General features: G+C 41.8%; 5 protein-coding genes across 14 annotated transcripts; 3 read left to right on the forward strand and 2 right to left on the reverse strand.

Moving 5' to 3' along the window:
- The first annotated feature begins 6,905 nt into the window (after positions 1 to 6,905).
- Positions 6,906 to 40,202, forward strand: ctps1b (CTP synthase 1b). The gene is made up of 18 exons (XM_021596594.2): positions 6,906 to 7,389; positions 17,720 to 17,900; positions 18,007 to 18,177; positions 18,370 to 18,470; positions 18,741 to 18,857; positions 19,143 to 19,226; positions 19,308 to 19,388; positions 19,542 to 19,693; positions 28,407 to 28,539; positions 28,832 to 28,920; positions 37,957 to 38,051; positions 38,252 to 38,314; positions 38,450 to 38,493; positions 38,586 to 38,682; positions 38,761 to 38,816; positions 38,990 to 39,086; positions 39,311 to 39,455; positions 39,679 to 40,202. The coding sequence occupies exons 2-18, from the start codon at positions 17,735 to 17,737 to the stop codon at positions 39,743 to 39,745; spliced, it is 1,758 nt and encodes a 585-aa protein (XP_021452269.1). The 5' UTR covers positions 6,906 to 7,389; positions 17,720 to 17,734; the 3' UTR covers positions 39,746 to 40,202.
- Positions 40,203 to 40,745: 543 nt separating this feature from the next.
- rab42b (RAB42, member RAS oncogene family) lies at positions 40,746 to 57,464 on the forward strand. The gene is made up of 2 exons (XM_021596601.2): positions 40,746 to 41,511; positions 56,186 to 57,464. Exons 1-2 carry the CDS (start codon positions 41,294 to 41,296, stop codon positions 56,625 to 56,627), a joined length of 660 nt encoding a protein of 219 aa, XP_021452276.1. The 5' UTR covers positions 40,746 to 41,293; the 3' UTR covers positions 56,628 to 57,464.
- Positions 57,045 to 62,464, reverse strand: taf12 (TAF12 RNA polymerase II, TATA box binding protein (TBP)-associated factor). Of its 3 annotated transcripts, none has more exons than XM_021581717.2 (6): positions 62,308 to 62,464; positions 60,417 to 60,667; positions 59,921 to 59,998; positions 59,669 to 59,783; positions 59,110 to 59,198; positions 57,045 to 57,863 (listed from the first exon to the last, which is right to left on the reverse strand). In XM_021581717.2, the coding sequence occupies exons 2-6, from the start codon at positions 60,585 to 60,587 to the stop codon at positions 57,828 to 57,830; spliced, it is 489 nt and encodes a 162-aa protein (XP_021437392.1). In that variant the 5' UTR covers positions 60,588 to 60,667; positions 62,308 to 62,464; the 3' UTR covers positions 57,045 to 57,827.
- A 218-nt stretch (positions 62,465 to 62,682) lies between these two features.
- On the reverse strand, positions 62,683 to 90,143 carry si:dkey-34d22.1 (discoidin, CUB and LCCL domain-containing protein 1). 7 transcript variants are annotated; one of them, XM_021596611.2, is made up of 15 exons: positions 89,982 to 90,143; positions 81,285 to 81,506; positions 80,376 to 80,513; positions 76,038 to 76,089; positions 75,809 to 75,881; positions 75,472 to 75,605; positions 75,173 to 75,210; positions 74,414 to 74,608; positions 73,989 to 74,101; positions 73,645 to 73,819; positions 73,360 to 73,452; positions 72,456 to 72,549; positions 71,984 to 72,024; positions 71,796 to 71,903; positions 62,683 to 63,982 (listed from the first exon to the last, which is right to left on the reverse strand). In XM_021596611.2, exons 1-15 carry the CDS (start codon positions 90,079 to 90,081, stop codon positions 63,543 to 63,545), a joined length of 2,016 nt encoding a protein of 671 aa, XP_021452286.1. In that variant the 5' UTR covers positions 90,082 to 90,143; the 3' UTR covers positions 62,683 to 63,542. The 7 variants fall into 7 exon arrangements, with proteins under 7 accessions (XP_021452286.1, XP_021452285.1, XP_021452292.1 ...); XM_021596610.2 differs by having other exon boundaries at positions 71,796 to 71,906; XM_036973942.1 differs by lacking the exon at positions 62,683 to 63,982 and adding an exon at positions 68,939 to 69,306.
- Positions 90,144 to 90,846: 703 nt separating this feature from the next.
- Positions 90,847 to 109,074, forward strand: LOC110519579 (glucocorticoid modulatory element-binding protein 1). Of its 2 annotated transcripts, none has more exons than XM_036973943.1 (10): positions 90,847 to 90,994; positions 103,609 to 103,753; positions 104,095 to 104,153; positions 104,398 to 104,519; positions 104,709 to 104,812; positions 105,458 to 105,606; positions 106,134 to 106,277; positions 106,638 to 106,775; positions 107,257 to 107,379; positions 108,073 to 109,074. In XM_036973943.1, the coding sequence occupies exons 2-10, from the start codon at positions 103,626 to 103,628 to the stop codon at positions 108,702 to 108,704; spliced, it is 1,599 nt and encodes a 532-aa protein (XP_036829838.1). In that variant the 5' UTR covers positions 90,847 to 90,994; positions 103,609 to 103,625; the 3' UTR covers positions 108,705 to 109,074. The 2 variants fall into 2 exon arrangements, with proteins under 2 accessions (XP_036829838.1, XP_036829839.1); XM_036973944.1 differs by having other exon boundaries at positions 90,875 to 90,994; positions 103,612 to 103,753.
- The last annotated feature ends 12,822 nt before the right edge of the window (positions 109,075 to 121,896 follow it).

The following is a 121,896-nucleotide window of genomic DNA, read 5'->3' on the forward strand; positions in this document are numbered from 1 at the left end:
ACATACTTATCCAACCAGACATGCCACCAGAGGTCTTTTCACAGTCCCCAAATCCAGAACAATTTCAAGAAAGCGTACAGTATTATATTGAGCCCTTATTGCATGGAACTTCCTTCCATCTTATATTGCTAAAATAAACAGCAAACCTGGTTAAAAAACAACACAACACCTCTCCCCTATTTGATCTAGATAGTTTGTGTGTATGCATTGATATGTAGGCTACGTGTGCCTTTGTCCTTGAGCTGTTCTTGTCTGTTGATGTTCTGTATTATGTTTCATGTTTTGTGTGGACCCCAGGAAGAATGGCTGCTGCTTTTGCAACAGCTAATGGGGTACCTAATAAAATACCAAAGGAACACCTATGTGAGAATGCTGTTCATTGACTACAGCTCAAAGTTCATAGTGCCCACACCATAGTGCCCACAAAGCTCACCTCTGCAACTGGATCCTGGACTTCCTGACGGGCTGCCCCCATGTGGTAAGGGTAGGCAACAACACGTCTGCCACGCTGATCCTCAACACTGGGGCCCCTCAGGGGTGTGTACTTAGTCCCCTCCTGTACTCACTTTTCACCCACGACTACGTGGCCAAACACGACTCCAACACAATCATTAAGTTTGCTGACGACAAAACAGTCGTAGGCCAGATCACCGACAACGATGGGACAGCCAAAGGGAGGATATCAGAGAACTGGCAGTGTGGTGCCAGGACAACAACCTCTCCCTCAGTGTGAGCAAGACAAAGGAGCTGATTGTGGACTACAGGAGAGAGTTTCAAGTTCCTTGGTGTCCACATCACCAACAAACTATCATGGTCCAAACACACCAAGACAGTCGTGAAGAGGGCACGACAAAACATTTTAATTAATCAAATGGCCACCGGGCAAAAGTTGAGAATGACACAAATATTTTTTTTTGTCAAGACCTCTGCAATCTGCCTTGGCATGCTATCAATTTTATGGCTAGGGGTGCCGCTAGCGGCATTCCGCTGAAAAGGGAGTGCGCGAAATTCAAAAATGTATACTAATACTAATAATATGCATATATTATCAACTGGGACTGAGTAGCAGGCAGTTTACTCTGGGCACGCTTTTCATCCAAACGTGAAAATGCTGCCCCCTATCCCAAACAGGTTATTAACTTCTGGGCCACATTGATGGCAGCTCATTCTTGCATAATCAATGCTTGGAGTTTGTCAGAATTTGTGGGTTTTTGTTTGTCCACCCGCCTCTTGAGGATTGACCACAAGTTCTCAATGGGATTAAGGTCTGGGTAGTTTCCTGGCCATGGACCCAAAATATTGATGTTTTGTTCCCCGAGCCACTTAGTTATCACTTTTGCCTTATGGCAAGGTGCTCCATCATGCTGGAAAAGGCATTGTTCGTCACCAAACTGTTCCGGGATGGTTGGGAGAAGTTTCTCTCTGAGGATGTGTTGGTACCATTCTTTATTCATGGCTGTGTTCTTAGGCAAAATTGTGAGTGAGCCCACTCCCTTGGCTGAGAAGCAACCCCACACATGAATGGTCTCAGGATGCTTTACTGTTGGCATGACACAGGACTGATAGTAGCGCTCACCATGTCTTCTCCGGACAAGCTTTTTTCCGGATGCCCCAAACAATCGGAAAGGAGATTCATTAGAGAAAATTACTTCACTCCAGTCCTCAGCAGTCCAATCCCTGTACTTTTTGCAGAATATCAGTCTGTCCCTAATGTTTTTCCTGGAGAGAAGTGACTTCTTTGCTGCCCTTCTTGACACCAGGCCATCCTCCAAAAGTCTTTGCCTCACTGTGCGTGCAGATGCACTCACACCTGCCTGCTGCCATTCCTGAGCAAGCTCTGTACTGGTGGTGCCCCAGATCCCGCAGGTGAATCAACTTTAGGAGACGGTCCTGGCGCTTGCTGGACTTTTTTGGGCGACCTGAAGCCTTCTTCACAACAATTGAACCGCTCCCCTTGAAGTTCTTGAATATACAATAAATGGTTGATTTAGGTGCAATTTTACTGGCAGCAATATCCTTTCCTGTGAAGCCTTTTTTTGTGCAAAGCAATGATGACGGCACGTGTTTCCTTGCAGGTAACCACGGCTGACAGAGGACGAGCAATGATTCCAAGCACCACCCTCCTTTTGAAGCTTCCCCCCCCTGTTATCCGAACTCAATCAGCATGACAGAGTGATCTCCAGCCCACCTGTGTTAACGAAATAATCACTGACATGATGTCAACTGGTCCTTTTGTGGCAGGGCTGAAATGCAGTGGAAATGTTTTGCATGGCAAAGAGGGACTTTGCAATTAATTGCAATTCATCTGATCACTCTTCATAACATTCTGGAGTATATGCAAATTGCCATCATACAAACTGAGGCAGCAGACTGTGAAAATTTATATTTGTGTCATTCTCAAAACTTTTGGCCACGACTGTATATAGCGTCGTTATTGTTATTTTATTGAGTTATTTATTTTTAACTTTATTTGGTAAATACTTTTCTTAACTCTTCTTGAACTGCACTGATTTTAATGTTCCTGAGAGGCTGAGTTACAGTTGTAATTATTTTGAAAGTAATGAAATGGGCAAATGTTGCACAATCCAGGTGTGGAAAGCTCTTACAGATTTACCCAGAAAGACTCACAGCTGTAATCGCTGCCAAATGGGATTCTAACATGTATTAACTTAGGGTTGAATACTTATATAATCAAGATGTAATTGTTTATTTGTATTTTATAATTGTTTGTCAAAATACTAAAAAAATCTATTAAATCCATTTTAATCCCACTTTGTAACACAACAAAATGTGGAAAAGGTAAAGGGTTGTTATTGTTAAATAACCAGCAATAAAGTTATTTAATGTTGTTCGCTAAATTGTACCAGAGAGGTCATTATATTCCGGTATACCTGGTTATACTCACCACCACCGGTTGTTGCACACCAAGCAAGCATTACTGTTGTAGACTCCAAGCAAGTAATATATATATATATATATATATTTTTTTTTAATTTTTTTTATTTTTTTTATTCAAATATAGATCAACAATTTACATTCTTAGAACATACAAAAAAAAAAAATTATAGTGCATTGTAATCACTCTGAAAAAGTCTTATTGTAATGATTTAGGAACATTTTATTCTTGTTATTGTTCACTTGCTTTAATAAAATACTTAAATTGAATTTTTAAAAACTGTAATTTGGGCATAGAATTTTTAAAATTTTGTTTGTGTATGAAGTATTTGGCAACAATAATAAAAAAATGTACAATCATTTCAGTGGTCTTGTTATCATTGCAATAGTAACATGTTAAATATTTCATGTCAAAAACATAGGCAGTGTTCATAATGATAAATAAGTATTCTGCAAGGTTTTCCCAAAATTATGACACAAATTTACATTCAAAGAACAAGTGAGACAGATTCTCACCTTCTTCTTCACAGAAAACACAGATATCATCAATAGCCACACATTTGGATATCATAGAATTACATGGATATATCTTATGTAAAATGTTGAAGTGCACTTCCTTAACTTTGTTTGGTATACAATATTTGTAAGGCCTTAACCATGCATTTTTCCAGACAACGTCAAGAATAAGCATGTTCCAGAAAAACTTTCCACTCTGTGTAAGTTGGTTTTGTGAATGAAGAATTTGTCTTATATATTTATTACAACAAGATCTCTCAAGTAAGCCCACACCTTCCAATCTGAGTTCTGGATAAACTTTGTGATCGTTACCAAAGCTAAGATGAGTTTTCATTATTGTAGTTAGACCACTGGGAATGGCTTTGATCACAGAAATAAACTCCCTGAAAGGTATTGGAAACTCTTTCAAAGTTATAAATTGTTCATATGTGAGAATATTACCCTTGCTGTTGAAAATATAAAGAACACAGTCAATATTCCTCTCATGCCAGCTGGGGTACAATTCCTTATAGATATGTCTGAATTATTCCACAAAAGAGCTTTAAGTGGGGAAAAATTGTGCAGGAAACATATTTTCCAGGCCATTAAAGCTTGTTGGTGAAACCTAGCCAATTTAGCAGGTAATCTTTCAGGAATATAATTACATTTCAGTAAAAATGGAAGACCTCTCAATTTATTAAACACATTATTTGGAATGAAATACCATATTGAATCAGTATTGATCAAAACATTTTCAACCAGTTTATCTTGAAAGTGTTATTTATGTCAACAAAATCCAACACTTCTAGACCGCCTTCAGCTCTTTTGTTTGAAAGGACAGATTTTTTGAGTTTGTGAGACTTACTTTTCCAGATGAAGTCAAGAAAGGTCTTATTGATCTCTTTACGAGTAGCAGGATTTACACATAACGATAATGAGGGGTACACAAAACGAGACAGTCCCTCTGCCTTGGACAGAAGTACTCTCCCAAGTATAGAAGGATCTCTTTGTAGCCAACTATTAAATATATTTTTAGTTCTCTTAATTTTAGGAGAGAAATTCAAATGTTGTCTGACTAAGTGTTTTTTTGACAGATGTATTCCTAAATATTTAACACAGTCCTTTACAGAAATATTTTCTAGTTTTTTATCATCAGAGTCAAATAAACATAAGATTTCACATTTAGAAACATTCAGCATTAATCCTGATGCAATAGAAAATGCAGTTATAGCATTAAGGGCATGGGCAACCTGGTCTTTGTCTCAAGAAAAGAGTAGTATCATCAGCCAGTTGGGAAATTTTGATTTCTTTGTTAAAAATGGTTAAGCCATACAAATTTGCATTAATCAAACTATCTAGAGATAGAAGTTCCACAACCAAAATTAATACAAATGGCGAAATTGGGCATATCTGTCGTACACGTCTGTTGATACTGAATCTTTTGGAAGTATTAAGGTTTAAAAGCACAGAACTATTTATATCTTTGTAAAACATGCAAATTACTTTGCAAATAAAATGTTCACTAAATCCAAAAAGTTTAAGAGACCTAAAGGGAAATTCATGTTCAATTGTGTCAAAGGCTTTACAGAAGTCCAAAAATAAGACAACCGCATGCATCTGAGTCAATTGCATCTGAATAATTTACAAGGTCCAAGATTAAACGAATGTTAGAGCTTATGTGACGGCCCTTCATAAGTCCTGTTTGAGTCTCATTTATAATGATATCTATTCCTTTCTTTAATCTGTTGGCATAAACCAGAGCAATCAATTTGTAATCAATATTTAATAAAGTAATTGGTCTCAAATTGTCAATAAGAGAAGGGTCTTTATCGGGCTTCGGAATCAATGAAATAAGGCCCTGTTTCATAGTGGAGACCATTTCCCCATTTTTAATGCAATCTTGAAACATATTGAAAATCGGGTCTTCTAGTAACCCCCAAAACTGTGTATAGAATTCAACTGACAGGGCCATCAGGGCCAGGTGATTTCCCTTTTTTCATTGAATTCAGAGCCTCTAATTTCTTCAATTGACACAGGTGAATCACAAACTGAGTGGAAATTATCCTCAATTACAGGGCCATAATTCTGAATGTGGCAAATGTAGCTTTCACAACCATCTTCCTGAAATTGAGAGCTGTAAAGGTTTTCATAAAAGGAATTGACAAATTATGATATTGTAATGGGATCTTTGCATAAAACATAGTTAATTTTGAGTGCAGTTATAGATTTTCTTTTGTGGTTTCTCTTTTCAAGTGCAAAAAAGTAACTAGTGTTTCTTTCCCCCTCTTCACTCCATTTTGCTCTTGACCTTACAAAGGCACCCTTTGCCAAATCCATGTAAAGCTGTTCTAATTCTAGTTGTAAAGACTTGAATACAGACTCCTCTTCTTCAGATAGATAATCTTTCTTTAGAAAACTGTCAAACTTGCTCATCATCTCCTTTTCTCTAAGACTCTTTAATTACATCAGCTCTTTGGCGCGTTTAATGGCTACCACTCTGACTTTATATTTGAAAAATTCCCATCTACTTCCATGACCCAAGTCTTTTCTTGCAAAAATATATTTAGCTAATGATTTGATGTTTTCAATGAGAGTAGTATCTTTAAGAAGTGTGTTGTTTAATTTCCAATAACCTCGAGTACCTTTTGATTTTTTAGTAGTTTGTAAATTCAGGGAAATCAAGTGATGATCAGAAAAGGGAGCCAACTGATGATCTACATCTATAACAAATTGTAACAAAAGAGGGACATTAGGAATAAATCTATTCTAGATTTACGTGACATAGTTTTGTTGGTCCCTTTGCATCCGGATTGAAATAACGCCAGGCATCCTCAGCACAGAGATCCTTGCATAATGTAACGATAATGTTACTATTTTGAGGGTTTTGACTCGTTCTAAGAGGAAAACGATCAGCAGATGCATCAGGTATTTCATTAAAATCCCCTGAAATAATTAGAAAAGCCTCTGAGTATTTGTTGCTTAAATCCTGTACTTTCCTGGTAAATTGGGTAAAAGGGGTCTTATTATGAGTATGTGAGTTATGTCCGTATACATTACAGATGATGAACATAGCATTGTCAAGTTTAACAGTTACTCAGACCCATATCCCGTCTTGTGAAGATGTGGATTCTAGAACGTCACATTTCAACTTGTGAATAAGTGTCAAAACACCAACAGAATGATTTGATCCATGACTGAAATAGGCCGTATCTCCCCATTGTGCTTTCCAAAGTTTAAAATCACTTTCCTTCCTGAAGGACACAATCTGCGATACTGCGTTTACAAATAAAAATAAAAATAAAGCTTTCCTTTTTGTAGAATTTCTCAAACCCCTAGCATTCAGGCTAACGATATTGAGTGAACTGAAAACGAACTCCTGCATTAAAAAAAGAAAGAACACAAATTAGATAACACAAGTAGTAATGTGACCAATAAAACAAACAGTGATCCTTGAGAGGATTACTCCGACGGAAAACTACGCTCGGCTGAGGTAGCGGTGGTGGTTAACAGAATAACAAATCTATTTACTTCCTTTTTTGTTGTTGCTGTTGGCAAGTGTTCATCGGTTGTAGTTCGAACGGTACATTTACTCGTGGCAGTATGTTACTGTACTCATGGTATTACTCACAGTTCCAATTTGGTTAATGTCAACAGAGTTACCCAGTAATCATTCTTCCTTCGATAAACGCGTGTGGACCCTTGAACGCAGCCTTTTTTCCCTCTTTGTCGTGCCTTCTCCAAGCAAGTACCAATTTCTACCGCAAACACAACAGTGACGATGAAGAGGTAGTGACGTTGCTCAAGTCCTGCTCATGAGTGTTTACTGTGCAGTGCGCAGTAAATTGTACACCATTTGGCTGATCTGCATGCAACGTCAACCCTTTTCACTTTGTAATATGTAAATCATTGCATTCAATTCTGCCTTGTTTTTGCGTCTGCGAAGTCTTCTTTTGTGTCAGTTTACGCCACACGTGTACCAGCACAGAAGAACGTGCGCAGGCAAGTAGTAACAATATCGTGCATGACACAGAATACATGAAGAATTGACTTTATATCATTACATGTGTGATCCTCCTGGGGCTTGTGTGAACGATTTAATCTGTATTTGTATAATTCGGCGAGTTCAAATCGAGTAGAAGCTAGCTACGAGTTTGCTGTGCTAACTACACCAGATAGTTAGCAAGACAGCTACGGATTAGTATTGTAGCTTGATCAAGTGAGGTCTACTGTTGCAATGGTAATGTACTCTCCCAGTGGTGATAGTCCTTTTACATCGCTAGCTAGCGAGATCATGTAAGAAGCAGCGAACCTGGCTGGCTATACTTGTCATATCATGTGACTTATATTTTAGTGTATAAACATAGTGTATAAACAAAACGATCGAAACAGAAACGATGTGATTGCCATGAGGAATTCGCAATTCATATTCAACTGAAGTGCCATTTTTATTTCCCGCCATTGGATTTCCGCAATTGTGACAAGTTGAAACTGGGTGAACAACCCGTCTCGAGCTCCAGACAAAATAAACTACAGCCACATAGAACACTATAGTAGTTAGAAGTTAACATACAAACATGAACGGTGTTCATGTAATAGAAGAGATCCAAACACTACGGTGAGTGTATTACAGCTACCATGACATGATTGAATGTTATGGTGCTTTCAAGACAACTGGGAATTCGGGAAGATTCGAGTGGTAATGAGGTCAAATCATTACAGTGCTGTTCAGGTCGGAAGGTATGAGCTCGAGAAAGATTCCCGAGTTTCCGACTTAGAATTTCGAGTTGGATGAGTGTTACACGATTTTTCACAGTCGAACAGATTTTTTCCCCCTCCGAGTTTCCAGTTGTCTTGAACGGACACAGGTCGGATATTTCCGAGTTCCCAGTTTAGTTTGAATGTGGCATTAGGCTAACTTTACATTATTTAAATGAAGACTAAGATGTCGGGGGAAACGAATTGCCTCGATCAATCAAACTTGTAGTGTATTATGACAACAAGTACTTCGCCATTTATATCATTCATTACTAGAGGTCGACCGATTATGATTTTTCAACACCAATGTTTTTGGAGGACCAAAAAAATCCATATATATATATATCAATTGGCCGATTAATCGGTATGGATTTTTTGGTCCTCCAAAAACATTGGTGTTGAAAAATCATAATCGGTCGACCGATTGATTATATATATATATAAAATATAAGTATATATATATTTGTAATAATGACAATTACAACTATATTGAATGAACAATGAACACTTATTTTAACTTAATATAATACATAAATAAAATCTATTTAGTCTAAAATAAATAATGAAACATGTTCAATTTGGTTTAAATAATGCAAAAACACAGTGTTGGAGAATAAAGTAAAAGTGCAAAATATGCCATGTGAAAAAGCTAACATTTAAGTTCCTTGCTCAGAACATGAGAACATGTGAAAGCTGGTGGTTCAATATTCCCAGTTAAGAAGTTTTAGGTTGTAGTTATTATAGGAATTATGACGTGTCAACTATTTCTCTCTATACCATTTGTAGTTCATAAACCTTTGACTATTGAATGTTCTTATAGGCACTTTAGTATTGCCAGCCTAATCTTGGGAGTTGATAGGCTTGAAGTTTCCTTGTGGATTGCAATGTAATCGGCATCCAAAAAGGCCAATTACAGGCCAATTCATTGTTATGAAAACTTGAAATCGGCCCTAATTAATCGGTTGATCTCTATTCATAACTCATTTGATTAATGTTTCTCCGGTCTTAAATTGCTTTAGTCCAAAGGCCGGCAGATGGCTTTCATTTCACTATGTATGCAGCCTGCAATACACTTGCATCAGTTCATAACCAAAACAATCTAATTTCAGACTGCAAAGGCGTTGATTTCCTCCTTAACTATATTTAATGGCGAGAAGGTGGGGAACATGTTAGGGATGGGCATGAGTACTCGAACAGATATCAAAACTCAATCTTTAAAGCAATATGTAACTTTTTGTGCAACCTGACCAAATTCACATAGAAATGTGAGTTATAGGTCCTGTCATTCTAATTGAAAGTAAGTCTACACGTGCGTCCACCATCGCGAGCATGGTGATTTTGGCCATCCACACCAGATGCGATGAGGACACACAAGTTGAAATGAACTCTGAACCAACTATATTAATTTGGGGACAAGCCAAAATATTCATGGACATTTAGCGAGCTAGCTAGCTCATTTGTCTTGTGATTTAAACATTGAAATGCACATGTTCCATTTTTCCGAATCTTTGTATAATTTGACACATGAAATCATGTGTTCTCTAACTAATCCACAGATAAAAGGGGAAACCTACTTAGTTTCTAGTAATCACTCCCCCTTCAGCAACTAACTAAGGTGCATTACTGCCACCAACTGGACTGGTGTGTGGAACTCTGTTCATCTTTCAATCACCCATGTGGGTATATGCCCTCGAAAAACCAATGAGGAGATGGGAGAGGCGGAACTGGCAGTGCATCATGCTTCAAAAATAGAATGAAGTTCAACTTTACATGCTGACCAGACAACACATGCACGTTGATTTAGTTCCCCCACATGCATGTTGAAATATCAAAACAAACTCTGAACCAATTTTATTAATTTGGGGACAGGTCGAAAAGCATTAAACATTAATGGCAATTTAGAGGGCTAACTTGCTGTTGCTAGCTAATTGGTCCCGGGATATAAACATTGGGTTGTTATTTTGCCTCATGCATAAGGTACTCTACTATGACAATTAATCCACAGATAAAACAGTAAACTGAATTTGTTTCTAGTCATCTCTCCTCCTTCAGGCTTCTTCTTATTTTGACTTTATATGGCAGTTGGCGACCAACTTTAAGGTGCATTACCAGACCCGACTGGAGTGTGGAACTCTGTTCATCTTTCAATCAGCCACGTGGGTATATGCACCTAAAAACCAATGAGGAGATGGGAGAAGTAGGACTTGAGCGTGACAAATAAACTCAGCAAAAAAAGAAACGTCACTTTTTCAGGACCCAGTCTTTCAAAGATAATTTGTAAAAATCCAAATTATTTAACATATCTTCATTGTAAAGTGTTTAAACACTGTTTCCCATGCTTGTTCAATGAACCATAAACAATTAATGAACATGCACCTGTGGAACAGTTGTGAAGACACTAACAGCTTACAGACGGTAGGCAATTAAGGTCACAGTTATGAAAACTTAAGACACTAAAGAGGCCTCTCTACTGACTCTGAAAAACACAAAAAGAAAGATATCCAGGGTCCCTGCTCATATGCATGGATGTGCCTTAGGCATGCTGCAAGGAGGCATAAGGATTGCAGATGTGGCCAGGGCAATAAATTGTAATGTCCGTACTGTGAGACGCCTAAGACAGCGCTACAGGGAGACAGGACGAACAGCTGATCGTCCTCGCAGTGGCAGACCACGTGCAACAATACCTGCACAGGATCGGTACATCCGAACATCAAACCTGCGGGACAGGTACAGGATGGCAACAACAACTGCCCGAGTTACACCAGGAACGCACAATCCCTCCATCAGTGCTCAAACTGTCCGCAATAGGCTGAGAGGGGCTGGACTGAGGGCTTGTAGGCCTGTTGTAAGGCAGGTCCTCACCAGACATCACCAGCAACGATGTCGGCTATGGGCACAAACCCACCATCGCTGGACCAGACAGGACTGGCAAAAAGTGCTCTTCACTGACGAGTCGCGATTTCGTCTCACCAGGGGTGGTGGTCGGATTCACGTTTATCGTCGAAGGAATGAGCGTTACACCGAAGCCTGTACTCTGAAGCGGGATTGAGGTGGAGGGTCCGTCATGGTCTGGGGCCGTGTGCCACAGCATCATCGGACTGAGCTTGTTGTCATTGCAGGCATTCTCAACGCTGTGTGTTACAGGGAAGCCATCCTCCTCCCTCATGTGGTACCCTTCCTGCAGGCTCATCCTGACATGACCCTCCAGCATGACAATGCCACCAGGCATGCTGCTTGTTCTGTGCATAATTTCCTGCCAGACAGGAATATCAGTGTTCTGCCATGGCCAGCAAAGAGCCCGGATCTCAATCCCATTGAGCATGTCTGGGACCTGTTGGATTGGAGGGTGAGGGCTAGGGCCATTCCCCCCAGAAATGTCTTGGAACTTGCAAGTGCCTTGGTGGAAGAGTAGGGTAACATCTCACAGCAAGAACTGGCAAATCTGGTGCAGTCCATGAGGAGGAGATGCACTGCAGTACTTAATGCAGCTGGTCGCCGCACCAGATACTGACTGTTACTTTTGATATTGACCCCCCCTTTGTTCAGGGACATAATTCAATTTCTGTTGGTCAAATGTCTGTGGAACTTGTTCAGTTTATGTCTCAGTTGTTGAATCTTATGTTCATAGAAATATTTACACATGTTAAGTTTGCTGAAGATAAACACAGTTGACAGTGAGAGGACGTTTCTTTTTTTGGTGAGTTTAGAACCAAATTCTATTTTAGCGCCTGTCTACGCAGATGCTCGCAAGCAGAGTGGGTGCATAACATGTATGTGTTCATTTATTTGTGGTCAGCATGTAAGAAGCAGTAAATCTGTTCTATGTGCGCTATTTTTATGCTTCCCGTTCTTAAGTTTAGCTTTTTGTCTTTTACTTAGTTTTGTACTCCAGTTTCAAACAGCTGAAAATACAATATTTTTGGTTATGGAAAATATCTTTCACACTACACATTGCTTGTTTTGCCACAAACTGAAAATAGGCAAACTATTATAATTTTAGAAACCAGGAAATGGCGGAGCGATTTCTGCATAGTGCATCTTTAGCCAGAGATTTTAAAAAATCCTATAAAACTATTTGGTGGAATGTGCTTTGTGGCTTGTTCCCCAAAAAATTTGTCATTTTGTCTGGAAGACAACGTTACTTTGCTTTGACTCTAGTGTTCCAGTTGTACATGGTTTGCGCACCACAACCAAAAAGAAACAAAGGCAAGCATCACACAGTTCTCCCTAAATTCCCTTTCCCCTCCGTGTCTCACTCACTCAATTGCATTTTGACCGTTCCCTCTACACCGTTGGCCACCAACCGGTTGATCTCCAAGACATTCATAGTCGATCGCCAAACATTTCTGCAAAAAAAACAATGCTGAAGTCTTGTGTTCCAATTTGTATTTTTTCATTCATCGCTGTGGGCGGTAGGTGCACGATTCAGCTGCCTTCTGCACCAGATAGGTGGTGTTCCCATTTTGACTCATTTAATGTGTCTGAAGGTTCAAACTCTAACCTTCCCAGTGGGACCGATGAGCAAATCAAGTGCACTATACACTACCATTCAAAAGTTTGGGGTCACTTATAAATGTCCTTGTTTTTGAAAGAAAAACACATTTTTTCGTCTATTTAAAATAACATCAAATTTATCAGAAATAAAGTGTAGACATTGTTAATATTGTAAATGACTATTGTAGCTGGAAACTGCTGATTATTAATTGAATATCAACATAGGCGTACAGTGGCCCATTATCAGCAACCATCTCTCCTGTGTTCCAATGGCACGTTGTGTTAGCTCATCCAAGTTTATAATTTTAAAAGGCTAATTGATCATTAAAAAAACATTTTGCAACTATGTTAGCACCGCTGAAAACTGTTGTTCTGATTAAAGAAGCAATACAACTGGCCTTTAGACTCGTTGAGTATCTGGAGCATCATCATTTGTGGTTTCGAATACAGACTCAAAGTGGCCAGAAACAAAGACCTTTCTTCTGAAACTCGTCAGTCTATTCTTGTTCTGAGAAATGAAGGCTATTCCATGCAAGACATTTCCAAGAAACTGAAGATCTCGTACAACGCTGTGTACTACTCCCTTCACAGAACAGCACAAACTGTCTCTAACCAGAATAGAAAGAGGAGTGGGAGGCCCCGGTGCACAACTGAGCAAGAGGACAAGTACATTAGAGTTTGAGAAACGGACTCTTCACAAGTCCTCAACTGGCAGCTTCATTAAAAACACCAGTCTCAACGTCAACAGTGAAGAGGCGACTCCGGGATGCTAGCCTTCTAGGCAGAGTTGCAAAGGAAAAAAAGCCATATCTCAGACTGGCCAATAAGAAGAAAAGATTAAGATGGGCAAAAGAACACAGACACTGGACAGAGGAACTCTGCCTAGAAGGCCAGCATCCCGGAGTCGCCTCTTCACTGTTGACGTTGAGACTGATATTTTGCTTGGCATTGCACATTGTTATCTTAGGCTTGTGTGCTGCTACTCGGCCATGGAAACGCATTTCATGAAGCTACAAATGAACAGTTATTGTGCTGACGTCTCTTCCAGAGGCAGTTTGGAACTCGGTAGTGAGTGTTGCAACCGAGAACAGACGTTTTTTATGCGCTTCAGCCCTTGGCGGTCCCGTTCTGTGAGGTTGTGTGGCCTACCACTTTGCGGCCGAGTCGTTGTTGTTCTTAGATGTTTACACTTCACAATTACACCACTTATAGTTGACCGTGGAAGCTCTAGTAGGGCCGAAATGTATGAACTGGCTTGTTGGAAAGGTGCAATGTTGAAAGTCACTGAGCTTTTCAGTAAGGCCATTCTACTGACAATGTTTGTCTATAGAGATAGCATAGCTATGTGCTCGATTTTATACACCTGTCAGCAACGGGTGTGGCAGAAATAGCCGAACACTAATTTGAAGGGATGTCCCTTTGTGTATATATAGTGTATGTGTCACAACAATGAGTTTGGATTTGGTAATAATTGCATGCCGTCTATTTTCAATTTAGGACTTTGCAAACTGCTAGTGCCATTTAGAATTGATTAGCCTAGGCTATAACCCCCCTAAACATAGACGGGTTCCACACTGAAAATATGCAAAAGCATTATTTTGATAAAGCGTATTTTCATCAGAATCATTAAGCCTAGACCGACCTACTCACCAAACAGATGTTGGCTAAAACTGCTTAGACTAGTATAGTAGGAGGTAGGATAGTCAAATCTTTATCTGTAGTAGTGCTGAGCGATAAATTATTTTTGAGGTCTGTTCGTTTTCTGTTCTATTATTAAAAAAGAATCCCGGTTTTTGGTTTCGTAAGATTGTTTTAAACATTAAATACACTATCCATTTTGTGGGTTGAATGCTTTAACACAGAATAAAACAAATAATAAATGGCTCATGATGGTTAACTTCTCACTTATTAACCATAATCTATTCACATTACTTTAATAAAATATTTAAATTGTGTCTATTACATTTCGGTTTATTTGATGACTTTATTATTTCATTCCAAGTCATAATCTCATTTCTATAGAGCTGCTGCTGCCTATGCTGTCTGACAAAAACACTATTTTAGTAGTTCTTCAATGTAAATGAGGCATAATTTTATGAATGCTGAGTACCAAATTATCAATCACTTAGGTACCTCTCGAAGCAACTGCTCTCTATCCCTCTCGATCTGTCCACCACACAGACCGGAAAAGTACATACGCAATGGATTTTGGTCATCGTAGTTAATGAGCACATTTTCTGTGCTAAACTAATATACAGTGCCTTGCGAAAGTATTCGGCCCCCTTGAACTTTGCGACCTTTTGCCACATTTCAGGCTTCAAACATAAAGATATAAAACTGTATTTTTTTTGTGAAGAATCAACAACAAGTGGGACACAATCATGAAGTGGAACGACATTTATTGGATATTTCAAACTTTTTTAACAAATCAAAAACTGAAAAATTGGGCGTGCAAAATTATTCAGCCCCCTTAAGTTAATACTTTGTAGCGCCACCTTTTGCTGCGATTACAGCTGTAAGTCGCTTGGGGTATGTCTCTATCAGTTTTGCACATCGAGAGACTGACATTCTTTCCCATTCCTCCTTGCAAAACAGCTCGAGCTCAGTGAGGTTGGATGGAGAGCATTTGTGAACAGCAGTTTTCAGTTCTTTCCATAGATTCTCGATTGGATTCAGCGCTGGACTTTGACTTGGCCATTCTAACACCTGGATATGTTTATTTTTGAACCATTCCATTGTAGATTTTGCTTTATGTTTTGGATCATTGTCTTGTTGGAAGACAAATCTCCGCCCCAGTCTCAGGTCTTTTGCAGACTCCATCAGGTTTTCTTCCAGAATGGTCCTGTATTTGGCTCCATACATCTTCCCATCAATTTTAACCATCTTCCCTGTCCCTGCTGAAGAAAAGCAGGCCCAAACCATGATGCTGCCACCACCATGTTTGGCAGTGGGGATGGTGTGTTCAGCTGTGTTGCTTTTACGCCAAACATAACGTTTTGCATTGTTGCCAAAAAGTTCAATTTTGGTTTAATCTGACCAGAGCACCTTCTTCCACATGTTTGGTGTGTCTCCCAGGTGGCTTGTGGCAAACTTTAAACAACACTTTTTATGGATATCTTTAAGAAATGGCTTTCTTCTTGCCACTCTGCCATAAAGGCCAGATTTGTGCAATATACGACTGATTGTTGTCCTATGGACAGAGTCTCCCACCTCAGCTGTAGATCTCTGCAGTTCATCCAGAGTGATCATGGGCCTCTTGGCTGCATCTCTGATCAGTCTTCTCCTTGTATGAGCTGAAAGTTTAGAGGGACGCCAGGTCTTGGTAGATTTGCAGTGGTCTGATACTCCTTCCATTTCAATATTATCGCTTGCACAGTGCTCCTTGGGATGTTTAAAGCTTGGGAAATATTTTTGTATCCAAATCCGGCTTTAAACTTCTTCACAACAGTATCTCGGACCTGCCTGGTGTGTTCCTTGTTCTTCATGATGCTCTCTGCGCTTTTGACGGACCTCTGAGACTATCACAGTGCAGGTGCATTTATACGGAGACTTGATTACACACAGGTGGATTGTATCATCATTAGTCATTTAGGTCAACATTGGATCATTCAGAGATCCTCACTGAACTTCTGGAGAGAGTTTGCTGCACTGAAAGTAAAGGGGCTGAATAATTTTGCACGCCCAATTTTTCAGTTTTTGATTTGTTAAAAAAGTTTGAAATATCCAATAAATGTCGTTCCACTTCATGATTGTGTCCCACTTGTTGTTGATTCTTCACAAAAAAATACAGTTTTATATCTTTATGTTTGAAGCCTGAAATGTGGCAAAAGGTCGCAAAGTTCAAGGGGGCCGAATACTTTCGCAAGGCACTGTAAGTGTTGGTTTCATGAGCTGAAATAAAAGATCCCAGAAATGTCCTATACGCACAATTTGGTGCACAAAGTTGTTTATATCCCTGTTAGTGTGCATTTCTTTTTTGCCAAGATAGTCTATCCACCTGACAGGTGTGGCATATCAAGAAGCTGATTAAACAGCATGATTATTACCCGGGTGCACCTTGTGCTGGGGACAATAAAAGGCTGCGCTAAAATGTGCAGTTTTGCCACACAACACAATGCCACAGATGTCTCAAGTTTTGAAGGAGTGTGCAATTGTCATGCTGACTGCAGGAATGTCTGCAAGAACCGCAGACCACGTGTAACCATGCCAGCCCAGGATCTCCACATCTGGCTTCTTCAACAGCGGGATCGTCTGAGACCAGCCATCCGGACCGTTGATGAAACTCGGGGTTTGCACAACTGAAGAATTTCTACACAAACCGTCTCAGTGAAGATCATCTGCGTGCTTGTCGTCCTCATCAGGGTCGTAACCGACTTCAGTGGGCAAATGCTCACCTTCGATAGCCAATGGCACTCTGGAGAAGTGTGCTCTTCACAGATTAATACTGGTTTCAACTGTACTGGGCAGATGGCGAGTGGTTTTAATGTTGTGAACCGAGAACCCAACCGCTACTTTGGGGCAATGGTATGGGCAGGCATAAGCTACGGACAACAAACATAATAGCATTTTATCGATGGCAAATTGAATGCGCAGACGAGATACTGAGGCACATTGTCATGCCAATCATCCTCCGCCATCATATGTTTCAGCATGATAATGCATAGCCCCATGTCGCAAGGATCTATAGACAATTCATGGAAGCTGAAAATGTCCCAGTTCTTCCATGGCCTGCATACTCACCTGACATGTCACCCATTTGAGCATGTGTGGGATGCTCTGGATCGAAGTGTTACAATTCCCACCAGTATCTAGCAACTTTGCACAGAGGAGTGGGACAACAATCCACAGGCCACAATCAACATCCTTATCAACTCTATGCGAAGGAGATGCTGTGTGAGGCAAATGGTGGTCACACCAGATACTGACTGGTTTTCTGATCCCTGTCCCGACCTTGAGGTCACAGAAAAAAACAATTGAACCGATGTCTCAGTTGTTTTAAAAACGGTACAATAACAGACATTTTGGTTAATCGCTCAGCACTAACCTAACATTGATTGTCATCTTCTATTTTTGTTTCTAGGTTTCACATGCCACTATGAAGTACATTTTGGTCACTGGAGGTGTCATATCCGGAATTGGCAAGGGCATCATTGCCAGTAGTGTGGGCTTAATCCTGAAGTCCTGTGGTCTGCATGTGACTGCCATCAAAATCGACCCCTACATCAACATTGATGCTGGCACCTTCTCACCTTATGAACATGGTGAGTGCATTTGGGTGGTGAGTTCTCTCAGACTAAAGCATTTAATCTGTGAGGGCTAGGCCAATGCATGCCTATCTAATTGACTTGAGCTGCATCACCCATCTAGGTGAAGTGTTTGTGTTGGACGATGGAGGTGAGGTGGACCTGGATTTAGGAAACTACGAGCGCTTCCTGGACATCAGGTTAACCAGGGACAACAACCTGACCACGGGCAAAATCTACCAGTCTGTCATCAACAAGGAGAGGAGGGGAGACTACTTGGGCAAAACTGTACAGGGTGAGCGAGAGATCAAGGGTTCTCCGCAAGGCAAGGGGCATTGGGATTAGGGCAACACCTGGAAACCTATGACATCACTCCTAGTTGTTGTGTTGATTTGTAAGGGTCTCTCCGTAGTCCTTTTTTCTATGCTGATCTCGAGTTTCTGTGGATGCTGATTCTATTTTGCTGATGTTTTCTCTCTTATCTCAGTGGTGCCACACATCACAGATGCAATTCAGGAGTGGGTGGTGAAGCAGGCCAAGATCTCAGTGGATGACGATGGGGTGGAGCCACAAGTCTGTGTTATAGAGGTACGAGCCACAGCGTAGTCAAGTTTGTCTTATTATGGGTCATTCATTATAGGCCATTGTGATTGTCCCCATGAAGTTGTTGTTGGTGTCTGGTTTCAGCCAGGGATTGTTAAGCTGGGTCATATTCATTAGGGCACACTGTAGCAACACATTTCAAAATGTTGTGCAATGGAAATCGAGCAGTTCAGATAGTACCTAACCTTTTCAGATGGTTTCTTGCGTTTTTGCCTAGTGAATGTTGAGGTCTCAGGCTGTGTCCTGTTTTGACAGTTGGGAGGCACTGTGGGAGACATTGAGAGCATGCCATTTATCGAGGCCTTCAGACAGTTCCAGTTCAAGGTGAAGAGGGATAACTTCTGCAACATTCATGTCAGCTTAGTCCCACAGGTAAGAGCTTTAACACACACACGCAGAGTAAGGCTTGTTTGAAAGCCGATTTCAGCGTTGTGACAAAGCACATCTGTACCAAAAATGTCCAAAACATTGTCAGCCCTTTACTGAATTAGTACATACACACACACAATTGAATCAAAACACAGTCTTTTGCATAAGCATTGTAAAACATCATGAACACTTTAACTTCGTCTCAAAAGTACATCAGTTGTGTTTCAAGTAAAAGGTTTTACAATGATGCTTAACTGAGAACTGAAATTTCATTTTGTCTGCCTTTAGCCCAGTGCCACAGGAGAACAGAAGACGAAACCCACTCAGAACAGTGTCCGAGAGCTCCGTGGACTAGGACTCTCCCCAGATCTGGTGAGTTAGATACTCCCTCATCCTTTTGCCTTGGGACTCTTGGAATTGGCTAACTATGTGTTTCTCCTAATGTATTTTCAGATCATGTGCCGCTGTGCGACACCTCTGGAGAACGCTGTCAAAGAAAAGATCTCCATGTTTTGTCACGTAGAGCCCACGCAGGTAAGGCCTTCTCTGTCCGTGACGAATTTCCGTTTTCCATTGCGTGCCTAAATGAACACAACCCGGAAAAAAGTAACGTCAACCAGCAACATTTCATATACTTTTGAAAAAACATAATCCGATTCTTATGCTTTTCTCTCTCCCTGTCCCCAGGTGATCTGCGTGGCAGATGTGTCGTCCATCTACAGAGTACCCCTACTACTGGAGGAGCAGGGGGTGGTGGGCTATATCTGCCAGCGGCTTGACCTGCCTATTGAGATGAGGGCCAGGAAGATGCTCACCAAGTGGAAGGAGATGTCCGACAGGTGAATGGGACCCCTGGCCCCCAGTCCAGTTGGACTGTTTTTGGCAGAAATAGGCTTCTGAATGTAGCACTACTCTGCTGTAGTACAATAGTGATGGGAAACAAAGCTTCCTGAAGTATTGAGGCTTTCCAGCCCATTGTGTTGAAATACTGTAGGTTCATTATTCAAGGCTTTACTCAATACAGCGTACAGTGGTGGCAAATATCGCACGTAGTGTAGCCTTTTTGTCTTCAACCAAAAGCAATAACAAACCAGTCAGTTGGTTGTGCAACTAAACAAAGCTTAGGACATCATTGATCTCGTGCCTCTGATAAAGTGATACAGGCATCAGCACACTGCTTTCAAGTAGACTGCTCTGTGATTTCGACGCATGCCTCGGAGCTCCGGTATTAAATGTAACATCACTATAGTACAACATATGATAAGGTTACTGTGGAACTTAGATTTTTACTACATGCTGACATAGGGCAAGATTCAGACTCACTTCTCAGTAGTTGGTATTCAGACTGACCTTATGCAGGTGCGTAGTGGGCTTTGCAGGTGTGGTACCCTTGCGTGCGCAGAATAAATGTAATTCAACTGCTGAAATCCCTCTCACTTGCTGGCCATCAGATTTTCTCGCTGGGTTTTCATTCAAGAGGGTTTTCAGTGCAGTTATCTAAAGCCACCCCTTTAAATGTGGTGTACATAAAACATTTTTTTACAGTTAAGAATATTAGGGATCAAAAAGCCAGAAAGCCATATGGGCCTAAATAGACTTCTCATTTTCAGCACCAATTGGTAGATGTAAAAAATACTCTGATCTTGTATATTATTTAGTGTTATGAAAGTATTTATGAATAATAATTTGTAAAAATAAAAACTTTGGAGAGTCTTTACGCACAAAATATATTGATGAATCAAAAATAGTGTTTTTTTTGTTGGTATTTTGTCATTTTATTAGGATCCACATTAGCTGTTGCAAAAGCAGCAGCTACTCTTCCTGGGGTCCACACAAAACATGAAACATAATACAGAATGACATAATACAGAACATCAATAGACAAGAACAGCTCAAGGACAAAACTGCATACATTGATTCATCCTGAAAGTTGCCATATTAAATTGTTCAATCCAGGAAATATAAAAAATGCACATTAGTCCTATAAATCTACCCTAATAATCCTTACTAATCATGGAACTGTGATGACAACGGTCCTGTCGGCCATTTCTGTATGGACCTCGCTTTGTGCACAGGGGCAGTTTGGAACTTGGTAGTGAGTGTTGCAGAAGGTTTTTACACGCTAGGCACTTCAGCACTTGGCGGTCCTGTTCTGTGAGCTTGTGTGGCCTACCACTTCGCGGCTGAGCCATTGTTGCTCCTAAACGTTTCCACTTCACAATCACAGCACATACAGTTGGCCGGAGCAGCTCTAGCAGGGCAGAAATTTTACTAACTGAATTTTTATACACCTGTCAGCAACGGGTGTGGCTGAAATAGCCTAATCCACTAATTTGAAAGGGTGTCTACATACTTCCTGCCATGTAGTGTACGTTAGCCTAATATGATCCACTATTGCTAGCGATTCTTATAAACAACGACATGAGTGTGACAGTGGAAAGAAAGGTAAACTAATGATGTAATAGAATGATGCAAAATGTAAGGAAACTAACACAAGTCAGTGACATTTATACATTTGTCGTTATAACTGACGGTGGCTACCTATAGTGGTTAATTCGAGCTTCTACTTCAAAAAATTTACCTTTACAGAAACAAGTCTATCACTGTTGCCGCTTGCTATAGACCTCCCTCTGCCCCAAGCTGTGCCCTCGATACCATATGTGAATTGATTGCCCCCCATCTATCTTCTGAGCTCGTGCTATTAGGTGACCTAAACTGGGACATGCTTAACACCCCGGCCATCCTACAATCCAAGCTTGATGTCCTCAATCACACACAAATGATCAATGAACCTTCCAGGTACAACTCCAAATCTGGGCACCGTCATAGATGTCATCCTCACTAACTCGCCCTCCAAATACACCTCTGCTGTTTTCAATCAAGATCTCAGCGACCACTGCCTCATTGCCTGCATCTGTAATGGGTCTGCGACCAAACGCCCATCCCTCATCACTGTCAAACGCTCCCTAAAACACTTCTGCGAGCAGGCCTTTCTAATTGACCTGGCCGGGGTATCCTGGAATGGCATTGACCTCATCCCTTCAGTAGATGATGACTGGCTATTCTTTAAAAGTGCCTTCCTCACCATCTTAAATAAGCATGCCCCATTAAAAATATTTAGAACTAGGAATAGATATAGTCCATGGTTCACGCCAGACCTGTCTGCCCTTGACCAGCACAAAAACATCCTGTGGCATTCTGCATTAGCATCGAATAGCCCCCGTGATATGCAACTTTTCAGGGAAGTTAGGAACAAATATACACAGTCAGTTAGGAAAGCTAAGGCTAGCTTTTTCAAACAGAAATTTGCATCCTGTAGTACTAACTCAAAAACGTTCTGGGACACAGTAAAGTCCATGGAGAATAAGAACACCTCCTCCCAGCTGCCCACTGCTCTGAGGCGAGGAAACACAACACCGCTAAATCCACTATAATTGAGAATTTCAATAAGCATTTCTCTACCGCTGGCCATTCTTTCCACCTGGCTACCCCTACCCCGGTCAACTGCCCGGCACCCTCCACAGCAACCCGCCAAAGCCCCCACCATTTCCCCTTTACCCAAATCACAATCTGGACCCTCTCTTTCTAAAATGATATGCCGAAATTGTTGCAACCCCTAATACTAGCCTGTTCAACCTCTCTTTCGTATCGTCTGAGATTCCCAAAGATTGGAACGCTGCCGCGGTCTTCCCCCTCTTCAAAGGGAGTGACACTGTAGACCCAAACTGCTACAGACCAATATCTATCCTACCTTGTCTTTCTAAGGTCTTCAAAAGCCAAGTTAACAAACAGATTACCGACCATTTCGAATCCCACCGTACCTTCTCCGCTATGCAATCTGGTTTCAGAGCTGGTCATGGGTGCATCTCAGCCACGCTCAAGGTCCTAAACGACATCATAACCGCCATCGATAAGAAACATTACTGTGCAGCCGTATTCATTGATCTGGCCAAGGCTTTCGACTCTGTCAATCACCACATCCTCATCGGCAGACTCAACAGCCTTGGTTTCTCAAATGATTGCCTCGCCTGGTTCACCAACTACTTCTCTGATAGAGTTCAGTGTGTCAAATCTGAGGGTCTGTTGTCCGGACCTCTGGCAGTCTCTATGGGGGTGCCACAGGGTTCAATTCTTGGACCGACTCTCTTCTCTGTATACATCAATGAGGTCGCTCTTGCTGCTGGTGAGTCTCTGATCCACCTCTACGCAGACGACACCATTCTGTATACTTCCGGCCCCTCTTTGGACACTGTGTTAACTAACCTCCAGACAAGCTTCAATGCCATACACCTCTCCTTCCGTGGCCTACAACTGCTCTTAAACGCAAGTAAAACTAAATGCATGCTATTCAACCGATCACTGCCCGGCTCCGACTTAGAATACGTGGACAACTACAAATACCTAGGTGTCTGGTTAGACTGTAAACTCTCCTTCCAGACTCACGTTAAGCATTTCCAATACAAAATTAAATCTAGAATTGGCTTCCTATATCGCAACAAAACATCCTTCACTCATGCTGCCAAACATACCCTCGTAAAACTGACCATCCTACCGATCCTCGACTTCGGTGATGTCATCTATAAAATAGCCTCCAACACTCTACTCAACAAACTGGATGCAGTCTATCACAGTGCCAACCGTTTTGTCACCAAAGCCCCATACACTACCCACCACTGCTGGCCAGGTCACCATCTGGCCAGGTCGCAATTGTAAATGAGAACTTGTTCTCAACTTGCCTACCTGGTTAAATAAAGGTAAAATAAATAAATAAATAAAAATTGCGACCTGTACTCTCTCGTTGGTTGGCCCTCGCTTCATACTCGTCGCCAAACCCACTGGCTACAGGTTATCTTCAAGTCTCTGCTAGGTAAAGCACCGCCTTATCTCAGCTCACTGGTCACCATAGCAGCACCCACTCGTAGCACGCGCTCAAGCAGGTATATCTCACTGGTCACCCCCAAAGCCAATTCCTCTGGTCGTCTTTCCGTCCAGTTCTCTGCTGCCAATGACTGGAACGAACTGCAAAAATCTCTGAAGCTGGAGACTCACATCTCCCTCACTAGCTTTAAGCACCAGCTGTCAGAGCAGCTCACAGATCACTGCACCTGTACATAGCCCATCTGTAAACAGCCCATCTATCTACCTACCCCATCCCCATACCGTATTTATTTATTTATCTTGCTGCTTTGCACCCCAATATTTCTACTTGCACATTCATCTTCTGCACATCTACCATTCCAGTGTTTCAATTGCTATATTGTAATTACTTCACCACCAAGGCCTATTTATTGCCTTAACTTCCTAATCTTACTTCATTTGCACTCACTGTATATAGACTTTTTGTTTTATTTTGTTCTACTGTCTTATTGACTATGTTTTGTTTATTCCATGTGTAACTCTGTGTTATGTGTCGAATTGCTATGCTTTATCTTGGCCAGGTCGCAGTTGCAAATGAGAACTTGTTCTCAACTAGCCTACCTGGTTAAATAAAGGTGAAATAAAATATTTAACACTATACAAATTGTTTTTAAAGAAATACAGTAAAAAGTCCGGGCAAATAATTAAAACATTCTAGAAATCATAAATCAACTCTAGGTTTGGCGCTATACTGTCATTGGTGCAGAAGCCTATAGCTTGGGTCTCCAAATTTCATCTGAAGTTATAAGGCCAGCATTTCATATACAGCGGGGCAAAAAAGTATTTAGTCAGCCACCAATTGTGCAAGTTCTCCCACTTAAAAAGATGAGAGAGGCCTGTAATTTTCATCATACAGTGCCTTGCAAAAGTATTCGGCCCCCTTGAACTTTGTGACCTTTTGCCACATTTCAGGCTTCAAACATAAAGATATAAAACTGTATTTTTTTGTGAAGAATCAACAACAAGTGGGGCACAATCATGAAGTGGAACGACATTTATTGGATATTTCAAACTTTTTTTGTGAACAGCAGTTTTCAGTTCTTTCCACAGATTCTCGATTGGATTCAGGTCTGGACTTTGACTTGGCCATTCTAACACCTGGATATGTTTATTTTTGAACCATTCCATTGTAGATTTTGCTTTATGTTTTGGATCATTGTCTTGTTGGAAGACAAATCTCCGTCCCAGTCTCAGGTCTTTTGCAGACTCCATCAGGTTTTCTTCCAGAATGGTCCTGTGTTTGGCTCCATCCATCTTCCCATCAATTTTAACCATCTTCCCTGTCCCTGCTGAAGAAAAGCAGGCCCAAACCATGATGCTGCCACCACCATGTTTGACAGTGGGGATGGTGTGTTCAGCTGTGTTGCTTTTACGCCAAACATAACGTTTTGCATTGTTGCCAAAAAGTTCAATTTTGGTTTCATCTGACCAGAGCACCTTCTTCCACATGTTTGGTGTGTCTCCCAGGTGGCTTGTGGCAAACTTTAAACGACACTTTTTATGGATATCTTTAAGAAATTGCTTTTTTCTTGCCACTCTTCCATAAAGGCCAGATTTGTGCAATTTACGACTGATTGTTGTCCTATGGACAGAGTCTCCCACTTCAGCTGTAGATCTCTGCAGTTCATCCAGAGTGATCATGGGCCTCTTGGCTGCATCTCTGATCAGTCTTCTCCTTGTATGAGCTAAAAGTTTAGAGGGACGGCCAGGTCTTGGTAGATTTGCAGTGGTCTGATACTCCTTCCATTTCAATATTATCGCTTGCACAGTGCTCCTTGGGATGTTTAAAGCTTGGGACATTTTTGTATCCAAATCCGGCTTTAAACTTCTTCACAACAGTATCTCGGACCTGCCTGGTGTGTTCCTTGTTCTTCATGATGCTCTCTGCACTTTTGGCGGGCCTCTGAGACTATCACAGTGCAGGTGCATTTATACGGACACTTGATTACACACAGGTGGATTGTATTTATCATCATTAGTTATTTAGGTCAACATTGGATCATTCAGAGATCCTCACTGAACTTCTGGAGAGAGTTTGCTGCACTGAAAGTAAAGGGGCTGAATAATTTTGCACGCCCAATTTTTCAGTTTTTGATTTGTTAAAAAAGTTTGAAATATCCAATAAATGTCGTTCCACTTCATGATTGTGTCCCACTTGTTGATTCTTCACAAAAATATACAGTTTTATATCTTTATGTTTGAAGCCTGAAATGTGGCAAAAGGTCGCAAAGTTCAAGGGGGCCGAATACTTTCGCAAGGCACTGTAGGTACACTTCAACTATGACAGACAAAATGAGAAAAAAAATCCAGAAAATCACATTGTAGGATTTTTAATGAATTTATTTGCAAATTATGGTGGAAAATAAGTATTTGGTCACCTACAAACAAGCAAGATTTCTGGCTCTCACAGACCCCTTCTTTAAAGGCTCCTTTGTCTCCCACTCGTTACCTGTATTAATGGCACCTGTTTGAACTTGTTATCAGTATAAAAGACACCTGTTCACAACCTCAAACAGTCACACTCCACTATGGCCAAGACCAAAGAGCTGGACACCAGAAACAAAATTGTAGACCTACACCAGGCTGGGAAGACTGAATCTGCAATAGGCAAGCAGCTTGGTTTGAAGAAATCAACTGTGGGAGCAATTATTAGGAAATGGAACACATACAAGACCACTAATAATCTCCCTCGATCTGGGGCTCCACGCAAGATCTCACCCAGTGGGGTCAAAATGATCACAAGAGCGGTGAGCAAAAATCCCAGAACCACACGGGGGGGACCTAGTGAATGACCTGCAGAGAGCTGGGACCAAAGTAACAAAGCCTACCATCAGTAACACACTACGCCGCCAGGGACTCAAATCCTGCAGTGCCAGGCGTGTCCCCCTGCTTATGCCAGTACATGTCTAGGCCAGTCTGAAGTTTGCTAGAGAGCATTTGGATGATCCAGAAGAAGATTGGGAGAATGTCATATGGTCAGATGAAACCAAAATATAACTTTTTGGTAAAAACTCAACTCGTCGTGTTGGAGGACAAAGAATGCTGAGTTGCATCCAAAGAACACCATACCTACTGTGAAGCATGGGGGTGGAAACATCATGCTTTGGGGCTGTTTTTCTGCAAAGGGACCAGGGTGACTGAGCCGTGTAAAGGAAAGAATGAATGGGGCCATGTATCGTGAGATTTTGAGTGAAAACCTCTTTCCATCAGCAAGGGCATTGAAGATGAAAAGTGGCTGGGTCTTTCAGCATGACAATGATCCCAAACACACCGCCCAGGCAACGAAGGAGTGGCTTCGTAAGAAGCATTTCAAGGTCCTGGAGTGGCCTAGCCAGTCTCCAGATCTCAACCCCATAGAAAATATTTGGAGGGAGTTGAAAGTCTGTGTTGCCCAGCAACAGCCCCAAAACATCACTGCTCTAGAGGAGATCTGCATGGAGGAATGGGCCAAAATACCAGCAACAGTGTGTGAAAACCTTGTGAAGACTTACAGAAAACGTTTGACCTCTGTCATTGCCAACAAAGGGTATATAACAAAGTATTGAGATAAACTTTTGTTATTGACCAAATACTTATTTTCCAGCATAATTTGCAAATAAATTCATTAAAAATCCTACAATGTGATTTTCTGGATTTCTTTCCCTCATTTTGTCTGTCATAGTTGAAGTGTTAGTGGCTGACTAAATACTTTTTTCCCCCACTGTAGGTCACTTTGGAAAAGGTGATTATATTGATTTGCTTCAGTTTGCTGCCATTTTTGCATTAATTATGGATCTCCATTAGCTGCTGCCAAGGCAGCAAATAAAATACAATTTTATTGGTTGCATACAGATATTTAGCAGCAGCTACTCTTCCTAGGGTCCAGCAAAATTAAGGCGGTTATACAATTTTTAAAACATTACAATACGTTTCACAACACATTAAGTCTGTGCCCTCAGGCCACTATTCTACTACCACAAATCTACAACACAAAATCCATGCGTGCATGTGTGTATATTGCGTATGTTATCTGTGTCTGTGTGTGTGTTTCAATATGACTGGGTTCAGATTTGTCAATACAGTCTCCAGCGATCATAAGTTAAAATAGGTCTAAAACAATATTGTAATTTATATTTACGATCCCCTCATCCAAACAACTTACATGTTTACCTAGCTCTTATCAATAGCTCTTATCAATTTGTAAATTACAGTGCATGGAGAATGTTGATATTTCTATCTGATAAAATAAAGTAGATGTTCACCTTAGAACTGACAAGTTGCTCGACCTTATTCATAATTTCATCGTGCCTAAAGGTGGTGGAATTATGAGGGAATTAAGTCAAGGTCAGAATACTGTTAGACACACCTCCGACGCACCTTAATTCCTTTGATCTCCACCCAAAGTGAAAAGCGGTTGAATAGCATGCTATTCTCATGCTTTAGTTCAAGGTCAGAGTGCGCGTATAGAGAGAAGTGCATAAAAAGGGAATTATGTTCCATTTATGCACGATTAACTTGGGTTGGAATTTCCCCATACTGTATTGGGAGTCTCACCCTGGTTTGATTGAGTATTTACCATGTTTTAGTCTAAAATACATATTGACTTAATACCCCAGGGTCCTCGGAACATGTTGGAACTAAACTGTCTCCTCTCAGGTCTGACCGACTCCTGGAACATGTGTCCATCGCCCTGGTAGGGAAGTACACAAAGTTCTCTGACTCATATGCCTCTGTCATCAAGGCCCTGGAGCACTCAGCCCTCGCCATCAACCACAAACTAGAGATCAAGGTATGGAACACAGTCACATTCACCCATGCTCCCTCTTTGGAGCGACTGCAGTTCCCTACGCACAGCATCTGTGTGTAGGAAGAGACGACTCTGCTTACATCGGTGGCATTGATGTTATCTTTTGTGCTAACCAAACCTTGCGTATCCTTAGACGAGGATTATGAGAAGCTCTGTTCTAATGGACTGTGTTAAATATGGCCTTATTTGTTATGTTATAATAAAAATGACGATTACTGTATGTCATGTTCTTATTCCACCCACCTCCCACTGACCCTCAGTCTTCCTCTGGCAGTTCATCGACTCTGCAGACCTAGAGCCAAATACACTGCAGGAGGAGCCTGTGAAGTACCACGAGGCCTGGCAGAAACTCTGCAGTGCTGAGTGAGTCTACAGCAAAATACCTACAATGAGTATACAAAACATTAAAAACACCTGCTCTTTCCATAACATAGCTTTCACTTGGTCAGCCTATGATGCATTATTGATGTCACTTGTTAAATCCACTTCAAACAGTGTAGATTGGGAGGAGACAGGTTAAGGAAGGGTTATTTTTAAGCCTTGAGACAGTTGAGACATGGATTGTGCATGTGTGTATTGTTGGATTCTGGAGTAAACTTTGAACATTTGTTATACTCAGAGTATAGGAACATTAGTTACACAAGAGACATGAGGGGTGCCATGATGAAGCTTGGGAGGGGCTGAGTGCAGGGGAAACAATTGCATGTGAGAGTATGTATAAGGGGAGAAACTGTTGAAGGCTCATTTACGTGTAGTAGCAGTATCAATATGGAGAGAGGTTGGTTTATGCCCTATGGGGAGAGGGAGACATGAGAGATGATGCGGGTTATCAATAATAGTGATATTTGAGGATGTACTGGAATAGGACATTAAGTAATCCGTATTCTCCAGTAATACATTTTCAGACGCTATGGTATCGGTTCTAATACAAGGTATTAAGTGCCATGACCAATTAATTATTATCCGGGGAAGTGTGTAGCGCTAACTTGTCAACTAGTTAATAGAAGGTGTGTATTATAGACGGGAGTGAAGGAATCTAAAATACCTTGGACACCGTCGGGAGAGTTTATGGAATAATAACTATTGATATGTCGACAAACGGCTCTGATTCTCCCTGTAGAACAGAGCTAGGGATTTTAATCAAGCCATGGAGGCTCTGAAAGAAGCGCACAAGCATTCTACCAATTCGGCTGGAATATGGGACAAATTGAGAAAATTTGAGAAAATTGGACAACATTTTCCTGCTGACGGAGAATTCAAAACAAATAAAGACTTCAGGGAGGCAATTATGACTTGGCACAAAGACATAAAACCAGAATCAAAAGCTCAATATAACAGCGTTTTGATGTCAGCATTCTATCAACAAAAAGTGCATCACGATAAACCCGGAATGAGTACCAGGACTCTGCCACAGAAAGACGTAACGGGAGTGTATTGATAGAATTTGCAGTTCTGCTTTGATGGCAGGTTTGAACCCTGTGATCAAAACGGTAATTGCAGAGGTAGTAGATTTAATTCAAGACGATGTTTTGAGAGTGGAATATAGCTCTGCTAACCTCGCCGACATGCGAGGGGTTAATAGGGCCATAGAGAAAAGCACTAACTATAGTTTCAATGGCCAAGATAAGACAATGAAATGTAGCGGAAATGCATCACAGCGTAGGGAGACCGAGTCCTGTTTAAGGTGTGGGGCTATTGGTCATTGGAAAAGGGAGTGTAAAGTGGGTATGGAGCCTGCTGTATTCGTAGAAAATGCTGCCAGGCAAGCGTTTGCGTCGTTTTGAAAACGGCAACAACAAATACTCTGGAAAGTAGCAGGAATGGCACTTTCACCTAGCGGTGTATAGTCTCTGTTCGATCGATTAGTGGTTCATAGAGATTACAGTTTCTATATGATGGAAGACGTATGAGATCACATTTTACCTAACTTTTTAGTAGAGGCCAGGGTTCAAATATAGCGGTTTCCTTACGACGGGAAATGGGCTAAATTTGCCACAGGAAAATGTATTTGGGGTTGAAGAATCTAGGCGAAATGCCAGGGGAATTAATTCTAAAGGTAACACATTTAAAATATATTGCCAAACACTCCTTGCAAACTCAGAAAGCCTTGGGTTTTTTTTTTTTATATCATGAGATATTTTGTGGTTTTATTTTTAAAATATATTTACATTTTATGTCGCCTTTATTCTGGAAAATATTTCTAGGATGGTTGAAAGGGTGGAGGAGTCACGAGGTATTGGTATAGGGGTTATCAAACCTAAAATTAACTTTTCATTTTTTTATGTGGTGAGGTGGTTATGGAGAATCATGGGGAAAAGAGACCAGTGAATCGTTAGACTCGGTGGCGAGATAATGTTGCCTTGTCGAAGGGTAGTACATGCGAAATAAAGGATGGGGTGGATTAAAACAAACATTTAATGATTGGAGAAAGGACAGTGGATTTACAAATAACAGGTTTGGTTTATAATTAATACTATGCTGATTAAAATGTAGCACAGTGAATGCTAACGAAATGTACACTCTTTTCCAGAAGAGGGGGTTTTGTTATTTTTCGTTGGAAGGTCCCCGGAGATTGTGAGGGGAGTGCAGTTAGTGATATTTGGCCGTTTTAGGTATTAACGTATCTGGATTAAGCCATAACCGAGTTCCAGATAATAAGTGAGGCTTGTTCATGTGTGTTCTGGACCTACGGTTCACCAGCACACACCATTTACTGGTTACGAATGTGTGTCAGTGGTGTGTTGATACTGTGGGATTTATCGAATGGGGTCTTTTCAATTCGGTTAAATTGGGTATGCAGAAGGATGGACATGTTTTGAAAGGTATTTCAATTGTTTCTGAAGGACAGGGAAAGAAAAGGGAGAGGAAACATTTTAAATGGGGTCGAATGCCCTGTATCCTAAAATGTCTTATGAAGTCTGATCGAAATGGGGATTTAATTATAAAATGAATGAGAAACACCAGTCTCTATCAAAACTACCATTACTTTAGGAGATTATTATTATTTCCGTAGGGAGTTATAAAGAGTTGTAATTCTAAGTTGTTAGTTAGTTATTCGAATTAGTTTATTTTTGATTTAACATATTGTTTTTGAATCACGTGTTCCACAGGGTAAATTACCAGTTCCCAGAGGAAAATATATGTTATAAGGGATGACAGTGACTTCAAATGGATTGTGATATATGTATTGCTCATTTCATTTTGTGTTTTTGTTTCGATACAAATTTGGGATACTGGAGTGTGGAATTCTGCGAGGGGTTAGGGTGCTAACTTCATGATCTGATAACTCTTCCGAGAGGTCGCCAGCTGAATAAGGGTGTATGGATTGATTTAGAAAATGGTTTTAGCAGTAACACGTATGTTATGCTTTTTGACATTTTTCGTAGATATAATGTTATTAAGAAATGCTTGTCTGGATTTCCTGAAACAGAAATTAAATTAACTAAACTGTTGTTTTGATCTGTGCTTTTTTGAGGTTATCATGGAAGGTGACGTCATACCGTGCCTTAATGCATGGTGGGAATAATTTGGCCACAAACAGTGTGTGCGAACCTCAAAACCCTCCCTAACCGTCTGAAGAAAGAGCGACAAAGGCGTGACTTTTAACACTCCTGAGTCCGAACCATAAACCGGGGCCGTAGTGCTGAGAGCGCGTGTGGAGTGAGCGTGGAGAGAGAGAGCGGTTCAGGTGAGAGACTCATGTACGTGGGAGAAACGTATGTATCTACTTGGATATTAAAATCGGGACGTTATCAAGGGCCATAAAATGTGACAGGTAAAAGTTAGAGTGGGGCAAAAAAGTATTTAGTCAGCCATCAATTGTGCAAGTTCTCCTACTTAAAAAGATGAGAGACCTGTAATTTTCATTATAGGTACACTTCAACTATGACAGACAAAATGAGAAAAAAAATCCAGAAAATCACATTGTAGGATTTTAATGAATTTATTTGCAAATTATGGTGGAAAATAAGTATTTGGCCACCAACAAACAAGCAAGATTTCTTGCTCTCACAGACCTGTAACTTCTTCTTTAAGAGGCTCCTCTGTCCTCCACTCATTACCTGTATTAATGGCACCTGTTTGAACTTATCAGTATAAAAGACACCTGTCCACAACCTCAAACAGTCACACTCCAAACTCCACTATGGCCAAGACCAAAGAGCTGTCAAAGGACACCAGAAACAAAATTGTAGATCTGCACCAGGCTGGGAAGACTGAATCTGCAATAGGTAAGCAGCATGGTTTGAAGAAATCAACTGTGGGAGCAATTATTAGGAAATGGAAGACATACAAGACCACTGATAATCTCCCTCGATCTGGGGCTCCACGCAAGATCTCACCCTGTGGGGTCAAAATGATTACAAGAACGGTGAGCAAAAATCCCAGAACCACACGGGGGGACCTAGTGAATGACCTGCAGAGAGCTGGGACCAAAGTAACAAAGCCTACCATCAGTAACACACTACGCCGCCAGGGACTCAAATCCTGCAGTGCCAGACGTGTCCCCCTGCTTAAGCCAGTACATGTCCAGGCCCCTCTGAAGTTTGCTAGAGAGCATTTGGATTATCCAGAAGAAGATTGGGGGAATGTCATATGGTCAGATGAAACCAAAATAGAACTTTTTGGCAAATACAATTTCATATTTTTAACAAGAGTAATAGTTAGTTAGTATATTACATTTACGCAAATCATGAATGCTTTTAAAAAATATCTATATTTATTACTTTCCAAATAAATGTTATATTTCCTTGGAAATACATGGTTAGCCATGAGAAAGACCCTCTCTCTCTGTGACAGCGGGAGAGGCATGGTAGGCTGGGTCAGGTTGTGTGGGGTGGTTGCTCTCCTGTAGATGAATTAAGCAGCAGAGTATCTGCTGGCCATCCAACATGGCAATTCACATAGAAATACATCACCTACAACAGCCTTTGCCGTGTAGAATCGAGAACAGATCTATATATTGCATTTCTTTCTGGAAAACTGTATCTAAATGCGGTGTCTCAGATGAAATAAGCCACTGTTCTTCATTCATTATCAATGGAGAAAGCTCAAAACTGCGGAGGACAGCAGAGAGAAGGATGGTGGGATTTGTGTGAAGCATAAACACAATCAGAGGTTTAAGCACTCGCCGTAATCAGCAGGTTAGGAAGAGTACACAACCATTCTAGGAGGCACTCTGCCACAAATGTGCTTTGATCTTTTTTTATCTTTTCCAGCTCCAAACAGCGTGGTGGCGAGTCAATCTGCAAGTCTAATCTAGGCGAGCAGTGAGGAGCGCACATAACAATACAGGCTCCAGACATCACAAGCCAGCTAAAAGAAACCCATGAAACAAACAAGTTACACACACTCATAACTTCTTATGGCTTGGGGGCAGTGTTTCGACGTCTGGATGAGAAACGTGCCCAAAGTAAACTGCCTGTTACTCAGGCCCAGAGGCTAGGATATGCATATAATGGTAGATTTGGATAGAAAACACTCTAAAGTTTCCAAAACTGTTAAAATAATGTCTGTGAGTATAACAGAACTGATATGGCAGGCGAAGACCTGAGGAATATCCATCCAGGAAGTGGGATTTTTTTGATGTGGGTAGTTTTCAATTGAATGCCTATTGAGTATCTAATGGGTTAGGACCCAGATTGCAGTTCTTATGGCTTCCACTAGATGTCAACAGTCTTTAGACATTGTTTCAGGCTTGTTTTCTGAAAAATGAAGAAGAATGAGACCTTTCTGTCAGTAGACTGTAGAATCATTTAGTGCTGGTTTGCGTGCGTGATCGAGTGCGCGCCCTTCAATGTTTTTCCTTTCTATTGAATACGTTATTGTCCGGTTGAAATATTATCGATTATTTATACAATTGGCAACCTGAGGATTAATTATAAACATCGCTTGACATGTTTCGACAAACTTTACCAGTACTGTTAAAATCAAATCAAATCTATTTTTATTTGTCACATACACATGGTTAGCAGATGTTAATGCGAGTGTAGCGAAATGCTTGTGCTTCTAATTCCGACAATGCAGTAATAACCAACAAGTAATCTAACTAACAATTCCAAAACTACTGTCTTATACACAGTGTAAGGGGATAAGAATATGTACATAAGGATATATGAATGAGTGATGGTACAGAGCAGCATAGGCAGGATACAGTAGATGGTATCGAGTACAGTATATACATGAGGTGAGTATGTAAACAAAGTGGCATAGTTAAAGTGGCTAGTGATACATGTATTACATAAGGATGCAGTCGATGATATAGAGTACAGTATATACGTATGCATATGAGATGAATAATGTAGGGTAAGTAACATTATATAAGGTAGCATTGTTTAAAGTGGCTAGTGATATATTGATATACTCAATGTTAGTGGTGGCTGTTTAACAGTCTGATGGCCTTGAGATAGAAGCTGTTTTTCAGTCTCTCGGTCCCAGCTTTGATGCACCTGTACTGACCTCGCCTTCTGGATGATAGCAGGGTGAACAGGCAGTGGCTCGGGTGGTTGATGTCCTTGATGATCTTTATGGCCTTCCTGTAACATCGGGTGGTGTAGGTGTCCTGGAGGGCAGATAGTTTGCCCCCGGTGATGCGTTGTGCAGACCTCACTACCCTCTGGAGAGCCATACGGTTGTGGGCGGAGCAGTTGCCGTACCAGGCGGTGATACAGCCCGCCAGGATGCTCTCGATTGTGCATCTGTAGAAGTTTGTGAGTGCTTTTGGTGACAAACTGAATTTCTTCAGCCTCCTGAGGTTGAAGAGGCGCTGCTGCGCCTTCTTCACGATGCTGTCTGTGTGAGTGGACCAATTCGGTTTGTCTGTGATGTGTATGCCGAGGAACTTAAAACTTTCTACCCTCTCCACTACTGTTCCATCGATGTGGATAGGGGGGTGTTCCCTCTGCTGTTTCCTGAAGTCCACAATCATCTCCTTAGTTTTGTTGACGTTGAGTGTGAGGTTATTTTCCTGACACCACACTCCGAGGGCCCTCACCTCCTCCCTGTAGGCCGTCTCGTCGTTGTTGGTAATCAAGCCTACCACTGTTGTGTCGTCCGCAAACTTGATGATTGAGTTGGAGGTGTGCGTGGCCACGCAGTCGTGGGTGAACAGGGAGTACAGGAGAGGGCTCAGAACGCACCCTTGTGGGGCCCCAGTGTTGAGGATCAGCGGGGTGGAGATGTTGTTGCCTACCCTCCCCACCTGGGGGCGGCCCGTCAGGAAGTCCAGTACCCAGTTGCACAGGGCGGTGTTAGGATGTATTCGTCTGCATGTTTTGATTGCCATTGAGCCAGTGGATTACTGAACAAAACGCGCCAACAAAACAGAGTTTTTGGGATATAAAGAGGGACGTTTTTGAACAAAACAAACATTTATTGTGTAGCTGGTACTCTTGTGACTGCAACCAGATGAAGATCTTCAAAGGTAAGTGATTCATTTTATCGCTATTTCTGACTTTCGTGACGCCTCTACTCCTCTACTTTTCCTCTACTTGGAAAATGTTTGTATGCTTTTGTAAGCGGGGATCTGTCTTCAGATAATCGCATAGTATGCTTTCGCCGTAAAGCCCTTTTGAAATCTGACAAAGCAGCTGGATTAACAAGAAGTTAATCTTTAAGCCTATGTATATCACTTGTATTTTTATGTTTATTATGACTATTTCTGTAATTTTGAATTTGGCGTTCTGCAATTTCACCGGATGTTGTCGAGGTAGGTTGCTAGCGGATCGCCTGCGCCAGAGAGGATAAACACACAACCTCGTGTGATGGATAGCTGTCGGCTATATTAGCCACGACTTACCGTTCTTCGTGCAGCTTCAAATGTCGAACAAAGTTGGAAATTGTTGCGCCTCCGTCTTTAATTTTCTTCCCGCATGTTTTGCAAGTTGCAATCCGTTTTTTGTTGATACAGCAGGTCTTTATATCTGAACATAATAATTTGGGGTATCATCTTTCCAAGGGCTCCATCTGAATTCACCCGCTGACGTTCCTCTGCACTGCCACGCACAATTTGATTGGCTGCTGTCCGATTCAAACTGTAATCCGTTAAATGAAGAGTTGATGCGTTGCACACTTTTTTTAATAGCATAATTTTTTATATTTCGGCTTGGGGAGGATATCAAGTCAGGTCGAGTCATAAGGCTCAAGTCCAAGTCATGAGTCATTGGTGTTAAAGTCAGTCGAGTTGCAAGTCATCATATTTGTGATTCGAGTCTGATCAGAATTTCTGATGGAACTGTAAAGAGTGACACACAGAATAAGCGTTCCATCTGACATGGAACAAGACAGCAGATTCAGCTGGAATGGCATTTTGTTGTGTGATGAGAGATGGAAATAAAATTGTGTATGGTGTGGTCATAGAACAGAGGCCATAAGTCTCTGAGTTTGTAAACCTCACGGTGGAGTTTGTTTTATCATTGTTCGTTCATATCTAATCATGTATTATCTTTTATTTTAGATTCATGTTTTTTTTTAGCATTGTTTGTTCAATTATAAGTAATTTCCAAGTTTATGTCAATTGAACAGTAGGACGCCATTGTTCAAAAAGAGGGACTGTTGGATTCTGGAGTAAACTTTGAACATTGTTATACTCAGAGTATAGGAACATTAGTTACAGAAGAGACATGAGATGAGGGGTGCCATAATGTAGCTGCTGAGGGGCTGACTGCAGGGAAAACAATTGCATGTGACGGTATTGATAAGGGGAGAAACCACTGAAGGCTCGTATCACTTAGTTCCCTGCTTAGCAAGAATGATGCAATGTTTAGAGATGAGGAGGAGACTCCACCCAAAGTGGGGTATGAATATCACCTCGGGGGAAGCCATTTCTTGGTCTGAATACAGCTGTGTCGACCCTTTGGGAAGAATTAAACTTGGTCAAGCTTCTTTAGTGTCCGTGAGTGATTTACTCAAAAAATATGAGAACTTAACAGTATGAATGGGCAAGACAAAATATGTAAGTGCCTTTTGAACAGGGTATGGTAGTAGGTGCCTGACATACTGGTTTGTGTCAAGAACTGCAACTCTGCTGGTTTTTTCATGCTCCAAAGTTTCCTGTGTGTATCAAGAATGGTCCACCCAAAGGACACCCAGCCAACTTTTTTCTTAACTGTGTTGTTGGTTAAGGGTTCGTAAGTAAGCATTTCACTGTAAGGTCTACATGTGTTGTGTTCCCTTTAGAAAGCTTTCGACACCTTGTAGAGTCCATGCCCTGACGAATTGAGACTATTCTGAGGGCAAAAGGAGGGGGGCGCAACTCAATATAATAGGCTGCTTGACACCATAAATCCAACAGCATTTACATGAGCATTGTGAATTAAAAAAAATTCTGTGTAATTGTAACCCTAAGCCAAGGGAGCTGTGTTCTCCTGTCAGTGAAGGATCAATGTTGTCTCATACATACAGTGGTGTCTTGGTACCTGGAGGCTTCGGTGTACGGGGGACAGAGGGGAAAATCCAGGCTATCAGCTGGGCAAGGAAAAAGAAAAAGCCATTTTTAGGTAAGATGTATTTAAGCATTAATGAAATACAAATGAATCAATAGTATTGCCATGTATCATGCGTCAGTTTAGCATGTTTTGTTAAATGGAAATGATATTCTGTATGTCACTCTTTATAGTTCCATCAGAACTTCTGATCAGACTAGTTCAGCCTGACTTTTTTTTATTGCACACATTTAATCCCAATTGTCTTGTTGCAGGGGTATGTTTGGGCATGCAGTTGGCAGTGTGTGAATTTGCCCGCAATGTTCTTGGCTGGCAAGGTAATATTTGAATCAGTAATCGTTATATCCTTGAGGTGTATGTTGCGTAATTCCAGAATGTTCATAAGTTAAATGTTCAACTCTCAAACCTTAGAATGGAACTGAAATACGTATTTCTTTTTTTTTTTATAACAGATGCCAACTCTACTGAATTCCATCCAGAATCTAAACACCCAGTGGTAGGTGTGCCATAGTAATCATGTCCTTCTCTGTCACTTCTCACTGAGTTTTGGCTCACAAACATTGTGATATTCTGGTCCTTTTTTGACAGGTGATTGACATGCCAGAACACAACCCTGGGCAGATGGGTGGGACTATGAGGTTGGGGAAGAGGCGGACCATCTTCAAATCCAACACCAGCATTTTGAGTGAGTGCTAATCTTGCCAAACCAACATAGGGTTTGTTGTGTTATAATGGTTGATAATATTCAGTATTTATTTTTCAGGAAAGCTGTATGGTGATGCTGAATATGTTGACGAGAGGCATCGTCACCGTTTTGAGGTAGTAGAGCTGAATCGAGTCTTGATGTGTATATTTGCGTTACATTTTTAAAGTACATTTTACATCATATGTTACTTGGAAGACAATCCATTTGACAATCCATTTGAAGTGTTACATGTATTACATTCTAAGTGTGGATAGGATGAATTGATGGGAGCTCTCTGTCCTCTTAGGTGAACCCTGAGCTGAAGCACCACTTTGAGGAGAGGGGCTTCCATTTTGTCGGCCAAGACGTAGAGGGAGAGAGGATGGAGGTCATTGAGCTGGATGGTGAGTTAACCATGGAGACATTTCAGTGTTTTCCACTGTCTGGCTCTTGGAAATGTTATTGTTAAATAGTGCGTTATCACTTCATAAAGTACTTTCTTGAATGAATTGAACAAAAAAATGTAACACAATTTGTAGGGGTATCAAATGTAATGACAGTTGTAGCTACGCCAACCGTCCGTAGTATCCATCTCAAACTGATCATCTTCCCACCTGTGTTGTTTCAGATCATGCCTATTTTGTTGGAGTGCAGTACCACCCAGAGTTCACTTCTCGTCCCATCAAGCCCTCACCCCCCTACTTTGGCCTCCTGCTGGCTGCAGCAGGGAAACTCCAGAGCTACCTACAGAAAGGTTGTCGCCTCTCACCACGGTAAGACCACGCAGATCATTGTATTTCTCATCATTTCCTTTTAATCCATCAGATGGAGGCAAGCAAGATGAGTGGCATTTGGTCTGGCGTAAAGGGGAATGGAAAAAAGTTACCCGGACAGTTTTGGATTTTTGTAATGCTATACCTAGTTTATATCTCTGACTTATCATATCATCCTGAAAAAGTATTATGGATGTATATAACTCTGTCCCTTGTGTTACAGAGACACATACAGTGACCGCAGCGACAGCAGCTCTCCAGACTCTGAGATCGCTGAACTGAAATTCTAGGAGTTACATGCACCTGTTACTCTGTTGATGCTGGTACTAATGTTATAGTTCACCTCATCTTTTCAAACTCAATACACAGCCTCCGCTCATCTACCTGACAATAAATACTTTTTTCTGTCACCCAACGGAAGGTCTCGTTACTGAGAAAAGTAGCTCTCTGAAATGATGCAGGAAACTAAAATGGCTAGATTTTTAAACAATTGAATTGAACAATTGAATGCAACATATCGGCATTACAATGCCCCCCTTTTTTAAATGGTATTCTTCAAAGTGAAACTTTGTCCAAGAACACTAAGAAACAACAGTGTGAATACAGTTTGATAATATGTAAATGTAGTAAGAGATGTATGTGTTTGTCAATTTCCCTCAGAAAAAAACACCCAGCGAGGTGTTATTGAATAAAACAGTGATGCACTAATGAATGGAAGATGAAAATAAAAAGTTGGTGTGAATTTGATCCATCTTCCATTCTGCACTATTTCAATATCATCCTTCACATTTTTTGTTTATAACAGAAAGAAAACCTTGAATTTATTTCACTTTTATAATTGTTTGAGATCAGCTTTGATATAAGACTAGTGATATTCTGTGACCCTGAATAGACCACCCTTTTCAGTGTGCACCAGTCCCTCTTGTTTCCAATGACAATCCTTACAGCTGAACGTGCAAGTTCCTGTCTTGACTTGAGAGAGATTGATTTGACAACCTATGAAATAAAGCTCAGTTTACATATCCTGAGTTATTAAAATCCCGAGTAGCCCCTCCGTGTGAGTCCTCGGAGAGTTTAGGTTGTATTGTTGTCCACTTCCCTTTTTCAGAGGCTCAACTGTACCCATATAGTGGGTTATGGGGGAGGCTACAATTCAATGTAAGTTTCTTGATAACTTGATATAAAAGGAGTGCTTGCAACCCATGTCATATTCTTATTTAGTGAAACATAGTGTCAAATAGTGACAACAGGAAATGCATGATTCAGGGGAGAATATGTACCCGTTCCCTTCAGAGAGCCGCAACTCCCCTTTTCTCTCTTTCCATCTGCACACCCTCCCTTTCCATTTGAGAGCCCTCCCTCTCACACTCTTGCACCTCTCCCTTTGTCAAGTATCAAGTTTGCACAGGCAAACTTTGGAAGTCCCCACCCCTACCAAACACTCATACACACATGCACATGCTTGTGCAATATCAGTCAGGATCTACATGAAGGAGAACGGCAGCATAACAACTTAAGAACTCGATGGGATGGACATTCTTCCACAGGTGCTTTCACTGAGGATTTGAGGAACAAGCACACACACTGAACCAAACACACTTTCGACAGCAGGGGATCAACAATGTGAGGGTGTTTCCTGGCTGCTGACACTACGGACAGAGACTGTTTTATGTGGGAGCCGTGAGAAGTGCCTCGCACTATTTCTCCTCTGAGGGAGCGTCGAGGAACTAGCTCCAGCTTTTCAAAACCCTATCTGCCTCTGGCTTCCTGAGGGGAATCCCTCTCTCCATATCTCCCTCCATCTGCCCTATCCCCCTCTACAGTCCTCAGCAGCTGCTATGGACCTGACTCTGTGGCAGTACCAGTTCAGGATCATCATGTTGGGGGACTCGACAGTGGGCAAGTCGTCCCTGCTGAAGCGTTACACAGAGGAGATGTTTCTGGACTGCATCAACCAGACAGTAGGGGTCGACTTCTACGTGCACTTCCTGGAGGTGGAGCCTGGCGTTAGGGTCAAACTGCAGTTCTGGGACACAGCAGGCCAGGAGAGGTTCAGGTAAAGAACAGTAATGTGATGTATTACCACAACAACACATTCATTCAGCCTACAACATCACTCCATTCTGTAATGTTAGCTATTCATTTACTAATCCACCACCCAGTTACTTTTCTGACTTGAGGGACCTGCTTTCTACTCCATGGCATAAATCATGTAAATACATGATTACATACACCCAAGCCACTGCCTGTTCACACCGCTATCATCCAGAAGATGAGGTCAGTACAGGTGCATTAAAGCTGGGACTGAGAGACTGAAAAACAGCTTCTATCTCAAGGCCATCAGACTGTTAAACAGCCATCACTAGCCCACTTTAAGGAAGGAAACACTAGTCACATTAATAATGTTTATATATCTGGCATTACTCATCTCATATGTATATACTGTATTCTATACTATTCTACTGCATCTTAGTCCGTTCCGCTCTGACATCGCTCGTCGGTATATGTATATAGTCTAAATTAATTCCTACTTTGATTTGCGTGTATTGGGTATATGTTGTGTAATTTGTTAGATATTACTGCACTGTGGGAGCTAGAAGCACAAGCATTACTCTACACCTGCTAATCACATGTATGTGACCAATACAATTGGATTGGATTTTAATGCCATGATCTGCACAAACTGGGTATTTTACAGAGGCTCAGGGGGATAGGATTGTTCCCATAAAAGGACAATTCTTAATAGTAAGCACTAACCATATTGACAACAGGAAATACAGGGCTTGCCTTGATATGGAGCAGAATGCACCATTTTCCCTTCAGAGAGCTGCAACTTCCCCTCTCTATTTCCCTTATCTTCACACCGCTGCAATGTTCATGCAAATGCAATACCCTGATAAACTACCTGCTCTTTGATTTGGGTATTTTCAACAATAGGAGTATTCACCAGTCTTTACCTAAAGAAAATCAAACAAATACAATATAACCTATATGGGAGTATGGTGCATCAGACCTGCCCTCCTTACAGAATGTAATGAACACTGTGACTCACCACAGCCAAACAAAATATTCCCTGTGAATCAATGGTTAGGAGTTTCTTTTAACTGTCACATACTTGCACATTTGACCATAGTGCAAGTGTTCCTTATAGTCTGGTTTATCATCTGTCTCCCTCTCTACCTCATGAGTTGATATTCAGTGTTGGGGAGTAGTAAACTACATATAGTTCAACTAGTAATTTAACTACATTTTGCTGTAGCTTGGTGGTAGTTGAACTACATTAAAATCTTGGTATCGTTTTCAATAGTTAACTTTTTTGTTGTTGTCATTTTAGAGGTGTAGCTAACCACACAATACTTTTTGGCAAAAATAAATATGGATGAAGTAGGTAAGAATTGTCTTTCTTTTTTGTCATCAGACCTGCCTAATTGTCACTTGAAACAGTTTTTGTGTTTAATAGGCCAAGTTACACATTCTGTTAAAATCCCAATGCAGACTTTTTTATATCAATATCAAATACTTTCTGCGTAACAAATAAGTATCTTACTGGAATAGACTTCCATTAAAATGGGCAAAAATAGCTTTATAGCAAAAAACTGAAAACTAGCTGTTATTGGCTATTAACCAATTTACTGCATGGTGATGTCACCATTGAAAGCCAAAACCCCCGCTCATGCAAACCTGATGATTAGAAGGTCCTGTGTAGATTGCATTTTCAACCAGCAACTATCAGGAAATAACACTGATCTACTTTTACAGTATGAGTTTCATCAGCTGGAAAAACATCATTTTGGGACTGGGACTCAAGGGATGTGATAATTCATGAAAAAGTAGTTTGGATGTAGTGAATTACTTTTTCAAAGTAACTATAGTTAAATCAATTATATTTAGTGAAGCTTTAGTGAAGCTTAATTTCTTTCAATGTGGAGTAATTGGTAGCTTGCTAAACTATATTTTCAGAGAAGCTTCCCCAACACTGTTGATATTATTCAGTGACAAAAGGGGAGCTGAAGAGTTAATTTATTTACATTTGCAAGAGTGAGAGTGAGAGAAACAATCTGCTTAATCCTCTCTGTGGGGGGGTACAACGGTAGACCCCTTAAGGCATGACATTTGAATAATTAAAAACCTGTCCCTCTGTAAAAAACCTGGCCCATGTTACATATCATATGGTGGTAGATTTTGCCTCGTTTTTTTTGGCTTGCTCCTCAAGAAATGTTGGCGGCCATGACAGAAGCCAAATGTGAGTTGGCTTGGGGGTGTGGTTGATGTGGGTGTTAATTGGGTGTGTCCTTGCAACCACCAAGACACACCCATCTATCAGAACCTTGCCCGCAGCTGTTTCCCCCCACTCATAGTTGAGTTCAATAACTACAGGCAGATGTATGTTGAGGTGCCGGAGGAAACTTTGAATAGGTCAGTAGCCTACAGAGCAATATGAGAAGAATGCAATTGCTGAATTTATGTAGATATTCTAAACTAAGTGTTTTGATAACTTTCAAATGTAGTAAGAGGTCCATGTAGAATAAACAACTCTTTACATAAAAACATAGCATCAGTGTTCTGCTGATATAACATTGTGCACCTTTCATCAGATACTGTGCATGTTGGCATTTTGTCTGGTGATAATTGGGCTACCTTGGCAAACTTGTCAGAGGGGTAATATACCTTCCTGCGTGGTGCCCCGTATACACCAGACGTTACCTGATCCTGGTCCTGGTACACTGGGTTTCTCCCTCCCCATATTGACTGATACCATTCAATTCAATAATAAAAAAAGACAAGTAAAAGTTGTCTAGTAAAATGTTCATGCTGTGTCAGGTCTCTCTCCATTCAGAGACATCAGTATCAAGCCTGTCTGTCATTCTGGACTTCATCACATCATATTGCAAGTATCCATGAGCTGGCTCCATACATGTTTCTGTGAACACATACACCCATAGTCACCAATGGATGTTAGGATAGGTAATAGGTAACAAACAGGTACTACAGTGCATTCGGAAAGTATTCAGACCCCTTGACTTTTTCCACATTTTGTTACATTACAGCCTTATTCTAAAATTGACTAAATACATGTTTCTCTTCATCAATCTGCACACAATAACCCATAATGACAAAGCGAAAACATGTTTTTTTAATTATCTTATTTGAATAAGTATTCAGACCCTTGCTATGAGACTCAAAATTGAGCTCAGGGGCATCCTGTTTCCATTGATCATTTGACCACAGGCCAAACTGAGTAAATCGGGGGAGAAGGGCCTTGGTCAGGATGGTCACTCTGACAGAGCTCCAGAGTTCCTCTGTGGAGATGGGAGAACCTTCCAGAAGGACAACCATCTCTGCAGCACTCCATCAATCAGGCCTTCATGGTAGAGTGGCCAGACGGAAGCCACTCAGCGGCAGGGACTGGGAGACTAGTCAGGATGGAGGGAAAGATGAACAGAGCAAAATACAGGGAGATGAAAACCTGCTCCAGAGTGATCAGGACCTCAGACTGGGTTGAAGGTTCACCTTCCAACAGGACAACGACACAGCCAAGACAACGCAAGAGTGGCTTCGGGACAAGTCTCTGAATGTCCTTGGGTAGCCAAGCCAGACTTGAACCCGATCTAACATCTCTGGAGACCTGAAAATAGCTGGGCAGCGATGCTCCCCATCCAACCTGACCTAACTTGAGAGGATCTGCAGAGAAGAATGGGAGAAACTCCCCAAATACAGGTGTGCCAAGCTTGTACTCAACAGGACTTGAGGCTGTAATCGATGAAAAAGGTGCTTCAACAAAGTAAAGTAAAGTAAAGGGTAAAGTAAAGTGTCTGAGTACTTATGTAAATGTGATATTTTTACATTTGCAAACATTTCTAAAAACCTGTTTTTGCCTTGTCATTATGGGGTATTGTGTGTAGATTGATGAAGAAAAACAATTTAATCAGTTTTAGAATAAGGCTGTAACGTAAGAAAATTGGGGAGAAGTCAAGGGGTCTGAATATTTTCTGAATACTTTCCAATCCAATGTTTCCAAAGTTTCCATCCAAGCTTTTTATGCGAGTAAAATACAAAAAATGCTACGACAGTGCTACCCAGGAGCACGAGTACAGGGACATCACAAAGCTTCTATCGGCTGTTTTACGACAGATGCCGGGAGCTGACACTGTCGTAGTCCATGTGGGGTCAAACTACATCAGGAGGGCTAGCTCAGAACATCTGAACATGGATTTTAAGGAACTTATTTTAGCCTTAACGGCTAAAAAACGGCCAATCATTTCAGGTCCATTTCAGGTCCAGTACCATCGTTGGGTGTGGGAGATTCAGCAGGCTACTGGCATTATACATCTGGCTAAAATATTATTGTAGCTCTGCTGGAGTCACTTATAGATAACTTTGACACCTTCTGGAAACAGAAAATATTCTACAGGAATGATGGAGTCCATCATGTTTCCAGAATCATCTTGGCTCCTGGACTCTGTCCGTGCATTTCAAGGCTAAGTTGAAACAATGACTTATCAATGACCCAAGACCAGCTCAGTTAATCCCTATCATTGTGACAATGAGTCGTCATAATGCTGCATCAGATGTACATTATCCGAGGGGCGTTGGCAGACACAATGTAAGTATCTTAATGTATGTCCCATGTATGTCACCCTAATTGCCCTGAATAACTCTGTTGATCCTACAGCTATTGTATGCAGTAATCATGAGCCTATGAACCAGAGTTACACTGTTAACACAGAGGCGGTGTGCCCTAGTAGGAAGACCACTTTGTGCAACTCACCCTGCACTAATCAGCTCCAATATAAGTAACATGAGCAAGTCTACTTCTGATAAGCTTCCCAGTAAAGCATTAAAACCATCACGCAACCCAGAAAAGTGCTAAAATAGCCCATATTAACTTGCAGCCTGAGAAACAAGGTCCATGAAGTCAATAACTTGCTTGTAAACAAATTACGTTCATATTGCATCTCTGAAACTCACTTCGATAATGCCTTTGATGATACAGTGGTAGCAATACATGGTTATAACATTTACCGAACAGACAGAAATGCCAACGGGGGAGGTGTTGCGGTCTATATAAAGCACCACATTCCTGTAAAACTGAGAGAGGATCTCATGTTAAATACTGTTGAAGTAATATGGCTCACAGGTTCATCTGCCTCACTTTAGGTGAGAAGCTGCTATAGACCACCAAGTGCTAACACTAATATGTGTGAAATGCTTGATAATGTATGTGATATCAACAGAAAAGTATATTTTCTGGGTTTAAATATTTAAGATTTAAATATTGACTGGCTCTCAACAGCTGCCCACTGAAGAAAAAACGTCAAACTGTAACCAGTGCCTGTTGAAGTAACCTACCAGGGTAGTTACAAACAGCACAGGGATGAAATCATCAACATGTATTTATCACATCTTTACTAATGCTGCAGAAATTAAATCAGTATCCAAATCCATAGGATGTAGTGATCATAATATAATAGCCATATCTAGGAAAACCAAAAGTTCCAAAGTCTGGGCCTAATATAGTGTATAAGAAGTCATGCAAGAAGTTTTTGTAATGATTCATATGTTGATGATGTAAAGGATATTTGCTGGTCTGTGGTTTGTATTGAAGAGCAACCAGAGGCCACACTTGACACATTTATGAAATTGCTTATCCCGGTTACTAATAAGCATGCACCCATTAAGGAAATGACTGTACAAACAGTTAAATCCCTGTGGATTGATGGGGAATTAAGAAATTGTATGGTTGAGAGGGATGAGGCAAAAGGTATGGCAAATATATCTGGCAGCCCAACTGATTGGCAAACATACTGCAAATTAATAAATCATGTGACTAAGCTAAATAAAAACCAAATGAAACTATACTATGAAACAAAGATAAATTATATAAAAGAATGATAGTAAAAAAGCTTTGGAGCATCTTAAATTACATTTTTGGGAAAAAATACAAAAAAAGCCAACTTAAACATTATTCATTGACTACTTTAATGACTTTTTCATTGGCAAGATAAGCAAACTTAGGGATGACATGTCAGCAACAAACGCTGACACTACACATCCAAGTATATCTGACCAAATTATGAAAGAGAAGAATTGTACTTTTGAATTCCGTAAAGTCAGTGTGGAAGAGGTGAAACAAATTATTGTTGTCTATCAACAATAACAAGCCACTGGGGTCTGACAATCTGGATGGAAAATGACTGAGCATAATAGTGGACGATGTTGCCACTCCTATTTGCCACATCTTAAATTTAAGCCTACTAGAAAGTGTGTGCCCTCAGGCCTGGCGGGAAGCTAAAGTCATTCCGCTACCCGAGAATAGTAAAGTCCCCTTTACTGGCTCAAATAGCCGACCAATCAGCCAGTTACCAACCCTTGTGTTCGACCAGATACAATGCTATTTCACAGTAAACAAATTGACAACAGACTTTCAGCACGCATATAGGGAAGGACACTCAACATGCACAGCACTTACACAAATGACTGATGATTGGCTGAGATAAATTGATGATAAAATGATTGTGGGGGCTGTCTTGTTAGACTTCAGTGCAACTTTTGACATTATCGATCATAGTCTACTGCTGGAAAAATGTATGTGTTATGGCTTTACACCCCATGCTATAATGTGGATAAAGAATTACTTGTCTAACAGAACACAGAGGGTGTTCTTTAATGGAAGCCTTTCAAACATAATCCAGGTAGAATCAGGAATTCCCCTGGGCAGCTGTTTAGGCCCCTTACTTTTTTCAATCTTTACTAACGACATGTCACTGGCTTTGACTAAGGCCAGTGTGTCTATGTATGGGGATGACTCAACACTATACACGCCAACTACTACAGCGACTGAAATGACTGCAACAGTTTACAAAGAGCGGCAGTTAGTTTCGGAATGGGTATCAAGGAATAGGTTATCCTAAATATTTCCTAAACTAAAAGTATTGTATTTGGGACAAATCATTCACTAAACCCTAAACCTCAACTACACCTCCTAATGAATAATGTGGAAATTGAGTAAATTGAGGTGACTAAACAGCTTTGAGTAACCCTGGATTGTAATCTGTCATGGTCAAAACAGATTGATACAACAGTAGCTAAAATGGGGAGAAGTCTGTCCATAATAAAGCACTGCTATGCCTTCTTAACAACACTATCAACAAGGCAGGTCCTACAGGCCCTGGTTTTGTCGCACCTAGACTACTGTTCAGTAGTGTGGTCAGGTGCCACAAAGAGGGACTTGGGAAAATTGCAGTTGGCTCAGAACAGGGCAGCACGGCTGGCCCTTAAAGTACACGGAGAGCTAACATTAATGACATGCATATCAATCTCTCATGGCTCAAAGTGGAAGAGCGATTGACTTCATCATTACTTGTTTTTGTAAGAGGTGTTGACAAGCTGAATGTACCGAGCTGTCTGTTTAAAATACTAGCACACAGCTCAGACACCCATGCATACCCCACAAGACATGCCACCAGAGGTCTCTTCACAGTGCCCAAGCCCAGAGCAGACTATGGGAGGCGCACAGCACTACATAGAACCATGACTACATGGAACTCTATTCCACTTCAGGTAACTGACTGTATCACAGCCTGGACTTGATTGGGAGTCCCATAGGGCGACGCACAATTGGCCCAGCATCACCCGGGTTTGGCCGGTGCAGGGCGTCATTCTAAATAAGAATTTGTTCTTAACTGACTTGCCTAGTAAAATAAAAGGTTAAGTTTAAAAAATGTAAAACTGATGCAAGGAGTAGAATCAGATTTTTTTAAACAGGTAAAACTACACCTTATGGAACAGCAGGGACTGTGAAGCAACACAAACATAAGCACAGACACGCATACAATACACACATGATAACATACACACTATACACACACGTACACATGGATTTTGCCTTGGCAGCACCTAATGGGGTTCCATAATAAATACAAATATAAAACCTGATTACTGCATTCACCTTTTTATTTCACTTCAGATATTTGGCTAGCGATTATAGTGATAATGCTAGCGATGATAGTGATAATGATTATCAAAATATACATAACCAGCAGTCTATAGTCTAGCTTCCAGTATACTCACCACCTATTCAGCATGATAGGGTCCTTCAGCAGGGCATGCTGGCACTTCGGCAGGGCATGCATAGTCCATATAGGGCTTTTCGGTCTCAAACGGCTGTAATCCTTTGAAGACGTTGGGTGTGATGAAACAACAGAGCCCTATTCAATGAGGGGGTTCATTTATCTGGCCCGGATTACCCTGATAGGAGGAGTTTGAACAGGGTGAAAAGTGATTGTCGTTTTGGAACTGTGCTGCCTCCCGTGTGTGAGCCAGGTGCCCCGCTCTAGTAAATGGTGAAGTCGGCTCAAAACAAAAGTGAAGTACTCAAGCACGTTGAGTGATTAAGTAGGATTCTCTGTTTTCACAAGCAAAAGCGATTGCTTTTTATAAAGATGCTGGTAACACTTGACACTCAGCATCATAACATGTTATGACACAGTCGTAACCATGACATAATATGTCATAACAGCTCACATAACTTGTTATTACCGGTCATAACACTGTCATGACCCATGTATTTAGATCTGTTGTGACATACAGTATATTGCGTTATTTTATGGCTGGTTTTGAGTGAGAGTGTCAAAACCCACAAAACCTACCACACACAGCAAAACCTTCTATTACACCATAAACAAGTAGGCTATGTTAAATAACATTTTCTGAAATTGACCATATTAAATTATCATTGTAATTGTGCACAATTGATGTCAGACATGTACCTACCCCAATGCTTGTTTTCTGATGACTGGGATGAATGCAGGAGCAGATTTCAAGAGCAGGACAAGACACCCTCTTTTTGACTGATGACTAACATAAGGGCATGTACGTGATAGGGCTGTCTGGCTTATATGATTATGATGGTCATAATGCTTCTTGACAGTGTCATAAAGTGTATTTTCTTAGTCCAATTGAAGTGACACAGGATGGTCATAATGCTTTATGATGTGTGAAAGTGTACTTTCTACAAGTTATTTAAAATATGATGGGACAAAAACATGACTGTAAAGAATTCATTACAATAACAAAGGATTTAAGAAACAAACCTTCAAACGCAAGGAAAAAACATTTGAATAAATGTGGGTTTTGACACTCTTATGTAGGTTTTATAACCAGCCATAAAATAACTTAATATACGACCATGTTATGACAAGTAATGTCAGCTATTTTGACATGTGATATGGTTATGACCGTGTTATGGAGCCGGGTTTCAAGTAAAGTGTTAGCAAAATGCTTTATCTGCCTTCCTAATGAAAACTAGTTTGAAAATTAAAATCTTTATTTTACAGAAAAGAGATGTTGTATGTTTCTGGACGATGCACCTAGCTGTCTTGTTGACAACATGACCGAGCAGTGCAGATTACTGTTTTGAGAAGGGCGCTCCTCCCTCCTCGCTTTTGCCCAATGACACTACGGGCCATTGCCCTATTCAACCAGAAAACATTCATGGAAGCCTCTCTAATGCAAATTTGGTTGAGTGTGGTGTACTGCAGGGCAGCCGGCTTGGACCATTATTGTTTACTGTGTTTACGTTTTGTACTACGACCCCCTCGAGTGTAACAGGACTCATTTGAAGGTAACTGGTACTGGTTTTAAAAAATTATTGTGAGTATGGAGGTAGTTTAGACTCAACACTATACACATCGGCAGCAACAGTAAATTAAATAACTGACACCCTTAACATAGAGCTGCAGTCCATTTCAGAATGGGTAACTAGCAATAGGCTGGTGTTAAATATCTCAAAAACTAAAAGCATAATTTTTGGGAGAAAACCCTAAACCTCATCTTGATCTATTGTTGACTAATGCGGCTATTGAGCAAGTTGAAGAGACTAAACCGCTGGCTGTCACCCTAGATAGCAAGTTATTGTGGTCAAAACATATAAACTCAATGGTTACTAAAATGGGATGAGGTCTGTCCATAAATCATTGCTCTTCTTTCTTGATATCTCAGTCAACCAGACTCAGGCTATAGTTTTGTTGCACCTGGTCTTACTGTCCAATTGTGTGGTCAGGTACAATAAAGAAAGACATAGGCAAGTTGCAGTTGGTCCAAATCAGAGCAGCACGCAATTTGAGTCTGCTAAATGGCTCACATGGCATGACTCGCAGTCGGCGTTCCAATTCATCCCAAAGGTGTTCGATGGAGTTGAGGTCAGGGCTCTGTCAAGTTCTTCTGTCAAGTTCTTCCACACCAATCTCGAAAAAACATTTCTGTATGGACTTTGCTTTGTGCATTGTTGTGCTGAAACAAGAAAGGGCCTTCCCCAAACTGTTGCCACAAAGTTGGAAGCAGAGAATTGTCTAGAATGTCATTGTATGCTGTAGTGTTAAGATTTCCCTTCCCTGTAACTAAGAAGCCTAGCCCGAACCATGAAAAACAGCCCAGACCATTATTCCTTATCCACCAAACTTTACAGTTGGCACTATGCATTGGGGCAGGTAGCTTTCTCCTGGCATCTGCCAAACCCAGAAATGTCAGTCGGACAGCCAGATGGTGAAGCATGATTCATCTCTCCAGAGAACGCATTTCCACTGTTCCAGAGTCCAATAGCGGCAAGCTTTACACCACTCCAGCTGACGCTTGGCATTGCTCATGGTGATCTTAGGCTTGTGTGCGGCTGCTCGGCCATGGAAACCCATGAAGCTCCCGACGAAAGTTATTGTGCTGATGTTGCTTCCAGAGGTAGTTTGGAACTCAGTAGTGAGTGTTGCATCCCGAGGACAGCAGTTTTTTATGCGCTACGCACTTCAGCACTTGGGGGTCCCATTCTGTGAGCTTGTGTGGCCTACCACTTCACGGCCGAGCCGTTGTTGCTCCTAGACGTTTCCATGTCATAATAACAGCACTTACAGTTGACCGGGGCAGAAGTTTTACTAACTGACTTGTTGGAAAGGTGGCATCCTATGACGGTGTCACGTTGAACGTCATTGAGCTCTTCAGTAAGGCCTTTCTACAGCCAATGTTTGTCAATGGAGATTGCATGGCTGTGTGCTTGATTTTATACACCTAGCCGAATCCACAGATTTGAAGGGGTGTCCACATACTTTTGTATAAATAGGGTAAATTTGGGTTCCTGAGTTGCGCAACGGTCTAAGGCACTACATCTCGGTGCTAGAGTTGTCACTACAGACACCCTGGTTTGAATCCAGGCCGTTTCACAACTGGCCGTGATTGGGAGTCCCATAGGGCGGCGCACAATTGGCGCAGCGTCTTCCAGGGTTGGCCGGTGTAGGTCGTTAATGTAAATAAGAATTTGTTTTTAACTGACTTGCCTAGTTAAATAAAAGTTAAAAAGAAAATATATATTATGTCAATCTCTCCTGGCTCAAAGTTGAGGAGATATTGACTGCATCACTATTTGTCACAGTTCGGACATTCATTGGTATTACACAAAACATGCAATCAGAGGTCTCTTCTAGAGGTCGACCGATTATGATTTTTCATAGGTGATACCGATTTATTGGAGGACCAAAAAATATCCGATAACGATTAATTGGCCGATTTTTAGATATATATACAGTGCCTTGCGAAAGTATTCGGCCCCCTTGAACTTTGCGACCTTTTGCCACATTTCAGGCTTCAAACATAAAGATATAAAACTGTATTTTTTTGTGAAGAATCAACAACAAGTGGGACACAATCATGAAGTGGAACGACATTTATTGGATATTTCAAACTTTTTTAACAAATCAAAAACTGAAAAATTGGCCGTGCAAAATTATTCAGCCCCTTTACTTTCAGTGCAGCAAACTCTCTCCAGAAGTTCAGTGAGGATCTCTGAATGATCCAATGTTGACCTAAATGACTAATGATGATAAATACAATCCACCTGTGTGTAATCAAGTCTCCGTATAAATGCACCTGCACTGTGATAGTCTCAGAGGTCCGTTAAAAGCGCAGAGAGCATCATGAAGAACAAGGAACACACCAGGCAGGTCCGAGATACTGTTGTGAAGAAGTTTAGTTTGATTTGGATACAAAACGATTTCCCAAGCTTTAAACATCCCAAGGAGCACTGTGCAAGCGGTAATATTGAAATGGAAGGAGTATCAGACCACTGCAAATCTACCAAGACCTGGCCGTCCCTCTAAACTTTCAGCTCATACAAGGAGAAGACTGATCAGAGATGCATGAGCCAAGAGGCTCATGATCACTCTGGATGAACTGCAGAGATCTACAGCTGAGGTGGGAGACTGTCCATAGGACAACAATCAGTCGTATATTGCACAAATCTGGCCTTTATTGAAGAGTGGCAAGAAGAAAGCCATTTCTTTAAGATATCCATAAAAAGTGTCGTTTAAAGTTTGCCACAAGCCACCTGGGAGACACACCAAACATGTGGAAGAAGGTGCTCTGGTCAGATGAAACCAAAATGGAACTTTTTGGCAACAATGCAAAACGTTATGTTTGGCGTAAAAGCAACACAGCTGAACACACCATCCCCACTGTCAAACATGGTGGTGGCAGCATCATGGTTTGGGCCTGCTTTTCTTCAGCAGGGACAGGGAAGATGGTTAAAATTGATGGGAAGATGGATGGAGCCAAATACTGGACCATTCTGGAAGAAAACCTGATGGAGTCTGCAAAAGACCTGAGACTGGGACGGAGATTTGTCTTCCAACAAGACAATGATCCAAAACATAAAGCAAAATCTACAATGGAATGGTTCAAAAATAAACATATCCAGGTGTTAGAATGGCCAAGTCAAAGTCCAGACCTGAATCCAATCGAGAATCTGTGGAAAGAACTGAAAACTGCTGTTCACAAATGCTCTCCATCCAACCTCACTGAGCTCGAGCTGTTTTGCAAGGAGGAATGGGAAAAAATGTCAGTCTCTCGATGTGCAAAACTGATAGAGACATACCCCAAGCGACTTACAGCTGTAATCGCAGCAAAAGGTGGCGCTACAAAGTATTAACTTAAGGGGGCTGAATAATTTTGCACGCCCAATTTTTTAGTTTTTGATTTGTTAAAAAAGTTTGAAATATCCAATAAATGTCGTTCCACTTCATGATTGTGTCCCACTTGTTGTTGATTCTTCACAAAAAAAATACAGTTTTATATCTTTATGTTTGAAGCCTGAAATGTGGCAAAAGGTCGCAAAGTTCAAGGGGCCCGAATACTTTCGCAAGGCACTGTACAGTTGATGTCGGAAGTTTACATACACTTAGGTTGGATTCATTAAAACTCATTTTTCAACCATTCCACATATTTCTTGTTAACAAACTATAGTTTTGGCAAGTCGGTTAGGACATCTACTTTGTGCATGACATAAGTAATTTTTCCAACAATTGTTTACAGACAGATTATTTCACTTATAATTCACTGTATCACCATTCCAGTGGGTCAGACGTTTACATACACTAAGTTGACTGTGCCTTTAAACAGCTTAGGAAATTTCCAGAAAATTATGTCATGGCTTTAGAAGCTTCTAATTGACATAATTTGAATCAATTGGAGGTGTACCTGTGGATGTATTTCAAGGCCTACCTTCAAACACAGTGCCTCTTTACTTGACATCATGGGAAATTCAAAAGAAATCAGCCGAAACCTCAGAATTTATATTTTTGACTTCGACAAGTCTGGTTCATCCTTGGGAGCAATTTCCAAATGCTTTGCTGCAGGAGGGACTGGTGCACTTCACAAAATAGATGGCATTATGAGGATGGAAAATTATGTGGATATATTGAAGCAACATCTCAAGACATCAATCAGGAAGTTAAAGCTTGGTCGCAAATGGGTCTTCCAAATGGACAATGACCCCAAGCATACTTCCAAAGTTGTGGCAAAATGGATTAAGGACAAGAAAGTCAATGTATTGGAGTGGCCATCACAAAGTCTTGGCCTCAATCCCATAGAAAATTTGTGGGCAGTACTGAAAAAGCTTGTGCGAGCAAGGAGGCCCACAAACCTGACTCAGTTACACCAGCTCTGTCAAGAGGATTGGGCCAAAATTCACCCAACTTATTGTGGGAAGCTTGTGGAAGGCTACCCAAAACATTTGACCGAAGTTAAACAATTTAAAGGCAATGCTACCAAATACTAATTGAGTGCATGTAAACTTCTGACCCACTGGGAATGTGATGAAAGAAATAAAAGCTTAAATAAATAATTCTCTCTACTATTCTTACACATTCTTAAAATAAAGTCGTGATCCTAACTGACCTACGACAGGGAATTTTTACTAGGATTAAATGTTAGGAATTGTGAGAAAGAGTCTTCAATATTCCCAGTAAAGAAGTTTTAGGTTGTAGTTATTATAGGAATCATAGGACTATTTCTCTCTACACCATTTGTATTTCATATACCTTTGACTTATTGGATGTTCTTATAGGCACTTTAGTATTGTCTTCAATTGTAAGATATCCAGACACAATGCGTCTGACAACATCTACTGAAACACAACTAGGGGTTGTTCAAAGAGGATACCTATTCTGGTGAAACCTCCCTTCAATGAATACCACATCCTCTTTTGCAGATGCAATAGATAAGAGTTCCTCCATACATAGTCAACATTAGCCTAATTTAGGTTAACATTTACCAATGTGTATGAGTTCATAGTAATTATCACAACTATTTATATGCTGATCATTGATTCACATCCATAAATTGATTCCATTTTTTTTTTTACAATTTACACAATTCCTTTCACTTTTTGATATGTTTTTCTTTTCTCTCAGGTCAGTGACTCGGTCCTACTTCCGTAACTCAGTGGGGGGCCTGCTGGTGTTTGACCTGACTAACCGTGCCTCCTTTGAGCATGTGCAGGAGTGGCACGCAGAGGTGTGTGAACATGTGCAGCCCCACACGGTGCTGTTTGTACTTGTGGGCCACAAGAATGACCGGGTGGCCCAGGGAGAGCGGGTGGTGGGCCATAACGAGGCTGAGAAACTGGCAGGCCAGCTGGGGATGCCCTACATCGAGGCATCGGCTAAGACTGGTCAGTGTGTGACGGAGGCTTTCGAGCTGCTGACCCGCCGGGTGTACCAGGGCTTGCTGAGTGGGGAGGTGCAGCTACAAGAGGGCTGGGACGGGGTGAAGTGCTTGGCTCCACGTGCAACCTTAGCACAGCTACAAAATCCCAAGATCAATATATCCAACAACAGAAGGTGCTGTTCCTGAGTTGCTGTATTGTCATGTATGCCATGTCACAATGCCTCTCTTGAAAAACTGACTGCCATATTGGATAAAAGATCATAAAATAATCTTGACCGGATAAGAATAAATTTTACAAGATGGGCATTACCTATTGTGACAATATTTCAGAACATGGAAATAGACATAACACATGTAAAAGACTTGCAAGTGCGTGTACAGGGACTTTTCTGAAGCAGGTCGTTAGTTTGTCATCCAGAATCAAGAAACATTATCACAGTGGTATTACAGTTAAGGAAATCTAGTCAAATCTCTTTACCCTGAATAGTGATATACTGATGTAATCCATTTATGTAGAAAGTGAACTCCGAAATACTCAAGGTTCCAACAAATGAGAAAGAACATGACTTAACACTGAAATAAACACACAAATCAAATGCCAAGTGAAATATGAATCTTGTTTTATTTATGGATTAAAAGGAACAGGTTTAACTAAAACACGGCCATATGAAGTAAAACAAAATGTTACTGCTTCCCTACACATCTCCAAATAAGGACCATTACCCAACCCCATCTCACGGCAGTCTGGCGATACAAGCAATACTTCACATACTTATTATTTTTGAATAATAATCAGTTAATTGTTGACATCTTATGAAAAACAATGTCCTGGGTAATTTTCTAATGAACTATGAAGATGACATCAGATCCCTACAGCACACAAAAACATAGTGCCATGAAAGTACCCTGAAAACTAACTAACTGCAAAAGGTGTACATTTCTGATGTTAGATGAAGGGGGATTATGTGACAAAAACTAAACGCACAACAGCAAACGCATGCCAGACAAAATAAAATAAGAAAAGTGGGAAAGAGTATGGTAACCACCACCATATTGAAGGTGTGTGTGTTTGGTGGTTACCCCCTGAACAAAAATGTAAAGTTGAACAGATAATTCCAAAAACAAAACACTGTCCAAAAACAACACTCCATACCTGAGTGTACATTTACACTGAATGAGAGAGTGTGTGATTTTGGCCAGTTTGTGGTGAAAAGCATTAAAAAGGACAAGATATCAAAATACTTGTGTGATAGTGGAGCTGACAAATCACACACAAAACCTGGGGGAGATGAAGACGTGGGTGAAACAATGTCCCCCATTATTAGAAATACACAGAGAAAAGACAAAAAGCACAGAGTGTTTGTGCGAGGCTGGTTCCAGGTCTTGCTACTTTTTGGTTGTTTTGCGGATCAATGCCATTCTCTGGATGAGACAAATGAAAAACATGCTCAATCACTATTGCACTTAGGTCATTTTTTCGTAGACATTCTTATCCAGAGCACCTTACAGTCAGTGCATTCAACTAAGGTAGTAAGACAACCACATATTAAATTATTGAAATTATTTTCAATACTTTCTAAACAAACAATACACCAAAAATAATATTTATTTAATACATATTCAGTGCTGTGAAAAAGTATTTGTCCCCTTTCTAATTTTCTCTACTTTCGCATATTTTTGATACTGAGTGTTATATCTTCAACCAAAACCTAATATTAGACAAAGGGAACCTGAGTGAACCAATAACAACAATTACATACTTACTTCCAGTGGTGTAAAGTACTTAAGTAAAAGTACTACTTAAGTAGTTTTTGGGGTTATCTGTAATTTACTATTTAAATGTAACAACTTTTACTTCACTACATTCCTAAAGAAAATAATTTACTTTTTACTCAATACATTTTCCCTGACACCCTAAAGTACTCATTACATTTTGAATGCTTAACAGGACAGGAAAATTGTCAAATTCACGCACTTATCAAGAGAACATTCCTGGTCTGATCTGGCGGACTCATTAAACACAAATGCTTCATTTGTAAAGATGTCTGGCCCACTCTTCCATGCAGAACTGCTTTAACTCAGCAACATGTGGGTTTTGGGTCATTATCTTGCTGCTTGACCCAGCTGCGCTTCAGCTTCAGCTCACAGACGGATGGCCTGACATTCTCCTGTAGAATTATCTGATACAGAGCAGAATTCATGGTTCCTTCTATTAAGGCAAGTGGTCCAGGTCCTGAGGCAGCAAAGCATCCTAAAACTATCACACTATCATCCACCACCATGCTTGACCATTGGTATACGGATCTAACTGTGGAATGCAGTGTTTGGTTTTCACCAGGCATGAGACCCGTGTCGTCCAAAAAGTTATACTTTTGACTCATCTGTCCATAGAACATTCTTCTAAGAGTCTTGATGATCATTCAGGTGCTTCCAGGTGCTTTTTGGCAAACTTGAGTAAACTTTTTCGATGAGATTTGGTTGTAGTCATTCCCTTTATCTAATATTAGGTGTTGGTTGAAGATACATTCAGTATCAAAAATAGAGAAATTCAGAAAGGGGAAAAATAATTTCACAGCACTGTACATTTAAAATATTGAACGTTTAGCACAATTCATTAGTATAAATTTCAACCCTGGGTGTGATCAAGATGAAAGTGTGACAAACAAACCTGTTTGTGGGCCTCTGTGGTACAAGCCTTCTTATAAGGCCGAATCTCATCTGAACCATAGCCAGGAATCCACATGTTCCATTGGCGCTCTGTTGAGTGGCAGACAACACAGGGAGTGAAAATAAAAATCAAAAAGAAAATACACTCAACAGGATATGTTCCATTAACTTCATCCACCTTTTATAGGCATTTTCTTTAAAACTCAAAATTGCTACACCCATGGCTCATTTTTGCCATAGTAAATTAATCATTCCAGTAATGGAGACAAACACTGCTTAAGTTGCCAGGGCTCTACAGTGAGACCATTTTACTCGCATATACACCAAAATATTTTGCTGTGCGACCTGCAATTGTTATTTAGAAGCACCAGTACGCCTAGAAAAATGAAGGATTCTAGCATTATTACCTCTAATACTGTGATCCTACATTTCTTTGTGTGCGCCAACATTTCTCAACTGAGGCGCACACGTGCTCCTTGTAAAAAAGTTCCGCGTAGAGCCCTGACTGCAGCGGCTGCTGCTCCAACCATCAGCCAGTATCAGCCTGTACTTTTACTCACCCAGGTGTAGCTGGACGTCCTTCACTTCTAAGGTGTTGGACTTGCGATGGCGGGCCAGCTGACAGGCAGCCGTCACCACACTGTCAATAAAGTCATCTGCAATCTGCAGCAGCATCTGAGAGGAAGACAGGTGGGGGACCTCAGGTCACAAGTGGTGAGGCTTCAAAACATTGCATGCACTAGTCTTTGCATTGTGGTTTTGGGACGCCATCTTCAGTGAAAGACACTTCTGAGCTACTGTAGTAAACATACCTCCTCCACATCCTCATCGAGCTGCTCATTGGGGTCAATCTCTCTTACTAGGTCCTGCAGCTTCTTTTTACTCAACACCTGAGTGGAGGGCAAACAGGTTGTTAGTCATAGTCAATGGTGCACTAGAAGCGGTCAAGCAGAGTGGCTACATATGCTCATTGTACACCCTGAAACTTGGCATCTGGCTAGGGAGATGAACATAGAAGGCATGTTTTTACAGAACCAATCAGCATGTGAAACTGAAGGATTGGCGTCAATATGTGCAAAGCCAAGTAGTAACTGTACCTTACAGTTTTAGTGAATTCTTTGAACAATTCTATTGAAAAACATCACCCAGCTGAAGTATACCATGGTCGTGTTTATTAGCTACCAAATGGAAGAATCCGAACTGAAACAGGGAGGGACTTCATGTCCAATAAAAAATATACATTTTCAGTCACAAAATTTTTCCAACATGCCCCAGGTTGGTGATGAGGAGATGGATATGAGGACTCACCTGACTTCCTTCTGGGCTGATTCTGCCGGCAGGGCCAGGTGTGCCCATCACCTTCCCTGGAGCGGCGGCGCTGCTATTGGCCATGCTGGTGGAGAGAGGTGGTGTTGAGGAGGCCTCGGCTTTCACAGTGAAGAAGTTGGAACGGTTGGACTGTGGTTGGTACTGGGTCATAATCTTCCAGACCTAGGATGTCAGATGGTGGTGCCTCTCTCTGGGTCTGCACTGTCGTCGTAAGGACCAGGTCCGTGAAACTGGAATAAGAAGGGAAAAGTGTGAGACAAAAAGCCCCTTGCGCCCTCAATCAACAACACACAGAATGCCAGGGTGAGGGTAGACTGGTACATGGGATATGACTAGGGCCTTGTAAAATCTGCGTTGCAGAGAACCAGGACGGAATCCAGACATTAAAACAAAATTCAACAATAAAAACAATTTTACTGAACTTAGTAGGAATGTACTAAATGTATGAAACATTAGAAAATGAAATAATTTGCCCAAGTTAATCATAAGACATGAACAAAATGCATCAGTTATTCATATTTGCCTGCAATTTTTGGAAACGGCACAGGAATGCTCCGTCTGTGTGTGGTGCTCGCGTATGTCTACACTTTGTGTAATCTCTTCTGGTAGAAATAGAAAGACTCTCAAAAACCTTCTAAATTAAAATGTTAACTACAAAATAGCCTATGCCTTCCTCACATAATGATATCATGATTACTTGCATCAATGCAATCACATGAACGCTACAGAAACATAACCAACCAAACAAGGAACTATTGCTGGTGCACACTTGCATTAAAGGGTAACTACACCCCAAAACCCACATTTCTTCTATTTTTCCCCAGATCTCAAAAGTGGTATCCTGGCGTTGTTGTGGACTACAATATTAAGTGTAATTTGAGCATGAAAACCTGAAAAGGCTTGGAAAAAGAGAAACCTGGAAAAACAAAAACGAGAAAATAATAATTTGGGAAAATATTCTACAAATCTTAGACGGCCCTAGCCATATCATGACATTTAGGTAGTTAGCTATTTAAAAATGTCAGACTAGCTAACTAAAAACCTAGCATGATATTTCTATGGATATTTACTGGGTAGTTAAAAAACAAATATCACACATTGCGGCTGGCAAACCAATAACATTACACCGTCTGTCAGTCTTACATTATTGCGTATGGGCATATCAACACTCAGGTGACAGCTATGTTTGTTGACTAGCTAACTGGCTATGTTTGTTGACTAGCTAGCCTGCCGACGCATGTTAACTGGATAAATATTGATTGAGCACATGTTGATTGTTTGATATCGTGAGACAAGCGTTGAATTTAACTAGAGGAAGCCGTAATCATGTTGAAAAACTAGTAATAAATGCATCACAACCACAGCTAATTTCAGTTAACATCCGTTAGTTAGCAGGCTAACATGATTTAGCTAGGTAACATTAACGTTACCGATTTAGCAAAGATTCAGCTTGAAGACACAGCGGTCACATTTTCTATGGAATGGTCCGAGCAAACGTATCTGCATATATAAAATAAATACCTTTATATTTCACTCGAACGTTACATTTTAATGTCAAGCCATAAATGCAGCTAGCTTAACCTTAGCCGTCTTGCTAGCTAGTTATTAGCCAGCTAGATACCTGCTAACACAACATGGGGGGAGGATCTCAATTTCCTCCCGTTCCTTTCTTTGCTTCTTTTTCAAAAACCCATTGGGGGAGAGGGTCAGAAGGGCGGGACCTCTGGCTTCCTCATCCAATGGGTTTTTGAGAAGGGGAGAGGACGCGAAGAGTAAATGATTGAGCTCTTCCCATAATCATAACGCTGTGCAAACTAGCTGGAAAAAATACATGTAATCTCCCCAAGATATATATGTTTTAAATACTTACCTGACAAAACAAACACTATCTCTCCATGTTTTGAACTAGCAAATGTAAGCCCACACCACACAAACCCGTCTATGGCTAGAAAGTCAGATTTTTTTCAGATCTTCCTATTTGAATAACTGTATTTCCGGTACACCCAAATTGACGTACTCCTGCCCCCAGTGTCTGATGAAGGAAATGTTGCTCAATCTACAACATGAATGTGAACGCTATCCCCAAAAACTGATATCACGTCTAGCCTAGTCAATAACCCACAACTGGTCAATGTGATTGTGTATGGGTAAATTTGGGCATAAAATAATTTAATACTAAATAAAAATGATTGGTCTTAATGTTTTCTTCACACATCATTTTCTTTACCACAAGATGTCAACAAAGCACGTTTGTGTAATTTTTATTCAACCACAACACACACTTTTATCTCTGTACACAAACATTTGAGGCCCAGGAAATAGTGTTAAATATAATAGAAATAACTATATTCGTCACTGTATTTATTTTTCCAGTACAAAAATATTCACTTTTCAGTGTCATTCAGTTCACTCTGTGAACATGAAGTTCTCCTGAAAATTATTTTAAAAATATCACAGTAAAAAAACAAAAATAGTAAGCATTATCTAAACAGATGAGAGAAATGGTGTCACAACTTGATACAAGATAATACACTGTAATCAGACAGTCATATTGCTGTTTCCAAGACATGCTCTTTTTTGTACAGCTACTGTAAGAATGATTTAAACTAACACTTCAATGAGCATTTCAGCTTTCAAGTATGTTAAACTTTGATTTGTAATTTATATTTGACTTTTTGTGCCGTTTTATTCACGGAATATATTAGTTAATTGGAATCAATATATGCCATTAGACACATTTTCTTGTAAATAACAGGTCATCAACTTTGGACGGTACTGGTCATGAATGGTCCCTGCTTTGCCCATTACGGTGGCCCAAGGGGTGGGAGTGCCAAGCAGAGAGCAGCCAATGGTGCCACCAAGTGCAAACTGGTACAGACAGACAATGAAAAGAATAAGGATGTGTGTACCAGGTTGGGCTCTATTCAATCCGTATTGCTGAAATTCAGGGTTACAGTGTGAATTAAATTGAAAGACAATGTTCCTGTGTTAGCGGAGACTGCATTCACAGTAAATGCTGCATGTATCGGCGCAATCGTAAATGACCTTTACATTTATAGCGTGCAATATGTAACACTTCAGGAATAGTGGTTGAGCTTGCTATATTCAGAAAGGCTCCTCATATGGGTGCTGTAGCAGGGAGTCAGACAACAGGGGCTCAGGCTCAGTGTAGACCACACTGGCCGGGCGTGGGACATTGGCATGGAGAGACGTAGTGCAATAGCCATTGGGCAACTTTCTGTGAGAGGGGCAGTCATACTGGGCTTGGATTATTGTGGTCCTTGTCCCTGTAGAAACCATAGGCAGTACATGTTTGTTGTTGTGTAGTGTCCCCTGTGGAGTTGCCAGATTGGGATCTGGGGGCTGGTCACTGAATGGGGTGGCATACTCGGGCTCCAGGGGCAGGGGCTCAGTGTGCTCTAGGAGCTTTCCAGGGGTATCATAGTGGTTGAAAGTGAAGGGGACGGTGTAGCCCTCCTCCACTGTGGGCCGGAAGGTGGAGCCAAGCTTCTGCCCCCAAGCCATCACATCTGGCTCTGCATAGTCTGGGCAAGCAGAAACACAACAAACATGAATGTGTCATAGAGCTCACATACTACTTCTAGTTCTATGAAGCACCAGAAACCCATACAGTGGCAAGAAAAATGATATGAACCCTTTGGAATTACCTGGATTATTGCTTAAATTGGTCATACAATTTGATCTTATATTAATCTAAGTCACAACAATAGACAAACACAGTCTTCTTAAACTAATAACTCAAACAATTCTAAGTTTTCATGTATTTTTTGAACACACTGTGTAAACGTTCACAGTGCAGGGTGGAAAAAGTATGTGAACCCTTGGATTTAATAACTGGTTGACCCTCCTTTGGCAGCAATAACCTCAACCAAACGTTTTCTGTAGTTGCGGATCAGACCTGCACAACGGTCAGGAGGAATTTTGGACCATTCCTCTTAACAAAACTGTTTCAATTCAGCAATATTCTTGGGATATCTGGTGTGAACCGCTCTCCTGAGGTCATGCCACAGCATCTCAAATCGGGTTGAGTTCAGGACTGACTGGGCCACTCCAGAAGGCGTATTTTCTTCTGTTCAAGCCATTCTGTTGATGATTTACTTCTGTCTTTTGGGTTGTTTGGGTTGTTGTCCTGTTGCATCACCCAACTTCTTTTGATAGCCTTACATTTTCCTGCAAAAAGTCTTGATAAACTTGGGAATGAATTTTTCCGTCAATGATAGCAAGCTGTCCAGGCCCTGAGGCAGCAAAGCAGACCCAAACCACTATGCTCCCGTCACCATAATTTACAGTTGGGATAAGGTTTTGATGTTGGTGTGTTGTGCCTTTTTTTCTTCACACATAGTGTTGTTTGTTCCTTCCAAACAACTCAACATTAGTTTAATCTCTCCACAGAATATTTTGCCAGTAGCGCTGTGGAACATCCAGGTGCTCTTTTCCGAACTTCAGACAGCAGTGGCTTCTTCTGTGGTGTCCTCCCATGAACACCATTCTTGTTTAGTGTTTTATGTATCGTAGACTCGTCAACAGAGATGTTAGCAGTTTCCAGAGAATTCTTTAAGTCTTAAACAGACACTCAAGGATTCTTCTTAACCTCATTGAGCATTCTGCTCCGTGTTTTTGCAGTCATCTTTGCAGGACGGCCACTCCTAGGGAGAGTAGCAACAGTGCTGAACTTTCTCCATTTATAGACCATTTGGCTTACTGTGGACTGATGAACATCAAGGCTTTTAGATATACTTTTGTAACCCTTTCCAGCTTTATGCAATTCAACAATTCTTAATCTTAGGTTTTCTGATATGTCTTTTGTTCGAGGCATGGTTCACATCAGGCAATGCTTTTGTGAATAGCAAACTCACATTCTGTGAGTGTTTTATATAGGGCAGGGCAACTCTAACCAACATTTCCAATCTCGTCTCATTGACTGGACTCCAGGTTAGTTGACTCCTGACTCTAATTAGTGTTTGGAGAAGTCATTAGCCTAGGGGTTCACATACATTTTCCAACCTACACTGTGAATTTATAAATGATGTATTCAATATAGACAAGAAAAATACATTCATGTGTGTTATTAGTTGAAGCACACTGTGTTTGTCTATTGTTGTGACTTAGATGAAGGTCAGATCAAATTTTATGACCAATTTATGCAGAAATCCAGGTAATTCCAAAGGGTTCACATCATTTTTCTTGCCACTGTAGCTGAAGTACAGTTTAAATGTAACATCCTTAATTTCAGAAAGGGTAACAGGGGTTAAGGACTTGTCATGACAACATACCCCAGTACTGTACAAGCAGGGGCTTGGGCTCCCAAGTGTTGCTGTGGTCTAAGGCACTGCATCTCAGTGCTAGAGGTGTCTCTACAGACACCCTGGTTCGAATCCAGGCTGTATCACAACCGGCCGTGATTGGGAGTCCCATAGGGTGGCGCACAATTGGCCCAGCGAAGTCCGGGTTTGACCGGTGAAGGCCGTCATTGTAAATAAGAATTTGTTCTTAACTGACTTGCCTAGATTAAATGTTTTTCACAGTACTGGGGGTATGTTGTCATGACAGTAGGGCTCATAAAAATACATAAAAATTAAAGTGTTGCTCTGTACTCCCTCCAGCCATGTCTTGAAAGTGCCTCCCTCATACTCAGTAGGGCTCATATCATGGGCATTGTTGAGCCCCTACAAGAGCTCTGTGGCCAAAAACAATGGCCGATCTCTAGGGACAGGGATGAGGGCTGACAGGGGAGGCCTCAGACCCTATCCCTCACCCAACCTCTGAGGGGGAGCTATTTTAATTAGAGATGCCTATAATTGTCTTAGCAACTGACCCTCTGTTCTGTTTATCACTGGCCTTCTCAGTGTAGTGCCCCTTCATCTGTGGGAGGGAGGGGGAGGCTGTGCTTCCCTGGCATGAATGCCTTTTATCCAGCTCCAATTAAAGGGTCTCTTTCAGAGCGGGCTCCGCAGACCAAAGAAAGGAATGTTTATACTGCAATTGGGAGACGGACTAAGTGAAGGGGAAGAATGGGCAGCCCATGGAGAAAGCTGTTTGCTTGTCAAGCCTGGTCTGAGCGCTGCAAACTGGCCAGCCAAGTCAGGATGTGTGTGTGTGTGTGAGAGCGAGAGAGAGCGAGAGTACTTTGGATGAGGTTGGACTGAAAGATGGTGATGGACTCAGAGTCACAGATGGCTGGAGGGAGGGAGTTCCAGAGCCTAGGAGCAGCCCTGGGGAAGGCCCTGTCACCAAAGCTCTGGAGCTTGGACCTGGGGATGTTAAGGTGGCCTGCTGTGGTGGAACGGAGTGAGCATGTAGGTTGGTGCGGCAGGTAGCCTAGTGGTTAGAAGCGAGCCAGCAACCGGAGCGTTGCCAATTCGAATCCTAGAGGGCATTGCCTGCCGTTGTGCCCTTGAGCAAGGCACTTACCCCCCACAACGACAGCTCACCGGGCACCCAGTGTGGCAGCCCCCTGTACTTCTCTAAAACCTGTTTAGGTATGTGTGTCTTTCGGAGGGGTTGGGTTAAAAGCGGAAGTAAAATTTTGGTTGGACCTTGCGTGCAATTGATCAATAAAGTGATCTAAATCTTAATCTGACAGGTGAGAAGGTGAGAAGGTCTGAGAGGTAAGGGGCAAGGTGGTGGTGGAGGGCTTTGTATGTCAGAAGGAGGGTTTTGTAATCAGTGTGTTGGGAGACAGGGAGTCATTGAAGCTGATGGAGGACAGGGGTGATGTGCTGCCAGAACTTAGTGTGGGTGAGAAGGGCTGCAGCGTTTTGAACAATTTGGAGCTTAAGGAGGGAGCTTGAGTTAAAGCCGGAGAGTAGTGAGTTGCAATAGTCAAGACGGGAGGAGATTAATGCATGTATGAGGGTTTCAGTGGCAGGAAGGGAGAGGGAGGACTTGACTTCGGCAATGTTGCAGGGGGAAGAGTGTGGAGTCCAGGATGAAGTCAGTAGTGGAGTTGCCAGCTTTGGTGAGGGTGGATTTGGTGCCTGTCAAGAGGAGTTCCGTTTTATCACTGTTGAACTTGAGGAAGTTTTGTTGCATCCATGTTTTTATTGCAGAGGCAGGATTCAATGTGGGTCAGAGGCTGGTTGTGGAAGGATTTGGTGCCGAGGTAGATCTGGGTGGCGTCGGCATAGCAGTGGAAGTCAAGGTTGAAGTGACGGAGGATCTGACCAAGGTGGAGGATGTAGATAATGAAGAGTAAGGGGCCCAGCACAGAGCCCTGGAGGACACCCTGTGTAACTTCAGCTGAGTCTGAGTTGTGGCCATTGAGGGTCTGGTTTGTGAGGTATGATTGTAGCCATGACTGCGGTGCCCTCAACACCCAGACCCTGAAGCCTGGTGAGGAGGATCTGATGGCTCACTGTCAAAAGCGGCACTTAGATTGAGAAGAATCAGGATGTTGAGGGCACCAGCATCAGCAGAGGTGAGGAGGTCATTGATAACTTTGAGTGCAGTTTCAGTACTACAGCGGTGAGGGAAACTAGACTGGAAGGGCTCGATTAGCAGGTGGGTTTGGAATTGGGAGGCAGAAGTCCATTCCAGAGTCTTGGCAAGGAAGGGAATCAGGGTATAAGATTCACTTTTTGGTCCACCAGCCACTGTGGCAGGTAGATTAAAAAAAATGTATCAGCCAATCAGATTTTTTACCAGCCAAAATATTTTTTGTTGTTGCTAAAATTACACCAACAAAACACAAAAAAAACAGATGAGCATGCTTTGCATTGTTTCTAAAACAATAAATGTATTACTAGTAAAAACTAATGTGGTATATTGTTAAATTTAATTTCTTGTGACCCAAGTCTTTTAAGCAAATATCACAAATTAGACAAAAATGTTCACCTGCCCCTTTAAGGGGCAGAGGTTATATGGTAGGGCACCTCCAGTCATATTTGTGCCTGTGAGATTGAGTCTGGCTAGTTGAAGCGTTGTCTTCTCTTCCCTAACAGTTGAAACTCAAACATAGAAAAACAAAGAGTTGGAGGGGGTTAACAGCTTTGATGTTGCGGAAGGAGAGGAGGCTTTTGTCAATGTTGTGGGGTGTGTATGAGAGAAGAGAGAAATTAAGAATATTGTGGTCAAACGTTGGGAATTGAGAAGGGTTAATATGAGTTAGGTTGAGGCTAACATAGCAGACAAGATCAAGTATCCCTTGATGTGAGTGGGAAAATTGTTGAGTAATATTGAAACAGTCCAGAACTGCAATGAGATGAATCCACGTGAATATTCATTGGCCTAGCAATAGTAAGCGGGGGGAGATGGGCATGTGTAGTCCTAGCCTGTTGCCCTGGCAGGCTAGCCTGGTCCTGGATCTGTTTGTGTTGTATAGCCTAGGAGTTGGCAAAACAGTACAAACAGACATGGAACCAGGCTAGTCTTGACATGCCTCTCTCATTTCAGGATTATGACTGCTATGTCTCTGGCTCTTGGTTTACTGTTAATACATCTGGCAAATAGCCAACTATATCTGACAACTGCATGTCTTTCTATTTTTTATTTGATTTAACCTTTATTTAAGCAGGGAGTCATGCTGAGACCACTCACTTTCGCAGATGAGCCTTCAACGAACACATCAATAAACAACCATTACACTATACATATACACACACATCAATTACACAATACATTAAAAGCAAAACACAACACGAAAAGCAAAACACAAAACACGAAAAGCAAAACACAATCACATGCATCAAAAACATTCTTCAGTAAAAAGGCCCTCTAAAATTTAAGGACTTTTGAAGATCATTCCACAAGCAAAAAACTAAAAGCAGATATATCTAACTCGGTGGAGAATGAAGGAATCTTCAGGGTTGGCCATCCGAGTCTGGGTCTGGTAACTTATAGATCTGAAGGTCTATAACGGGTTAAGGTATGGCGGAAATTTATGCAAGAGGGACATATGGAGAAAAAGATTGTGATACAAGATTGTGTACTGAACCTATTGCCCGGAATAAATCACAATGTGCTATGATAAACTGCATCCAAAGGCTTCAATACAATGGCAACTGCCATAGTCAATAACCGGAATGAATGTTGACTGAATTATTTGTTTTCTGCTACAGTTGAAGTTGGAAGTTTACATACACTTAGGTTGGAGTCATTAAAACTCATTTTTCAACCACTCCACAGATTTCTTGCTAACAAACTATAGTTTTGGCAAGTCGATTAGGACATCTACTTTGTACATGACACAAGTAATTTTTCCAACAATTGTTTACAGACAGATTATTTCACTTATAGATCACTGTATCACAATTCCAGTGGGTCAGAAGTTTACATACACTAAGTTGACTGTGCCTTTAAAGCTTGGAAAATTCCAGAAAATGATGTCATGGCTTTAGAAGTTTCTGATAGGCTAATTGACATCATTTGAGTCAATTGGAGGTGCACCTGTGGATGTCTTTCAAGGCCTATCTTCAAACTCAGTGCCGCTTTGCTTGACATCATGGGAAAATCAAAAGAAATCAGCCATGACCTCAGAAAAAAAATTGTGGACCTTCACAAGTCTGATTCATCCTTGGGAACAATTTTCAAATGCCTGAAGGTACCACGTTTATCTGTACAAACAATAGTATGCAAGTCTAAACACCATGGGACCATGCAGCCGTCATACCGCTCAGGAAGGAGACGCGTTCTGTCTCCTAGAGATGAACGTACTTTGGTGCAAAAAGTGCAAATCAATCCCAGAACAACAGCAAAGGACTTTGTGAAGATGCTGGAGGAAACAGTTACAAAAGTTTCTATATCCAGAGTAAAACGAGTCCTATATCAACATAAACTGAAAGGCCGCTCAGCAAGGAAGAAGCCACTGCTCCAAAACCGCCATAAAAAAGCCAGACTATGGTTTGCAACTGCACATGGGGACAAAGATTGAAACAAAAAAAGGACTGTTTGAACATAACATCGAGGCAAGCCGAAGAACACCATCCCAAACTTGAAGGACGGGGGTGGCAGCATCATGTTGTGGGGGTTCTTTATACAGGAGGGACTGGTGCACTTCACAAAATAGATGTCATCATGAGAGGGGAAAATTATGTGAATATATATATATTTTTTATTTTACCTTTACTAGGCAAGTCAGTTAAGAACAAATTCTTATTTTCAATGACGGCCTAGGAACAGTGGGTTAACTGCCTGTTCAGGGGCAGAACGACAGATTTGTACCTTGTCAGCTCGGGGGTTTGAACTTGCAACCTTCCAGTTACTAGTCCAACGTTCTAACCACTAGGCTACCCTGCCGCCCCCTGAAGCAACATCTCAAGACATCAGTTAAAGCTTGGTCGTAAATGGGTCTTCCAAATGAACAAGCATACTTTCAAAGTTGTGGCAAAATGGCTTAAGGACGACAAAGTCAATGTATTGGAGTGGCCATCACAAAGTCCTGACCTCAATCCTATAGAATATTTGTGGGCAGAACTCAAAAAGCGTGTGCGAGCAAGGAGGCCTACAAACCTGACTCAGTTACACCAGCTCTGTCAGGAGGAATGGGCCAAAATTCACCCAACTTTGTGGGATGCTTTATAAATGAGGATACCAGCAACGAGGGCACCATCCAAAGTACTTATGCATCAGATACATTTTTACTTGATTTGGAAAAATAACATATACTTGGTTTTACCGGCATTAAGTTCCAATTTCAGTTCAACAAAGGCTTTCTGCAGGACAGTAAAGGCCGATTGAAGATTCACTAGAAGTTGACGGAACATCCATTCATTCCAACTAGAGGCTGGGAGAAGGTTAGGCAGTCAACTGGCTGACCAGGATCAATTAAACCACCATTTTGTTCAAATAAAAAGCCTGCCGAAATAAAATGCCGATTGAAAGCATCACTTCTCATTTTTCTCAGTAATGATGCCAGAGTCTGACAACTTGCTTCGGCAGGGAAAGAGAGGAATTTCCACGCTTCAGTCCATTAACTGTTTTCCAAAATGTTTACAAATCACCAACAAAGTCTGAGATAAAACTTAGAAATTACCTAGATTTCGCTTTCTTGATTGAGGAATTGCATCTATTTCTCAATTGCCTTGAAAATATACCTATCAGCTACAGTCAGTTTTTCTAGTCTTGGCCCCCGGATTTATCATCATAGCAAGATCAGAAAGTTCTATAGATAACCAAGGATTTGTTATATTTTTTACTCTAAGGCATTTAAAGGAAGAGTGTTTGTCTGCCAGAGAGATAAAATAGATAGATAGAACAATTCTAGAACTTATTCAGGGTCAGGCATGCAGCTGATAGAGGAAAGGTCAGAGTAATACATATCATGAAGAAAAGCTTAAGGGTTTATACCCAGCCTCACTGGCATGCTCATTTGAAAAGGCTGGGTTGTTTGTACATTCTTACCATTGAGAGGAGGGTTGGGTAAAGCATCATGGACACTCCGCTCTAGAGGGTAGGAGATAAGCTCAGAGTCAGAGCAGGGGAGGCTCTTCTCCTGGAAACTCTGAGAGGCTGCTGGACAGACAAAAACACTTTCAGAGAGGTCCTGGAAGAGTAGTAAGGCTAAAACAGTGAGCAATGCGCAAGAATACCTTTGGGTACGGAAAACATTTTCATGTGTGCAGCTTTTTTCCTAAAAAAGACAAGACAACAAATCAAATTAAATCGAACTACACCATAATGATTTATCATAACATTGCCAAAATGTGTCAGAATAACACTGGAAAGTATGTGGACACTTGTGTTATCTGGGCGTTTGTTGGCAGCTAAGGACCAGATTCTCAGATCCGCGCTAGCCGACATCCGCATAGCGGTGTCGGAGATGGCAGCGGTGTCGGAGGTGAATTTAACACAAGTCGGATGGGTGTGGCTTTGTAACAATGACCACACTAGCAGCCGCTCACCGCTTTGACAGCTCTAACGCAGTTACACCTCCGACAGCTATTGAGCTATTGCCGGTTAACACTTGATCCGATTGAAACTGATTCAAATATCAAGCATTGGGAGGATAGCCAGTGAGTGGGTGTTGGACTGCTAACTACATATGGTATAGTGTTACAATACCTTCTATTCCACCAGACTCCAGCCAACAGACAACTGACACACAGGATCAGTCCGAGAACCACGCCCACCGCAACTATCACTGGCTGATTGGAGCCTGCAGGGCACAGGAGGAGTCATTAGCATTCTAGGCTGAAGGGTCAGCACAACAAACAATCACTGCTGAAGAAAGGCCAGCTTTAAACTATCATTTAGCTATGTGCTTTATATCAATGTGAAGGAAGTCCAGTGTCAAGCAAATAAGCAATCTAACTTCAAAATCGATACTGTCGTACAACCATTTTTACAGCTGTTATAAAAGGCATGGTGGCCCCAAGGCTTATTCCGATCAATCAAGTACAAATTAAATTCCTCAAACTGCTGCAGTTCAAATTGAAAAACATAAAGTACTTTAAAAAACCCTAGAGTCAATGCCTGCATCCGTGTGTAAATCTAATTGCCACAATACAAAAATCCCTATCAAAATCCATCTGTTTAGGCTAGATGTCGGCCTTCCGCATCTGCGATGGAAGTTGGCAGAACTACAGCATTGCTTGTCAGACCAGGAGACATCCCAAAAATTGGTCTTGTCATGATAATGTCTGTTTGGGCTACAAACGAATATGTGGAAAGATGACTTACGATGGTGTTCTCCATTTTGCTCTACGACCCCCACAAGCTTCACGAGACTCGTCGGAAGTCGGTACTACTGATCTGCATATTGCCTTGAATTGCCTCTGTTTTGCCATGTATGAATACGTTATTCAATGCGTTTTTATGGGCTCATAGCAGCAGGGCCAAATTAAATTTTAATCAAATAATCACATTTATATTTTTTATACCTAATCTCCTAAAATTCAAACTCAAATAGAAAAATGGTCCCTGAAAGGATTAGACTTTTAGGGGTTTGAACACATTAGGTACATACTCAGGCTTGAGTCCTTTATGATAACAGGGCCCTCTGTGGGGACTGGATTGAGATGAGGTGTTGTGCTAACATCAACTTTTAAGGATGGAGATCCTATAGAGAGAGTTGGAGGATATGATATGAATGGCATCCAGCATACAAGCTACATTCGCTCTTGCTGATGCCACAATTGCAATTTACCATACAATATAATGGAGAGTTTATTCTAGTGGCACAGCTGCTAAGAGCATGTAGTATTCACATCTTCTAGACGGTTTTTATCTGGAATGTATGGTTGAGCCTTACCCCCAGCGGAGCGAGGCCTGGGGTGGATCTTGGGGAGAGGACAGCCCAGGACCTGGACGTGTGCCGAGGCCCTACCTTGCCAGCTCTGGGGCTGCAGCCGGAGGTACCGGACTACCACCGGAGGAAACAGGCTATTGAGAACCCTCAGATGACCATCAGAGTGGGCTTCAAACACCTACAGGCCAAGAAGAGTGACATTAACTAAGCTAGTTCTCTTAGATGACTAACAGCACTTCCCTGTTCTACGGCCTCCCAGTCTCTGTTTGCTCAGCGCAGCTAGGAAAACTTAGCACAGATAGGAAATTGATCAGTACATGTCGAAGAAAACATTGCAGGCAGCGTACCTTTTTCTCTCTGCTGAGAGCAGATTTGTAGACTTTCCAGTTGTGGCGGTCTTTGCTAAAAAGGAGAACGTAAGATTCGATGTAGAAGTCAGCCGATCCCCTTGTTATTATTCCTGGGAAAACACAGCGTGTCTTTTTCAACACTCCAGACCACATTCATAATAGGCTACACACGGATTGTTTGGCAAATCTAACTAGAAGTTAGCCTATCAACATCACGGCTGGAACTGGATTTTTTTTTCATCCAATGAATAGAGTTTTGAAATCAGCAAAATAGCATTTTGAGTTCAATGAAAAAAACAGCGGTTTCTATCTTCATATTTTCATTTTAATAACAACTCAACGCTAATTATAGTGGATGTAGTAAATTAGACTCCTATTTTGGCCATGAGGGGAGAAGAACATCACCTCAAACTTTCACTGACCTGTGACACTACTCTTGTCTGTAAGCTCTAGCTCCAGCCAGGGCTCCCGGTCACTACCGTCCGATGCCCAGGGTAGTAACTGTCCCTCTGCATCCATGTTCTTAGGGGACCATAATACAAGCTGCCCCAGTCTGTTCACTTCTCTCCAGATGGAAGATGCATTGAAACCAGACACAGTCAGTTCATCATTACACTCTGTTGGAGAGGAGAGGCAAGAAAAGAGTTGAAGTGACAGGAACAGGGCCAGCTCTAGCTTTTTCGGGGCCCTAAGCATCTTGCGGAAAAACATTTTACTTGCATCCCTTTTGACAGTGGAGAGAAAAATGTATGTTTTAAAGTTCATTTCCTGCAATTCTAGACATTTTACTAAGGGAGGGAGAAAAAAATGTTGCAGTTTTAAAGCACATTCCTGCAATTCTTTGTATGACTTAATCCATGTTAATATGATATCCGAGTGAGAATGACCAACAAAATCAATGGTGCGTGTCTGGTCGGATTTCGGACATGATTACTACAAGTTTAGTTAGCTGGCTAGACTTACTGCCAAATGAAAACATTGTTAGTTGACATGGCTAATTGAGTGACTGATTGATAAAACAAAATAAAAACTGCAGATGCACAGCCACATTTCAAAATTGCACCTGGTGGCCCTAAGCGACCGCTTATGTCGCTTATAACTGGAACCGGCCCTGCAGAGGAAGATAACTTGCAATAATGACTTGAACAGCTAATTTAGTCTGGCATTATATCTCCGCTTACCTTTGGTGAAGACCAGCTTCTTTTCAGACAGTGATCCCCTGTCAAAACAACAATGTTCATGAATGGCATCCCTGCATACCAGAAGCAAGAGCGGATCCATATACAGTAAGTGGCCCACATTTCAGCTACCCAATAACACCTACAGAGGTCCTGGAGTGCTGATTAGATTACATTACATGAAACAGATTATATGAAATGTTACCTTTCTGAATACAGCAAATATTAACACAGTGTGTCATCATGAATAATGAATACGCATCCCTTTCTCCCAAACCAATATGATGTGGATAGAAACATACATCTTGGACAGAATGCCGTTGGCAAAGCTGGACTCATAAAGCGTGAGGCTCCTCCCACGGGTCACAGTGATCCGTCCTCCTAGGTTGTCTGACACCACCCCGGCATGGATCGCAGCTTTGCACAAGACTGACGTCTGAGTGGGGTGGGGGAATGTGTGTGTGTGTGTTTGTGAGAGAGATTGAGGGAGAGAATAAGAGAAAGAGAACAAATAGTTTCAATAAACTATTGCAGCTCTCCACTGTTTAGCCTTCCTCGTGTGGCCCAGTACAACCGATGTCATTATCACAAGGCTGAGTTGATGAGGAAGTGAAACTGGAGCTGAGGCAGTATACTCACATCTCTGTAACCCTGCTCAGAGTGACCACATATGTCCCCCGTCACGTCCTTACACCCAGCAGGACAGTACACACTGGAGAAGAGGAGTCACAGAGGTCCACCATTTCACACACAGTTTCTCTATAGCCATATGTAAAAAAATTCCTCAACGAGCCTGTAAAGACAAAATGTAGTTCACAGCAAAAACACTGAGAAGTGACTACTGAAATAGCCAGAGTTGTCCACTTACCTAAACTGCTGAGATATAAAATGTGTTCCTCTCTGTCGACACGAAATGAGACCTGGTATTGAAATCAAATAGAATATGGGTTTGTAAACAAACAAAACAAAAAACATCTGTCCACTCTCAGGATAATTCTAAGGAACTTCGCAATAGACGGGTGAGTAAACACAAACAGACAGGCACACACATACATGCACATATACAGACGCACATACACTATACACACGCATGTACAGGGGACTTGTGATTGTTACTGTAGATGTGACTAAGTATTTTGTCATCTGTGACTTAACTCACAGAGCAGAGAGAATGCCTCTGTGTTAACGTGACAGAGTGCAATTTGTGGCACTGGCTCCAGACATAGCTGCATTTCATAAACAACTGAGTAAATAACAGGAAACAGGGATATACAAACCACTTTAGCACGAATTGGAGAAACAAAAATCTTTAAACGCACACTATTTGTGGCTGTAAATTGGGTAAAGGGTCATTTTATGACCCCCCAAAAAATCAATGCACACATCGCTAATTGTCACACTGGTATAAATGAGTCGGGAGACAGGCGCAGGAATGAGTAATCATTTTTTAAATTAAGCCCCAAATTACGGCGTGCAGTGTAAAGGCACGGTGACGAAGACCAAACAAACACGTCACAAAAACACAGGGCTGAAACCCCCCAAAAAGAGCGAGGAGTACCTTGAATAAATAACTAGCGCACAATGATTATCATACGGGATGAGACCCGCAATCCACAAGGGCACGAAAGCCCAAAACACACAGCACAGGTACTCACACACACTAACAGACATAGTAACAATAATCGACAGCACCATGGTGAACAAAGGGCACATATATACAAATACAATCAGTGAGAATAGGGGCCAGGTGTGCGCAATGAAAGTTCCAGAGGGATCCGTGACACTAATTCTACTATCAATGAGGCAACAATGTCAAGTCAAAACATCTCCTTCTTTTGGGAATGATTTTCACAAGTATGTGGTACATTTTTACAATTTGAAGCACAAAATTCAAAACAGATAATCAAAAAGGCTCATGTTTCAAAACTCTAAGCACATGTTCAATTGACTGAGTACAACAGACACATTCACAAAGTCACTTGTTTACTGCACCAAATCACTCATTTAGTTTGGACACATATTCAATCTAAGTATTGTATCTGCTTTTCAAAATGCAATATTCAGTTCACATTTGATATGATTTTCTTGTAATTTGTTGACAATACAATACAGCAGCGACTCTTCCTGGGGTCCTGCAAAATTAAGGTAGTTCTACAATTTTAAAAACATTACAATACATTCACAACAGATTTAACAACACATTAAGTCTGTGCCCTCAGGCCACTACTCTACTACCATATATCTACAACACAAAATCCATGTGTACATGTGTGTATAGTTGTATGGTATCATGTATCTGTATGCATGTGTCTGTGTCTGTGTTTGTGTCACTTCACAGTCCTCGCTATTCCATAAGTTGTATTTTTATTTGTTAAAAAAAATATATATTTTTACTGCTTGCATGAGTTATTTGATGTGGAATAGAGTTCCATGTAGTGATGGCTCTATGTAGTACTGTACGCCTCCCATAGTCTGTTCTGGACTGTGAAGAGACCTCTGGTGGCATGCCTTGTGGGGTATGCATGGGTGTCCGAGCTGTGTGCCAGTAGTTCAAACAGACAGCTTGGTGCATTCAAAAAATACTCACAAATACTAGTAGTGATGAAGTGAATCTCTCCTCCACTTTGAACCAGGAAAGATTAACATGCATATTATTACTGTTAGCTCTCGTACATTCAAGGGCCAGACGTGCTGCCTTGTTCTGAGCTAATTGCAATTTGTCCATGTGCGACAAAACTAGGGCCTGTAGGACCTGCCATGTTGATAGTGCTATTAAGAAGGAACAGCAGCACTTTATTATAGACAGACTTCTCCCCATTTTAGCTGCCGTTGTATCAATATGTTTTGACCATGACAGTCGACTTGCTCAATTTCCACATTATTCATTAGAAGAGTTGAGGTTTAGGGAGTGTCAGGCAACCACAGTGAGGCAATGCAGTTTCTGCTCCTGGAGTCTCCTCATGTACCCATGGTTTTGAGGTTTTAATGGCTCCAGAGGAACAATCCCCTAATCGACTGGGCTACGTCTTCCATCATGGGTTGGAGCCCATTTTGCCATGCACATTGTCTGAAGTCGGCACAGCCTGCCCCAGGACATCTTCCTGCGGGCTTGGGTAAAGCCTTGGATCTCTCCGCCATTCCCGCAGAGTACCAGGACTTACGGGAGGTTTTCAACTCTGGCCGCTCCACATCTCTTCCTCCACATTGGCCCTACGACTGGGCAATCGACCTTCTCCCCGGCCCTGCACCGCCTCGGGGGAGACTTTATTCCCTGTCGTGTCCGGAGACCAACGCGAGGGAGGGGTACAATGAGGACTCTTTCGCAGCAGGGATTATGTGTCCCTCTGTCCCCCCCCCCCCCCCCCCCCCCCCCAGCGCAGAGTTCTTCTTTGTGGAGAAGAAGGACAAGACCGTGTATCGACTACCGGGGCCTTAATGACATTATGGTTAAAAACTGTTACCCGCTACCACTCATCTCCTCAGCTTTCGAGACTTTCCAGGGAGTGGTCATCTTCTCCAAGTTGGACCTTCCAAACACCTACCATTAGGTTTGGTTACGGGAAGGAGACGAGTGGAAGACAGCCTTTAACAAGACTGGTGGGCACTACTAGTACCTGGTGATAACATTCGGACTGACCAACGCTCCCACAGTGTTCCAGGCCCTTGTCAATGATGTGCTCCGTGACATGTTGAACCGATTTGTGTTTGTCTACCTCGAGGATATCCTAATTTATTCCCGGTCAGCTCAAGAGCATGTCCTCAATGTCCGACAGGTCATCCAGCGTCTCCTGGAGAACCAGCTTTTCGTGAAGGCGGAGAAATGTGAGTTCCATTGCTCCACCATATCCTTCCAAGGATACGTCATCACTGCAGAGAATATTCAGATGGACCCTGACAAGGTGAGAGGGGTGGTGGATTGGCCTCAACCCACATCCAGAGTGCAGCTGCAACATTTCCTGGGGTTTGCTAATTTCTATCGTCGTTTCATCTGGTGTTACAGCACCCTTGCTTCCCCGCTCTCTGCACTCACCTCTCCCAAGTTTCCATTCTCATGGTCTCCAGCAGCTGACTGGGCGTTCTCAGACCTTCAGCACGTCTTCCGTAATCCATGGACTTCCCATCGCCATGGTCAAGACCACCGGACCCCTGCTCCCCGCTACCGTCTTGGGCAGAGGGTATGGCGTTCTACTCGGGATCTGCCCCTCCGGGTGGAGTCCCGCAAACTTTCCCCTCGTTTTATCGGCCCTTTCCCCGTCTCTAAGGTCCTTATCCCATCTGCTGTTGGCCTGCTGTTGCCCCGCACCCTCTGTATACATCCAACTTTCCATGTATCTAGAATTAAACCCCTGTCTCATAGCCCTTTGTCTCCTGTTCCATCAATACAACACACATACGAACATTGGCGTACAAATTGTGTAAACATGTGTAAACATGTGTGCATACATTAAACTGACTTCATGCCTGTGACTCCATCAACTCTAATGCTGGACTTGAATGCAACTGGGTATGAAATTACAGCATGTTTCCAGTCTCTTTGACACCTCAGTAATGACTGTTTGTGCCTTTCAACTTGCTTAGCAGCACTTTGGGGGTTACCAGTGATGTAGGTGACGAGCAGAAAAACAACAATTATGATCACAGTGGGTGCTCTTCAGCACTGTTGTTAACATCAATGAGGTAGGGCCACTGTAAAAAAAAAAAATACAACTTAACCAATTGCTTAATCAGCGTTTTTCTGAGTTGAGTGGCCTTCAAATGGACAAGAATTTGAGCTAAGGTGTTCACATTTGTACACTCAACAAACTCTGCTCAAAGTGAGTGAATTTGAAAAGGCTTGTTGAGTAAAATTACAAATTCATGTTAACCCTTGGAAGGCAACACTGTATGTTGGTTCAGCTATATACCCAAATGTTGAGTATGCTGAGCAATGTTGAGCAAACTCACAATCCTATTGCAGCGTGACAATTGTATGTCCAATCAACTTTATTTTTTTTACAGTGTGGGTCATTGCTTTCACTGAGAAAGTTCCACCGCAGAGCTACTGTGCCCATGTGGGAAAATAAAATATTATCATCAACATTCTGTGTGTAATGTGATTGTATGATGAATTAATTAAATTAGATGAAGCATTTCCATATGTAGCACATATACAAAGGTAGCTATAGAAAGTAAACGTGTGAGCAGTGTGTGATGATTTGGGCCATACCTGAGTGTTGGTCTGTGGTGTAGGAGAACAGGAACCCTCGGCCTGAGTGATGGGGGCCAGAGTAGAATACTATTGTCACCTCATTGCTGTTTACAGTCACATTTTTCTCTGAGTCTTCAAGCTGTCCACACAGGGGGCCTGTGGATGACAGACAGACAGGCATGCATGTAAGAACCCATACGCCACACACACACACACACACACACACACACACACACACACACACACACACACACACACACACACACACACACACACACACACACACACACACACACACACACACACACATCAGCACAAACATGACCAAGCTGGAGGCCTAGAGGCAGGGCAGTCTGGCTTTACACACTATGCTAGTGTGTGGTCTCCTAGTCATGTTTGTGTAGTACTGCAGACCATCCATGCTTGTGTGAACAGATGACATGAAGTGAGCTCCAGAACAGCATGAGGTTGCCCCTGTGGAATCCGCTAATAAAAACAATATAATAAGCAGGGTAACTGAATAGTTACAGCCTCTGGAATTGTCATCTAATATCTAGGAATGGCATCATACCCTTGTGCCCACAAGGTATGGCTGGATTCACCGTAGTGGTGTAGAATCGGCAGAGATGCATTGGCAGTGACATTGTGTTTATGTGCTCTCTGCAGTCTACACTGCATGGCTTTTACTAGTAGCAAAGATAGGTTTTGAATGAACTACTTAACAGAAGAGACAGATCAAGTGGTCCATCAGAAGTGGGTGGATTTGTCTTAATGACAAGCATTAATTCAGTCGGTCAGAACTTGAGTGAGAATTCAAAATGTCACTATAAAATAGTTTGTCAATAGCATGTACAGTAAATCCCTTGTAAAAGTAGAGACAACATAGCCAGCCAGGTCTGCGGCCCTGTGTGCACTGGAGAGTCTTACCCAGGCTGGGAGCTCCGTTGTTGGGTGTGATGGTGAGGGAGCCATTCCTGCAGCCCGGACTCCTTTCCACGTCAAAGTCCCCAAAGAGGAGGTGCAGTGTACGTCCCTTCGGAACTCGCAGTCTCCACTTACACCAGGAATCAACAGGGTAGGTCCACGGGTAGTTCTGAGAGGCCAGGGTGCCACTCTCTGTGGCCATCACAGTGTGCCCGCAGCCATTGCCTGAAATATGAAGACAACCAAACGTACAGTTATAACAGTTATTGTACTTGTACATAATACATCTGTCATATATGAAATGGTTTGGTGGCTAATTCCAGGCAAATTATATATCCTAACACTGTATATGGTAATGTTGCTTTGGCATCCAGGGTAAATCCACAGTAATGTCAAATTTCCACACAAGTACGATAATGGCTATTTCCAGGAAATCCTTGGCCGCATGGTGTGTAGGTGTGAGAAGTGAATGAATGCATGACTAGCAGTGTAGGCAGTACGGCGGGGCAGCTGTGGCTTGTTAGCAGAGGGGACGGCCAAGTTCCCCACTGTTTAGTCACAGTACATAACAGGGACTTTCATTAATGATGTTAATACGGTAAGGACACTATTTAGAGCTCTGTTAATTATAGGGCTCCTTTCCCAGACAAAGTGAGTAATAGGAGTCTCCAGGGAGGGAGCACTGAGTGTGCGCAGTAGAGCAGGAGATGTTTACACTCCTGAGATCATAACCGCAAAATGTCCTAAAACAACCAGCTGCTGAAGCAGTCCTCCTCAACACTGTTGGACACTGCTTACAGTAAAACAAGATTGAAGGCCCTATGCGATCAAAACTAAGTGGAAAATACTATTATTCAAAGGCAATGAGAAAGTGTGTTTGATTGTGTCATTTGTGTCATTTGAATCCAAAACTGCAATCATAACTCTTTAACGGGTTAACATGTTTGATTGAACAATACCCTCTGTTTAGCACTCCTTACAGGGGCTAATCCTTAATACTACAGAGTGTTGAGCAAACTCATCATCCTTCCACTCTGTTTCTATTTCATTTTAATCAATGTTTTCCTGCTAGTTCTCTGTCGTACCTCTTCTTATTGCCCTATTCTTACATTTTTCCTATTTATTTTTCATTTGTATTTTATTTAACCTTTATTTAACTAGGCAAGTCGGTTCAGAATAAAATCTTATTCACAATGATGGCCTACCACAAAGCAGAAGGCCTACTGCGGGGATGGGGGCTTGGATTAAAAATACAAATAAAATACAAATATAGGACAAAACACACATCACAACAAGAGAGGCAACACAACACTGCATAAAGAGAGACCTAAAGACAACAACACAGCATGGTCTACCTCTGTGGCTATGACTAACTATTTTTTGTAACGGAAAGAACTCAAATATTTAGCTAGACACATTCTTAATGTGACTGTTCGGATGAGTCAGTGCATTAGGTCATAGAGGTAAGTGCTGTGGGGTTGGCTGGCTGGCTTAAAGTTGTACCGTGGTCAAACCAAGGACACCCACGCTTCCAGGGTAGACAGAAAGAAGCGCAGTTCTCCCTTGGGTTTAAAATTAAGTTTGCGTGAAGAGTTGGTGGTCTCTGTTACTTTCCACTCACAAGTCACATACATGTCACATACACGTCACACTGGTTAGCCTTTCCTGTCCGGCTAAGAGACTCTTCCAATCATAGTACATAACATTCTATCTTTCTTTCTTTCTCCTCTCTCTTGCTTTCTTTATTTCTCTCTCTCTCTCTCTCTCTCTCTCTCTCTCTCTCTCTCTCTCTCTCTCTCTCTCTCTCACGTCTCTCCCCCTTTCTCTAACTATCTCCCATAACTTCTCACCGCTACCGCCCCATTTCCTGTCCCTTAGGATTCACTGGAAATGCCAGCGCGACAAACTGTAGCTGTGGGCAACAGAGCGTGGATCTGTGTCACCATCAAGTCTGCTTGGGAGCAGTATTCCTTGTATTCTGGGGACGTTTTTGGGTTGGCAGGCCGAGCTTCCCCCCTACACTCCTCCCCTCTCACCCTGTCTTTGACCTGGCCTGTCTCATGAAGGTCTTGTCTAGTGGGGCTCTCTCTCTCTCTTTCCTCAGTGCTGGGGATCAACCTAAGCTTTAACTCATGCATGATAGCTGTTGGTTGTTCCATGGAGTGAATAGTCTACACCCTGGCATTCCTGCTACTGGCCCATACGTGCGTCCTGCTTTTAGGTCTCTCTTGACAGACTGGGCTTTCCGACTGTCTCAGACATATAATCAAACGTTTAGATTATGATGGATATCCTTCTGAAAACCCTCACCTTCAGGGGCAGAAAAACCAAAAGTAATAACACAAGTTTTTAGAACACCTACTCATTCAAGGGTTTTCCTTTATTTTGACAAATTCCTACATTGTAGAATAATAGTGAAGACATCAAAACTATGACGTAACACATATGGAATCATGTAGTAACCAAAAAAGTGTTTTATATTTGAGATTCTTCAAATAGCCACCCTTTGCCTTGATGAGCTTGACCAGCTTCACCTGGAATGCTTTTCCAACAGTCTTGAAGGAGTTCCCACATATGCTGAGCACTTGTTGGCTGCTTTTCCTTCACTCTGCGGTCCGACTCATTCCAAACCATCTAAATTTGGTTGAGGTTGGGTGATTGTGGAGGCCAGGTCATCTGATGCATTACTCCATCACTCTCCTTATTGGTAGAATAGCCCTTACACAGCCTGGAGGTGTGTTGGTTCATTATCCTGTTGAAAAACAAAGCCCACTAAGCCCAAACCAGATGGCATATCGCAGCAGAATGCTGTGGTAGCCATGCTGGTTAAGTGTGCCTTGAATTGTAAATAAATCACAGACAGTATCCCCAGCAAAGCTCCTCCTGCTTTACAGTGGGAAATAAACATGCAGAGATCATCCGTTCACCATCTCATCCGTCTCACAGACACGGCGGTTGGAACCAAAAATCTACAATTTGGACTCCAGACCAAAGGACAAATTACCACCGATCTAATGTCCATTGCTCGTTTCTTGGCCCATGCAAGTCTCTTCTTCTTTTTGGTGTACTTTAGTAGTGGTTTCTTTGCAGTAATTCGACCATGAAAGGCCTGATTCACACAGTCTCCTCTGAACAGTTGATATTGAGATGTGTCTGTTACTTGAACTCCGTGAAGCCCTTATTTGGGCTGCAATCTCTGAGGCTGGTAACTCTAATGTAATAATCCTCTACAGCAAGAGGTAACTCTGGGTCTTCCATTCCTGTGGCGGTCCTCATGAGAACCAGTTTCATCAAATCGCTTGATGGTTTTTGCGACTGCACTTGAAGAAACTTTCAAAGTTCTTGAAATTTTCCTTATTGACTGACAATCATATTTTAAAATAAAGATGGACTGCTGTTCTCTTTACTTATTTGAGCTGTTCTTACCATAATATGGACTTGGTCTTTTACCAAATAGGGATATCTTCTGTTTACCCCCCTACCATGTCACAACACAACTGATTGTCTCAAACGCATTAAGAAAGAAATTCCACCAATTAACTTTTAAGAAGGCACACCTGTTAATTGAAATGCACCAGCTTCATGACGACCTCATGAAGCTGGTGGAGATAATGACAAGAGTGTCCAAAGCTGTCACCAAGGCAAAGGGTGGCTATTTGAAGAATCTCGAATACAAAATATATATTGATTTGTTGGACACTTTTTTGGTTACTACATGATTCCATACAGTTGAAGTTGGAAGTTAACATAAACCTTAGCCAAATACAGTGGGGAGAACAAGTATTTGATACACTGACGATTTTGCAGGTTTTCCTACTTACAAAGCATGTAGAGATCTGTAATTTTTATCATAGGTACACTTCAACTGTGAGAGACTGAATCAAAAAAAAAATCCAGAAAATCACATTGTATGATTTTTAAGTGATTAATTTGCATTTTAATGCATGACATAAGTATTTGATCACCTACCAAACAGTAACAATTCCGTCTCTCACAGACCTGTTCGTTTTTCTTTAAGAAGCCCTCCTATTCTCCACTCATTACCTGTATTAACTGCACCTGTTTGAATTCGTTACCTGTATAAAAGACACCTGTCCACACACTCAATCAAACAGATTCCAACCTCTCTAGAATGGCCAAGACCAGAGAGCTGTGTCAGGACATCAGGGATAAAATTGTAGACCTGCACAAGGCTGGGATGGGCTACAGGACAATAGGCAAGCAGCTTGGTGAGAAGGCAACAACTGTTGGCGCAATTATAAGAAAATGGAAGAAGTTCAAGATGACGGTCAATCACCCTCGGTCTGGGGCTCCATGCAAGATCTCACCTCGTAGGGCATCAATGATCATGAGGAAGGTGAGGGATCAGCCCAGAACTATACGGCAGGACCTGGTCAATGACCTGAAGAGAGCTGGGACCACAGTCTCAAAGAAAACCATTAGTAACACACTACGCCGTCATGGATTAAAATCCTGCAAGGTCCCCCTGCTCAAGTCAGCGCATGTCCAGGCCCGTCTGAAGTTTGCCCATGACCATCTGGATGATCCAGAGGAGGAATGGGAGAAGGTCATGTGGTCTGATGAGACAAAAATATAGCTTTTTGGTCTAAATTCCACTCGCCATGTTTGGAGGAAGAAGAAGGATTGAGTACAACCCCAAGAACACCATCCTAACCGTGAAGCATGGAGGTGGAAACATCATTCTTTGGGGATGCTTTTCTGCAAAGGGGACAGGACGACTGCACCATATTGAGGGGAGGATGGATGGGGCCATGTATCGCGAGATCTTGGCAAACAACCTCCTTCCCTCAGTAAGAGCATTGAAGATGGGTCGAGGCTGGGTCTTCCAGCATGACAACGACCCGAAACACACAGCCAGGGCAACTAAGGAGTGGCTCCGTAAGAAGCATCTCAAGGTCCTAGAGTGGCCTAGCCAGTCTCCAGACGTGAACCCAATAGAAAATCTTTGGAGGGAGCTGAAAGTCCGTATTACCCAGCGACAGCCCCGAAACCTGAAGGATCTGGAGGTCTGTATGGAGGAGTGGGCCAAAATCCATGCTGCAATGTGTGCAAACCTGGTCAAGAACTACAGGAAACGAATGATCTCTGTAATTGCAAACAAAGGTTTCTGTACCAAATATTAAGTTCTGCTTTTCTGATGTATCAAATACTTATGTCATGCAATAAAATGCAAATTAATTACTTAAAAATCATACAATGTGATTTTCTGGATTTTTGTTTTAGATTCCGTCTCTCACAGTTGAAGTGTACCTATGATAAAAATGACATGCTTTGTAAGTAGAAATTGGCAGTGTATCAAATACTTGTTCTCCCCACTGTACATTTTAACTCGGTTTTTCACAATTCCTGACATTTAATCCTAGTAAAAATTCCCTGTCTTAGGTCAGTTAGGATCACCACTTTATTTTAAGAATGTGAAATGCCAGAATAATAGTAGAGAGAATGATTTATTTCAGCTTTTATTTTTTTTCATCACATTCCCAGTGGGTCAGAAGTTTACATACACTCAATTAGTATTTGGTAGCATTGCCTTTAAATTGTTTAACTTGGGGCAAACGTTTCAGGTAGCCTTCCACAAGCTTCCCACAATACGTTGGGTGAATTTTGGCCCATTCCTCCTGACAGAGCTGGTGTAACTGAGTCAGGTTTTTAAGGCCTATTTGCACGCTTTTCAGTGCTGCAAACACAAATTTTCTATAGGCTGGAGGTCAGGGCTTTGTGGTCAGGGCTTTGTGATGGCCACTCCAATACCTTGACTTTGTTGTCCTTAAGCCATTTTGCCACAACTTTAGAAATATGCTTTGGGTCATTGTCCATTTGGAAGACTCGTTTGCAACCAAGCTTTAACTTTCTGACTGATAACTTGAGATGTTGCTTCAATTTAGCCACATAATTTTCCATCCTCATAATGCCATCTATTTTGTGAAGTGCACCAGTCCCTCCTGCAGCAAAGCACTCCCACAACATGATGCTGCCAGCCCCGTGCTTCACGTTTGGGATGGTGTTCTTCAGCTTGCAAGCATCCCCCTTTTTCCTCCAAACATAACAATGGTCATTATGGCCAGACAATTCTATTTTTGTTTCTTCCGACCAGAGGACATTTCTCCAAAAAGTACAACCTTTGTCGTATGGTCCCATGGGACCACGACCTTTGGCGTGGTCCCATGGTGTTAATTCTTGCATGCTATTTTTTGTACAGATGAACGTGAAACCTTCAGGCCTTTGGAAATTGCTCCCAAGGATGAACCAGACTTTTGAAGTTCTACAATTGTTTTTCTGAGGTCTTGGCTGATTTCTTTTGATTTTCCCATGATGTCAAGCAAAGCGGCACTGAGTTTGACGGTAGGCCTTGAAAGACATCCACAAATACACCTCCAATTGACTCAAATTATGTCAATTAGCCTATCAGAAGCTTCTAATGCCATGACATAATTTTCTGGAATTTTCCAAGCTGTTTAAAGGCACAGTCAAATTAGTGTATGTAAACTTCTGACCCACTGGAATGGTGATACAGTGAATTGTAAGTGAAATAATCTGTCTGTAAACAATTGTTGGAAAAATGACTTGTGTCATACACAAAGTGGATGTCCTAACCGACTTGCCAAAACTATAGTTTGTTAACAAGAAATTTGTGGAGTGGTTGAAAAGCGAGTTTTAATGACTCCAACCTAAGTGTATGTAAACTTCCGACTTCAATTGTATGTGTTATTCCATAGTTTTGATGTCTTCACTATCATTCTACAATGTAGAAAATTGTAAAAAAAAAAGAAAGAAAAACCCTTGAATGAGTAGCTGTTCTAAAACATTTGACCGGTAGTGTAGTAATAACTGGACAGATGATAGGGAATTGTAGTCAATCATCAGCTCTGTATTGGACCAAAATGTATTGACATCTTTGGGGGATTTGCAGGCAGGCCCTCACAGGTCTGCACTATGAGACAGGATGTTTAGCTGTGTAATCTGTCACTACACAATACTGCTGTGTCAATCAGAGCATGACAACACACACTGAGTTATTCATTGACCAGGAGAGGATTGATATGTTTTTTTCTTGTACATGTGTCTCTTGCTTCTCTCTGGTGCCAAAGTGATTCAGAGGAAGTAATGTACCATGAATTGGTCATCTTCCTCTGTGTCTATACTAAATCCCCAGCAGCAAAACAAAATGTGTCAAGAGAGCCCAGATCTGCGTGGACATTCACAGTAAGTTTCCATATATGTGTGATTCATGTTGACCCCTGCCTGATTGTGAAATACCATGTCAACACAAGGGGTACACTCTTCATGCATGTCTTCCTGCAAATCTTCTTGTGGGGAATAGTGGGGGGAAAAAATATGTATATATGTTTTGTCACATACACCAGGTGCAATTAAATATGTTGTTTTATAGGGTCAGCCGCAGTAGTACAGTGCCCCTGGAGCAAATTATAGTTATGTTCCTTGCTCAAGGGCACATCGACAGATTTTTCACCTTGTCGGCTTGGGTATTCAAACCAGCGAGCTTTCGGGGACTGGCCCTGGACCACATAGGTAAACACAGATGAGAGTTCACTATCTGCAATGGAATGCCACCATGACATCACAGATGACCTTTGAACTATCGGGATTGTTTGCTCCAGACAGTCCCAAAGATATTTGTGGCTTTGGTTTGATCCACCCCATGTGTTGGAAGAGAGTTATTCACAGGAGCACTGAGCCTTATATTCATTTAAACCCTATCAAAGCTAGTGTTGTCGACTACTTGCATGCACCCCTTTAGCTGAAGTCAACTGTATGTGTGACAGGGTTTTTGCATAAAATATTTACTCTTGGAAATTACTTGAAAGGATGCTCAGCAATGGAAAGGATGCTCAGTTTGTCGTAAATACTTGGAATGACTAACACAAGCAGAACAGCTCCAAACGAGGATGTGTACACACACCTCACCGTTGCCAATAAGAGTGAGTTACCAAAGAAGGGCAGTGTACCTTTAACTTACCAAGACAACAGCTACCTTGTTTATGAGGACTTTTATAAGAAACCTGAATTAAACTCATGCATCAGGGTATGAGGGGTGGCAGGGTAGCCTAGTGGTTAGAGCGTTGGACTAGTAACCGCAAGGTTAACCCCGGAGCTGACAAGGTTCAAATCTGTTGTTCTGCCCCTGAACAGGCCATCATTGAAAATAAGAATTTGTTCTTAACTGACATGCCTAGTTAAATAAAGGTAAAAAAAACATCTGATTGATCAATAATCTATGATATATACCTTCTGAACTGGACTCTATTTATGTCACCAATAGCCACTTTAGAAAATGTCAAACGGTTTCAAATGTGGACAACAACAAAAAATTATTAGAAATTGATGACAATATCAATAAAGTAAGCACCACACAACATTAAAATGACATGAAGATAATCTGTGAATATGTTCACATGTAGGCTATTCATGTCGATTAAACTCAGTTTACAGTACCAACTAAATTCGACAACTTTTATTATATAAACATAATAGCCTACAATTTATAGAGTTATTCCATAATTATCCAGTCAAGGCTCAGAGTAATTATCTCAATAAAAATATCGTAAGCGATTTATAAAAAAGATAGCTAGTCTAATGTCTTTGGTTGTCTATTGCACTACATATATTATACTATTCTGTACATTGACGAGGACATACACAAGGGAATAAATAGCTTACCCTCCTGTCCGTTGACAATTATAAACACGAAACTAAAGACGATCCAAAAACTGCCCAAATAATTCACAGCATCTCTAATCTGTCCAGGTTTCAAGAACATGATTTCCGCGGATAAATGCAAGGAGTAAACCCTCAAACCCCGGGATAACACTACTCAGTTCACTTCTGCAGAAATTACTAAATTACGAGGCATTGAATATTTACGATTGGGCACAGGGAGACGAACTGAGATCTCATTGGCTTCCAGATGTGTCAATTAAATCACTTCAAGAATCGCTTTCCCAAATAAGGGGGTCTTGCTAGATGTGGACCCATAAATGCTGATCTAAGGTCAGTATAACTTGTTATTTCATGTCGACGAGGGGAATACGCTGGTCCTAGACCCGTGCTTAGTGACAACCACCCCCTAAAACTTGAAATGACTTGAGTTGTGCAAAATGCATTAGAGCAGGTGAGCATACATTCCTTATATTTTCTGAGTTTAATTGAGTGCTAATAATTTATTAGGCTATGGGTTGAGCCCATAGCCTAATAAAACTATGTGCGCTCTATGATTAGCCTACTGTACACAACTGTAAAAGTCCGCTACCCTTTGCTACAACGTGTGCATTGATTTCTACCTATTTATAATGCTAAATCATTTTACACGCTCAACAAACATCACTTATTGCATGCAAATAATATATGTGTATTATAACAACACTCCTTTATTGGCCAAATGACATACGCGCGGTCAAATAAAACAGTATGTATAGTTGTTGTGAGCTATTCTAGTCATTTAGCCTTAACCTTCTCTAAACCATTCCGTGGTGCTCAAGCAAGCGGTGCACTCCTAGTAGAGCAGTTTGGCCGATATACACATCGCGTGCGAACAACCGCTTCTCGTGACAGTAGGACAGATGCTTCTCACAGGCAAATACTGCCTTCGTTGCAGGAAGTGTAGCGAAGCAGCAGTACAGCGCATGTTCTGAGAACTCTCTGCAAGCAAATGATGAATTCTCTGCAGTGAAACGGTAAGGAAAAACACAGAGTATTCAGTTAAAATAATATTTGATAATTTCTGGTTGGTTTACGTTATGTTTTCGTTTGCCTAGTCTGGAATGGTGTGTACTATGTACACATTGGTTGGTTGTGTGCGTGCCGCCGCACCAACATAACGTCAGTTTGAGTGGGTGAAGGAGGGAGAGAGGCACGCAAGTGCCGAAGTGGTTTATGCGCTGGGAATACTGGCTAAGATCTCTGAAACCTTTGTTGGTATTTTATAGTGGATCTCCATCGGATTTTCCTAATTTTTGAATAACTTGGGTGTCTTTTTTTGATAGGGTTTAATTCCTTTCATTAACCACTTTTCCATCCACAGTTGTTGTCCCATATTATAGACTCAATTATAGAACTGTTTCTAATACTTTTCAGAAAACTCAATGGATTAATGTACTACTCCACTATGTATGGATTGGATTGGAAGCATCTATCTTTACTGTACCATTTTTATAATGCACCCCTCCAAACCTACAGTGCATTCGGAAAGTATTCAGACCCCTTGACTTTTTCCACATTTTGTTACGTTACAGCCTTATTCTAAAACTGATTAAACTATTTTATACACACAAAACCCCATAATGACAAATCAATTTATTTTTTATTTTTTAGCAAATGTATTACAAATAAAAAACAGAAATACCTTATTTACGTAAGTATTCAGACTCTTTGCTATGAGACTCGAAATTGAGCTCAGGTGCATCCTGTTTCCATTGATCATCCTTGAGATGTTTCTACATCTTGATTGGAGTCCACCTGTGGTAAATTCAATTGATTGGACATGGTTTGGAAAGGCACACACCTGTCTATATAAGGTCCCACAGTTGATAATGCATATCAGAGCAAAAACCAAGCCATGAGGTCGAAGGAATTATCCGTAGAGCTCCGAGACAGGAGTGTTGAGGCACAGATCTGGGGAAGGGTACCAAAAAGTGAAGGTCCCCACAGCATTGAAGGTCCCCACGAACACAGTGGCCTCCATCATTCTTACATGGAAGAAGTTTGGAACCACCAAGACTCTTCTTAGAGCTGGCCAAACTGAGCAATCGGGGGAGAAGGCCCTTGGTCAGGGAGGTGACCAAGAACCCGATGCCAGAACTACAGTTCCTCTGTGGAGATGGGAGAAACTTCTCGAAGGACAACCATCTCTGCAGCACTCCACCAATAAGGCCTTTATGATAGAATGGCCAGACGGAAGCCACTCCTCAGTAAAAGGCACATGACAGCCCGCTTGGAGTTTGCCAAAAGACACCTGAAGAATCTCAAGACAATGAGAAACAAGATTCTCTTGTCTGATGAAACCAATATTTAACTATTTGGCCTGAATGCCAAGCGACACATCTGGAGGAAACGCATCATGATGTGGAGCTGTTTTTCAGGGGCAGGGACTGGCAGACTAATCAGGATCGAGGGAAAAATGAACGAAGCAAAGTACAGAGAGATCCAAAGAAAACCTGCTCCATGCTCAGGACCTCATACTTGGTGAATGTTCACCTTCCAACAGGACAACGACCCTAAGCACACAGCCAAGACAATGCTAACCCTAACCCTAATTTGTCCTTGCTTGGGGACAAATCTCTGAATGTCCTTGAGTGGCCCAGCCAGAGCCCGGACTTCAACCCGATCTAACATCTCTGGAGAGACCTGAAAATAGCCGTGCACCGACGCTCCTCATCCAACCTGACAGAGCTTGAGAGGATCTGCAGAGAAGAATGGGAGAATCTCCCCAAATACAGGTGTGCCAAGCTTGTAGCGTCATACCCAAGAAGACTCAAGGCTGTTATCGCTTCCAAAGGTGCTTCAACAAAGTACTGAGTAAAGGGTCCGAATACTTATGTAAATGTGATATTTCAGTTATTTTTATTTTATTTTTATAAATTTGAAACATTTCTAAAAACCAGTTTTTGCTTTGTCATTGTGGGGTATTGTGTGTAGATTGAAGGACAAAAACCATTTGAAACATTTTAGAATAAGACTGTAATAAACAAAATGTTGAATGTCTGAATACTTGCATATGTGATAATGGCATTTATCCTATAATGGAGACTAAATTAAAGGACTGATTCAAATTCTTTGTCAGCAAACTCAATGGATTAATGTTTTCAACTACTCTTGTATCAAGTTGTGTATTAGAAGCATATTTACTGTACCATTTACAAAATCCACTCCTCCAAACCTAATTACATCACACACAATAATGGTATTTTTCCCATGTTAAAGAATAAATTAAAGGGCCGTTTCATATACTTTGTGATCAAACTCAATGGATTAATGTAGTACAACGACTCCACTATCTATGTTATGATCTAGAGTAATTTTTACTGTACCATTTTGAAAATGCACTCATCCAATCTACATAATGGCATTTGCAGTTCCTTCAGAAAGCTTTCAAACCCCTTGACTTATTCGTCATTTTATTGTTACTGCCTGAATTAAACATGTATTAAATAAATACCCCATAGTAAAAAAGTTAACATTTGTTTTTTAGAAATGTTTGCACATTTATTGAAAATTAAATACAGAAATATCTAATTTACTTAAGTATTCACACCCCTGAGTCAGTACTTTGTAGAAGCACCTTTGGCAGCGATTACAGCTGTGAGTCTTTCTGGATGAGTCTCTAAGAGCTTTCCACACCTGGATTGTGCTACATTTGCCCATTATTCTTTAAAGAATTCTTAAAATTTGTTGTTGGTCATTATTAGAAAAACATTTTCAAGTCTTGCCATATATTTTTAAGTAGATTTATGTCAAAACTGTAACTCGGCCACTCAGTAACATTTATTGTCTTCTTGGTAAGCAACTCCAGGGTAGATTTGGCCTTGTGTTTTAAGTTATTGTCCTGCTGCAAGGTGCATTCATCTCCCATCTCCCAGTGTCAATTTTGTGTATAGAGCACACTTCGGACAAAACTGAATTACATTTTTTCCTCCGGGTTGGCAATGTTGCAAACTACACTGAACAAAAATCTAAACGCAACATGTAAAGTGTTTGTCCCATGTTTCATGAGCTGAAATAAAAGATCTCAGACATTTTCCATATGCACAAAAAGCTTATTTCTCAAAGAAAATGTATAGTTTACATTACTGCAAGTGAGAATTTTCCTTTGCCAAGATAATCCATCCACCTGACAGGTGTGGCATATCAAGAAGTTGATTAAACAGCATGATCATTACACAGGTACACCTTGTGCTGGGGACATTGAAAGGCCACTCCAAAATGTGCAGATTGTCACACAACACATTTGGCATGCTGACTGCAGGGATGTCCACCAGAGCTGTTGCCAGATAATTGAATGCTCATTTCTCTACCAGAAGCCGCCTCCAACATAATTTTTGAGAATTTGGCCGGCCTCACAACTGCAGACCACGTGTAACCACGCCAGCCCAGGACCTCCAAATCCAGCTTCATCTCTTGCGGGATTGTCTGAGACCAGCCACAGCTGACGAAAGTGTGGGTTTGCACAACCAAAGAATATCTGCACAAACTGTCAGAAACTGTCTGTGTGTTCGTTGTCCTCACTCATTGTCCTCACCAGGGTCTTGACCTGACTGCAGTTAGGCGTCATAACCGACTACAGTGAGCAACTGCTCACCTTTCGATGGCCACTGGCATGCTGGAGAAGTGTGCTCTTCACGGATGAATCCCGGTACAGGGCAGATGGCAGACCGCGTGTATGGCATCGTGTGGTGAGCGGTTTGCTGATGTCAACGTTGTGAACAGAGTGCACCATGGTGGGGTTATGGTATAGGCAGGCATAAGCTACAGACAATGAACACAATTGCATTTTATCAATAGCCATTTTAATGCACAGAGGTCCTGAGGTCCTGATGAGATCCTGAGGCCCATTGTCGTGCCATTCATCCAACAACTACTCCCATATCTATGTTATGGACTGGAAGCTATTTTACTGTACCATTTTGAAAATGCATCCCTCCAATCCTACTTACATCCCATAGGCAATAATGGCATTTAACTTTTTGGGCGACCAGACCAAATTCACATAGAAATGTGACTTATACTGTAGATCTGTCATTGTCGTTGAATGCAAGTCTAAGAAGCTGTAGTTCTATGTGTTGTATTTCTATGCTTCCCTTTTCGTTTTTCTGTCTTGAGTCGGTTTTGTACACCAGCTTCAAACAGCTGAAAATACAATGTTTGGTTATGGAAAATATATTCCACTGTGGTTTAGATGGTACAATGATTCTCTACACTATATTTGCTTGTTTTGTCATATAAACTGAAATTAGGCAAACTATTAGAATTTTAGCAACCAGGAAATGACGGAGCGATTTATGCATAATGCTATGCTTCAGGCGTAAAATATGATGCTCTGCTCGAGGCATAATAAATAAATCAAATAAAACATCCCCATCAATATCTCTCTGCTTAAGCTAGATATCTGTTGTTTTGCATGAGCTGCGTTTCAAATGCCGATTTTGACTTTCTGCATTTGCCGTGGAAGGTGGCAGAGCTACTGCGGTGTTTGTCAGACCAGGAGACATCTCGAAAATCCGTCTTCTAACAAAAACGTCTGTAGTGTCCAAACGGTTTGTCCTACAAATTAACATGACCCCTCAATGGAAAGATTACTCTCACGATGATGTTTTGCTCTACGAGTGTCACGGTACGCGTATGAAGGTAACCTGTTACCTGAAAAATGTATGGAAGTGAATAGGGCATTTCCACGTCAAATGTATACAGGTAATACCACGGTAAAATGTATTTGATTTTTGCCCTAAGCTTTCTTAGATTTTAGATATAGGACAGACACTTAAGAACATACTTCCTTTTGATTACATTTTTGACTATCTGTTTTTCCATGTATGAATCAGTTATTCAATGCATTTCTATGGGCTAGTAGTGGCAAGGCCAAATTCTGTTTCATCAAATATATACAATACCAGTCAAAAGTCTGGACACACCTACTCATTATTTGTACTATTTTATATATTGTAGAATAATAGTGAAGACATCAAAACTATGAAATAACACATATGGAATCATGTAGTAACCAACATTTTTTTAAACAAATAAAATTGTATATTCTTCAAAGTAGTCACCCGTTAATTGAAATGCATTTTGTCATCAAGGCACAGGGTGGCTACTTTGAAGAATCTCAAATTTCAAATATATTCTGACTTGTTTACCACTTTTTCAGTTACTAAATGATGTGTTATTTCATAGTTTTGATGTCTTCACTATTATTATTCAATGTGTAAAATAGTAAAAATAAAGAAAAACCCTTGAATGAGTAGGTGTGTCCAAACTTTTGACTGGTACTGTATATATTTGATGAAACATTGAATTTGGCCTTACAAGGTGCATCTGTGTAATGAGCATGCTGTTTAATCAGCTTCTTGATATGCCACACCAGTCAGGTGGATGGATTATCTTGGTAAACGAGAAATACTCACTAACAGGAATTTAAACAAATTTGTGCACAAAATTTGAGAGAAATTGTCAGGTGCGTGAATGAGGACCCAAAAGCGAATTAACAAACAGAGTTTCTTTAATGATGAACACACGTGGGCTCAGATGGACAGGTAGATTCCGACAGGACAGGACAAGGTTGCAGCAAACACGATGATAGTCTGGTTCAGGCATGAGACACACAAACAAGAATCCGACAAGGACAGGAGCAGAAACAGAGAGAGATATAGGGACCTAATCAGAGGGAAAAAGGGAACAGGTGGGAAAAGGGGTGAATGAGGTAGTCAGAGAAGACAAGGAACAGCTGGGGGAAAGAGGGACAGAAACGGTAACCTAGTACGACCAGCAGAGGGAGACAGGGTGAAAGGAAAGGACAGAAAGACACAACATGACAATACATGACAGTACCCCCCCACTCACCGAGCGCCTCCTGGCGCACTCGAGGAGGAAACCTGGCGGCAACGGAGGAAATCCTCGATCAGCGCACGGTCCAGCACGTCCCGAGAGGGAACCCAACTCCTCTCCTCAGGACCGTACCCCTCCCAATCTACGAGGTACTGGTGACCACGGCCCCGAGGACGCATGTCCAAAATCCTACGGACCCTGTAGATGGGTGCGCCCTCGACAAGGATGGGGGGGGGGGGGGAAGACGAGCGGGGGCGCGAAGAACGGGCTTGATACAGGAGACATGGAAGACCGGGTGGACGCGACGAAGGTATCGCGGAAGAAGAAGTCGAACTGCGACAGGATTAATGACCCGAGAAATACGGAACGGACCAATGAACCGCGGGGTCAACTTGCGAGAAGCCGTCTTAAGGGGAAGGTTCTGAGTGGAGAGCCAAACTCTCTGACCGCGACAATATCTAGGACTCTTAGTTCTACGCTTATTAGCAGCCCTCACAGTCTGCGTCCTATAACGGCAAAGTGCAGACCTGACCCTCTTCCAGGTGCGCTCGCAACGTTGGACAAAAGCCTGAGCGGAGGGGACGCTGGACTCGGCGAACTGAGATGAGAACAGCGGAGGCTGGTACCCGAGGCTACTCTGAAAAGGAGATAGCCCGGTCGCAGACGAAGGAAGCGAGTTGTGGGCGTATTCTGCCCAGGGGAGCTGTTCTGACCAAGACGCAGGGTTGCGAAAAGAAAGACTGCGTAAGATGCGACCAATAGTCTGATTGGCCCGTTCTGCTTGACCGTTAGACTGGGGGTGAAAGCCGGAAGAGAGACTGACGGAAGCCCCAATCAAACGGCAAAACTCCCTCCAAAATTGAGACGTGAATTGCGGACCTCTGTCCGAAACGACGTCTGACGGAAGGCCATGAATTCTGAAAACATTCTCGATGATGATTTGTGCCGTCTCTTTAGCAGAAGGAAGCTTAGCAAGGGGAATGAAATGAGCCGCCTTAGAGAACCTATCGACAACCGTAAGAATAACAGTCTTCCCCGCTGACGAAGGCAGTCCGGTGACAAAATCTAAGGCGATGTGAGACCACGGTCGAGAGGGAATGGGAAGCGGCCTGAGACGGCCGGCAGGAGGGGAGTTACCGGACTTAGTCTGCGCGCAGACCGAACAAGCAGCCACGAAACGACGCGTGTCATGCTCCCGGGTGGGCCACCAAAAACGCTGGCGAATGGAAGCAAGCGTACCCCGAACGCCAGGGTGGCCGGCTAACTTGGCAGAGTGAGCCCACTGAAGAACGGCCAGACGAGTAGGAACGGGAACGAAAAGAAGGTTCCTAGGACAAGCGCGCGGCGACGGAGTGTGAGTGAGCGCTTGCTTTACCTGCCTCTCAATTCCCCAGACAGTCAACCCGACAACACGCCCCTCAGGGAGAATCCCCTCGGGGTCAGTGGAGGCTACTGAAGAACTGAAGAGACGAGATAAAGCATCAGGCTTGGTGTTCTTAGAGCCCGGACGATAAGAAATCACGAACTCGAAACGAGCGAAAAACAGCGCCCAACGCGCCTGACGCGCATTAAGTCGTTTGGCAGAACGGATGTACTCAAGGTTCCTATGGTCAGTCCAAACGACAAAAGGAACGGTCGCCCCCTCCAACCACTGTCGCCATTCGCCTAGGGCTAACCGGATGGCGAGCAGTTCGCGGTTTCCCACATCATAGTTACGTTCCGACGGCGACAGGCGATGAGAAAAATACGCGCATGGGTGGACCTTGTCGTCAGAGAGGGAGCGCTGAGAAAGAATGGCTCCCACGCCCACCTCTGACGCGTCAACCTCGACAACGAACTGTCTAGAGACGTCAGGTGTAACAAGGATAGGAGCGGATGTAAAACGATTCTTGAGGAGATCAAAAGCTCCCTGGGCGGAAACGGACCACTTAAAGCACGTCTTGACAGAAGTAAGGGCTGTGAGAGGAGCTGCCACCTGACCGAAATTACGGATGAAACGACGATAGAAGTTCGCGAAGCCGAGAAAGCGCTGCAGCTCGACGCGTGACTTAGGGGCGGGCCAATCAATGACAGCTTGGACCTTAGCGGGATCCATCTTAATGCCTTCAGCGGAAATAACAGAACCGAGAAATGTGACGGAGGAGGCATGAAAAGTGCACTTCTCAGCCTTCACAAAAAGACAATTCTCTAAAAGGCGCTGGAGGACACGTCGAACGTGCTGAACATGAATCTGGAGTGACGGTGAAAAAATCAGGATATCGTCAAGGTAAACGAAAACAAAGATGTTCAGCATGTCTCTCAGGACATCATTGACTAATGCCTGAAAGACAGCTGGAGCGTTAGCGAGGCCGAAAGGAAGAACCCGGTATTCAAAGTGCCCTAACGGAGTGTTAAACGCCGTCTTCCACTCGTCCCCCTCCCTGATGCGCACGAGATGGTAAGCGTTACGAAGGTCCAACTTAGTGAAAAACCTGGCTCCCTGCAGGATCTCGAAGGCTGAAGACATAAGAGGAAGCGGATAACGATTCTTCACTGTTATGTCATTCAGCCCTCGATAATCTATGCAGGGGCGCAGAGACCCGTCCTTCTTCTTGACAAAAAAAAACCCCGCTCCGGCGGGAGAGGAGGAGGGGACTACGGTACCGGCGTCAAGAGCTACAGACAAATAATCCTCGAGAGCCCTACGTTCGGGAGCCGACAGAGAGTATAGTCTACCCCGGGGGGGAGTGGTTCCCGGAAGGAGATCAATACTACAATCATACGACCGGTGTGGAGGAAGAGAGGTGGCCCTGGACCGACTGAACACCGTGCGCAGATCGTGATATTCCTCCGGCACCCCTGTCAAATCACCAGGCTCCTCCTGTGAAGAAGAGACAGAGGAAACAGGAGGGATAGCAGACATTAAACATTTCACATGACAAGAGACGTTCCAGGAGAGGATAGAATTACTAGACCAATTAATGGAAGGATTATGACAAACTAGCCAGGGATGGCCCAAAACAACAGGTGTAAAAGGTGAACGAAAAATTTAAAAAGAAATGGTTTCGCTATGATTACCAGAAACAGTGAGGGTTAAAGGTAGCGTCTCACGCTGAATCCTGGGGAGAGGACTACCATCCAGGGCGAACAAGGCCGTGGACTCCCTTAACTGTCTGAGAGGAATGTCATGTTCCCGAGCCCAGGTCTCGTCCATAAAACAGCCCTCCGCCCCAGAGTCTATTAAGGCACTGCATGAAGCTGACGAACCGGTCCAGCGTAGATGGACCGACAAGGTAGTGCAGGATCTTGAAGGAGAGACAGGAGTAGTAGCGCTCACCAGTAGCCCTCCGCTTACTGATGAGCTCTGGCTTTTACTGGACATGAAGTGACAAAATGACCAGCAGAACCGCAATAGAGACAGAGGCGGTTGGTGATTCTCCGTTCCCTCTCCTTAGTCGAGATGCGGATACCTCCCAGCTGCATAGGCTCAGCTCCCGAGCCGGCAGAGGAAGATGGTAGTGATGCGGAGAGGGGGGCAACGGAGAACGCGAGCTCCTTTCCACGAGCTCGGTGACGAAGATCAACCCGTCGCTCAATGCGAATAGCGAGTTCAATCAAGGAATCCACGCTGGAAGGAACCTCCCGGGAGAGAATCTCATCCTTTACCTCTGCGCGGAGACCCTCCAGAAGACGAGCGAGCAAAGCCGGCTCGTTCCAGCCACTGGAGGCAGCAAGAGTGCGAAACTCAATAGAGTAGTCTGTTATGGATCGATTGCCTTGACATAGGGAAGACAGGGCCCTGGAAGCCTCCTCCCCAAAAACAGATCGATCAAAAACCCGTATCATCTCCTCCTTAAAGTCCTGATACTGGTTAGTACACTCAGCCCTTGCCTCCCAGATTGCCGTGCCCCACTCACGAGCCCGTCCAGTAAGGAGAGATATGACGTAGGCGACACGAGCAGTGCTCCTGGCGTAAGTGTTGGACTGGAGAGAAAACACAATATCACACTGGGTGAGGAACGAGCGGCATTCAGTGGGCTCCCCAGAGTAACACGGCAGGTTATTGATTCTGGGCTCCGGAGATTCGAAAGCCCTGGAAGTGGCCGGTGGATCGAGGCGGAGATGGTGAACCTGTTCTGTGAGGTTGGAGACTTGGGTGGCCAGGGTCTCAACGGCATGTCGAGCAGCAGACAATTCCTGCTCGTGTCTGCCTAGCATCGCTCCCTGGATCTCGACGGCTGTGGAGTGGAGTGGAGTGGAGAGGATCCGAAGTCGCTGGGTCCATTCTTGGTCGGATTCTTCTGTCAGGTGCGTGAATGAGGACCCAAAAGCGAATTAACAAACAGAGTTTCTTTAATGATGAACACACGTGGGCTCAGATGGACAGGTAGATTCCGACAGGACAGGACAAGGTTGCAGCAAACACGATGATAGTCTGGTTCAGGCATGAGACACACAAACAAGAATCCGACAAGGACAGGAGCAGAAACAGAGAGAGATATAGGGACCTAATCAGAGGGAAAAAGGGAACAGGTGGGAAAAGGGGTGAATGAGGTAGTCAGAGAAGACAAGGAACAGCTGGGGGAAAGAGGGACAGAAACGGTAACCTAGTACGACCAGCAGAGGGAGACAGGGTGAAAGGAAAGGACAGAAAGACACAACATGACAATACATGACAGAAATACACTTTTTGTGCATATGGAACATTTCTGTGATCTTTTATTTCAGCTCATGAAACATGGGACCAACACTTTAGATGTTGCGTTTATATTTTTGTTCACTGTAATATGGGCTACTTTTATGTACAGTGTGTGTACTTACATTGTTAGTACCAGGGTTACGTTTACCAGCTAGAAATAGTGTAATCAGATTACATATATTTTTGAAAAACTAGATGATTATTTCGAGGATTACTTTTAAATTCAGAAAGGATGTTTGCGAAAAAATATATTTCACTCTTCTCTGTTTTCTCAATGACATTCAAATCAGCATTGAACAAAGGCACAAATTTAAGTTTGTTCCAACTGATTGAGTCTGACCACAGATCAGAGACCACTATGATGACACACCAAATGTGTTTGATGGATGGCGGGAAAAGAGCAGGAACAGCCTTTGGTAGGCTACAGTCCAAGCTATGTCTTGCATTGGTGCTACTGCTGTCGGCATCCAAAGATTATCCAACTTGAATAAACGTTGGAAGTAAGGATGACAGAAGTGGTGTCGTCTACGGTGATACGGATATCACTTATTATTTATATCTACATGGCGCATTGATGGGAATCACACTGCTGCTCTCTCATTTAGCTATTTGCGCCTCATGGATTGTGGTTGTTGTGGATAGCTGTTCACAAATCTAAATGGGTATCTGAACCCAAAAATGGTTGAATTCAAGAAGTTTAAGCTGCCTGTCAATCATTGTTTTTGAAACCAGTGGACAGCCAGTGAAAAATGCGCTCTTGCAACAGCTGCATAGTGCGGATCCCAGCCTATATAATAAAAGTTTTTTTTTTAATTGTTCAATCTAATTCATGCTGATTAAAACTAAACATCCATAGGCCAAATGGACACATACTCAAACTCGCACACTTTTGAAAAGACGTAAAGGGGCAATCTGAGGTTAATACATCAATTTTAGGATTTATAAATTATATTAGTGTAAAGATAGAATTTAATTGTATTATTATATGTAGTAAAAAGCGAGGGGTTAGAAGAATCCTACATAAACAACCCATAAAGTACAATTTTACATCTGTGTATGGCCAGCTATGTAAACTTTAACATTGATTTATCCTGCAATAGATGTAGTTCAATTGGTAACATACATTTTTGTCTTCTTCTAATACTTCTTAAGGGGAAAGTAAATTAAAAGTAACGGAACGTAATCAGAGTTTGGGTAATCCAACAGTTACGTTACTGATTACAGGTAATTTACAGGTAAGTTACTTTCTTGGACAGGTAACTAGTAACTGTTAACGGATTCAATTTAGAAAGTAACCTACCCGACCCTGGTTAATACAGTAGTTAATCTCAGCACCCAGAATAACCAATGAGAGACTACACTGTCTGCTACTTATGTAGCTACCTAGAATGCATGATTTTAGCACCACATGCAATTAAGTGGTAATGTTGTTTTCTCTACTTCTTCTTACAAACCATTCCGAAGTTAGGGAAAGAACAATTCAACTTGAAGCCTGTCAGTCTGTTTTTGTTAACCCCTATTTATATATATATATATATATTTTTTTTTTAAAGGGGGGTAACCCATACTAGGAATGGCTCATAACCTTCATGCAAAATACTTTTTGTCAGATGATAAATTATTTGATTACATGAGAAGAAATCCCAGTCAGAACCATTTGTGCCATAAATTCAATATGGATCTATTCTCAATAGCTACTATTGCATGTCAGGACCTACAGTACTATTTAGGACTAGCGTAACATGGACCTCTATACAGTATGCTGAAAAGCATCTGTGTGTGTGTGTGTGTGTGTATGTGCGCGCATGTGTGTGTGAATGCGTGCATGGGGTAGCCTAGGCAGGTAGACTAGTCGTTAGAGCATTGGGCCAGTAACCGAAAGGTTGTCAGTTCAGGGATTCGCTCTAGCAAGGGAAAAATCTGTCGTTCTGCCCCTGAACAAGGCAGTTAACCCACTGTTCCCCGTTAGGCAGTAATTGTAAATAAGAATTTGTTCTTAACTGACTTGCCTGATTAAATAAAGGTTAAATTAAAAAAATATATATATGCCCATAAATATGCCTGTCCCTACAGCAGTCCAGGGAGTGGTCATGGCGAGTGCTGAGATCACAGTGTCCTCAAGAAACATAGTGATGGTGAAGGAAGAGGAGGAGGAAGGGGAGCACTGTGAGAGCCGCAAGACTCAGGTCATCCTCCATCTGCAGCCCATCATACAGGGGTAAGACTTGCAATGCAAAGAGGGGGCACTGGACACAACAGGGTGGAGGGTTGGAGTTACCATTTGGACAAAACGCAAAAGTCTCAAAATTCTAATTGCAATTAGTGACTAATTTAATTTATCGTTACTACGTAATGTAATTACACTAAGAAATTACACATTTCGTTTTTTAAGTGTACAAAGTGTGCTTTTCTAGACATCCAAGTTGTCAGTAAGATAAAACTGTCTTTGAAGTGTAGAATTCTGATAGCAGGTTCTGTTATGTACTGTACGTTGTAACAGCTGCCTCAGTGGGAGTGGTGAATATTGCATGAAATAGTGGACTTTGTCTCCTCCTACAGGGCAAATGAGGACAACGCTGACACTGGCTCTACTGTTCTAGCCATAGAGACGCATCATGGTAAGATTCCAAAAGACGCTTTGTTTCTATTGCTTATTTGTATGACCCGTATTTTAATTCATTAATACATTCAACTTGGAGATTAGATTTGTATTGTATACATCAGCTAGTAATTTTTTTAAACTGGATATATCATTTGTATTATTTTGTTTTGTTGTGTTTTTGATGTATGGATGCTTGCTTGTGATATTGTGTATTTTATATACTGTGTGTTTAAATTGTATTTTACCATTATGGATGCTAGAAGACAATCTTGCGGAGGGTGAGGAGGTTGAGTATGGATACCCCATCACCTGTGGCGAAAGCAAAGCAGTCCTCCTGTTTAAGAAGTTTGTCTGCCCTGGCATCAACATCAGATGTGTCAAGGTACCAGTCATCAAGTAACTTGTTCATAAGTACTGTATGCTGGGGGGGAGGGGGGGGGGGGGGGGGGGGGTTGTGTCCATAGATCATTTTGCTTTCCATTGTCGATATGAAAGCATGTGAGATATTTTATTATTATTTAACTCTTTCTGTGCCTGTGATTCTCTGTGTTGCTTTTTCTACTCAATGCAGTTCAATGACCAGCTGATCAGCCCCAAGCAGTTTGTTCACATGGCAGGGAAAGCCACTCTGAAGGACTGGAAGAGGGCCATCCGACTGGGAGGGGTGATGCTCAGGTAGGCTGCGTCGTACTGGGTGGAGGGCAGGGTTTACATTTACATTTTGGTCGTTTAGCAGACGCTCTTATCCAGAGATACTTACAGTCAGTGCATATAACTAAAGAAGCTAAGACAACCACATATCACAAGTAAAAACGTTATTAAATAAAGCATCTATAAGCAGAATCAGTGCTAGGAAAAAGACAGGTTGGGGTCAATATGTGTCTGGGATCTTCTTGTTTTGCCTTCATCGGGTTACCTGGAGTTTTTTGCCCCATACATTCCACTAGCAGTTAGTAAGCAGCGTTCTTGTGGTGGTAGGATCACATATCACGCTGTCAAATTGCTGAGTGATGCATTTCTCACCCCATCTTCGTGTTTGCACATGTTCTCTGTCCATCTGTGGTTTAGTCTGCTGCCTTCATCCCTACATATCAGATCAGAAGCTTTTGTTACAAGCAAAGCTTTGATGAAACATTGAATTCATTAACCACTTGTAAACATTTCACTGTGTAATACACATATTGCCGCAACTAGAAGTAGCTATTTTCTGACTGGATTAGATATAGTGATAACAATGTTCATTATTATATAACTAATCATAAAATAAATATACTAAACCATTCTCCTTCTCCCAAATCTTCTCTTATGTCCTCTATGCAGGAAAATGATGGACTCAGGTCAGATTGACTTCTACCAGCATGACACAGTGTGCACCAACACCTGCCGCAGCACTAAGTTTGACGTGTTGATCAACAGCACCCGCTTCCTTCCGGGCAGCGCCATGCAGCACCCCCCTTCCCCTCTGCCAAGTGAGCCTATCAGCCAATTAGCCAAGGGCTGACTACACATTGCCCAGTGTGCCTATCAGCCAAGGGCTTACCTAACTACAGTACACGTTTACTATGTACACATTTACTCTCTCATATCCCGTGGCTGCTGCCATTTATTAAACTGCTGTTTTTATCCCTGCACAAACTACACTTCACCTTCATAAACTGTACCACTCATATTTTGAAATGGACTACATCAAAACATCAATGAATAATTGCCCTCAGCAGTCTTTGGTGTGGCACCTATTTTTATCACTAGACAGGGCAGTGATTGGAATCTAGAAGTAGGAAAACAATTAGATTTAGGGGCCTCAATGGTCTCCTCAGATGCGCATAGAACTTGGATTGAAAACCCTGTACTGTGAAGGCACTTGCAGAGCCACACAGTTGTTACCACTGCTTACAACCAAATGTCTACAACAGAACTGAACCAGAATTTGAGCTAGTGATATGAGTGATGACATGAGATGTTGGAGGAGTGATTTGATGTGTGTTGGTGTGTATAGTAGATGGAGGCCATGCTGCAGTGTCAGATGACAGGCTAGAGGAGAAGGCCTACACTACAGTGGAGTGGAGCCCTGGGCCAGCTCCTCCCATCACCAGCACAGCCAATGGACATGTCAAGAGGAAAAGGGGTGACATCATCCCTGGTCAGTATAACAACAACAGGGATACATTGATGGTTAGCTTAATGTAAACACATGCAAACAGGCACGTGCTTACGCACACACGTTCACACACACATACTGTATAAACACACACACTAACGCACGCATGGTGGCACGCACGCACGCACGCACACACGCATGAGCACACACACACACACACACACACACACACACACACACACACACACACACACACGCGTGTTAGGGACTTACAGTAATAAGGAAAGTCACTTTGATGACTAAAAAGGCATCCTGGTCACATCTGACGTCTTGACATACACACACATTCCCCCATCACCATTCCACTTTCCTAATCATGCCACGTCTCTTGCCTTTCTCTAGATGGCAGTCTAAGCTTTTGGAGAGGCATAGCAGACGTTGGCCTGATGGGGGAGGTGTTATCCAGTTTCCGCACAGAACTGGTGGCCATGTTGAGAGGAGTGGAGGTCCGCAGTGAGAAGGCCATTTTGCAAGAAGCCGGTGAGCTTACACACTGTGACAGGTTCCCACACATACTTACATGTATGAAATATCAGAGAGTTAAAAAATGTAATGTTCTATGGGTAACATGTACACTGAGTGTACAAATCATTATGAACACCTTACTAATATTGAGTTGCACCCTCCCTTTTGCCATCAGAACAGCCTCAATTTGTCGGGGCATGTACTCGAAAAGGTGTCGAAAGCGTTCCACAGGGATGCTGGCCCATGTTGACGCCAGTGCTTCTCACAGTTGTGTCAAGTTGGCTGGATGTCCTTTGGGTTGTGGACCATTCTTGGTACACACGGGAAACTGTTGAGCACTTGTACTCAGTGTATTTAGCAGGTTTATATAGAGGCAGGTGGATTGGCAAGAGTTTCGTAGACCAAAATTAGAATTGGGGATTGGTTAATTTGTTGGACTGATTTATTTGAATTGCCTGTCTATTTGTTGTTACTGTAATGTGTTTTGTCGTGTCAGATGCGGTTGTGCTGAACTCCCTTTCTGCGATGTTTGGGCTGCTGGACTCAGTGAGGAGGGTTCTGGACCTGAGACGCAGTGAGACTGATGACAACCAGCAGCAGGTCCACAATGCTCTTAATGGTGAGAGAATGTAAGCTTGGATGTGAGCTTAGAATGGGCAAACATACACTCTTGGAAAAAGGATTCAAAAAGGGTTCTTCGGCTGTCCCCATTGGAGAACCCTTTTTGGTTCCAGGTAGAACCCTTTTTGGTTCCAGGTATATAACTATGTTGGGTTCCATGTAGAACCCTCTGTGATGGGTTCTACCTGGAACCAAAAGGGGTTCTTCAAAGGGCTCTCCTATGGGATTCTAGATTGCACAACACATTTGTACTGTACTTACAATATATAGGTTTGGATCCCTGCACTAAAAGTAACACCGTTGTTTAAGTTATTTTTGCTTACCTGATATGTATACAGACTATTATTATGTTCGGTTTTCTTATTTCACTTGTGGTAAACCGTGGGGTGTTGGGTTGAGTGTGCCGAGATTAACACAGAGACAGTGAGGTTTTAGTTAGCAAACACAACTATACCAGGCCATAAAATAAACATAGAACAACAAAGAAAATCACATAGGTTTGGCTCAGTCCTTCTTCTCAGCTTTGGCTCTGTGTCGGTCTCTCCCGGTTCTCGCTGGCGGTGTGCCACAGTGCCAAATGTCGCATCACGTACCTCCCCTCTATTATCACCCCCTGGGGTAGACCTCCTGGGATACCACACAATGTTCATTGCTCGATGTTATACCAGTACAACCATGTGTCCTTCCTCAGTGCTGGAGGACCAGTTGGAGGACCAGAGGAAGCAGAGGCAGGATGAGCCCCCACCCAGCCCTGGTCACCTCTACATGGGCAGCTTCTCCAAGGCCACCCCCTCAAAGTGCCCGCGGCTGCATCCCTCTAGCTCTTCCACCACCCAGCCTCAGAACCAGACCACACAATCGTCTATCGTCTTATCTCCCATTACCACATCCCCAGTGGGTCAGCCTCTCAATGTGGCCGGCTTGCCTGTGGCCACACTGGCCCAACTCCCCACTGGCTCCCAGCTCTTCACCCACTACACCACTGGCAACACCTCTGCAGGAAAGAGAGGCAGAGCCAGGTCTGTGGCTCTCCATGCAGCCTCCAGGGTGACTGTGCTCAACACAACCACAGAGTCATGGGTAGGGACCCCTCTACAGGCGCTTCATCTAACCCAGAAGAAGGAGCAGGACTCTGGGGACAAGGAGAGCCAGAGACTGGGGGAGGAGAGGATAGTACTTGTGCAGCAGGGGGTACTACTGGACACTCCAGGGATTCAGACACACTTTGCTGGGAACAGTGGGGGCTCAATCAGAGATGGAGGAAAAGGGGGAGGAACAGGGGAGGGACAGGAGAGTGAAGGTACAGAAGGAAGGGTTGCATAATGTAGAGTATAATGTAGAGTCTTTGGCAGGAACAGGGCATTAAAAGAATGTAAAGCCAAGTGAGAGAAGAGAGAACCGTAAGGAATACAGTTGAAAGAGAATAGAGTGAGTGAGTGAGTCAGCGAGCGAGTGTGTGTGTGTGACAGTGTGTCTGTGTGGAAGAGAGCAAGAAGGTGAACTTCGCCATGTCATGTCATGTGTAGCGCCACACAGATTTTAGGCTATATGTGTTTTAGGCTATATGTGTTTTAGGCTACATGTGTTTTAGGCTACATGTGTTTTAGGCTATACAGTGCCTTGCGAAAGTATTCGGCCCCCTTGAACTTTGCGACCTTTTGCCACATTTCAGGCTTCAAACATAAAGATATAAAACTGTATTTTTTTGTGAAGAATCAACAACAAGTGGGACACAATCATGAAGTGGAACGACATTTATTGGATATTTCAAACTTTTTTAACAAATCAAAAACTGAAAAATTGGGCGTGCAAAATTATTCAGCCCCCTTAAGTTAATACTTTGTAGCGCCACCTTTTGCTGCGATTACAGCTGTAAGTCGCTTGGGGTATGTCTCTATCAGTTTTGCACATTGAGAGACTGACATTTTTTCCCATTCCTCCTTGCAAAACAGCTCGAGCTCAGTGAGGTTGGATGGAGAGCATTTGTGAACAGCAGTTTTCAGTTCTTTCCACAGATTCTCGATTGGATTCAGGTCTGGACTTTGACTTGGCCATTCTAACACCTGGATATGTTTATTTTTGAACCATTCCATTGTAGATTTTGCTTTATGTTTTGGATCATTGTCTTGTTGGAAGACAAATCTCCGTCCCAGTCTCAGGTCTTTTGCAGACTCCATCAGGTTTTCTTCCAGAATGGTCCTGTATTTGACTCCATCCATCTTCCCATCAATTTTAACCATCTTCCCTGTCCCTGCTGAAGAAAAGCAGGCCCAAACCATGATGCTGCCACCACCATGTTTGACAGTGGGGATGGTGTGTTCAGCTGTGTTGCTTTTACGCCAAACATAACGTTTTGCATTGTTGCCAAAAAGTTCCATTTTGGTTTCATCTGACCAGAGCACCTTCTTCCACATGTTTGGTGTGTCTCCCAGGTGGCTTGTGGCAAACTTTAAACAACACTTTTTATGGATATCTTTAAGAAATGGCTTTCTTCTTGCCACTCTTCCATAAAGGCCAGATTTGTGCAATATACGACTGATTGTTGTCCTATGGACAGAGTCTCCCACCTCAGCTGTAGATCTCTGCAGTTCATCCAGAGTGATCATGGGCCTCTTGGCTGCATCTCTGATCAGTCTTCTCCTTGTATGAGCTGAAAGTTTAGAGGGACGGCCAGGTCTTGGTAGATTTGCAGTGGTCTGATACTCCTTCCATTTCAATATTATCGCATGCACAGTGCTCCTTGGGATGTTTAAAGCTTGGGAAATCTTTTTGTATCCAAATCCGGCTTTAAACTTCTTCACAACAGTATCTCGGACCTGCCTGGTGTGTTCCTTGTTCTTCATGATGCTCTCTGCGCTTTTAACGGACCTCTGAGACTATCACAGTGCAGGTGCATTTATACGGAGACTTGATTACACACAGGTGGATTGTATTTATCATCATTAGTCATTTAGGTCAACATTGGATCATTCAGAGATCCTCACTGAACTTCTGGAGAGAGTTTGCTGCACTGAAAGTAAAGGGGCTGAATAATTTTGCACGCCCAATTTTTCAGTTTTTGATTTGTTAAAAAAGTTTGAAATATCCAATAAATGTCGTTCCACTTCATGATTGTGTCCCACTTGTTGTTGATTCTTCACAAAAACATACAGTTTTATATATTTATGTTTGAAGCCTGAAATGTGGCAAAAGGTCGCAAAGTTCAAGGGGGCCGAATACTTTCGCAAGGCACTGTATGTGTAACATCATTTTAACGTACAATACTTTTTCACTTGGTGTTTATTACTGCAGGGCCCATAGTACTTTAATTATCCATGGTCTTCATCATCAAAGATATTGATATACTTAATGATAGGGGAGAGTGGGCTAAGTTGAGCCATTTCTCCGTCAAGGGAAATATTGTATTCTTTCTAACAAAGATGTCTACATTTATTTCAGGATGTTGTGTATCCCTGAAATTAATCAGAATTATGTATATATTACAGTTTTGCGGGACAAGGTAAGTTAAGCCGCCTATTTCTGTACTGAATTAAACATTACCACTACTGTTTTAAAACACTGTCTACCTTTATTTCCTAAACACAAATCAACATAATCACAATACATTTTTTGTGTTTTAATCATTTAAAGCATATTTAACACTGGCTTAAAACTCTTTGTACTTTTTTAAAACACATTTAACTTAGGCCAGGCCCTGTTGTCACCCCATATCCCAGCGATAATGATAAGAAAACACTTACATTTTCTCAACTTGCCATTGGCTCAACTAACCCGTGGCCATTGGCTCAACTTTCACCCCATGGCAAACATTTTGACTATATTAGCCCACACACCTACACGGATGCACTTTCATGCTAGGTTTAGGACCTCATATTGAAACTTATAGAGACCCCCAACGGATGTACAGAACGATCTTGAAATGATCTACATTGGTTTAGATACAGTACAAGCATCATGAAAACACTTAACACAATAAATTCATTTTTTTGGATCTAACTTGCTTACCACTTTTTCCATGTGGTTTCTTTTTTCACAGAGCTCTTCCTAAATATTTGGTCATGTAATACATGTTTTGTGTATGGTTTCCTAAAAACAAGAGTGGCCTAACTTACCCTTTGGCTCAGCTTACCCCACTCTCCCCTACAGGGTTTTATCACAACCTCCTCAGTAGTTCTCATCAACTCCTGTAAATCACAGCTTGTATTCATAAAGCGTATCAGAGTAGGATTGCTGCTCTTGGATCAGTTTTGCATTTTAAATCATAATGAATAAAAAGGGGGGACCTGATTCTTAAACAGCACTCCTACTCTGAGACGCAGAACTCACTGTTCCTCTCAAGTACACCAGGAGATAGGAACCATCTGTGCTATTATCATTTGGCTGTTTGTTCCATTCTGGGTTCTGAATTATCATAGCAGAACCCAGAATGGAACAAACTGCCAAATGATAATAGCGCAGATGGTTCCTGTCTCCTTTTGTTCAGATTTGATTACATATTGGCAAAATGACAGCACAGACTGGGGCAGGACTCTAGCAAGTTCAAAGTTGTCGAAAGGGTTTTGTGTGCAAACATTAGAATATTCCTTTAAATCTTTTTTCTTCCTGAAGTTTTCACATGTTCAAATTAAAAACTTTGTTTTCCATTTTTGTTAGTAATGGAATGCTCCATGATAAATGTTTTGGTTGTTAGAGGTGCTTCTGATGCATACACATCTAATGTTTTATTATTTGGTATGCTATAAAAAATGAATAGTCACACACCATGTATAAGCCTCCCAGAAATGTATTCGGTAAACCACCAATGTTTCTGCATCATATTGCCTTCTTCAGGGTTATTATTTTGTATAAAGAAATATTTTGCGTTATTATTTATCATACCGAGAGATGCGTCTGTAGTGTTATTCTTTTTTAAACCGGCAAACATGTTTGCTAAAGTTTTAAGCAAAACTTTTTTGTGTTTGTCACTTTCGTCCCACATCATCTACCCAATAACAATTGCAAAAAAATATATATTGAAACGTCATATCACCTTTAATTGTGAGAGTAAATGCACTACATTGAGTAAGACTGATAATGACAATTGTACAAACTTGTTATGTAAAAAAATGAAAGACCGATGACAACAACCCACACTGTCATTGCTTTACATTTACATCGCAATACCGTGATTGTAGGGTTGGCACAGAGGTTGGAGGTTTATAGAGCGGAGGCAGCGGAATGGAGTCACCATTGGTTTATTTTACAACAAAAAAAGTTACTGATCCAGTGAGGAATATTGAAATTGCAGAATTTTGTTGGTTTGTTTTTTGGGACAAAACTTGAAAAATATTCCACTGGACACCAGTTCAAATTATAGTTTTTATTTACATTTGGTTGAGTTGTCAACTAACGTCTTGCCATTGAGATGGCGTCGGTTTGCTCCTTTCCAATTTAAAAGGTGAGCAGATTTATGCACAACTGGGGAAATATGCCTGCAGTCTTAAAATATATATTTTTTAATCCATCACCATGGTAAGCGTAGCTAACATTGTTCAGCCAATCAGGTGGCTCCTAACATACAGAGTCAAGCCTGGTCTGTATGTACAATGTGCAAAAGATTGGCTGGACACCGAACGCTACTTCTTGGTGTAGCACTGGCGTGGTGGTGGAAATTTTACTGTAGGCATATTTTCCCCGTTTTTTAAACCTTCTCCCCTTGCAAGTTAAGAAGGTAAGGAGAAAACCTACACCAAGGCAGTCTGAATGGCACATGTTTGATGTCCCTGCTAGCACAAGGCAACTATGGGTAGGTGCACCCCGGAGTAGTGGGCATGTGGGTGCGTTGAAAGGAAGGAGTGGGCGTGTCTAAAGCACTATGCCATAGGTTAGAGGCTTTGGCTAGATGGTACACAGTTTATGTAAAAAAAAACAATAACGTAGCAGGTTAGGATAATTATCTTAAGGTTTGGAAAATAGTGTTATTGTATTTATTTAACCTTTATTTAAGCAGGGAGTCATGCTGAGACTACGGTCTATTTCGCAGATGAGCCCTGAATGAACACATCAATAAACAACAATTACACTATACATGAAAAGCAAACACAAAACACGGGTTAGGGTAAGGGTTAGCATAAATGCAGAAAGGGTTAGGGTTAGGCGGTGCAGTAGCTGCTTGCTTTCGAAACGCCCACTCCTTTCCACACACCCATACTCTGATCGCCATATCGGGCTGCAGCTACCCCCTTCTCGCTCAAGGGCCCAATAAACCATAGCTGCAGTCCTCATCTCTCAGGCCCCTCTAATTGAGAAGGGTGTGATTGCTGTCCGCAATTCTCGTTTCCACTAGATAACACAGCCACAAAGTTAAAATGTTCGAAAAAATAAATAAATAATGAAAACAGAACTGTGCTTCTTGTCTTGATTTACGGCATGAAGTTAGCAGTGTGGTTAGGGTTAGGTTTAAAATAAGATTGAACGAAGATAAATTGTAGAAATGGGCGTGGTTAATGACTTTGTGGCTGTGTTAACTAGTGACGTCCTGCAATTTGGGGTATTCTTGCAAGTGGGTGTTCCTGCATCTCCCCCCACCCTACACTGTGAGCAAAATAATTTTGTGGCCCCTCTCGTGACAGCATAGATATATATTTTTAGTTGTAGAGTTAATTTTATGCCATTCTATACATTTTGCCATGGGGTGTAGAGAGAATGTTGCTGCTTTACAGCTCATTTCCTGCAATTCTACACATTTTTCAATAGGGCGGTTAGAAATGTTTGCTTTTTTTAATATGGTATAATTGTATTTAACCTTTTACTGCATTGGGCTAAATACGGGTCACACAGAGTGTTTCTTGGAGGACTTAAACAAATCTACTTTGAAACAAAAGTATACACCTCAGACACATGGTTTATGGGCTTATCAAAATTAAGACACCTGTACCATGTCAGATATAGTGTTGAAATGTATTACATTTTGAGTTTGCATCCCAATATTACACTTTATAGACATCACAGAAGACTGAAATATAACAAAACCGTTAAAAAATATATATGTTTATTAATGATGAAATTAAGAAAAATATTAATAACATTCCACCCATGAGGACACTAGGTAATTTGACTGTAGGAGAGGGTTACATTGAAGTGAGACTGACTAACAAAATAATGCCCCCCGGCCGGTACTTCGACCTGTTAACAAGTTTAGATAGCTGGCCACTAAACTAATTTAGTAATCTAAAAAATGTTAGCTGACATGGGCTAATTGACTATCCGTGACTGACATAACAAGAGAAAACTGATGATGCACAACCAAATTTCGAAATTGCACATTGTGTATTCTATTATTCTAACTCACAACAGTAAATTGAGAAAAAAAAATACAAATAAGTTGCCCATCCCTGATCTAGCTAGTACTATCACACCATGATCTATCTCACCTGTCTTTGTGATTGTCTCCACCCACCTCCAGGTGTCGCCCATCTTTCCCATTATCCCCTGTGTATTTATACCTATGTTCTCTGTTTGTCTGTTGCCAGTTTGTTTTATTCATCTAACCTACCAGAGGTTTTCCCCTTGCTCCTGTCTTGTCTATAGTTCCTGTTCTCTAGTTTTCCCGGTTTTGACCTTTCTGCCTGCCCTGAGCCTGCCTGCTGTCCTGTACCTTTTCCCCACTACTCTGGATTACCGACCTCTGCCTGACCTGACCCTGAGCTTGCCTGCCATCCTGTACCTTTGCCTGCCCGTGTTCGATTTAATAAACTTTTGTTACTTTGACACTGTCTGCACCCGGGTCTTACCTTCAAACCTGATAGGTACACACATAGCTCTAAGAATAGCTTGTCAATTGCTACGGAGCCTTAGATATGAGTGTGTCACACTTTTTTTCAGATGGACCTATGGGATATTTGAGGGGGGTGTTCCTGCAGCTGCAGGAATGCCCACATGCAGGAACGCCCCAAATGCAGGAACGCCCCGCAATCACACACTGTTGCGCTCATCTCTCAGGCCTATCAGTTACAAAACTCTCAGGGAAAACAAACCCCCTCTTTCAATTGGTTCCTGGATGATTCTCTTTCTATTGGCTCTTGACCACTTCCTAGTAGTCACAGTATTTTATTTATTTTATTTTACCCTTATTTTACCAGGTAAGTTGACTAAGAACACATTGGCCACTAGTCAGTAAGCCTTTCCCGACTGCAAACAAAAAAATTGCATAAAGTGTGTGGATGTCTGGATTATGTGAGCAGCACTACATTACCTACACAGGTCTGATGTCCTGATGTTATTGAGATGGCTTAGCCTGTGACATTGATGTAACATAATTCATTGTTTCCCAATGGAACCTGTAGCATACTGTATATTACACAGAGAACGAAGCTGTCTGGATTCCCTGATTCCCCCTAGTTTCCATCTGAGAGGTGCTGTAGGTTTTAATCCAATCCCCCAATCACTACTCTATTCATCAGGGCTCAGTTGAAGTGATCGCCTGCTGCTGCTGTGGAATCTCTCTGATCTGAATATGGCAATGACAGAGGCTCTGTTCAACATTTATATCAGATCTCTGTCCCTTTATTAGGTTGAGGAACGCATTCAGGAGAACCTGAGTCAGACTGATAATTTAACACACTGTCTAGGGATTGTGAAGGTGGGAGACTTTTGAGTCTATGTTGGGTCATAGATGTAAAGTATTACTTTTGTTTCCTTGGGGATTGGAATCGTAACCTTTCTTGATTAGAGGCTAGAGGTAATCTGTTTGGTTCTCCAGATGTGTTTGTTTACAGATGGTTGATAGTGGCAGCTGCTGGTCTAGTTGACCACTTAACACATCCACATTGTCAGTGTGCCTCTGTCCACCTATCATTGTATTGGATTCAGGCAGCATATTATCCCAACCCCCACATCTGTGTGGCAAATTACCCTCTGGTTTCAAAGTGGCTAAGTCAATTTGTGGTGTGGTTGGACTATTAAGGTGCAAAATGTCTGCCTGCTTCACCCAGGTGTGATTCCAGATGCTTGCTTGACATTCACTTTGCTCCTTTGTTCAAATTGAATCATTTGCAGAGTAATCCATCGCTCATCTGCCATCCCCGGCTAACTACATTAGAGACTGGGACGTGAGCTCCCCTTGCAGGCTCAGAGACGTCGCTCTCGGCAGGGGTGTGCGTCTGTTTCCCCTGTTTAATCCAATCCAGCGTCTCTAATGTTCAGGCGGGGAAACAAAATGAATGATGAAACAGCCTGCAAATGGTGGTTTGATCCAATTGGGCATTCTGGGGCCACAGTGTTTAATGACGTCCAAACTCTGTTCTAATGCTACCTTGGATCATTCTAGGATCCCACTAGGCACAAAATGGTTGAATCAACATTGTTTCAACGTAATCTGTCAATGTATTGAGACATTGAATCTATGTTTGAAACACGTTTGGATTTGCAAAAGTAATCAACCATTATTGTTTCTTATAATTCCAACCAGCGTTGCAAACATTGAAATTAAGGTAAAACTTTGATTTAAAGACAATAACTTTACCTGACTAACTAGTTGTTAGATCAGCCATGTATACGTGGAAATTGCGTTGCTAATTTTACGTAGAATGGTTAGAAAAATGAAACACAATTCATGTCATGTGGTGTTGGAAATACTTTGAACATGCAACATCAGATCCATGTCACATTTTCATCATATTTTAGATGTTGACATTTTAGCATTTTCTCACTGTTTAATCAATGTCTGTTTTTCATCCTATATCCAATATATATTGGGATGGTAGAAATTATGTTGAACCCTGCTAAGCTTTGGAAACAAGCTGTGTTTGTTTCTGCTATCATGTCAACACATACGGATACTGAGCAGATTCCATACACATGTGCATAGCTATGCTCGACCTTAATAACATTGAATAGTTGAAAGTAACTCCTCTAAATTGTTTTACACAAGCTATGTGAAAGTAAATTCGGAGTGAGGTTGGGTTTATGTACAGTACCAGTCAAAAGTTTGGACACACCTACTCATTCAAGGGTTTTTCTTTTATTTGACTATTTTCTGCATTGTAGAATAATAGTGAAGACAATGAAACTATGAAATAACACATGAAGTAAGCAAAAAAGTGTTAAACAAATCAAAATATATTCATATTTTAGATTTGTCAAAGTAGCCACCCTTTACCTAGATGACAGCTTTGCACACTCTTACAGTGTTGCGCACTCGTGCAAACTCTCTTCCAACAGTCTTGAAGGAGTTCCCACATACTGTATGCTGAGCACTTGTTGGCTGCTTTTCCTTCACTCTGTGGTCCAATTCCTCCCAAACCATCTCAATTGGGTTGAGGTCAGGTGATTGTGGAGGCCAGGTCATCTGATGCAGCACTCCATCATGCTTATTCTTGGTCAAATAGTTCTTACACAGCCTGGAGGTGTGTTGCCTTGAATAAAAAAAAAAATCACAGACAGTGTCACCAGGAAAGCAGCCCACACCATCACACCTCCTCCATGCTTCACGGTGGGAACCACACATGCGGAGATCATCTGTTCACCTACTCTGCGTCTCACAAAGACATGTCAGTTGGAACAAAACATCTCAAATTTGGACTCATCAGACCAAAGGACAGATTTCCACCAGTCTAATGTCCATTACTCGTGTTTCTTGGCCCAAGCAAGCCTCTTCCTCTTATTGGTGTCCTTTAGTAGTGGTTTCTTTGCAGCAATTCGACCATGAAGGCCTGATTCACAAAGTCTCCCCTGAACAGTTGATGTTCAGATGTGTCTGTTACTTGAGCTCTATGAAGCATTTATCTGCATTTTCTGAGGCTGGTAACACTAACAAACTTATCCTCTGCAGCAGAGGTAACTCCGGGTCTTCCTTTCCTGTGGCGGTCCTCATGAGAGCTAGTTTCATCATAGTTCATGATGGTTTTTGCGGCTGCACTTGAAGAAACATTAAAAATTCTTGAAATTTTCCGCATTGACTGACCTTCATGTCTTAAAGTAACGATGGACTGTCATTTTTCTTTGCTTATTTGAGCTGTTCTTGCCATAATATGGACTTGGTCTTTTACAAATAGGGCTATCTTCTGTATACCACCCCTACCTTAAATATGCAAAATACATTTGGATTTGTTTAACACTTGTTTTGGTTACTACATGATTCCATATGTGTTATTTAATAGTTTTGATGTCTTCACTATTATTCTACAATGTAGAAAATAGTAAAAATAAAGAAAAACCCTGGACTGAGTAGGTGTGTCCAAACTTTTGACTGGTACCGTAGGTTCCATTCAACGTAGTACATTGACCTCAGATTTGCCCAAAGGACACCATAACTTCAAGGTGTAGCTAGGTATACTATCGTTCATTCATGATTCATCTTTAGAAGTTTAAAAGTAGTGACCAACTTTTTATTTAGTTTTGTCATTTTTATTTCTCAAAGTAATTACACTATAAATTGGATGCCAAATTCATGATAGTAGTAATAAACTTTTACCTTTGGATATTGTCTTTTCTAAATGTCATTCATAATATATATGGATAAGACAATATCCAAATATAAATGTTTATTATATTAACATCATGCATTTGGCATTCTATTTTTAGGGCTAAGTTGCCATATGTGACCAAGCAGCTTGATTCAGTCTTATGTAGCAAAATTTGAAATTGTATTTTTACATTGGATAAAAGTAGAGACTCTGAGCTAGAAAATGGTATATCATACAATACAGTTGAGGAACAATGGGAAAGTCATTCTGCTTTGAAAGTTGATTAACTTGTAACCTCACTTTTGAGAAAATGGCCCTTGAATGTTTTGGTACCTACTGGAGAGCCCCTTTTGTCTACACCCATTCAACATCGTTCACACCCTCTTAAGCTTTAGCCCCACCCATCTCTTTAAGGTTTCAGATGTGAGGCTATGTACTAAACGACCAAAGATTTCAAGACTAAAGGCTGGTTTTTACTACGAGTGTGTTCGTAAATTTAATCGGGCGTGGCAGAGTGTGCTCTGGTCATCCGTAAACTCAGTGCTTTGTCAGATGGTCCGTTTGTAATTTCAGAGCATTTCAGTCTCACAGCGTTCAGAGCACACACTGGACGCTCTGGCCGAGGAGTAGGGTTGATCAGAGCATTCGAACCTAACAACAGCAGTCAAGCACCAAAGCTAACTGGCTAACGGCTGGCTAGCTTGCTAGCTACTTCCAGACACAAATGAGAGAAAAGCTCATTCTGACCATTTTTCTCACCCTAGCAGAGCTAGTTAGACTGTTTTTATGTTATCCAGAGCGTTGGTGACTGCAACTGTGCTCCTGGCGACAATTTAATTATGCTTTTTATGCCAAGGTTACTGACAGTTATTCTGCACTCTGGCACACTCAGATGAGAGTGCTCAGAAATCAGAGTGGATTGACAGAGCGAATTAACCAGCTACGTCTATCAACAGTTGTCGCAGGTACATCATAAACATTCTATTGAAATAGTTACTTGCATAGTGGAGTCTTTTGTTGAGACTTGTAGCTAGCTAGCTAAATAATTAACCATAATCCCAACTCCTGATGTTACTACCCTGTTTTGAATCTGCAGGTAGCGAACCCACCAGGTTCAATGTTAGCTAGCTAACGTTAGGCTACAATTAGCTATGTAAATGGCTCTGAGATATGAATAATATTACTACACAGATCATACATGTAACGTTAGCTAGCTAGCCAGCCAGCTAACATTAGCTAGCTAGCTAACAATACACTTTAACTTGAAATTAAACGACTTTCTGACAAAATTAGGAATGTGTAATATCTGAAAATGTAGCTAGCTAGACTCTCTTACCTGTATACATGGATATTCTTCTCCCTCTCTGTCATGGATGCCATGGTTACCCTTAGTTTGAAGATGTAATCCGAAGACAGGTGTTTTATACAACAGCCTTCTGTGTGTTCTCTTTTCGACTCTGTCTGCATATTTGCAATCAAACGGCAGAATTGTCTCTATCTCCTTAGCTATCATTCTCTAATTCCACTGATTTCAAAACTCGGTCCTCTAGAAAGTGGAGAGCAACATTTATGCAGTTCTACTACGTGATATCTTTTTAAAAAAAAGCTGCGTTAGAAAGGATTATCTACACATACTGACCAGCTCATGTTATAGACAGAAAGAAGCGTGCTACATGGCAGACCAAACCGAACTCATCTCTTGGCATGTCCAGCCCACTCATTATCTCAGCCAATCATGTCTAGCAGGATGGTTGTTTGTGTTTTCCATTGCCAAACCAACTAGGCTTGTAATTTAACAATTGTATTCGTATTTACATATGCATACAAGTTTGTTATTAAGGCACATGAAAGGTTAGGTTCAAATGGAGCTCCTGTGAAGTAGTGACTCGTGACGTACCCCTAGTTTTGTGAAACGATTCACATATTATGTTTTGGGCTCCTGAGTGGCACAGCGGTTTATGGCACTGCATCTCAGTGCTAGAGGCATCACTACACACTCTGGTTTGATTCCACGCTGTATCACAACCGGACGTGATTGGAAGTCCCATAGGGCAGTGCACAATTGGCCCAGCGTCATCTGGGTTTGGCCGGTGTAGGCCGTCATTGTCAATAGGAATTTGTCCTTAACTGACTTGCCTAGTTAAATAATGGTAACCCCCCCAAACAAACAAAAATTGTGATTACATTGCATGAAGAGTTGCCACACTAGTGAAAAAGGTGTCTTGTCAACCTGTTCACGATGTCTTCTGACAGATGAACCCGATTGACCTGATGGCCTTATTAGTATGTGTTGCCTACAATTATTAACACAGAGCACAACCAATTTCAAGCGAATCAAGCCCTACGTGGAAGACAATCACTGAAGAGGTAAGACAATCATTTTGTCACCTATAAATGCAAATGGACTAAGTTTAATGGTTTGTTGGACCCACCAGATTAGCTAAATGCTTTCTATACTCGTTTCGAGGCAAGCAACATTGAACCATGCGTGAGAGCACCAGCTGTTCCGAACGACTGTGTGATCACGCTCTCCGTAGCCGATTTGAGTAAGACCATCAAAACCTATACGGGATCGGTGTCCCTCCACCGGTATGGTGGAGCTAACGTGTGCTAATGTGATTAGCATGACATTGTAAGTAACAATAACATTTCCCAGAACATAGACTTGTCTTATATGGGCAGAAAGCTTAAATTCTTGTTAATCTAACTGCACTGTCCAATTTACAGTAGCTATTACAGTGAAAAAAGACCATGCTATTGTTTGAGGAGAGTGCACAACAACACAATACTTTTATCATGGCAACTGGATTGATACATTCACCTCTGAAGGTAAATAATATACTTACATTCAGTAATATTGCTCTGATTTGTCATCCTGAGGGTCCCAGGAATAAAATAGTTTAATTTTGTAGTTTTGTTTGATACAATCTATTTTTATTTTCAAATGTAGAGAACTGGGTCCCTCAGTTTGAACCCCTGCTGTGTCTGGCTCCACACCCACCACGACATCGAGATGTGTGAAAGTTAGTGTAAAAGCTAATAATCCATTCTGTATGACATTCCTGGGAGTG

The sequence above is a fragment of the Oncorhynchus mykiss genome, chromosome 3 (genome assembly GCF_013265735.2).
Source record: "Oncorhynchus mykiss isolate Arlee chromosome 3, USDA_OmykA_1.1, whole genome shotgun sequence".
Taxonomy (NCBI): Eukaryota; Metazoa; Chordata; class Actinopteri; order Salmoniformes; family Salmonidae; genus Oncorhynchus; species Oncorhynchus mykiss.

Bases quoted from the DNA above. Each gene is read 5' to 3' on its own strand.
- ctps1b (XM_021596594.2), top strand. From the start codon at position 17,735: ATGAAGTACATTTTGGTCACTGGAGGTGTCATATCCGGAATTGGCAAG. The intron at 18,471-18,740 runs GTACGAGCCACA...CTGTTTTGACAG, and splicing joins CACAAGTCTGTGTTATAGAG to TTGGGAGGCACTGTGGGAGA. The intron at 38,817-38,989 runs GTAGTAGAGCTG...CTGTCCTCTTAG, and splicing joins GGCATCGTCACCGTTTTGAG to GTGAACCCTGAGCTGAAGCA.
- rab42b (XM_021596601.2), top strand. From the start codon at position 41,294: ATGGACCTGACTCTGTGGCAGTACCAGTTCAGGATCATCATGTTGGGG. The intron at 41,512-56,185 runs GTAAAGAACAGT...CTTTTCTCTCAG, and splicing joins GCAGGCCAGGAGAGGTTCAG to GTCAGTGACTCGGTCCTACT.
- taf12 (XM_021581717.2), bottom strand. From the start codon at position 60,587: ATGACCCAGTACCAACCACAGTCCAACCGTTCCAACTTCTTCACTGTG. The intron at 59,784-59,920 runs GTATGTTTACTA...TCTTCCTCTCAG, and splicing joins TCGATGAGGATGTGGAGGAG to ATGCTGCTGCAGATTGCAGA. The intron at 59,199-59,668 runs GTGAGTAAAAGT...GCCACTCAACAG, and splicing joins GGACGTCCAGCTACACCTGG to AGCGCCAATGGAACATGTGG.
- si:dkey-34d22.1 (XM_021596610.2), bottom strand. From the start codon at position 90,081: ATGTTCTTGAAACCTGGACAGATTAGAGATGCTGTGAATTATTTGGGC. The intron at 75,882-76,037 runs GTAAGTGGACAA...CCTCTTCTCCAG, and splicing joins TTTATATCTCAGCAGTTTAG to TGTGTACTGTCCTGCTGGGT. The intron at 73,820-73,988 runs GTACGCTGCCTG...CTTGGCCTGTAG, and splicing joins CTCTCAGCAGAGAGAAAAAG to GTGTTTGAAGCCCACTCTGA.
- LOC110519579 (XM_036973943.1), top strand. From the start codon at position 103,626: ATGGCGAGTGCTGAGATCACAGTGTCCTCAAGAAACATAGTGATGGTG. The intron at 104,154-104,397 runs GTAAGATTCCAA...TATGGATGCTAG, and splicing joins AGCCATAGAGACGCATCATG to AAGACAATCTTGCGGAGGGT. The intron at 106,278-106,637 runs GTCAGTATAACA...GCCTTTCTCTAG, and splicing joins AAGGGGTGACATCATCCCTG to ATGGCAGTCTAAGCTTTTGG.